The sequence below is a fragment of the Panthera pardus genome, unplaced genomic scaffold (genome assembly GCF_024362965.1).
Source record: "Panthera pardus isolate Hobbes unplaced genomic scaffold, ASM2436296v1 HiC_scaffold_25, whole genome shotgun sequence".
NCBI classification, from domain to species: domain Eukaryota; kingdom Metazoa; phylum Chordata; class Mammalia; order Carnivora; family Felidae; genus Panthera; species Panthera pardus.
In genome coordinates this window covers 31,951,795-32,085,396 of record NW_026526821.1, presented here as the reverse complement: position 1 = coordinate 32,085,396, position 133,602 = coordinate 31,951,795, and the positions used below count along the sequence as shown (strand labels likewise).

Below are 133,602 nucleotides of genomic sequence, written 5' to 3'. Positions count from 1 at the left end.
CAACAATCATAAATGATGGAGACAGTGATAAGATATTAAAATCCTCATTATCTACATCAAGGAAGCAAGGCAAGGAGATTTTAGGATCCAAGTAGAGTTCAACACCTTTTGCACTGTAAAAAGTATTGATCTGGTAGAAAGACCCAGATGTCATTTTTAAAATGGAATTTTAAATACAGACATGCTAAGAAAAATGCTATAAGAGAACCGAGACCCTCTATGTGGAAGGAAACCACCATCACAGTCAGAAGAGATCCAAGTGGCTGACGTTTACATTGGTTAGAATCTTTTCTCCCCCCAAATCGTGCCTTTTATCTGGCATCATGGTTTGAACTTAAAGAAATAAAGATCTAGCTACTAGAAAAACAGTCAATAGTCACATAACATTCTACACATTTGTACACTTTAGACAAGCTTTGGTTTAAAAATAAAAATAAATCCAGGGGCACCTGGGTGGCTCAATCAGTTAAGTGTCAGACTCTTGGTTTTGGCTCAGGTCATGATTTCACAGTTTGTGGGTTTGAGCCCTATGTCAGGCTCTGTGCTGACAGCACAGAGACTGCTTGGGATTCTCTCTCTCCCTCTCTTTCTGCCCTTCCCCCACTCTCTCTCTCTCTCAAAAATAAATAAATGAACTTTAAAAAAATAATTCCACCAGCGTTTTAAGGGAAGATCACATTGAACAATTGCAGCTATATTACCAATGAGTCCCCTTCCCCCCACCTCAAGTAGATTCATGTAAAAATGTTTCTAGGTTATATAATACTAGGATTGTGTTTGAACTTGTATATTGATAAAGATAGTCAACCAGTTATCTAATAAAAGGGAACTTACTAACATAAGTGCAATAGTTGAATGGTGAAGAATATAATGGGTTCTATACATTACCTTGTTTACAAAAACACAGCCTTCATATGAGATATAATATTCTCATATGATTATTCAATTTATTAAAAGTCTAAGATTAAAAATGTCATTTTGCCTACTTGGTTTTTGAAAATTATTATTGCTTCTAAATTGTGGTTGGTTAGGATCTTTTATTGATTTATTTTTAATGTTTATTTATTTATTTTGAGAGAGAGAGAGTTTGCAAATTGGGAGAGGGGCACCTGGGTGGCTGGGTCAAGCGTAAGACTCTTGATTTCACCTCAGGTCATGATCTCACAGTTGTGAGATTGAGAACGACATCAGGCACTGTGCTGACAGCACAGAGCTTGCTTGATTAGGATCTTTTAATCTGTGACTTTAATTGTTGAGAGCTGAAGTCAGCCTAGCAACTGGAATTGATTTCCGTTAGGTCCATACTTAGTAAAAGGCTATGCCTGTATTTCACTGACTCTGCATTCTAGCCTTTGGGAAAATACTGTCCTCAGTCTTTTGAGGTGTGACTGCGAATGCAGGGTGCACCTACCCCAGGGACACTAGGCCCCACTGAAGCATTCAGTGCAGAGATCCCAAACTGGCAGAGCCTGGGCCTCAGTGGATGGTTTGACTTATACCAGTTGGTTGTTTTAAATATTTGAATTTGAATACTTTTATTTTCATTATTTTTTTTAATGTTTATTTATTTTTGAGAGGGAGAGAGACAGAATGAGAGTGGGGGAAGGGCAGGAAGAAAGGGAGACAGAATCCAAAACAGGCTCCAGGCTCTGAGCTGGCAGCACAGAGCCTGACGCGGGGCTTGAACTCGCAAACCGTGAGATCATGACCTGAGCCAAAGTCAGACGCTTAACCACTTACCTGACTGAGCCACCCAGGCTTCCCTGAATGCGAATACTTTTAATTGAGGCTTGCACTCTCCTGTTTGGCCACTCCCAGTCTCCACCACTTCTGGTTTAATTCTTAGCCCAGTTCCCACAGTTTATCACCTTTGTGTCCCTTGGAAGCATTTGCTTCTGTGATCCTTGGAAAGAATGCCTTGTACTATTTTTCCCACACTTGCAGAAAGTTTTCCATTCTCTTGATTGCGCTTCTAACCCCCATGGGAGATATATTAGTTCTTCACATCCCAGGACGAAATCGTTCAATCAGATTACTTCCCTCCTGAAGCCTAACACCAACCCAGAGAGAATTGAAGTTTTGCTGGTGGGGAGTGTGTATCTTTGAAGCTTAAATGATATAGGAGAAAGGGCAGGTTTAGTGGGATCAGGTAGAAAGGGGCTGTGGGTAGTCAGAGGGTACAAGAGGTAGTACCCACTGAGGAGCTGCTAAGTAATGTTTCCATGAGGGAATTCCTTCCCAGCGTTTCTTAGACAATTTATATACTTTCCAAATAGAAATTGGGAAAACAGGAGACGGTATTACAATTCTCCTGTATGAATTAAAGCTTAACAATGAGCAGAGAGATATGACTGGTCTAAAGGGATCCACTGAAAGACCAGGAGCCACCAGAGCCCAGGAGTTGAAGGTTAATGTAAACATTTTTGGAGAATGTCACAGAGAAGTCACAGTTTGATGGGTCTGCCTGTGTGTAGCTGTTACTGTGTGTACTGTGTTCCTGGTCCTATCTGCTAAGTGAGAGACACTCTTGCAAACAAAATAAATATCAATACCTTTATACTTATTATGGTATACTTTATACAGATCCTAAGAAATAACAACTTTTGAAAGCAAAGTAAGCCCATAAATTAGTGATTTTGAATTGTGATTTTTGGGTGATGATGTCTATATTGCTGGATTACATTCAAATGTTAGATTATTTAAGAACTACTCAATTATGTTCACTGGCATTTTATAATGTTTGGATATTTGCTATGGGCTACAATTTTTTTTACATATATAAGCTGTGTATTTCTTATTTATTAAAAATATTTTAATAAATAGGAGTACCTGGCTGGCTAAGTCAGTAGAGCATGTGACTCTTGACCTTGGGGTCATGAGATCAAACCCCACGTTGGGCATAGAGTTTACTTTAATATATATATATATATATTTTTTTTTAAATAAATCCATAATAATGAGTAAGGAATTTTGGATTTTTTACTTCCAAGTCCCCAGGATTCATATGTTTTTGAGAATTTAGAAACACTACAATGTTGAGGATTTTAAACGGTGGAGAGAGTCTGTTTTGAAATTCTGCCCAGGGCCAATCTTACTCCCAGAGGAAAAATAATGGTCTCCAAGAGGTAGAGGTTCGCAGGGAAGCAAAGTTATTTGGTAAATGTCACAGGCTACAGAAGCCACAGGGATTTGCTGTTGTTTGTCTTATCCCCCATGTTCTCGATTTCACCTAGAAACATCATTTCACTTTTGTCTTAGCTGACAAGTCCACTTATATGCCTAAGGAGGCTTAAATGAATGTGGCAACCTGAGGTGCAGTTTGGTAGTTTGGTCCAGAATCCGAGGTCTTTTAACTATTTAGCTATAGGTAAAGCACTCAACCACATAGCATCAGCCGTTTCCCTTGTCCCAACTGCTTGTGTTCCAACCAAGATCAGTTCAGGTTGAACCAGATGTGATCAAACCATGTCAAGTTATTGGCACTGATTGCTCTTTTGAGAAGTTATTCTGTATCACCCTGTTATAGACAATAGTGTCTGTACCAGATGAACCTCTGATTCTGGAGACTGGCAAGCAAAGAGAGGGCATGGATGAAATTCATCAGGCACAAGCTTAACTTCTCATTTCAGTCCAACTCAAAATGGAAGCCTCTTTGACTTCTACTAGCAGAAATCAAAGTTGTCCTTTGAAGCCAGGACAAAGCCAGTAAAGAGCTCATGCCTCTTATACTTTAAGGAGTGTGATCAGTAATGGTCGACCTCTGTTCCACTCACATTTTTGTATGTGGCCAGAGGAGGGGAGAATTAAAATTCTCATTCTGATGTAACAAATAAGCTCTGAGCTGCTAGTTAGATATACAGGTAGGTGTAGAAGTAAAAGATGTACGTCACATAGATGTAGATGTTGTATATGTTCAAGTAGGTGATGTTGATGTAGATATTGCAGATGCTGTGATGTGATGTAGCTGTCAGTGACACAGATATAAATGCAGATGTAGCTGATGTCAATATAAATATAGATATACATAGAGTAGATGTCAATATAGATGTAGATGTGATTGGCATAGCTGTAAACATGGATGTAGTTGATGTGGATAATGTGGATTAGGGTTTCTCAACCTCAGCACTATTGTCATTTGGGGCTGAATAATTCTTTATTTTCAGGGACTGTCTTGTGCATCATAGGATGATTAGCAGCATCTCTGGCCTCTACTCACTAGATTCCAGGGGCACGCCTTTCCCGCCCAGAGTTGTGACAATCAAAAATGTTTCTGGATGTTGCCAAATGTCTCCTGGGTACAAAGCAGCTCTGGTTGAGAACCACCAATTTAGACAACGTAGATGTAAATCGAGGTAGACGTTGATGTGGATGTGAGCATAGATGTAGATGATGTAGACGATGAACAAGAAAGTGTAGCTGTAGGTAATATAGACACAAACATAGATGTTGGTAAAGAATATGTAAATACAGACAGAGTAGATGATGTAAGAGGAAATATAAATGCTATTGGTCTAAACATAGGTGTGGATGACATATTTGATATAGCTAATGTTGATGGTCTAAATGTAAATTTTATGATCTGGGCAGAAAAATGCTGGTGTTGATGATGCAGATGACATAGATTAGGTATAATGAAGAGTTTAGGTATATGAGATATATATCTAGATAGATCAATATAAAAAGAATGTTCCCAACATGAATTTAAAATTTTGAAGATGGGAATCATATCTATATATTCATATCTCCCAGAGTAATTTGGAGGTACTCATTAACGATCTGTTGATTGTTTCATTAGTTCTACCCCTTAGGAGCCATTGAAGTTATCTCTTATATTCAAGTATATTTTCAATTGTGAAAACAGATTATCTTCAAGAAAGTTTGTGGTTATTTAAATCTCCAAGTTATAAATAAAAGTACGTGGGTAGACACTTAAATACTCAAAATATATCCTGCATATATTTTCCTAACATTTTGTTGTGAAAAATTTCAAACATACAGAAGACTTGATAAAAATTTACAAATAAGACCTTTTTACCCACTGCTTAGACTTTACCATTAACATTTACTATACCATTAACATTTACTTTACTATACATATAACATTTACCATACATTTGCTCTACTATGTCTTGTGTCTTCTGTCTGTCCATCTATCCATCCATCATTCCATCTTATTTGTTGATGCATTTCAAAGCAAATCCTACATGTTTTTCACTGATTCTCTACAAGACTAAATTTCCCCCAAATACCACTTTTGACTTCCTATAATTATATACTGTCATCTAGCGTAGGATGCTCATAGGTCACTGGGATGTTTTGCAGAATATCTCTTTGTAGGATTTAGGAGATCATCATGACATTTGTTAAAAACATGAAGCAAAAGTTCAAACAAAGATAAGCCCAGAGTTTATTAAGGAGAGACATTGAGAACAGGCGGCTGTGGCATTTCTCCCACTTTTCTTTCAAGAGAGTTTTCAGACCACACAGAAGCAGCATCCTGTCAGGAATGGTTTAAGTGTGATGTTGCCTGAAGGCAGAGAAACTGCCTCGTGATCTTTTAAGGTCCTTTCGATAGAGCCAGCTGATTCTGAGATCTCTCATTCTCTACTAAAGACTGATACTCAGATTGAAAAAAGAAAAAAAATGATGAAAACCAGAAAGCCGTTACTTCAAGATATAGGTAGCTTCATTAGTACAAGATCACATGACAAGCCTCAGATGGTCTTACAACTCAACTCATTCAGTAAACCACAGGAGGATGTTCATACACCAGACAACAAGTGAGTAAATGTTTCTGCTTTCCTGACGTCTTTGCCTTTCTCACAGACATTTCCAAGTTGCCAGCTCACAGCTGGCTGAACCACAGTTGAAGCAAGTGCTATTCATAGTCCTGAGGAACCTGACCTCTTTCCCTAGAAACGAGCAACATATATTCTTTAGAATCACAGTTCTTTTTTTTTAAATTTTTTTTAAAAATGTTTTTATTTATTTTTGAAGGAGAGAGAGACCGAGCGTGAGCAGGGAGGAGCAGAGAGAGAGGGAGACACAGAATTTGAAGCAGGCTCCAGGCTCGGAGCTGTCAGCACAGAGCCCGATGCGGGACTCAAACTCACAAACTGTGAGATCATGACCTGAGCCGAAGTCGGACGCTTAGCCGACTGAGCCACCCAGGCGCCCCTAGAATCACAGTTCTTTATACACCCCAAACTCATTATGTTTAGCAAATTGTAAATCTCTCCAAAACATCAAAGCTGACGAGAACCTACACAAAGTACATTGGCTGTGGACTGCCGTGATTCCAAGTATCCAAGAAGATGTTCACTGAATGGAAGGGTCAGTCTGTGAAGTTTGTTCAGTTGTTGCAGGGCCATGGTCAGTGTGAGCTGCTAACACGTTACCAGGCAGGGTTAAAGAGGACTAGATGCAGAATGACCCTGTGACATGTGTGGAGAGCTACCAAATAGCAAATGGTGAAATAAGTAATCTGTACCAATTAGAAATTTGGTTTGGGGTGGCAGAGGAAGTGCATCCCCTGTTCGATTCTGGGAGAGTTTACTTTGGGCTTTGAATTGGTGGGGAACAGAAAGTTTGCCCACAAGTCTGGAGGATGAGAGAACACAGAGTAGCAGATGCTGTAGATGCCCTGGCCCTATCTCCTTGGGCTTTGACGTTGCATGTATACCAGCCTGACTTCCAACGGCCAGCATCTGCCCTCTTTACTGGAGGGCTCTGTTGGGTGGCCAGGGTCTGCTCTGCCCATAGACACAGCAGGCCAGACATGCTGGAGATTTAATGCCTTCCTGGTTGCTGCCTTTTACCAAAGACTGATGGGAACTGGTGCTTACAGACCCCCCCACTCTCTCTCTCTTCTGGTGCAGGATAACTGAGGCTTGCGTTCTGCCCTGGCCCCCTGAGTTCTGCGGTAGGATTGAGTTCCAGTTGTGCACAGTAGCAACTTGCTTGATAATGTACCACCTATTGGCTTGCTTTTCTCCCATCTCAGTTCCCCACTCCTCCACTCAAATAAACTACTTGCACTTGAATTTGTGCCCCAGAATCTGTTTCTGAGGGGATCTAAAACTAAGCCACATAGGCAGTGGACAAATGCTCTGAACGTCCCTCTGGCTCATTATTTTCCATCTTGTAATCCGTCAAGGCAATCAGAAAGCAGAGAAGATAGGGCCTGCCAAACACTCTTACCTCAGCCCAGAAAACTCAAGGGCATCTTTTCCTAGTAACAAAGAAATCCTGTGCCTTTGGGAACAGCTGTCACAGTGTCAGCTCTGGCTTCATATTACTTAACCACACACCACTGCTTCCCATTATGGAATTTGAAAGCTGTTAGAAATACTGAGGGAACAGAGGCAGAATCCTGGCTGTTGCCTGAACAAATCTCCTATGTCCCAGTTCATCTTTGCCCCAGTCTGATATGTAGCAGCATGGGATACTTTCAAGTGCAAGTCCAGTCACTAATGGAACTCGGAGAAGTTTTAATGCCCCTGGAAGCCACTGTGATTACATTGAGCATCTGAGTGAAAGTCGAGTGGACAGATTGGTCTTTGGCTTCCCCCCCCAGAGATTAGGCCAAGAGACAATCACTGAAACACCAAGGCACAGAAGAAACTGTTAACCTACCTCTTCAGTGAGGTTAAAGACTTTACAAACTCGGTGCTTAAAAAAGTGCTGTTTCTCTGACAATGTAATCCATTTTGGAGGGTAGGAAATCTCTCCGTATTTTGTTGAAATAAAATAACTACTGTTGTCTATGTCTATATACTAACAGAAGTCCACATGGGGAGATGGGTGGGCCATTTGCTGTTTTCAGGGAATGCTTAGCATCCTAATTCCTTTCCTCTATGATGTGGCAAATGGTGAGAAGCAGGATTCACCCCCTACTATACAAGGGAGCCACACCTGATGGCCCTTTCCCTGATCCCTGACTGCTAGAGGACAGTCACATGATCCAGCCTCAGCAAATCAGATGTTCCGACCCAGGGCTTAATTTAGACTCGAGCACAGTGCAGAATTTAGTGCAGCAGTGGCACCTAGGCTCCTGGCCGCAGCTGCAGTCGTGTCCAACAGCCAGAGTGGCAGCAGGGCCAGACTTAGGAACATTCCATCCAGTCTGTCCCTGAAGTATGACCTCAGCTGTGTTCCTGCTGCCCATCCTCCCTCAGATGCTGCCCATTTTCAAAACCTGATTATCCAGACTTCTGGTCAATTCTGTTTGCCACCCATTAGCCAACCTTCTACTAAAGGCAGCTAGAGTCCACTTTTGTTGTGTGCAATCCAGAACTCTGACTGCACAGAAAGTGATATCTCTTAGTATACAGAGTCACCCCTGGAGGTCAGAGACCTGGGAGACTCTTGTCCAGGGGGCATTTAGATATCTAGATAACTAGACAAAGGGGTCTTTATCTCCTTCCCTGCAAAGGGCTTGACTACATGATTGCTGAGTTTCCTTTGCTGTTCAAAGTCTATGATTTTTTAAAAATTTTTTTAATGTTTATTTTTGAGAGAGAAAGACAGAGTGTGAGCAGGGGAGGGGCACAGAGAGAGGGAGACAGAATCTGTAGTGGGCTTCAGGCTCTGAGCTGTCAGCACAGAGCCTGACGTGGGGCTCAAACTCATAACTATGAGATCATGACCCAAGCCAGTCAGACACAACTGACTGAGCCACCCAGGCACCCCTCAAAGTCTATGATTCTAAGTGAAGTGTTGACCAGTAAAGAACCAAAGCTACTTGAGTTTCTGCATCCTTAGCGATAGGGAAAGTGTGTCTGGAAAAAGATGCCACTCTGAAACCCACAGATAGATCTGGTCCAAATCAAATAATCAAAGAGTATCTCAAGCCACTATCCTGTATGCACAGGTCCCCAGAGAGGTGAATGTATCTGGTAAACACTGCTTTGGGCATGTCAAGGCAAAGAAAATCCATGGTTCACTTAACACTGTTCACAAGCGTCTCCCACTGGGGACAAAGAAAATCAGAGGGAAGACAGAGTGATTGACACTTTTGTGTATGCAGTAATCTAAATAATTTTGTAGCCATGAAAACAAGTCTGGGGCGTGGGAAAGGTGGTCATAACAATCCATAGCATAGATTATGGATTTTTAGGGGGAGAGTAGAGTTCATTTGTTTTGAAGCCCTTTCACACTATAACAAATGCAGGAAAAAAAACATTTGAAACATTACGGGTCAGGAAAACTTTTGCATTTAATGATAAACCAATTTATTTGGATGGTAGTTCCAAATAGTTTTTATGAGAGAGGGAGGCTAGTGTAGACTGAAAGAGGTTTAAGAGATACAAATGTGGGGTGCCTGGGTGGCTCAGTTGGTTAAGCGTCTGATTCTTGATTTCAGCTCATGATTTCATGATTCATGGGATCCTTTTTCTCTCCCTCTCTCTCTGTCCCTCCCCCCTTCTCAAAAGGAATAAACTTTAAAAAATTAAATTATAAAAAAAGATACAAATGCAATCGTAGATCCTTGTTTTAACCCAGATTCAAATGCTGTAAGAAGGCATTTTTGAGAAAGTTGGGAAACATTGAACATGGACTGAATATTAATGGTCATGTGATGCTTTGTTTTGTTTTGTTGAGTCCTTATCCATTAGTGACAGATGTTCAATTCACAGGTGAAATAAAAGAATGCCCTGGATTTGCTTTAAAATACTGTAGCGTAAGGGCACCTGGGTGGTTCAGTCAGTTGCATGGCTGATTCTTGATTTCGGCTTAGGTCATGGTCTCCGGGTCATAGGATGGAGCTGTGCATTGAGCTGAGCATGGAGACTGCTTGGGATTCTTTCTCTCTTTCCCTCTGCCCCTCTCCCCCACTTGCGCACATTCTCTCTCTCCTTAAAATAAAAATTAAAAGCAAAAACACTCTAGTGTAGTACTACTCAAGTTGTGGTCTGTGGATCAATGCCAGTTTGCAGATTGTGTGCTATTGGTCCGTGATAAGTGCAGACATTGACACTATGTATTTAGAAACTGTTACAACACTTTGTGTTGTCATAGCCATCCAAGCAGGGATTAGTGTCTCATTGGCCTGGGAAGAGCCCAGTCTGGGTATTGTTGAACTTGCATGGTGAGCTGCGTGTGCATGAGCACAAGCTGTGTGCTTGAGTGGTCCATGAGAGACTGGAAATTAAGCAAAAAGTCCTTCGCCATTGATAGCTTCTGCAATGCTTTAGCACACACACAAAAAGCAGGTGGAGGAGATTGATGAAAAAGAATGGCAGAAAGCTAATGGCTGTTGAAGCTAGGTGATGGGCACATAGCACAATTCTCTCTACTTTTGTGAAAGTTTGAAAATCTATATCATTTAGTTTAATAAAAAGTTTTAAAAAATCTAGCCAAGGGAGATATTTTAAATATGTACATTTTCAATACATCTCATATACTTATATCTAAGCGTATATAGTACCTATACAATATGTATGTGTTTCAAATAAAATAATACGGAAATGACCCACAGAATACACAGTCTGCATAGGGATTATATGTAATGATTCAGGTCAAACTTTATTTTACAGAAGAAGTCGTGGGTAAACAAACAAAGCAATTTGCTAAATCATGAGCTTGGTGAGCTTTTATTATATAATAAATTCTGATTATATAATAAACTCCTTGAAGCCAAGGTTCCTGTGAGATACCACTCTGTGTCTCCACAGGATTCAACACAGGGTAAATGTTGAGTAAATGGTGCTTAATAAATACTGGCTGATAGGCTAAACTCAGGAAATAAATTGCTATGAAAAACAGTTTAAGTCTCCATGCAGTCACGCCATACAGCTCAATCAATTTGAAAATCAGTTTCCCGAATCCACCCTTGTGGAGGTTTGTCACAGAATGTTTGAGCCTGAGAGGGACTTGGAGCTTTGCTAATGTCCTCATTTTGCCAATGGAAATGAGACCTGGAGGAGTTTGAACTCCTGGAGGAGTTCCTTGTTAATGACAGCATTGTTGCCTCTGATGCCTACAACTGGACTCTCTCTCCAGCCATGATGTTTCCCAAAAGGGATAAAGCCACCTCCTATTCCCTGTCCTTTACTCCTGGTTTAAAATTATATGGTTTCAGTTGCAGGAAAGGGAAAGAGTTGTCAAGCTGGCTCTACCAGGAGGCTAAACAGAAGAAGAGACTACAGAACAAGCTCATTTCATAATCAGTATTTACCCAGGACTGGTCTGTGTCTAGTCCGGCTAAGAGAAGCTCCCTGACCTTTAGGAACTTCCCATCTCTTTTGGGAAAGAAGATGTATATATGTTAATAGCTACAGGGAGGTCCTACTGTGTAAGATTAAAGTATAAATGAGTGGTTGGGTAGAGCCGTCAGGGCTAGAGAAGGGATGGGATATTCTGGAGGCCATGGATCTTGGGTATAAGGTCTGAGGGCTGAGAAAAGGGCAGAACACCTAGGTTAGAATAGTATGGACCTGGTTTGTGCTTCACCCTGCTGGTATTAAGGGCCTTGGGAAGTTTCTGTGGGAGGTGGGATGGGATCCAGTGTTGACTAGATTTAGGAAGACCAATATGGTAGCAACAGTGTGGGGAACGGCTGAAAACAGGAACTTTAAGGAGGTCCTTAAGGAGATGAAAGCTTGGAGCAGGCGATGGCAGTGAGAAGAGAAAGAAGAGGCAAATGTAAGAATTTCAATTTTTAAGCAACCCCTCACCCCCAAAAAACCAATGCTACCTGCTGGGTGCTATTCTAAATACCATAACAAATCTGAATTCATGTGAGTATCCTGAATTAGACATGATTGTTATTTCTGTTTTACAGATGAGGAAACTGAGGCACAGTTAGGTCAAGTAACATGCCCAAGGACACATGCTAATAAATGGTAGAAGCAAGATTCATATCCAGGCAGGGGAGCTCCCAGGTCTCAGTTCTTAACAACCACTGTGTGCTACAGTGGAATGTTTAGAAGTAAAAGTCATGATGAATCCAAAGTTTTTCAAGCCTGAATGACTTAGCAAATGTTAATGCCATTGATGAATTACATGCATCAAATAGGAGTATTATTAGCCTGTGGGAAAGAAGATACCTTTGGTTTTTTAATACATTTTGTTTAAGGTGACAAGGATGCATCTGAGTAGAATGTTCCATGGTAAATTACAACAGGACAAGCTTGGGAAAGATATGGCTGCCAGTTTTTTTTTTTCTTTCAGCCCTTGAAAATGTTGTACCATCTCCTTCTGTCCTCCATGATTTCAGATGCAAAATCTGTTCTTATTTGAATTGGTGTTTGCCTATAATTAAGGCATGCATCATTTCTCTCTGATTGCTCTTAAGATTTTTTTTTGTTAGTTTCCAGAAGTTTAATTATGCTGTTTTGATGAGCATTTCTTTAGATTTATCTTAGTTCAAGTTCACATAGCCCTTGAATCTGTAGTTTTCATCTTTTGCCAAATGGAAGTTTTCAGCCATTATTTCTTTGAATATTTGTTTAGCCCCACAATCTTGCTCATCTCCTTCTGGGATTCTGGTGATAGCCATGTCACTATCTTTTATTACTGTTTCACAGATTCCTTTTCTTCCCCCAGTCTCTTTCCTCTATGTTTGTCAGATTGAGTACATTTGATTGATCAGTTCTCAGTTCAGTGATCCCATCTCTTGTCATCTCCACTCTACCACTGAACCCATCCAGTGAGGGTGTTTTTGTTTGTTTTTTGTGGTTGTGCTTTCAGTTCTGTAATTTCCACCTGGTTCTTTTTTATAACTTCTATTTCTTTGACGAGGTTTTATAATTTTTCATATGGTTCAAGGGATTTCATAATTATTGGTTGAAACCATTTTAAAATGCTTTAAAGTCTCAACCAGATAGGGTTCCCTGGGTGGCTCAGTCAGCTAAGCGTCTGATTTCAGCCCAGGCCATGATCTTGCAGTCTGTGGGTTCCAGGCCCGTGTAGGGATCTGTGCTGACAGCTCAGAGCCTGGAGCCTGCTTCAGATTCTGTGTCTCCCTCTCTCTCTACCCCTCCCCAGCTCATGCTCTGTCTCTCAAAAAAAAAATAAAAATGTGAAAAAATAAAATCTCTGCCAGATAGTTTCAACATCTGATTCAACTCACTGTTGGTGTCAGTTGACTATCTTGTCTCACTCGTATTGTGATTTTCCTGGTTCTTGGTAAGACAAGTGATTTTTTACTGTGTTCTGAACTTTTGCATATTACGTTAGGAGACCCTTAATCTTTCTTTTTTTTTTCTTTTATTTTAGTGTTTATTTATTTTTGAAGGAGAGAGAGACAGAGGTGAGTGGGTGAGGGGCAGAGAGAGAGGGGGACACAGAATCCAAAGCAGACTCCAGGGTCTGCACTGTCAGCACAGAGCCCAACGCAGGGTTTGAACTCACAAGCTATGAGGTTATGACCTGAGCTGAAGTTGGACACTTAACTGACTGAGCCATCCAGGCATCCTAGGAGACTCTTAATCTTATATAAATCTTCTATTTTAGTCGGCAGCCACCCTGTTTTTGTTTTTAAGGTTTACTTTTGTAGTCTGTAGTTTCAATGACAACTTTCTGAGCCCTTGCAATGCTGTTCTGGTCTACTATGTTCTGGCTTTGTTTAGGCTCCCACCAGATCCCTGCATGTGATGCCTACATGGGTATCCTTGGGCAGATGTAGGGGGTGCCCTAAGTCACCATCTGTCATTGCATGGAGGGCTGGGAGACACTGGGCCTGAAGCCACTACTAGTGCAGCTGCATGTATCTATAGCATTCATTTTTTATTCTAGAATTTTATGATTTTTATCTTTTTACCTTGAAAAAATTTGGGGGGGACACCTGGGTGGTTCAGTCAGTGAAGTGTCCAACATCAGCTCAGGTCATGATCTCGTGGCTTGCAAGTTTGAGCCCCGAGTCAGGCTCTGTGATGGCAGCTCAGCACAGCGAGATTCTGTGTCTCGCTCTCTGTCTCTCTCTCTCTCTGCCCCTCCCCAGCTCACACCCTCTCTCCCTCTCTCTCAGGGGGAGAGAGAGAGAGAGAGAGAGAGAGAGAGAGAGAGAGAGAATCCAAAGCAGGCTCCACACTGCCAGAGTAGAGCCCCATACAGGGCTCAAACCCATGAATCGTGCAATCATGACCTGAGCTAAAATCAAGAGTTGGAAGCTTAACCAACTGAGCCACTAGGTGCCCCTTACTTTAAAATTTTAATCCACCTAAAATTCATTTGGATATCAAGAATGAGGCGAAGAATTTAGCCTTTTTTTTACTCTCCTCCCCCAGTTGGGGAGCCAATTATTCTAAAACCATTTGCTAAGGGGCACCTGGGTGGCTCAGTCAGTTTAGCATCCAACTTCGGCTCAGGTCATGATCTCGCGGCTCGTGAGTTCAAGCCCTGCATCAGTTCCCCACTGACAGTGCAGAGCCTGCTTGGGCTTCTCTCTCAGCCTCTCCCTGACTTGCATGCTCTCTTTCTCAAAATAATAAATAAATAAACTAAAAAAAAAAATAAATAAATAAAACCATTTGCTAAAAACTCCACCTTCCCTTGCAAATTTGAAATGTTACCTTCATCAAATACTCCATTTACACGTACATTTAGGTCTATGGGCTGAATGCTTTTTCTTTGATTTGTCTACTTTGGTTTTGTTGTTGCTTTAGTTACTGTAAGTTAAAAACGTCTTCATATTTGACAAGGCTAGTCCCTTCTCTTTAATTTGCTGGCTATTCACATCTGTTTGCTTTTTAAAAGGGTTTGCAACACAGCTGCAGGGTAAAGAGAGGCAAAGGATAGGGCGCCTGGGTGGCTCAGTTGGTTAAGCAACCAGCTCTTGATTTTTATTAAGGTCATGATCTCACTGTTCATGGGATCGAGCCCTGAGTTGGGCTCTGCGCTGTGTGAGGAGCCTGCTTGGGATTCTCTTTGGGCCCCTTCCCTGATCATTCTTGCTCTCTCAATAAATAAACATTAAAAAAAAACTTAAAAACTAAATAGAAGCAAAGGAAGATGTGGGTTGACCTGATGGAAGCTTCCTGCAGTATTCCCGGAGAGAGACGGGGGATACAGAAGGTAGAATAGATTCTCTCTCCCCTTATATCCCAAATTTCAATCATTTCCTGGTATACCACCTTTATAATTTTTGACATATCTGTATATTGTCGACAGCATTAACTTTTTCACTAATTCACTTTAAAATTTTAAATATATTAGGCTTGTCCTACATGCTGTCTGTAAAAGCACAGATTCAACGTGGTAGTTATATATTTTTCTGACACATTAAACAAAATAGATAACCATGAAGATAAACATTGTTCGTCCATGTGGCACCTACAGTTATTTTGTATACTACCAGCAGCTTTGGAAACGAGTAGTTTGAGCAAACCATCCCCATCTGTTCTCCAGATGAAAATTCTCTCTCAGCAAGGAGCCACCTGGGCTGGCTGGTGATCTCCATATTGTCTTGTGCTAATTGCTGGTAATAAGATCTACAGCATGTGTTCTCACGTAGGTCATGTAAAGAAACGACTAGTGAAGTAACAGTCATACACATACAAGACACTGGTAGCAGTTTCTCTTCTTTGGAGTTCTGATGTTCCTGCGAGCAAATCCTCCCTCGCAGAGACCTCTGAAAAGGGCCACAGATGATATCATAGGCCAGTGAGAATGTTCACGGGATGATAAGACGGTGAAGTGATCAGGAGGGCAGAGACAGACAATAATGCCAAAGGCCAGAGCCTTAACACCCTTATCTCTTAGTCTTTATTAAAGGTAAACAGGGATAAATGGAAAATGCCATCCCAACGTTGTGAATAAGATCAAATTAGAGAGCGAGACTGCAGGGAATCAAATATCTTGTACTGACCTGTCACAAGCACTTACTCAGATACAAGCAAACACACACCACACTCTTTTTTTCCTCTTTTTTTTTTTTTTTTTCCTTCACCCTAAGGTGATTCTGGCTTCCAGGTTTCTAAATGCTCTGGTTTCAGGATCTACCTCTTTTTACTGAGCACCCTCAGCACTGATGATAATAAAGGTTACAAAATTACCAATACTAAAATCTCGGTGCCAAACAGAAGCGGCTGCTTCCGGCATGGAGATTGGAATAGCTTCTATCTTCTGTGTTATAAAAACAGTATAAAATAATCCAGTTTCCTTCTGTTGGTGGCCATGGAAACTAATCTCCAATATTCCTTTCAGTGAATGAATAATTCTGAAATCTACAGCATTCTTCAGTTGCGTCTATTAATTTGCTCCACCTTAAAAAACAATAAAACTACGGACCTTAAAATTCAACCTGCACATTTTCAATTGTAAGGCCCACTGGTTTACGAGTAATTTGGGGGTGTTGCATAGGAGAAGCTCCTGGGGAAAGACTCACATGATTGCTTGTCAGAGGAAAACGCAGAGTATTGTTTCCTTCAGTATCTCTCAAAGACCTCCCCATTTCCTAGTTCCTATCATTTAGGTCTCTTCCAAGGGGCTTCTGCACTGCAGTGTGAAACACTGTTTCTTACCTCTGCTCTTCCCGGCACTGGAAGCCTTGGTATGTAATCCCTGACCTTTCAAGCAAAATCCCCACTCTTGCTCGGAGAGTCCCCAAGAGACCTGCCTGAGAGGGCTCACTCACTCTTCATGCGCGCCTCGAGGCCGATCCGTTTGCAAACTCCGCTTTCTGGCAAGCTTATGGAGCCTTAGGCCAATGAAATTTCACCTCGAGTTTCTCAAAATCTAACTGCACAGTGTTCCCAGCCTCATCTTGCTGTTCCCCCAAACAAACGATAGCCCTCTTTCTGCCAACGTAATTTATTTGAAGGGCTGTCGAGGCAGGGATTAGCACGAGGCCTCCAGTTACAGCTTCCAAGAGCTCGGTGCCAGGTGACGTCATTCTACCACCCGAGTCTCAAAGGGGGTTTCAGGACACGGCCGTGGAGCAGGGCCTCTGCCGGCGCAAGCCGCGCTGGCTATTTAAAGCCACTCCCTGGCGGAGCAAGGACGGGACAGGGGTGAGGGGCCAACTGTTCAGAGGGTGACAGAGGGTACAGGCAGAAGGCAAAAATGACAGGGAGGAGTCCACTTGGGCAAAGGATTCCTTACTCTCTTCCACCACAAACTGCCAAGGCCGCGTCCCGTCAGCCTGAGGCGCGTCCTTCGGTAGGTGGCGCACATTTGTTTTCTTCACACCTTCCACACTGCCAATCTGGTGGAGACCGAGAGCCCCGCCCCCCCTTCTTTTAATTTGCAAATCTTAGCTCTTATTTTAGATGATCCAAATGTTCCTTCCACACCCTGTTAGAATGACAAAACAGGGAATTCTGGCTTTGGAGAGGCAAGGGTATGAGGAAGATGTGATGCACTTTTGGGAACCGTATTTAAATCTTTATGTTATTTTGGGAAATACATGCGCAGTCACATGGTCTCAGTTCTACAACTTGGTACAATTCTTATACTTGCTTTGGCGCAGAGCTTTAAATCCTTTAAAAAACTCATGTAACAAAGAAAGCCTGTTCCCTTAGGTTGGGTTCTCCCAGAAGTAGATTCTGAATCAAGGATCCAGGTACAAGAGATAATATTAAGGAAAGGCCCCTGGGAGACACCAGTAGATGAATGGGAGGACAGGGAAACGGCAGGTGCTGAGCGAGGGAGTGATTTCGTGTGAAGTCCCAGTCTTGGCCTGATCCAGAGGGGAGCTCTGGAGAATAATTTATGCCTCAGAGCATGTCCTTCCTTCCTTGGGGCAAGGAAGATGTGCTTCTGGGCTCCACAATCAGTCAGTCACTGGCCTTAAGTCAAAGGGAGTGGTAGGGTGGGGTGGGAGGTGGTGTGGACACAGGGGCCAGACACACAGGGGGCTGGACACACAGAGCCGGCAAGAGGGGCTGGAGGGGAAGTGGGTGTGCACTAACAGCGTTGGCCACCGGACCACCCTCCACACTGCCTGCTCTTACCACCAGGCACTACTTAGAGGTCTTTCATCACATTCTGCTGCAAGAGGAAATGAATGATATCTTTTGAAAGTCCCGGGGTTGGCTTTTCATCATCCAGAGACACACTTCCTTCTCCCGATGGGTAGAAGTGGACATCCCTGGAATGCCTCTGTAAGACCGAGCAGCCATCCCGGTTGAAGATGACCCGGGCCATTTGGAAACTGCGGAGGGCATACTTTCGGCTCTCCTGGCCCTTCAGTTCGTTGATTTTCTGAGACAGGCACTGGCAGACTGCTGCGGAGAGTGCATTTCCAGAGGCCGGCTGTGGACAGCCAAACACTTCATAGAATCTATCCAGGGATTTCCGAAGCCCATCATCCTCTGCCTTGGTCTTCACCTGGCCCTTCACAGAAGGGTCCAGCCAGAAGTTCTCAGAGGTCCAGGAATCATTTTGTTCGGAATTTAGGTTACTGGTATCTGCAAGACAAAACACATTCCAGTACTTGAACACACATTCAAAAAGGCCAGAAGCAGATGATGTCTCTTCAAGTCACCTGCTGCTCCTGGGTGACTGGTACTGGGCAGGACTGGCCGATTTTGGGATCGATCCCCACCATCCTGGGGGTTATGCCACTTGTTTGCTCCAAACAAGTACATCTTATGTGCATGTTTCAGGAGTTCTTATCTATGGTCTTTGTACAGAAGTTCAGGGTAGTTGTGAATTTGGGTAGGGAGAAAACTTGTATCTTTATTTTCACTACCCTCACCTCGATCAAAAATTAAGCATTCCCTTCCATAATAAATGTAAGCAACAAACCTACTAGCAGCAGTACGTATGACTTTGTTGCCAATAGCTCACAGCTATTTTCATACCACATTACAGTCTGCAGAAGATGTTTCAAAATATCATTTATGCCATCACTATGCTCTGGACTGAAGTGTGGCCTCCAAAATTCACAGTTGAAGCCCTAGTCCCTAACGTGACTGGATCTGGAGATGGGGCATTTAGGAGGTTACTAAGGTTAAATGAGGTCATAAGGGGTGGGTGCCTAATCTGATAGGAGTGGTGGCCTTATAAAAAGAGGAAGAGATCTCTCTCGCTTTTTTTCTCTCTCTTGTCTGTCCAGGTGCAAGACTGGGGAAAGGCAATGAGAGGACACGATGAGAAGGTGGCCTTCTCTAAGCCAGGAAGCCCTTCCCAGACTTCAACCATGCTGGCACCATGATCTCAGACTTCCAGTCTCTGGAACTCTGAGAAAATAAATTTCTGTTGTTTAGGCCACCCGGTCTATGGTATTTTGTTATGGTGGCCCAAGTACACTAAGACACAGTTATTGGTCCTGATACTAGAACTTATTATTTAAACATTAATTAAAAAATATTCATTATAATATTGTAAATTTGTTCTTTAACTAACTTAATAACTACATTTCAATATTTTTCCCTTGATCATCCCATACATTTCAATTTTTTCACTTAAAACATTATCTAAGAAAGGGTGGGAAGGCTTCACCAGATGCCAAAAGGATCCATGGCACAGATACAGTAAAGACCCCTAATAATATAGACAGTGCTGGGCATTTACACAGTTCAGACATTTTCTTTTTCTACTCCTTACAGTAATCCTATGGACTCTTTCTCTCTCAATTAAAATCACCACCTTTCTGTTTTTTAAAGGAGTAGCAAATAAACTGATTTAATAATAGACAATAAGAAGCCAGAACTGGAGCCAAATCCTAGTCCGTGATCTAACTTTCTGTACCTCTTTGGGAACCTTAATTCTTTCTTTTTTTTATGTTTATTTATTTTTGAGAGAGAGAGAGAGCGTACATGCACATGTGTGCAAGCATGAGCGGGGGAGGAGCAGAGAGAGAGGGAGACAGAGAATCCCAAGCTGACAATGTGTTCTAGAAAAGATTCCCCACAAATAATTTACAGAATTCCTTATACACCAACCAGTTTTAATTTTTAAAATTGTATACATTAAATCAAAATATATTTTCCTTTTTTGCTCTGATATAAGCTTTAATAAATTACTAGCTTTAATTCCACACATACACCCCTCACCCCATTAACTCAACTAGTAGCTATGATAAAAATATTTGCACTCACTAACGATTAAAAAAGTTGTGTGATGCAGTGGATGGTTATAGAAAAAGAGAAGAGATTTACGGTTTTGACTCCAGTTTTGCTACCAGCTAGACACCATACCACCTTGCTGAGCTTTGGAGTTCTCATCTACAAGAGTTTTAGTAAATGATCTCTCTTCTAGAACTTCTATGGTAAGACAAGGAACAGAGGAGTAGTTAATCCAAAGCACCCAAGAAGGATGTGGACATATGGTGTGAGACACACGCAGCCCACACATGGACGAGCATTCACTGGTCCACCACACAAGTAGCCCCAAAACAAAGCACTCAGCCACCTTGAAGAATGGCCGATTCCAGGCTGATTAAGGACAGTACAAGATGGGCCTGGTGCATCTTACTATCTAGAATGCTCAAATATTGATGGAGGCTTGTCAAGGGGGAGCAGAGGCCAGCTCCAAAGGGATCACCTGGCCACATCTGGAACAACTTAAGCATCAAAATAAATTATGAGAGTACCTGTAACTGACGGTAACCCATTTATTAAAATATAAAACCATAAATCCATAAAATAATTGCAAGTTTGCTGAGGAACAGTCTCAGAGCACTTCCCCATAAAATACTTACTAGTTACAAACGGGAAAAAAATAACTTCAGAGTGGAGAATCATGGCACATATCACCTTAATCAAGTGACCTAAGTGAGTATCACCAGTAATGGGACAAATCGAAACCCTGTTGCCACCTGACCAGATGCAGGAGGAAGACCCAATACCACTTCTCTGATAGTCCTGCCGAAGGTGCAGCCCCTGAACCCAATTATGAGGGAGCGACAGATAAAACCAAACCAACAGATGTTCTACAAACTGACTGGTCTGTACTCTTCAGAAGTGCCATGGTCATGAAAACCCAGAAAAGACGGAGCAAAAGACGGTACACGGAAGAGTACCAAAGAGTCATGACAACTGAAAGCAACACATGATTTTCAACTAGATCTTTTTGCTATAAAGAACGTTACTGGGATTGCCTGAGTGGGGCCTGAGGATTAGATGGTAGTAATGTACCCTGTGAACTTCCTCATTTTGATAGTTTCATTCGGTTATGTAGGAGAATGTCCTTGTTTATTGGAAAATCAGGGTGGTGGGCATCGGGCTGGCAACTTACTCTCAAATAATTCCAGAAAATAAAAAATTCTTTGTATTATACTTGCAAATTTTCTATGAGTTTGAGAGTCTTTCAAGAAAAATAATTAAATAATTACAGAATTATTTAATTAAGTCATTAAATTCCTCCTCTGGAAGAATAACTGTTAAAATTTCCTTTGGTGGCCTACTTTAATACTAACACAAACAAACAAAAGCCTTAGCCCAGGGCTTGGTGAACAGTACTTGCCTAATAAACGGTACTATTGGAGAACCAAGGGGAGAAGGGGGTGGGCAAGGGGTCCCACAATGGCTAGATGAGGTGTCCCTTCCCACTTGCTTCCACAAAGATGATCTGGTCCTGGGGAAGTAAGGCAGGAAGACAGGGGCTGAGAAAGGTCAATGGGAAGAGTGAAAGAGAGAGGGAAGGTCCTCAGCAGTAACACTGAAAAGGCTGGAGAGTTCCTGAAACTGTCCATCGAGGTAGCCATTTATACAGAACCCTCCAAGTAGCATAGCATGTACTTATTAAGGAACTGGTCAATAACTTTGATTTGAGCCTAAAATTGAGCCTAAAGAGCCTAAAAAACTAGTGTGGCTCCTCTGTTTTTCATGTACATATCAAGCAGGTTGCAACTCATCTTAAAGAAACCCTCCTTCCCTTTTCCAGAAAAGCAATGACAACATGAGTTGAGTTATTTACTCTATCAGTTCTTTTGAACACTGTCTCCAGCTCATTTCAGTCTTTGATTTCCTTTTAAAGTCTGCTTTACCAACAACAACAAAGCCATCTCTCTAATCATGTGGCTGTTGTGGCCTTTCTGATACCTGGGATTTCTTTTCCAGCAAATAGAGCTAATCGCTTTTCTTTTCCTCATGAACCTACATGTGTACAGAATGATGATCTTTGATAACTCAGTTCCTGCTCAGTGGTGCATCCTCACAGTTATGTTCAAACTTCAATCTTACATTAATAGTTCAAACTTACATTAAAGTTCAAACTTTAATCTTACATTAATACAGGCCAGACTTGTAAGGCTCTCAGCTTGGGATGGTAATATCTACTCTAGGGACAGTCTGGGGATGTTTTTGTGTTAGTGATTGGAAAATGGTTGTACTTAATGAGTGGGATCAAGGATGGAAACATCCTGTAATGCACAGAACAATCCCATACAACAAAGAGTCATCCTCCCCAAAATCACAATTATGCCTCCTATCCCTTGAGAGGAACAGTGGCTCAAAGGATGGATTCTGGAAAGAGTGGGAAGTGAATGGTGAATCCCACTGCATTGTAATATATTGAATTGCGTTGGGCTTCCCAAGGCACCTTTGCTATTGATCCCTGCACAATCAATGCCTTTCTTGCTGGCATCCATTTGTACCATGCATTCCTCCCTTCTCAGACCTCGAGATGGCATTTTATTTTTCTCAGCAAGGGCCCCAGTCCCAATCATTTTGGCATTGTCTAAATTGAGTGGAATTTCCCTTTTTGTTCCCTTTTTGTTCCAATTTCTTTAGGAATTGACAAGAAGAAAGGGAGGAAGGTGGCACTTGGTATGGCCATACTTTTGCATGCATTTTCAAGGTCACCTATCTACCAGAGCATCCATTTGTTAAATTCTCTTTTGATGAGAGAGAAAACAGATAACATAGATGTTTAAGATTCTTACAAATCTAAAGCATTTTTATATGTTTAGGAGTCATAGATGGCAATTCTAGGCAATCAATTTGCATGAGGATTTGAGATGAATGGTTGCATTCTGTGAGATGCCATCAGCTTTTAGAAACCCAGATGTTTAATGGGGGTTTCTTCCAGAGAATCTTCCACGACTACTTTTGTGGTTGATACATGCACAGCAGGATTTTATCTCTGTGAAACATTTAGCTTTCAACTTTAACAAGTTTTTTCCTAAATGGATTTGATATTTTGAATTCTGTCTCCCTCATGCATCAGCCTCAATAGCCGCCCACTCTGCCTTATTTGTTCAGACTCTCTTTTACTAGTGACTACTAATTGGGAGGATCTGTGGTTTCAAGGCTGCACAGAGCCAAAAGAAATCGAAGGCTTTATATTTAAAAAAAAGAGAATTATCAGGATTTAAGGAAAGAAGGAACATGTGGTTCATATAGTCTCCTTTCATGTTGCTCAAAGGGAAAGCAGCCCTTTTTCAGGGCCGTGCACAGTCTGCTAAGAGTGGTCCTTCTGCCTTGGTTTGTCTGTTGGAGGTTCCTTGGAGTCTGTGTGGCTCTAAGAAAGTCAGGGGTGTAAGAACAAGGTGAGTGGGGAAGGGGCGTGTCGTGGTTATTAGTGCTCACTGATTAGCACACTTTGGATTCACAGACTCATCTCCTTTATGACAGCAGTAAGACTTCAGAGGCCTCACAGGCTCTCTATGTGGGTGACACTATGATCTATAATATATGAGTGGCTAGTGCCCATGATCTGGAGCCCTGCTCTGCTAGGTTGCATCTCTCTGCCCAGATCTTTCTTTTCCTTCTTACCCTCGTCTGTCCCTATCACTCCTGCCATTCCACTCCATGCTCTGCAGAGATAAAAAGGAGTGGCAGCATCGCCGGGTGAACAAGACTAAGTCCTGTCTCCAGCCCCACAGGGTGCATGAAAATCTGACTGGTGCAATACCTCTGCATCATTGCCTTGAGAAGTCTGGCTTCGTTTCTGATCCTTGCAAGCTCCCTCTTCAGAAGCTTTGCACTTGCTGTTCCTCTGTGTGGAACATGCTTTCTCTACACATCTGTATGATTGGTTCCCTCACCTCCTCAGGTCTCTGTTCAGATGTTATCTTTTCAGTGAGGGCTTCTGTATCAGTCAGGTTATGCTACATAACAAGCGAGTGCCAAATCTCAGGGGCATAAAAGAACAAAGGATTATTTCTCACTACTTAAAGCTCTGTGTCATACAAGCAGGTCTGTATCATCCTTGCCTTTATGCCAGACCCTAGGCCAATGGAGCAGCCACTATCTCAACATTGCTTAGTGACTGCGGCAGAGGGAAAAGAGCATGACAGAGCAGGCAGTGACTGGGAGGGCTTTGTCACTTCTGTTCACATATCATTGGCCAATGCTAACTAATCTCAAGAGAATGAGGATGCAAAATTCTCCCGTAGGAGGCAGAGAGTATTGGTGAACAATAATTCAGTCTACCAAACCATCCCTGAGCATACAACTAAAAATTGCATTTCCCTACAAATCAAAACCACAATGAGATACAACCTCACACCTGTCAGAATGGCTAACATGAACAACTCAGGCAACAACAGATGTTGGAGAGGATGCGGAGAAAGAGGATCTCTTTTGCACTGCTGGTGGGAATGCAAACTGGCGCAGCCACTCTGGAAAACAGTATGGAGGTTCCTTCCTCAAAAAATTAAAAATAGAACTACCCTACGACCCAGCAATTGCACTACCAGGTATCCGAGGGATACAGGTGTGCTGTTTCAAAGGGGCACAAGCACCCCAATGTTTACAGCAGCACTATCAACAATAGCCAAAGTATGGAAAGAGCCCAAATGTCCATTGACGGATGAATGGATATATATACACAATGGAGTATTACTCAGCAATCAAAAAGAATGAAATCTTGCCATTTGCAACTACGTGGATGGAACTAGAGGGTATTATGCTAAGTGAAATTAGTCAGAGAAAGACAAATATCATATGACTTTACTCATATGAGGAATTTAAGATACAAAACAGATGAACAGAAGGGAAGGGAAGCAAAAATAATATAGAAACAGGGAAGGAGACAAAACATAAAAGACTTAAATTTAGAGAACAAACAGAGGGTTGTGGAGGGGTTGTGGGGGGGGGGGATGGGCTAAATGGGTAAATGGGTAAAGGGCATTAAGGAATCTACTCCTGAAATCATTGTTGCACTATATGCTAACTAATTTGGATGTAAATTAAAAAGTAAATTATTGATAAAAAAAGAAAAGAAAAGAAAGAAAGAAAATTCTATTTCCCTTACTCCCCTAGGCCGTGGCTGTCCCTGTCTCCCTTATCTGCCTTGTATTTCCATATAAACATACCAACATCTAATAACATGTGATTTGTTTATTGTCTAGCTTCTGCTCATGGATTTTTGTTTCTCTTGATACCTGTTGTACCCTCAGGGCCTAAAACAGTGCTAGCACATGGTAGATGCATTTAAAATTTTTTGATGTTTTATTATTTAATGAATTTCATTTTCTTTTCTTTTAAAAAATTTATTTTATTATTATTTTTAAATGTTTATTCATATTTGAGAGATAGAGACAGAGTGCAAGCAGGAGAGAGGCAGAGACAGAAACAGAATCTGAAGCAGGCTCCAGGCTCTGAGCTGTCAGTACAGAGCCCAATGTGAAGCTTGAACCCACAAACCGTGAGATCATGAGCTGAACCAAAGTTGGACACTTAACCAGTTGAGCCATCCAGGTGCCCCTAAAGATTTTATTTTTAAGTAATCTCTACACCCAACATGGGGCTTGAATTCACAACCCCGAGATCAAGAGTCACATGCTGCACCGACCGAACCAGACAGGCACCCCTGATGAGTTTCATTTACAAAGATGTAAATGTGCATGATTACTGGGTGACCAGTACTCACTAGGGTGACTAGGAGGTTTGCCCAGGACGACCCCAGTTTATGCCTGCTGTCCCAACTAATTATTAATAGCACCTTCTTTCACTCTCAAAAGGGCCCTGATCACATAATTCATTACATGTATACGTGTATCATGATACATCACATATAAGTTCCTGTCATACATCCCTATGTCACAGGAGGGCTGAGTTTTGATGCCAGAAATAATCTGGTCTGTGGGTTAATAAGATGCCTACACACTTTTGTTTTTCTCCTATTTTTTTTTTAAATTTTATTTATCTTTTTTGAGACAGAGAGTGAGTACAAGAAGGGAAGGGGCAGAGAAAGAGGGAGACACAATCCCAAGCAGGCTCCATGCTGTCAGTGCAGAGCCCAATGTGGGACTTGATCTCAGGAACCAAGAGATGATGACCTGAGCCGAAATCAAGGGCGGGCTGGTTAACCAACTGGGCCACCCAGGTACCCCCCTAAACTTTCTATTCTCCTGTCCTCCGAGACAGTCCTCCTTTCCTTTCCCTCTGCTTCCACAGGAATCATTTTTCACCTACCCCCTGGCTGGGCAAGGACCTTTTGGTTTCGGCCCTGCGAGTGATACGGGCCTCAATTTACTTCATCCCATCAGTAATTCACTTTGATATCTTTCTCTGGTTTTATCTGGCTTTCCACCACTGTACAGTAACAGCAGCCCTGGAGTTCTAAGGTACCTTACTCTCTGTCTTATTAATAACATAAAATTAATGACAAAAAAAAAATCAGTAAGCTTACGCCTCCTTTTGCCAGATAGCAGCCTGCCATCTGCGGTTTGTGCATTTTAGAATCTGCAACTGTTCCTTTAAAGGACAAAACCCACAGACTCACAAAGGGGTGTGGGCGGGGTGTGGATATCAAGATATTTAACCCAAATGAACACTTCAAAAGATGGATGATACTGTCAGGTGTTTCCGAAACCTCAGCCTAAGTCTGTACTTGTTTATATCTGAAAGCTAATCCTGATGAATCACCCTGAGAGGAGGTGGCCTATGCTTTCACCCTTCATCCTAATGACGAACAGATGCAATGGGAAAAAGCTAGGGTCCTCTAAAAGGCAACTGCTGAGAAAGAAAATAATGCTGGGGGAAAAAACCCAAAAATTTGTGTGATCGGCAAAAAGCCCTAAAATTAAGTGCTCAGGGCAATTAAGAAGGCTCATCTTTGCTGTCTGATCTGTCAGCTGCCTTACTTTTACCTTGGCATTTTATATTTGTCTTAAGAAATTAAAATGTTCTGAAAATTACACAGGAACTGGAATATCCAAATTCACGCCTTTAACATATTGTCATATTTGCTTCAAGTCTCTTTTCTTATTAAAGAAGGAAACATTTTAGGGATGGGGTTTAAGGAGTGCATTTGTGATGAGCACTGGGTGACATAAGGAGTAGCTGAATCACTATATTGCACACCTGAAATGAATATAATACTGTAAGTGAACCATACTGGAATTACTTTTTTTAATATAATTTATTGTCAAGTTGGTTTCCATACAATACCCAGTACTCATCCCAAGAGCCCTCCTCAATGCCCATCACCCATTTTCCCCTCTCCCCTACCCCCCATCAACCCTCAGTTTGTTCTCTGTATTTAAGAGTCTCTTATGGTTTGCCTCCCTTCCTCTTTGTAACTTTTCCCCCCCTTCCATTCCCCCATGGTTCTGTTAAGTTTCTCAGGATCCACATATGAGTGAAAACATATGATATCTGTCTTTCTCTGACTGACCTATTTCACTTAGCACAATACCCTCCAGTTCCATCCACGTTGCTGGAAATGGCCAGATTTCATTCTTTCTCATTGCCAAGTAGTATTCCATTGTATATATAAACCACATCTTCTTTATCCATTCATCAGTTGATGGACATTTAGGCTCTTTCCATAACTGGGCTATTGTTGAAAGCACCACTGTAAACATTGGGGTACATGTGCCCCTATGCATCAGCACTCCTGTATCCCGTGAGTAAACTGCTAGCAGTGCTAATTGCTGGGTCGTAGGGTAGTTCATTTTTAATTTTTTGAGGAACCTCCACACTGTTTTCCAGAGTGGCTGCACCAGTTTGCATTCCCACCAACAGTGCAAGAGGGTTCCCGTTTCTCCACATCCTTGCCAGCATCTATAGTCTCCTGACTTGTTCATTTTAGCCACTCTGACCGGCATGAGGTGGTATCAGTGTGGCTTTGATTGTATTTCCCTGATGATGAGTGACATTGAGTATCTTTTCATGTGTCTGTTGGCCATCTGGATGTCTTCTTTGAAAAAGTGTCTATTCATGTCTTCTGCCTATTTCTTCACTGGATTGTTTTTCAGATGTGGAGTTTGGTGAGTTCTTTATAGATTGAACCATACTGGAATTAAAATAAAAACAAACAACAAAAAAAGAAGTAAATCTTTTAATTAAAATTGACCATTTCTATATAGAAATTTATTCCTTCATCCCATGTTTAAAATGTTTTAATAATTTTTTAAAGACTTTATTTTATTTTTTAAAGTGTTTTTTAGTGTTTATTTATTTATTTTGAGAGAGAGACAGAAAGCATGCACAGGGGAGGGGCAGAGAGAGAGGAAGAGAGAATCCCAAGCAGGCTCTGCATTGTCAGTACAGAGCCCGGCATGGGGCTCCATCCCACAAACTGCGAGATCACGACCTGAGCCAAAATCAAGACTTCGATGCTCAACCGACTGAGCTACCCTGGTGCCCCTTAAGATTTTATTTTTAAGTAATTTCTACACCCAACGTGGGGCTTGAACTCATGACCCCAAGATCAAGAATCGCATGCTCCACCAACTGAGCCAGCCAGGCACCCCTTCTGGCACATTTTTATACTTTATACCAATGTTCCCATAATACATGTGTGAGTATCATCTTAATTTTACTTCCCATATACAAAGTTTTGCATTTTTTCACTTAACTTTGACTTTTTACTTCAGCCATTGTTGATATTATGTATGAATCTGCTTTACGGTATTCTAATATAAGAACATACTGCATTGGGGCATCTGGGTGGCTCAGTGGGTTAAGCATCTGATCATGTCATGATCTCGCGGTTTGTGAGATTGAGCCCCACCCTGGGCTCTGTGCTGACAGCACACAGCTTGCTTGGAATTCTCTCTCACTCTCTCTCTGCCCTTCCTCATCACTGTCTCTCTCAAAATAAATAAATAAACTTAAAAAAAAAAAAAGAACATACTGCATTATTTTTCGTCTATTGCATTCTCTTGCTGGTAGACACGTAGATTGTGTCTGATTTTTTCCCCATCACAAACAAGGCCTCAGTGAACCCCCAGTGCCTGCCTCCCGGTGTACTTGCAGAGACACTCTCTGGAATTACATCCAGTAGCGGAACTGCTTAGTCCAAGGGAACGTGGGTGTTCAATTTCACCAGAACCTGCCAAATCGCTCTCCAACTGGCTGTGGCAATCCCCCCAGCAGTATCTGTTGTATTTTCCTGTTTCTCCACAGCTTTGCCAAACTCTGATACTGTCAGGCATTTTAAATGGTATCTCCTTACTCAGATTCACATTTCCCTTAACACTCAATGTGGCTAAGCTGCTTTTCATACGCTTCGTGCCCACTTCTTTGCCATTCATATTCATATTCTTTACCATTTTTCTACTGGGCTTTGTCCCTTTTCTATCTTCTTTTTATTTTATTTAAAAAAAATTTTTAATGCTTATTTATTTTTAACAGAGAGAGACAGAACACCAGTGGGGGAGAGGCAGAGAGAGAGGGAGACACAGCATCTGAAGCAGGCTCCAGGCTCTGAGCTGTCAGCACAGAGACCAATGTGGGGCTCGAACCCAGGAACCGTGAGATCACGACCTGAGCCAGTCGGATGCTTAACTGACTGAGCCACCCAGGCGCCCCTCTACCTTCTTTTTAATGGCACACAAAATAAATTACAGAGAAAACAATATCTTTGTTTGACTTTTCTCCACTTGATCTCATGACTAGATTATCCCTGTCTGAGGCTGGACAAAAGATCTTGAGGTTTGTTTTTGCTTTAATGGCAGATCTCAAGTAAAACAACTTTCGCAGTGTCGCTTCCAAAAATAATACTGTGTCTCCACTCCATTTAGTAAAAAAAAAAGTCACGCACCAAGCTGGATCCAGGGGCAGGGAAAACATCTGGCTTCCGGAGTCTCATTTGCCAGGCAAGAAAATTGAGACAAAGACCAAGTCTCCAGAATCACTTCAAGAAGGGCCTGGAAAATAGACCATGGAAAAGGCTAATCTGCTTATTAATTTTCTTAATTAAAATGCTCTTCATGTGGCTAACATTTGCCATAATTAGGAACAATGATAGCTTTACATGTTGGCCCTGAGGAGCCAGTCAGGGGAGTTCGAGGGCCTCCCTAGATGATTCAGGTAATACAAATTTAGGAATCACAGGCCTGGATCTTAAAAATGCTTAACAATTCTCTTCTTTCCTAGAAGATTAAGGCTTAGCCCGAGGCTTGATTTAAAACAGCTTGGTTTTGCATTTTGTTAAGTAATAACCAAATTAAAGGATCAGAACCTGAGCCCCCCTTTACAGTAGAAAAGCCATGGGGAATTATCTAGACTTTGAGGACCACAGTCTGATAGCTAGAACTGGAACAAGAACGGCGATCCCCCGACCCTGTCCAGGTTCTGGGGTACTTCACCACCCAGAACCGCAAGAGGGGACTGAGTGGTGAGGCTGTCAGACAAGGGAACCTGAGAGAGAATCTCCTTCAGGAGCCACTGGGAATTAGGAGCTTCCTGTAACACTTAAAGCAATCATTTAAAAATGTTTTCCCCCCTAAATGTTTTCTTTTAAATCTCATTTTACACGGGATGTTTCTGCAGATTTGTCTCACATCATGGCCTAGATAGTAAGGTACAATCGTGAGCAGAAAAGAAAATCAAACGATTCTGATCTAGGTTGCTATGGTAACATTGCTATTTTGAATACGACTGTTTACTTTGGCAGAGTTAAGTTGAATGCGAGCAGCTAATTAAGATGAGGCTTGAAACTTTAACCTTAACCTTCACTGTAAGAAAAAAAAAAGCACTTTAAAAATGATGCTTGAAGTGTTGCTGGAGACATTTTTAGCAGCGGGATCATCTCCCTTTGCTGTGGAAGCAGCAAACTGATTTTTTTCCTGAAGAAGAATGGGGGCCTACTCACAATCTGTCCAAATCCACAAGTTAGTATTTCCTAATTTGAAGATATAAAGAGGAACAGAATCCTATCAAAACAGAGCCAGTTCCAGTGTTGACATCAGCAGAGTTTATAAGACTGTGATAGACAAGGAAAGTCTGATGTCTTTCTAAACACAGTAGTATTTTCCTTAAATGCATATTTGTATAAACAGACTTCACATCAAATCAATTTATCTATGAAGTAACAGATTGAACTGTAAACAAATACAGCAGAATGTGAATATATAGCTGAGTGCTCTCCCCTTCAAACTAATCATCCTGGGAGGCCAAGCTCTCATTTTCAAAATGCTGACATCACTGAGAACATGCTGGAGCCTCCTAGGAAGAGTCTCCACTCCCCCTGAAAGCTTCTTCTGAATGTCCTCATTGGTGGCAAATCTCCATCCTCAGAGGACAGAATTACCTTTTTGGAAATTGTCAAAAGGTATTAGGAGTAAAATCTGATAAATAATGTAGGTGATCAAGTAGGGTAACATGGAATGGAATAAAAAGCAAAGTTTATCTCCAAAAAGAAATCGCTTGGGGCGCCTGGGTGGCTCAGTCGGTTGGGCATCCAACTTTGGCTCACATCATGATCTCGCGGTCCGTGAGTTCGAGCCCCGCGTCGGGCTCTGTGCTGACAGCTTGGAGCCTGGAGCCTGCTTTGGATTCTGTGTCTCCCTCTCTCTCTGCCCCTCCCCCGTTCATGCTCTGTCTCTGTCTCTCTCTCTCAAAAATAAATAATAAAATATTTAAAAAATTGTTTTTCTTATGTTTCACACACTGGCTCTGAAAGCAGTTCTTACAAAGGACTCCAAAACCAATGGTGCATAATGGCAGGCAGCATGGTGTTATACACTTTCAAATTTGTTACTTTAAAGGACATAACTGGTTGCAACAGCCTCTCCTCTGCTGTCCTGCCTGCCACTCCCTGGAGGTATATTCAATGAATTTCTATCTTTTTAATAAATAAATATATAAGTAAGTAAGTAAGTAAAGGACAGAACTAACGTGAATTTAAGTTCTGGCTTCTATAAAACAGCTCATAGTCATAGATCAGAAATCTGACTGTTTCTGTCCTGATAGATGAAATGCTTACGAGCATGGGCTGGGTTTGGAAGGCTTGCGTTTGAGTCCCAGCATGGCCACTTACTGGCTGTGTGACCTTGGGCAAGTCACTTAACATCTCTGAATCATCATGTCCTCATCTGTAAAATGAGGATGATAATGGTCATGCCTTGCAGGACAGTTGTGAGAATTAATGATTTATTAGCATAAAGCCTAGCTCACGGTTCACACTCAGGAAATAAAAGCTACTTGGTAATTATTATCATAGTGACAAGAGCAGCACCAGCAGCAGTGATGTTACATGTAAATATTTAAGAAATTTATCATTTAACATCCAAGGTTTTAAGAAGTGAATTGTAAATGCTCTTGTATGTCTCCGTGCAGTGGCAGATACATATCACAAGGAAAGTCCAGATAAACAAGCGTTCATTCCTGACTGGAAGGAACATCACCTTTATCAACAGCCGGTGTCTCATCCTGGTATCAGAGTTGCTGGGATGAATCACAGTAAACAGTACCCATCTCACGGTTAGGACTGACTACGGAGAGGTCCCAAGTGCATGCTCTACAAAGCAAATATGATCCCAGTGTGGGTGGAAACAGCAGGTTCCTCAGTGTGGGGGAGTGTCAAACACAGAAGCCCAGACTGGGGGGGGGGGGCGCCTCCAGCTGTCCCCCGACATGTCTCCCCAAGGGGGACCAGCACCAGGGTGTGGGTGGGATTGTAGTGACTCAACCTCCAGGGGCCTGATGGCAGTGGTGGTTTCATAGTTGATAGAAACTATGAATCAAGTGAAAAGCTTCAGGGAAAAGTTTAGGTTAGTAAATATATTGAAGAAGGAGAAACAGACTGCATCAAAAAAATTAAAAAAAAAGAGATCGGGAAATTAGGCAGAAAAGATCTAATGTTCACAGAATGACTGCTGGCTGAGTCAGAATTGTAGGGCTAAGTTAAAGTTTAAAAGGCAAGGTAAGACTGGGAAATACACTGAGAACAGTCACAGGAGTTAATCTTTCCCTTTCCCCCTGCACTCCCCCATTTACCGTTGAAGTTGAAGAAGGGCAAAGCTTTGAGCCCTCTTTTCTGGAGCAAATAACATCAGAAAACATAGAAAGCTCAGAAACTGGGGAAGCCATAGGGGGCGTCTGTGTGGCTCAGTCAATTAGACTCTCTGTTTTGGCTCAGGTCATGATCTCATAGTTTTGTGAGTTCAAGGCCTGCATCAGGCTCTGAGCATGCTTGGGATTTTCTCTGTCCCTCTGTGCCCCTTCCCCACTCGGTCTCTCAAAATAAACAAATAAACTTAAAAAAATTAAAAGAAAAAAAAAAAGAAGAAACTGGGGAAGCCATAAACACTTAAAAACAGCATGACTGGAGTGCCTGGGTGGCTCAGTTGGTTGAGCATTTGACTTCGGCTCAGGTCATGATCTCATTGCTTGTGAGTTCGAGCCCCTCAGAGGGCTCTCTGCTGTCAGTGCAGAGCCTGCTTCAGATCTTCTGTCCCCCTCTCTCTCTGCCCCACCCCCGCTGGTTTTCTTTCTGTCTCTCTCAAAATAATTTAATTTAATTTAAAAAAACCAGCTGTGAGGGGCGCCTGGGTGGCGCAGTCGGTTAAGCGTCCGACTTCAGCCAGGTCACGATCTCGCGGCCCATGAGTTCGAGCCCCGCGTCAGGCTCTGGGCTGATGGCTCGGAGCCTGGAGCCTGTTTCCGATTCTGTGTCTCCCTCTCTCTCTGCCCCTCCCCCGTTCATGCTCTGTCTCTCTCTGTCCCAAAAATAAATAAAAAACGTTGAAAAAAAAAATTTAAAAAAAAAAAAAAAAAAAACCAGCTGTGATACAACCTATGCAGAAAAGGCCTATAGACAGTAGAGAAGTAAAAGCTGGGGCTGACTGAATGACAAAAATATTAGACATGAGGGGTTTAGGATGTATTTGTGTTGAAAATGTTTCTAGCATGAATTATTAAGAGCTAGTAGTGGAGGCAAATATGGAATTGAATTTCTAGCTTTACAAGGACATCTCTAGTAGGACTTCAGAGATAGTTACATATTTTTGACTAAAAAAAAATGTGGTGGTAACAAAATCCTTCTTACTAAATATCTAAAAATTCTGGGTAAATTTTCTTTTTAATCTTTTAAAATGCATGACTGAGCTGGAATAAAGTAAAGGAAATCCTCAGAGACCAAAAGTCAAGATGGGGTGCTTGAAAGGACATCACTGCATAAAGCTGAGAGCCCTGAAGTCACACACTTGGAGAAAAGATGAACTAGGAAAAAAAAAAAAAAAAAAAAGCTTTGCAAAGGGTCCCAATAGGAAACTTGTTTGTCTTGGCTTTGGCCCTGGGTAGAGAAAAGGGAAAACAAAACAAAACAAAAAAAACATCTTTCTGGAGATTTAACTATGAGCCAGACCTCACATGTGTTTGTGGCCTAAATTGAGACTATTTTTGTGGTCTAAAGACCTCCAAGTCAGGAATTTATTTTAGTATATTTCCAGAATAATGTGCCATTATATGTTTAGAAAAGCAGATGAGAATCCTCTCCAGAGGAATGTACCTTCACTCAAATGTCATAAGAAACCCCTCAAATAAAATTCCACTGAATAGGAGCTCACAATAAAAACGGTACTCACAAAATACACACTGAAAACAAGGCACTGGAGCCAGCCTCAGATTGAGACTCACAGAAACTTTGGATACCAGTTAATGGTCACAGAATATAAAACAAGTACGTTTACTATGTCAAAGAAATAAAATAGGGGGGCCCCTGGGTGGCTCAGTCAGTTGAGCGTCCGACTTTGACTCAGGTCATGATCTCACGGTTTGTGAGTTCGAGCCCTGTGTCGGGCTCTGTGCTGACAGCTCAGAGCCTGGAGTCTGCTTCAGATTCTGTGTCTCCGTCTCTCTCTGCCCCTCCCCTGCTCATGCTCTGCTCTGCTCTCTCTCTCGCTCTCTCTCTCTCTGTCAAAAATAAACATTAAAAAAAAAAAAGAAAATAGGAAATAGAAAGTTTGAGTTAAGAACAAGAGACTACAAAAAAATAAGCAGGTAAATTAGAAAAAGAAACAAAAATAACTTAGAAAACTAGAAAATTATAATAATAGGTATTTATCCCTCTGTAGATGGGTAAAACAGATTAAACACCAGTGGAAAGAGAATTAGAGAATAGAAATCAGATTTGAAGATATTACTCAGAATTTAGCAGAGAGAGACAAAGAAATGGAGAAAACAAAACAATTAAGAGATACATAAGTCAAAGTGAAATGGTCCAACATGCACCTAATTCGAATTTCAGAGATAAGAGAGGGAATGGGGGAAAGACAATGCACAATGAGTTAATGGGTGAAGATGTTTTACAACTGGTGAAAGCATGAATTGTCCAGTTTAGCAATCACAGGGTTTTGCAAGCAGGATAAATAAAAAGAACCTTATTGCTAGGCATGAGATAAAACTGCAGATTATCAAAGGCAAAAACAAAAATTCTAAAATCACCCAGTAAGAAAAGACAGATTGCCTATAAATGAATGACAATTAAGTTGATGGTTGATGTCTCGACAGCAGCAATAGAAACAAGAAGGCAGGGGAAGTTCTAACCTAGGGTCACTAAGGAAATGGTGAGGAAATTAAGACATTCTCTTACCTGGCCAGATCAACAGAATAATAAATGTCATAGCCAGACTGCCTTCCTGTCCAAAGTTTATTCTTCTAAGAATGCTCAAAATGGACAATATTCATATCACCTAAGTCAATTTATGGAGATTTTTCCTGAAGGCAGAGAAATGAGCTACATAGAATCTTCATGTTTTCTATTCCTTTGGTGATGGGAATAGGGTCCCAGCTATCCTTGGGTCCCACTAATAGGGTCCCAGCTATCCTTGAAACAGGGTCCCAATGCTAGACCTTGATCCCAAATCACACGTGATCACCTTAAAAGTATAATTCATGTCCACCTTATATTTTGTTTCTGAAAGTTTCATTCTGTAATGAGCCAATTATGCAAAACAATTCAACATCAAAGTTGTTCTAGTTGGTTTTATAAAAAAAGGCAGATGCTCTCAATGTTTTGCTGATGACATTTTCTCTCTCTGTAATCAACTATTTCCATTTGCTTTTCATATAATTACTAACTTTATCTTCCTAACTCAGCTCATGCCTGCTGCTCTAGTGGCCTCAGCCTTGCAATTTTAATTATGCAGTCATTGGCTCCAAACACTCTTTTGAAAAAAAAGGAAAATAATTATTTTTACTTTCATGATATTCACTCTCTTGGAAGAGATCACATGAAAGAAGCTGTATAGGTTAGTTTTAAGAAAGCAGTTAAGCTTTCTTTTAGTCAAAAAACTGTGCCAATCACTTATAAGAAGATAAACAGAGTCAGAGGTTTTGAATCACAAAGTTACCACTGATAATATTTACTGCCTTATTGATATTTTGCGATTTTCTCTTATTTAATTAAGTGAAATTAATTTCACTTCATGTATAAACGAAATCGTTTTCTGCCATAAATCTAGAAAGGACAACAAACTTGTAGAGGACTATGAAAAATAAAAGGGAAAAGTAACCTGATTATACTGATTATTCCAGAGGACTAAATTTTTTTTGACCTCTGAGTGGCAAAATCTCAAATGCATTTGAAACTTCAGCTTCTAAAAAAAGCTCCCTCAAATCCATACACACAATAAATCTTTCATGAACACTTCTGTTTCTCTGTATCTTGACCTGGGTAGTGGTTAATTGGGTGTATACATATGGAAAAATCCACCAAGCTATAACACATAAAATTTGTGTACTTTACTTTATGAAAATAATATCTCAATTAAGAAAATATCTACACACACACACTCCCTGTCTCCAGTAAGTCCCAGAGGTGGCACAGAAATTAAGTTTTTTAAAAAATGTTCTCAGATAGGGGCACCTGGGTGGCTCAGTCGGTTAACCATCCGACTCTTGATTCCAGCTCAAGTCATGATCTCATGTTTCTTGGTTTCAAGCCCCAAGTTGGGTTCTGTGCTGACAGCACCGAGCCTGCTTGGGATTTGCTCTCCCTCTCTCTCTGCCCCTCCCCACTTCACATGCTCTTTCTCTCTCAAAACTAAATAAACATTAGGGGCATCTGGGTGGCTCAGTCGGTTAAGCGTCCGACTTCGGCTCAGGTCATGATCTCGCTGTCCGTGAGTTCAAGCCCTGCGCCAGGCTCTGTGCTGACAGTTCAGAGCCTGGAGCCTGCTTCAGATTCTGTGTCTCCCTCTCTCTCTGCCCCTCCCCCACTCACACTCTGTCTCTTGCTCTCAAAAAAAAAAAAAAAAAAAAAAAAGATTCCCAGAAGGTTCTAATGTTCAGTTAGGTTGGTAACCACTATCCTAGGGCAGCTGGGGCAACTCTTGATTAGCATAGATTTTCAGCAAATATTTGTTTCAATGAATGTATGAATGAATGAATGAACGAACCAACAAGCTAATAAATATCTGGTTATTATGGTTGTAGGTGTACCATTGACTAGGGCGAGAAAAAGTCCTAGGCACGTTTAAAAAAGAAAAAGCACACCAGATGTTCTAAACACTGTAAATGCTTTCTTATTAACTCAACAACTCGATAAGGTAAGTGGACTGTTCTTACTCTTCAGGTGCAGCTGATGTAAATCACTTTGGCTACTTAAGAAGTATACCAGGGGCGCCTGGGTGTCTCAGTTGGTTAAGCTACCGACTTCGGTTTAGGTCATGATCTTGCAGTTTGAGCCCCGTGTCGGGCTCTGTGCTGACAGCCAGAGCCTGGAGCCTGCTTCGGATTCTGTGTCTCCCCCTCTCTCTACCACTCCCCTGCTCATGCTCTGTGTCTCTGTCTCTCAATAATAAATAAACATTTTTAAAAAATGAAAAAAAAAGTATACTATAGTATATATTGCTGTTGGAAGGGCTGCACAAATGGACTCTAGGCTGAGATTTTACAAATTACTACTCAAATCAGCCAAAGAGGCTGCTGGCTCTATCATTATTTGAAAGCTAAACAATTAGAGAGCTGCTACAGATGCTGCTCCAAGTTAGTTTCTGCTACAACCTGGAAGCTTCCCAATCAGGAAGCCATCACTAAAGTTGCTAGGTCCAGACCATGCTGCCTCTGCCATTACCCACCCCAGCTAAAAATGAATGTCCCATGCCCCATCCCTCTTCCCACATAATCTAGGTCTGAATCCACATGTTTATGGGAATGCATTTGATTAGCAGATCTAACTCACATCCAGAATACTAGCTATAAGAGATTCTGAAAGGGGGAACTTCCATACTCTGTAAGAAGAGGAGGCTGGAATAGGCATTGAGTGAGCTAACTGATACACTCATGAAGAATGACACTGAGGCATGAAGATTAAGAAACTTGGTCAAAGACACAGAGCTAGTAAGGAGCAAGATCAGGATTCAAACTCAGGAAGTATGGCCCCAAACACTAAGAAGGCACATAAGAGGATAATGATATGGTGCACAGGCAAGCTCATGGCTGTGGGGCCTCCAGTCTTGACGTACAAATTTTCGTGCTTATGTCACAACGAGCAACTTTCGATCGACTGTACTCATTGATCCTGACATCACCTCTAGAATTTTAGGTCTCAAAGTTTCTCATCTTCAAAATTCAAAAATATATTAATTTACTTGACCATTTTATTTTTGGTTTGGGAAGTGTTCTCAAGTGTTGACAAGGGAGGGTTGTCGAAAAGTTTCTATGACCAAATAGTGACCTACGACATCCATATCCAGGCTTCAATAACCGGGCTTCCAGCTGCAGCTCCTCACATTAGTTCCATGGTACAAATTAAAAGAACATCTACAAGTATCCTGAAGTTATTTCAGGACTTTCTAATGGAACATCTTCTTAATTCCACTTTCATCATAAAGTCTGGGAAACTATGTTGATGTCATAGAATGATGGTTATTTAGCCTCTTCTTGGAAAGCTACTACATAGCTCTTATGAAGTGGAAATCTTAAGACTAAAGCTTGTGATGTGTTCTCTGTTATCTGAAACTGTATTTCCACACACGCTTAGTACAGTTTGGCCTCTCAGTCTATCTACCTATTTATCTATCTATCTACCTACCTATCTATCATCTTTCATCTATCTCTCCATCCATCCATCCCTCCCTCCCCCTACTCACCCATTGCTCTATGCAAATGACCCAGATAACAGAATAAAAACATTAAACTGTATCCAAAATAAATATATCAATAAATACAAAGATTGAGAGGAGAAGGGTCAGTTCCAAATAAGATGGAAATGTTGAAAGCTCCCCACAAAGACAATGTGTCAGCTATTTTTAAATGATTATAATTTTGAACAGAGATCCTTCTAGGAGCAGGGGAAAGAGAAAATGCTTCATTTGACATGACAAGCTATAAATTGCAAATCTGCCAGTTTGGGAAGGGTAAATATTTGCTGAAGATTAAGTGCATGGCAGAGGGATGTCATTAAACCTACAGTAATTAAAAAGTTCAATTTAGTGCCACGTGCATCTACTCCAGTTTTAATGAGCATACAGCCGCAACAACCCCGAGCCATAGTCCAATCTACCTCCATGGTGTAGAAAGAAATGATAAATGTCTTCAGCATGACTTCCAACAAAGTGAGTCTGAGTTAATTACTCTGTGTGCAAGTGAAAATGGACTTGGTTAAACAAATGGGCCTACCAGCCAAGGACATCAGCCACATGCTGGACTAAATTTCATATTAATCAAATACACATCAAACTCTATCAGAGACATGTGCACAGCCAGAGGGCTGCTTGAAGCTTATATTTTAATTCCTAACTAATTTTTGGTTATCAAAGTAATATATGCTCATAGCTTTCAAAAGTCAGATGAGGCTAAAAGTCTTACAATGAACAATAGTGCTCTGTCTCCCCCAGCCTCCTTCCCATTCCTCAGTCTACGTCTCAACTTGCTATTCCCTCTCGTTTTAAAAATTCTGTATATCTAATTAATATAACAATAATGTAGTTTATCGGTTTTAGACGTCCTATGTTCATATCCACATTCTATGTTCATATCCTCAGGCCTCAGGTGCACACTCATACATGCACACGTACACAGAGGCTTACCTTCCCCCATTCTCTAAATACAGCTATGTCGATTTTTTATTAAAGCCACAGTCAGTGTTTATGTTATTATAACTATATAAAGTTGATCACTGCTAAATGTAGTAAGAGAATGTTTCCTTTATTGTACAATATTATTGTTTTTGTAGTTAATAGTTCTTTTTTTCTGCATTTGCTTGTTTGGCTTTGTAACCATCTCTAACTCTACCCACACCCTCAAAGAGCCTCTCGGTATCATTTTTCCTGTGTCAAACTGGCAGGACAGCCTCTTGATTCCCCAGCACTCCTGGTCACCTCCCCCTGAGAGCCCTCCACCTTTCTGCTGCCATTGACTAGGTTGCTCTCCAGGCCTGCTCCCCAGCTATTGGCTTAGGTGTCCCCTCTGTCACTCTCACTCTCCTGAATTACTTGTATTATTTCCATGATGATTTCCTCTGCCCCATTTTCTGTTTTGTGCATGTGTACATGTGTGGGTGTATGTATTTCTTCTGTTTCATCATTGTCTCTGTTTCTTCCAAGTTCTTCATTTCTTATTAGTCTGAGTCTCTATGTGTTGTGATGGAGGATTCCTGCAAATATCTGGTGATTTTTGGCTATGTGTTCATAATTTCAGGGTGTGGCATGAAAATCTAATGTCCAGCTTATAGGTTGGTGGGCTTTGTATAAGATGACTGATAATTCATTCAGGTTTTCCAGAGAGGGATCCCCTCATCTCCAAACTGGCCAGAACAATGAATGAAGACACTGTTTTGTTTTGTTTTTTAACTTTTTAAAGTTTTATTTATTTTGAGAGAGAGCGAGCATGAGCAGGGGAGGGGCACAGAGAAAGGGAGAGAGAGAGAATCCTAAGCAGTCTCTGCACCGTCAGCACAGAGCTTGACGTGCGGCCAAACCCATGAACCATGGGATCATGACCCGAGCCAAAACCAGGAGTTGGACACTCAACCGACTGAGCCACCTGGGCGCTCTGAAGATCCTGTTTTAGACAGGAAGGTCCAGAAAGTCCTCTTGGAAGAGGTGGCGTTTAACAAGAGCCATGAATGCAACAAGGAAGGAAGCAATGCCAGTATCTGAGCAGCTAAGTTCCAGACAGAGGAAACAGAAGATCCCTGAGATGGAAACAGGTTTAACAAGGATAAGAACCAACCAGGAAGCCAATGGGGCCGGAGCCCATGAGCAAAGAGGAGACAGAAGGAACCATGTGCATTTATAATGTATGGAAACAATTTTCCACATAGACCTTGTTGCAGACTTTAAAAGCCTAATATTAAAATATTTAGCGATATCTTATAAAAATGAATTTGAATCATTTTTACAGTATTTGACATCAAACAAAAAAAATCACTATGACTTGCCTTTTGTGTTTAATCAGGCAGGCTAACGGTTATGTGAAATTATTTATCACTTTTCAACCCTGTGAAGACTGTGGAAAACAAAAAAAATCTATACCTCATAAACACGCTAGAGACTCTGAATAAGATAGAAATCTGTGCACAAGTCTGAGCTAAATCAAAGGAAGCAGCTCATGTTGTTGAGAGAAATCAAAAGCATAAAAAAAAAAAAAACCCAAGGAGTTGCCAAGGCAACGAAAAAATCATTCGACAGAAAATACAGTTTCCATCTTAAGCACATTCACACTGAGAAGCCAAGTACCTTCTGGCCCTGCTTTGGGGGTTTTATGTAACCTTTATCCAGTCATTTGTGGAGATGGGGCAAGACTTGAGAAGCCACCGCACTGGGACCTTGGTCAAAGCTGGACAGGCGGGCAACTCACCAGTAAAAAGCCAGTCAGGAGAGTGATGGTAAACCCAGTGGTTCGCAGACTAAGGCACGAGAACCCTTTTCTTCTCTTGAAATCATTCTGTCACTTTTCCTATATCCTCCAATTTTATAGAGCTCCCATTTATGAGCTAGACCCAATGGTTATTGAGAGACTAGAAGGTCACAGATCTGGCTGGAGGGCTTCCAAATCCTTCCCCCTGAATTTCTGTAATTTCAAAGAGTGACTCAGAGCTGACTTTAAACACCATCTGTGCTCCTCACTGGGCATCCTGCTCAAAGCCTGGCCACTTGCACACTGCCAAATATGGTCTCAACTCTCCCTTGGCTGGCCTTCTCTACCTGGAGACTCCACTGCTCCTGGGGGACCCTGTGCCCATGCCCCTCCCCGCTGTTCCCCAGGTGGAGCTGGCTGGGCCCTCCCCCAGGGCCCACAGTGCTCAGGACATGGTATTCGGCGTCTCCTTCCTTGCACTACTAAAAGCTTGTGTGTGGCTGTTTTCATGTCCGATTGTGACTTCCTAGACATGGGGTCCCTGTCCTATCTTTAGTGGGACACCAGGGCTGAGGCAACTGGTTTTAGTGAACCAGAAAAAATGAATTAATATCCTGCTCTAGGTTTTAATGTGGAAGGACGCATTAAATCACCATCAACACAACTAGCATGAAGCATCTGAAAGCTGGTAGGTGGTAGAGGGAGGCGGCGTGTCTGGTCCCAGTTCAGGCCCTTGCTGGTGAGACCACTGACCTCTCCTTTTCCGAATAGTATCTGCAGAACACCACCTGCGTCCTGAGAGATGGCAGCAGGTGTTCATGAAAAGGGGTACTTGGTTTTCAATAAGTTCAAGATGGGAGGGTTGAAACATTAACCGGATTTATTTTGCCATAGACCTTTGCACAGTGGTACCTCACCCACAGAACTGGAGGAGGATGAAATGAAGCAAAATGGGGAAGCACGACTGAGTGCTTGATAAATGCTAACTGTTGTTTTCATTATTGTTACCCTTCTCATCCATCTATACTCAGTAGATTTTTCTTCATAATGACTACACATTACTTTTAATTTAAAAATGAGAAAGCCAAAAAAAAAAAAAACCCAAGAAAGCTATTTTACTCAAAGAATTAGTCAAATTAGAACACAACTCAGCTGGATAAGTCTGTAATATATATATATATATATATATATATATATATATATATATATATTTTTTTTTTTTTTTCTGTATCATGATAGAAATGATCCCGTTCCCAGTTATTCCTCTGTATAAAAGTTATAAACTGTTAATTTCTCCATCAAAAAATTTTTTTTAACTTCAGAAACTCATGTTTGAAGAAAAGGACTCACAGGATAGGAGAACCACTCACCCAGAGGCAGAAAGGCTCCACCATACATACACCTCCCTCCTGGCAGGCAGCTTGGTTCTGGGCCTCCAAGAGAAGGCTCGGACATGGGTGGGAATTGCCCATTTGCTTTCCCAAACGTTGAGCACTGCCTTTCCAATACGAACATAAACATCACGTCTTGAACGTGAACTTGCCCTCAGCAGGTATCTGCATTCCAAGGGTCACCAACTTGAAGGGTATCAAGTATAAACACATGTGAAGTCCTGTCTCCTCAAGGCCGAGGACAGCAGGGGCATCTTATAGGAGGATTATAGAGCCACTTCAGGTAACTGAACATAGGCCAAGAGTTAGTCAAGATGGAAACGGTAAAGGTGCAAATCCAAACTATGTCCATTCTCTTCTCTTTTCTATAACTATTTTGGTAACTAGATTTTCTAAAATTATTCTCTCTCTCTCTGTTTCCTGTCTCTGTCTCTCTGTCACACATGCACACTATAGAGCAGGGGACTCCCTTTAGATGGATTCTGATCAGGACAATCATTTATAGCAACACAGTTAAGTACAGGCTTAGATATAATGCAAATGTCACATGGAGTCCAACCAGAGCAGAGCTGAACAAACAAAACAATGTGCCTATTAAGCTGTTTTAAAGGTCAAGAGAAACAGACTGTCAGTATTATGGGGGTGATTTTTCTTCTTACCAATGAATAATCTCATTTAAATGAGTATTATTTAAATACTTCAGGATTCTAAAGAGAAACTAGGGACAAAGCTTTGAGGAGTCTGGAGGAAAAGCCGGAAGTCAAGAAGGAGAGAAGCACAGGAGTCTATTTTAGGAGAAAAAGCAAGAGTGCAAACACCACATGGCGTGTGTACCCGGGCACATGACAGATGGGGAGCTCCAGGTCATGACAAGGAAGACAGGCGTGTCAGCCACACAGAGCTGATGGAGGGAAGGTGATCACCCTCTGGTTCCAGAAACAGAAAGAACAGCTCAGCCCAGGACAAAAGCCCAGAAATGGCTACCTGGAGAGGCAACTCTTTTGTTCAGATTCTCAGGCAGAGAAATAGGATTCATGGGATTTTCAGGGTCTGAAAGATGTTGAAGTCTAAGACATTTAAAAGCTCTCATCCTGCTTTTGGGATGAGATTGAGGACAGTAATATTAGTAAACATAATAGTTCTATCCTGGAAAAAACTCTAAGTTCTTTTTAGAGATTTGGAGTATAATGCATGCACCAGCCAAGCTAATCTAAAAAGCTTAAGCAGGGGATAAGAGAAGCCTGAGTTACATCTTCTGTTATATTATTCTGTAGCAAAGCATGAGAGCCCGGCTCTTAAGCTAAGTCACACTTTCATATATGGAGAGTAAGGAAAACTGAGGCAGTAACACACCTAGTTTCTAACCTACCTGAGTACCCTTTAAAAATGTGAAGCAGTAAAAAAAAAAAAAAAAAAAAAAAAAAGTGGAGCAGTTTCTATCCTGGATTCACTCCCATCCCTCTCCAGAAATGAAAGAAAGCAGCGGGGACGGGAGGGAGCATGAAAGCAATGGCATTCTAGCAAAAGCAAAAGAAAAAACACAGCAGAACAGTAAAAGAGTTTTTCTTCGGAGTAGGAAGTATTATGGGTGTTTCTCTTTTACTTCTGTGTGCTTTTTCATAATTTCCAACCATGTAAACAAGAAAATGTTAAAGAGAGAGAAAAAGATATCAAAGGGATTTGAGAAATCAAATTGAGATGATTCAAAGCAACACAATTATTGCCACTTAATCTACCCCCAAAACCAAGAGCACACGGTACACACTGTATGTTAACCAATTTGACAATAAATTATATTTAAAAAAAAAAAAAAGCAAATGCTTGCTCTGCCTTAGGCAGAGCCTCTGTTCATCTTCTTGTGTCTTCAAGAGCAATGGTCATTTGTCAGATATTTATCAAAGGTCCACAAATACCTGACCCCGGATGGAGAAATGAAAGGTGAAGCTGGTGGCCTTGATAAACTCGCAGTCAAGAAAGAATCAAAAGAAACAAAACGCCTAGAGTACTATTGACTTCTAACCCAGTTCCGATGGTGGCTGTGATCAGAGCTTATAAGAGAACAGAGGTCAGAGGTGCCATAAAGATTTCCCTGAACTGGAACACCAGAGCTGGCCCCTAAAGGAACTGGGAGTTTGGATAAGCTCCCATGGTTCTCCGCAAACAAAATCATGGCTAGGTTGAAGTGTCCCATTCATTTGGTTTCATTTGGTAGATAATATGGTTCTGCCTAAAGACAGTGCAGTACAGGACTTGTGTGCCCTTGAACCTTTGTCAGAGTTGCACTGTATACTGTGCCTTTCTAATGAGTCAGCTTGGAAAATTACAGCAATGTCCAATTTGCAAGTTGATATATTTGTAACTTTTTATTAAATTATAATATCATATAAAAAAGTGCCTAAATAATGGCTCTGCTACTTTTCACAAACTGAACAGACCCAGTTTAACCAGCACCCAGATTACGAAACAGAACAGTGCCAGAAGCCCAGGAGCCCTTCTCGTGTCCCCCTTCCGGCAACTACCCTTCCAACAGTTACTGCCTTTTTGACCTCTAACACCTAGATTGCTTTGTCTGTTTTCTGCTGCAAGCAGATGGAATTATACAGTGGGTACTCTTTGGCATCTGACTTCTTCCACTCAACCCTATATTTTTGTGAGACTCATCTCACTGTTATATAGGGTAGCAGTTTGTTCATTTTCAACGATGTATGGTATTCCACCACATGAATACATAACCACTTATTTCTCCATTCTACCGATGATGGGCATTTGGGTAGGAACTAATTATGGCTGTTATAACTGGCACCACTATGACTGTTTCAGGGCATGTCTTTCCATGAACATAAGAATGCATTTCTGTTAGGTATGTTATCTGGGAGCAGAAATGCTGGATTGCAGGATATCAATGTTTGGCTTTTGGAGATATTGCTTATCTGAGTATTAAGGGCCCATCACTGCTTTTGCCTGTTTCTGGCTCTAATTAGGATGTTCTATATCAAACCTGGTCCAAATCTGACCTTCTGTCATGTAAGATTGAGAGCTCCCAAACCATTTTATTTTCATCACCTTAAAAATATTATCTTCAGGGGTGCTTGGGTGGCTCAGTCGGTTGAGCATCTGACTCTTGATTTCAGCTCAGGTCATGATCTCAAGGCCATGAAATCAAGCTCTATGCTGTTAGCACAGAGCCTGCTTGGGATTCTGTCTCCTTTCTCTCTGCCCCTCCCCCTGCTCATGCTCTCTCTCTCTCAAAATAAATAAATAAATAAATTTTAAAAAATTATCTTCAAGATATTGCCTATGCGTATTTTTTTCCTAAAGTAAAGGCTGATAACCAGAAGGGTGGAAGAAATTATATTGTAGTTAAAGGCAAATTATATTATGAAGGACAAGCTGTCTAGTAAAACACAACTTAGAACTGCAACTATCTTCAAAATAAATCAATCATTTATATAAAACCAACCACTCACTGGTAAATTAATGAAAAATATAACAGTGTTGAGCTTTTAATTGCTTCTGTCACAAAACCCCCAAACTTAAACGTCCATTATCAGGCAGAAAAGAGGCAACTAGTTTACAACAGAAGCATCAGTAAAACCTGTTACAACATGGCCCCACAGTTAATATTCTCCAAGTTTATGAAGTACATCTGTCCAATTTTTTCAGGTTTTCACTTTAGACAATCCAACTTAGACAGTCCCTCTAAAACTAACCGCTTTTTTTTTTTTAATCAGGATCTTTTTCTAATATCTCCAGTATATAAGCTTTGTAAAGAGTCCTGTTATCTCAAACCTCAAGTTTAATTTCCTCTCCAGAACATTTTTTTTTTTTCAGAATATTAAACGTCAGAAAAACGGCAGATGAAAAGATTACTGAGCAATGATAGAGCTTAAATAAATTAAGGCTCCCAGGCTGTGTTGCTACTTCCCGTTTCCAAAAAGTAATCTTTTTTGAGGATATTAAACATCATCATTTGTGACCTTTAAAGAGAACTCCCTGAAGTCATTCATTGATAATAAAATCTGGTTAGACTGTCACAATAGTCAATAAGATAAAATGATGCCAATTTTCAATTACAAGACTTGATAATGCCCTATGACACATTTTCAAGAATAGGTTTGAAATGGCCCAAATAACAATCAAATATATTTTATTTGGCACCATCAGATTAATAAACTACAAATAAACACAATCAGGGGAGAAATGAGAAATAGGATAATTTCAGAAAAAACAATTCCCCCAAACACATTATATTCCCTATGGAGTTTGAAGGAAAAGGGAATTTGCCCTTGGTACAAGACTGCTCCTGTACAAGTGGAAAGGGTGGCTGCTGTAATGATGAGGGGGGAGGATCATAAAGAAATGACCCCTTCGAGGCACAAGAAATGACTTGAAGGGTATGAAACTAGAATCCCCACTCTGCTGGACTCTTGAAGTTATGACATGTCATGGGTATTATGACCAACACATTTATTCATTCAACAAACATTTGTGAAGGATCTAGTGTGTACCATATACTGTTCTAAGGTTTGGAGATGTTGTGAAGAACAACACAGATATGGTCCCTGTCCTCATGGAGCTAAAGATCTAGAAGATCTAGAAGGAATAAATGACTACAAAGATAAATTCTAAACAGTGACGTATAGGGTGCCCCCAAAGAATATGACAGCAACTAAAGCTGGATGCGGGGACAGGGGGTCAGAGAGTGACTTGGTTATGCACAACATATGATACAGTTAGCCAGTGTTAAATATGTTGAATCCAGGGGTGACTGGTGGCTCAGTCAGTCAAGCGTCTGACTCTGGATTTTGACTCAGGCCATAATCTCACACTTCCATGGGATCGAGCCCCATGTCAGTCTCTGCATTGAGAGCACAGAGCTGTCCCTCTCCAGCTCGTGGGTGCTCTCCCTCTCTCTCTCTCTCTCAAAAATAAAGAAACTTAAAGAATTAAAAAAAAATCTGAATCCATTATTCATAACTAACACCACCTTTAGCCGCGTTAAGTGGTATTTATTGCATCTTTCCAACTAGTCGTTTCAATGCAATTGACTTTTTGAGCATTTTTATTTCAACCACTTGGAGGCACCACAAAGGAATGCAGAGAAGAGTATGGCACAGTCTCTCCTCAAAGAAAGGGTGATCTAGGGGCACCTGGGTGGCTCAGTCGGTTGAGCGTCCCACTTCAGCTCAGGGCATGATCTCACAGTCCATGAGTTCGAGCCCCACATCAGGTTCTGTGCTGACAGCTCAGAGCCTGGAGCCTGCTTCACATTCTGTGTCTCCCTGTCTCTCGGCCCTTCCCCTGCTCACGCTCTGTCTCTCTCTGCCTCTCAATAATAAACATTGAAAAAATCTTTTTTAATAAAAAAAAAGAGAGGGTGATCTAGTCTATAGAGGAGGCAGTCCCACAGGTAAGGCTCTAAAGCACATGCAGTGCAGCAGGGATACATGCAGAGCCAGCCTAACAGGCAACCTAACAGGAGGCAGTGAAGACTGCAGAGAGCAAGGGTATCTGGACTGGATACTGTAAGCATGCTGCACTTCTCCAGGCCTAGAAGGAGGGAAGGGCACCCTGTGACAAGTTGAAGAGCGGCACAGAGGTCGGGTGTGTTTGCTGAGCCGCCTGCAGACTGGCCATGTGGCAGGGTTAGAGACCACAGCGGTAGGTACCGGGCAGAGCTCCACGAGGGGTGATGTATGAAGGCCAGACCGCCGGGGGCCATGACTCTAGCTGAGTGGGGGCCGCAGACCAGGGCCTCAGGGCAGTAGGCTGGTATTTTCCCCCTCTCCTCTGGTCTAAATCCACTCTCCAGCTGGCTCTGCCCTGCTCTGCCCTGCTCTGCCCTGGGAGGTGACTCCATGCACTGCAGGCACGGATGAGTGTCTTTGCTCTCCGTCTTGGAGCTGAGAACCAGGGGGTGGCGCTTGGCAGGAGAATCAAGGAGAGAAAAAGGTGAGGTCAGATTCCTTACCTCCCTGCTTGTCTTCCAGGGCGGTTGCCATGGGCTGGCTGCATCCTTCTACCAAGCTCGCTGGCCCCTGCCAGGCAGCCCTCTCCACACAGCTCCTGTGAGCATGCTCTCTCGGGGTTGCCAAGGCCTGGGCATTGTGCTTCCCCTGTGGTCTCCTCATGCATGCTCACACCTTTGCCCATGCCCTCTTTATTAAGCTTTCCTCAAATTACCTGGTTGGACAGTGTTATCTGTGCCGCCCCTAGGACCTGAACAGAAACAGTCCCGCAGCGAAGATTTCAGGGAGGAGGTGCTGGTGGAAGCATGAGAGGTAAATGCAGACAGGGAGTTGCCTGTGGGAGAGATGGGGAAGGGAGTGCGGAAGGTCATGGTGATGGGGGAGGTGGTGTGACAGACTAGCCACAGACTACAGCACTTATGAGAAACCTACCCCGTGCCAGGCGCCATTCCACAGGCTTTAACATAACTCACTGAACTCTTGAAACTTTCTTGTGAAGCATCCCCTTGAATGGGTGAGGAAAATGAGGCCCAGAGAGGCCCAGTGAGTTTCTCAAGGTTCCAGCTACTTATGTGGTGGAGCTCAGATTCAAACCCAGGGAGGTCTAGTACCAGAGTCCAGTTGTCAGCCTCTGTGCTAGACTGACCACTCTGGCTGGGGCAAAGAAGGGGCCTTCAGCATTTACGACTTTGCAGAAGGCAAGACACTGGTGATGAAATTCTTGGGACAGACACATGTGTAGATTGCTGAAGTAAAGCTGTTTGAAGAAAATCTTGCTACCCTACACAAACTCTGCCTCAGTGACAATGCAGAATCATGTAAAGGTATCAGAATGGAAGAAATCCTAAAAAAAAAAAAACCAAAAAACAAAAACCATAAAACATACCCAAACAAATTACAGTCACTCATGCTATAAAATTACACTTATATTCCTAAGAAACATTATCAAAAAACATCTACAAATAGTTACTTCAAGATGGGAAAAGGAGGGCTATGGTTACAGAGGATTGATAAAGCTAAATAATTTTTCCTGTAGGAGCTTTGATAACAAAGAGTTTAATTACTTTTTGTCGCCATCTGAAAATAATAAATGGCTTGATCACAGACCAATAAAAGAGAACCGTGAACAGCACAGAAACATAACCTGCTGCCAAGTTCACACCCACCGACGATAAAGAAAAGCCCAGGGCTCCCTCCGATGGTGCCTAAATCACAACCCCTAGTGGCCCAGAAAATGCAAACCATGCTTCCCACATGGACAGGTGCATAATAACCAGTTCTTGAGATGAAAGGTTCTGCCACAAGGAAAATATCCATCAGTGATGTTTGTACAAGGTCTCTTGCAGCAGATAAGATCATGAAAAGCACAGTGTTCTGGAAAATGAGGAGCACCAGAGACAGGTGACAACAGCACGTGCCTCCGTTATGGTTTTAAATGGCACCTCACCTTCCTAACTGAGGCTGTCTGTCTTCCTTTGGCCAGCCGAGCCAGGCCATCATGTTCCTATGAATATCAGAAATAGCTTCCACAGCAATCACTTTCCTTTCCTTCAGAAGAAAGACAGGAAGGGAAACGCTCCCTGAGTCAGACTCCTATATTTTTCATTTGCACTGTGGGCTGCCAAGCGTGCCAGCCCTGCCGAGGCTGTATTGAGGAATCCAATAACAAGCTCCTAAAACACCGGCTGGGGGCCTGCAGCCACACGGGGGGGTGTTGCATAACAGCTACAACTGTACTGACCAGCCCCTGCCTTATTCCGTTCTTCCTGAATATCCTCTTGCTGGGTCCCACGCATGGTAGAGACAGGACTACAGAGAATGGTTCATTTCCACAGTGGGTCACTCCACATCCAGGGCAGGTTGCCGTGATTGTGTGGATGCTCAGCTTTTCCATGCAAGAGGGGTGGCCGGAGATGACACTTGTTAATCAGTGACGTTCCATCAATTCGTACAACAGGAGCCAAGAAAAGCTGGCGCTATGGCGAGTATTTATCCTTTCATTTGTTTTAAAGGAGTGCACCCTCTCTTTTGGGTACAGCAGAAGGAGAGATTTGATGAAGCACTTTGGAAGGGACGTGGCTTAGCTAAATGTGCTGTTAATTTTTGTAAGTTCCCATTTTTCTGATGCCTCAACACCCCCCCACAAGCATGCTGTGAGCACCTGCCCAGGCAACCAGGTATACCAGTGTGATAAGGCTGGTCCCTGCTACAGCTCCTCTTCTTGCTCCCCCCTGACTCTGACCAAGTGACACTCAAACACACCAGTAAAATGCCCTCCCACCTTTGCTGGTCGACCCCTCCATGACCACCACAAAGGCACTTGCCCTGGGGTGTGCTCCCCCACAGCCTGGTTGAGTCTTCTCCCTGGCTGCTCCTCCCACGTGGCTCCCCTTCCTCTAGGCCCTGAGAGTACAATAGACCCTTTCATCTCATAGGCCTCTCTGTAATTTCTGTGGCTGTGCTGGAATCATCCTTAAAGACCCCATAAGAGAGAGGAGCCTGGGTGACTCAGTCAGCTGAGCATCTGTCTGGCATCTGTCTGACTCTTGATTTTGGCTCAGGTGACGATCGTAGGGTCATGGGATCGAGCCCCAAGTTAAGCTCGTATTGGGCTGCATGCTGAGCACAGAGCCTGATTAAGATTCTCTCTCTCTACATCTGCCCCTCTCCCCTGCTCATACGTGCTCTTTCTCTCTTTCTCAAATAATAATAGTAATAATAGTAACAATAAAAAGATCCACAATGGGAGACTTACTCCCCCACTTAGTCCAGTGGTTTTGGAAAGGAAGCTAAGGCCTCTGATGACCGTGAAGATGGAGATATGTATACAGGCCACAGGGATTGATCCACAATTTTTGGTTTGAAAAATGCAATCTGAACATTAGGATTTGGAAAAGGCAATCTAAATTTTAGCATCTTCAAATAAAATTGGAAAGACACAAGCTCCAGTCCACATTGCAGAAAACTGGAGATTTCATCAGAAAATTGTTCCTGGATACAAGATACATTTTTCCCTTAAAAAATGCAAACTTCATGGGGCACCTGGGGGGCTCAGTTGGTTAAGCCTCTGACTCTTGATCTCAGCTCAGGTCTTGATCTCAAGGTCCTGAGTTCAAGCCCTGCGTTGGGCTACTAAAAAAAAAAAAAAAAATGCAACCTTCATGACAACTGATGAACCAGCTGTACTGATATATTAGGTGCAAGTTGTAAAGCAAAATAGCTATGTGTTGTGCTTGGTTAACACAAGCTGTTTATAAAAAACAAAAAATGCTAGTGGAGAAAACTGCCTTCCTGATAGAAATATAGAATAGCAAGGTTGATGGATATCACAAATAAAGAATCCAATTCTTTACATAAAAACAAAAAAAGCAGCTTTCATCTTCTGAAGTCAAGATCGGAAGCCAGCCGCTGAAAGCACCTTTGCTGGTCTGCTCTGCCCTCCCGCTAGACAAAGAGCAGCCCTGCCCCTGCGGGCTGGGCCTGCGCTATTCATAGCCGCCGTGTTCTTTACATTCTTCGGTTAAGGTTCCCGTGGAGGAGAGCGTGCATTCACATCCGGCCCCATTGAACTGCGCGTAGTGGCTCTGAAATAGTTCCCTCTTCCCCCTCACATTGCTCTACCTGTTCCCCCACCCCCAATCCTGTGTCCCCTTCTCTGAGCACACAGCTAGGCTGCATTGCCAGCCTCCTTTGCTGCCAAGTGTGGCCACATGACTTAAGTTGGTAACAGCAGTGGTGGAGTGTATGTGGGGGCGGGGGTGGGGGGGGAGGTGGTGGTCAGTGGGGAGCGGGGAGTGGGGAGGGGAGGCACTAGCCTGGCTGGGGGGGATTGGAGAGGAATTGGGAAGGAAAGAAGGGAGAGAGTGAGTATGGACAAATTAGACACATCTTTCACAGCCCTTTGCTGGAAAAAGGAACAGAGAAGTGGGGCAGGAGCCCAAGAGCAATATGGGGTCAAGGGAGGACTTCTTTTTTTAAGATGAGGGACATTGCAGCATGTTTTGTGTTGCTAAGAATAAGCCAGTCAAGAGGGGAAAATCAATAATGCAGGAGAGAGGAGATAAGTGGAGGTGTGATATACATGACTGGGAGAGAGGAGATGGGGACAGCATACCTTAGGAGGGACCAGCCTTAAATAGGAGCAGAGACAATGTACTCACTCTAACAGATGGGGGCCTATGGGGACAGGGGCAGGTGTCAGGGCCATGAGAAAGTTCTTTTTCTGTTGCTTGAATTTCCTGGTAAAATAAGCAAGAAGCAAGGTTTGGGGCTCATGGGGTGCTCCTGAGAAGAGGTAGAAACAGGGGCGCCTGCGGGGTTCAGTTGGTCAAGTGTCCAGCTCTTGGTTTTGGCTCAGGTCATGATCTCAAGGTTTGTGGTTCAAGCCTCACATCGGGCTCCATGCCAACAGCACAGAGCCTGCTTGAGATTCTCTCCCTCTCTCTTTCTCTCTCTCTGTCTGTCTCTCTGCCCCTTCCCATCTGTCTGTTTGTTTCTCTCTCTCTCAAAATAAATAAAAAACCTCAAAATCAATTAAAAAAAACAAAGAGGTAGAAACAACCCAGTTTCCTCTAGGCCTGGGCAACAAGCAGCTTCGGGCTGGACCAGTGGGGGCACCAAAGCTCACCCTGAGGCCTGCTGAGCCATTTTTTCTTTCCTTCTCTCTTTCTCTCTTTTTTCAAAAATTATTTATTTACATATCGTCACTGCAGGTCACATTCATGTCGTAAACTGTGACTTAGTTTCAGCAAAACAATATAATGCATAACATTAAATTAATGCTGTTAATTTACTAGTTTTGTTGTTTACTGTCTTGGCTTTATAGCTGTATAAGCACCATAAGCCTAGGGCATTTTTTGATCTTAAGTGTTCTCAACACACACACACACACACACACACACACACGAGTTAACTACTTAAGGTGATGGATGTGTTAATTACTTTGATCTTGGTAATTATTTTACAACAAATCATCCTGTTGTACACTTTAGATACATACAATTTTGTCAATTGTTCTTCAGTAAAGCTGTAAAAAAAAAAAATACTGAGCCCATTTCTAAGGAGAGGAAACAGTTGGGAGATCGCAGCTTAGAAACCAGGAGGGGATAAAAGAAGGCAAATCTCTCCAGAATCAAGACTAGGCAGAGAAAACCCACCAATCTTAACAGTGCTTAAAAAACGAAAAATCCTTGATCCAGTCACTCTCAACTTTCCTAGGAAACTCTTCCCACTCCATGAGAAAAAGACTAATGTCCCGATAGGAAATATAGGCTGAGGACATTTTAAAAGAATTGATAGGTGAAGAAATGTGAATGGCCAATACATATGAAAATATTGCATTTCATCCATACAGGCAGAAAATAGAATGTGGATGCCGGGGGCTGGGGAAAGAGGTATGGGGAGTTAGCATCTGATGGGGACAGAGTTTCAGTTTGGGAAGATAGAAAAGTTCTGGAGATGGATGGTGGTGATGCCTACGCAATACGTAAATGTAGTCTAATGCCACTGGTAAATATGGTAAATTTTATGTAATATGTGTATATTGCCACAGCTTTTAAAATATTACATTTCAGGGGCGCCTGGGTGGCTCAGTCGGTTAAGCGGCCGACTTCAGCTCAGGTCATGATCTCGCGGTCCGTGAGTTCAAGCCCCGCGTCGGGCTCTGTGCTGACAGCTCAGAGCCTGGAGCCTGTTTCACATTCTGTGTCTCCCTCTCTCTGACCCTCCCCCATTCATGCTCTGTCTCTCTCTGTCTCAAAAATAAATAAACATTAAAAAAAAAAATTAAAAAAAATATTACATTTCATTATAAATTATTTGCAAATAAATGCAAATTAAAACAATGAGATGACACTTTGAACCCATAGGGTATTCTCAGTGAGGACACACAGTGGGCATCAGTACTGGTGGAATGAGTAAATATTACCAGGATGTGGGGAGATGAGCCCCTTCCCAGCCTGCTGGGTGGGGGATAACCAGGTGTCATTTTCCCAGAGGGCCAAGGGACTCAGATACTTTAATCCTGTAATTTATCTGCCAGGAGTCTATTCTCAAGAAAGAATCAGCAGACAGGCTCAGAATCCCCAAGTGCACACCTGTCAATCCACTACATGCTGGAAGGCGAGGAGGGCACCTCCAGTGGACAACTTGCAGGAAGGCCAGCTAGAGCATGAAACCCAAAGGTGCCACATACCCACACTCCACCCAGCTGAAAGAAGGTGGCTCACAAAAAGTGAGTTTCCCAGCAGAAACCTGAAATGATCCTACAGTCAGAAACATGAGGAGGTGGAAGGAGAAAGGGTGGGGAAAGGGGCTGGTAGGAGGTGACATCTGGCTGGGTGTCATTTAAAGGGATTAGAACAGTTGAGCCTGGTTGCTCCCTAACACATAGCACAAACCTGCCTCTTCTCAGAATTGTCAGCTCTGGTGTGTGTGTGAGCAGGGTGCAACACAAAACACATGGGACATTTATGTTCACAGTGGCACTGTTTGTAAGATGTGCATGTGACATGTGCATGCCCTTCAAAGCAGGCATTCCACTTCTAGGACCCTATTCTACATAGGGAAAAAGAGGCAGCATGCAAAACCATACAGAGAGTATGATCTTTCTTTGGTGAACAATAAAAAGCTACTAGTAAATCACAAAAATGGGAACAATGATTAATGATTACCTCCAGGTTTTAAACAGGAGACTGTGTTCTCCTCTGCATTGCTTTTTAAAAATATATGAAGGGGCACCTGGGTGGCCCAGTGGGTTAAATGACAGACTCTCCGTTTCGGCTCAGGTCATGATCTCACGGTTCTGTGAGTTTGAGCCCTGCATTGGGCTCTGTACTGATGGTGCAGAGCCTGCTTGGGATTCTCTCTTTCCCTCTCTCTCAAAATAAATAAATAAACTTAAAAAAAAAAACAACATATGAAATATCCAAATGAGCAGGAAACAATCAAAAGCAAATACAGCAAACCAACCAGAGTAAACTAACGTGAAGTTTTAAGACAGTATATCATTAGATATATGTGAACACCATCCCAACTTCTTTCCACCCTTTTCCTTCTAGAGTTTCTTCTTCCTAAGCTTTCTTCTTGAAGTTTTTCTGTATTTACAATGAAAACCTATTATCCTCATTACAACCATAACCCTTTGGAAAAAGCATTGAGTGCAAACAGGCAGATAGCTTGCACATTGCTCAGGATGTCCAAAAGGTTCTGGTAATTCCCCCTGACTACTTGTTATTGTAGAAACTGCTATTATCAGGTACCTCCCCTCGCATGCCATAAGACTGGCTCATTTAAGGCTCTGAGTTGAAATAAAAGGCCGTTTGGGAACCAGTAGCTTTCACATTTGAATGCCCAGGTGATTCTTCATTGGAACAATAGCTGGTAAAATGCCAGTTGCAACATGACTTAGCCACGTACTGTACTCATTACCTTTCTTTCTAGTCCTACCACTTTGGTACTGTTACAGAATTTAATACAGAGCAAGCATGTGACTTGCTCAAGACCAGACCTCAGGTCTCCTATGGGGGAGAATAAAGGAAGGGCTCCACGAACAAGATGGTACTGGGTCCCTTTCTTTCCCTTTTGGAAAATGAGCACTGAAAGGAGCACAGACCATGGCCTGGAGAAGGTGTTTCCAGGATGTTGCACTGAAGAAAGGTTCCCTCCTCAGATTTCCTACAACTTAAGCCTGGTCAGTGCCCCCATCAGTGAACAAAACAGATGGGGCTTCTCCTTTGTACTGGATCACTGGTCTTATTCAGGTTGAGATTTATTCACGCAAACTCGAAAGTCTTTTGGTGATCAATTCCTGCCTCTCAGGTGTCAGCTCTTTGGCCCTATAATATGACAAGGAATTGTACAATTGGCTGAGACTTAGGGACATACACACACACACACACAACCCCATGGCTCTGGGTTTTCACTTTTATATCTCTCAAGAAGATACAACCAACATGATAGACTTTTATTTTTTTTATTTTTTTATTTTTTTTATTTTTTAATATATGAAATTTACTGTCAAATTGGTTTCCATACAACACCCAGTGCTCATCCCAAAAGGTGCCCTCCTCAATACCCATCACCCACCCTGCCCTCCCTCCCACCCCCCATCAACCCTCAGTTTGTTCTCAGTTTTTAACAGTCTCTAATGCTTTGGCTCTCTCCCACTCTAACCTCTTTTTTTTTTTTTTTTTTTTCCTTCCCCTCCCCCATGGGTTTCTGTTATGTTTCTCAGGATCCACATAAGAGTGAAACCATATGGTATCTGTCTTTCTCTGTATGGCTTATTTCACTTAGCATCACACTCTCCAGTTCCATCCATCCAACATGATAGACTTTTAAATGGAACTTTGCTGAACTGTGGCACACAGTAGGTGCTCACTGAATATTGGAATTTACTTTCCATCTTAACATAGCCCATGTGGTAGCCAGCCTCCAAGATGGCTCCCAAGGATGGCCCTCTCCTGATATGCACACTCTTGTGTAGTCTCCTCCCATGCTGTAGTGGGATTGGTCTGTGTGACCCATAGAATAGGCAGACGTGATGGTCTGTCACTTCTCAGATTAGGTTTTGAAAGGCACTGTGGCTTCTGTTTTGAACCCCTCCCCCTCCAAGTCTCTCTCCTCACTCAGGCAGAAGTCAACTGTCATGTCTTGAGGACACAAGCCTGTGTCCCGTGAAGAGGCCCATGTGGACAGCCAAAAACTCCAGCCAAGAGTCCCATGAGTGAATCTTCTTGGAAGCAGATTCTCTAGCTCTAGTCAAGGCTTCAGCTTGATTGCAACCTCATGAGACCCTGAACCAGAACCCTCCGGCTAAGCCACCCAGACTTCTGCCCCCAGAAGCTATGAGATAATAAATGTTTATTGTTTTAAGCCACTGAGTCGTGGGGTAATTTGTTATTACTCCCAATAGATACCTAAGCTCCCTACCCATCAATATCCAGCATGTTATAACAGTAACTATAGTTTTAGTAAACTGTATTTTAGAGGTTAAAAAATGTTGGCTACAGATTTTCAATAAATTTTAAAGCCCCTTACTTAATATATTCATAATTAATGGATTTTTCAGTTTTCTCTGTTGATTGAACTCAGATAGTAAAAGAATTTTCAAAGGCCTACAAATTGCTGCCATAACATCCAATACCCAAGCAAATTGTGTATTTCAAAGAAGGATTAAGAAGGTCTTTATTTTACGAGGCTTTAGGGAAGCTGCCTTCCCAGCAGGCTCTCCCTGAGCACCTGCTGAAATCCTCTGTGCGGCTCTCAGACTGCTCCGATCTAGGACAACACAGGGGCTTTTAGGTAAGGCCTGGCAGGCTTTGTCATCCCTGGTCTCTTTCTCTAGAACACTGTAAATCAAAGGCTCTGGCTAAAGCTTATACATCAAACATGGAGATGAAAAGAAGACAAGACCAAAAGAGACATAAATAAAACCTTTCCCTGTGAAACAGTATGGCAGCTGGCTAAGCTATCACTGAATGTCAGCCTCAAGTAACATTTTCCCTTCTTTATTTTATGAACTTAGCCTGATCTTTCACAACTATTCTTTTTTAAGCCTACCCATGACAAACAACTCCAAGTTTGCCTAGTAAAAATACCACTGTAGGAGAATGTCTTCTAATGGGAACGTTTCAGAGGCTGATTTCTTGGGTTTTCTATTGCTAGAGGGTAAGTTCCAAGATAGAAGAGACCGTATCTAGCTCACACTTCATTTCCAGGAATTAGCACAGTGCCTGGCACACAGTAGGTGCTCACCGAATATTGGAATTTACTTGCCATCTCTGAAGGCCTATCAATCAATCAAAGGGTATCTGTTGAGTGGCTATGGGTATAGCACAGTGCAAGGAGCTGTAAGGACCACGAACTTAACATAACATTTACATACATGAAGCACCTAAAGAGACTATCAAGTCCTCATTGTGTATCCACTGGAATCCAGTAGTTCTTTACACATAAACACAAAGCTCTGACTTTCTTAACAAGTTACGTGACGTTTTAAATATTCTATGCAGTTCCTGTGGTATCTGAAATCAATAACATTCACTGGGTACTCACTGATGAAAGCGAAGGTGAGTATTTCAGTTAATAAGCCAAGTTTGGGACTGGAAATAATTATCCATATAAGGGTGAGAGTATAGATGGCTTTTTTTTTCCCTTCTAATGTTCTGTATATTCAGTATCTCCTACAATTAACATGTATTAGTTTAAAGTCAGAGGAAAATAAATGTACTCTTAAAGGAATGAGGTGGAAGGAGGAAAAACATCAGGCAAATCAACAAGTCAGGGAAAGGCAACCTGTGATGAAGAGCACAGGCTTTGGAGTCTGCAGATCTGGGTTCAAGTCTCAGCACTGCTGCAGTCTCAGCTGTGTCTCTGGGCAGAGAAGAGCCTTTCTGAGCCTCAGTTTCCTAATCTGTCAAATAAGGATAATAGTGTCTTTTTTGGGTAGAGCACGAAGATAAATGAGATAATACATTGAAAGCTCTCAGCAAAATGGTAAGGATGGAGCCAATGGTGGCTATTATTTCTATATTGTCATGAGTGACAGTGAGTGATATCTGAGGCAACTCTTGGGGTAACTGTAGAAGCCCCAATTTCTACCCCGATAGACAGCTAAAGAACTTTCCTCTCCCCGCGCTTCCACCACTGTCCTGTTTTACCCTTTCTTCTCTTTTCTCCACTGCTTTGGTCTCTGCCTGTAACACCCACTGGCATGTGTCGGTCTGCAGGTGGGATCTAGGTTAGTGAGGCAAGGTTGAGTCATGTGATCCAGGATCCTGCCATCCTACCAACTCTGCGTGTGATTTCAAGCCTCTTACGCACTCTTGGCAACTCTGTGTCATCTAACCTATAAAATGGTGACAGGACCCCTGCCTTTACTTACTGTAGAAAAATATTAGAAGGAAAAAAATCCAAGTAAACAGTCTCCAGCAATGATACAGTAACTGGTACCAGACCTGCCCTTCTGCTGTAAAACAACTGGAAAGCTGGACAAAACAACGTTTTTCAGTTATTGAACACAGGGAGTTCAGGAGAGAGAAGGGAAGCAAGTAAAATGTGCCTACGACTGCCCCAACTTTCTGCGTGGAGTCACTGTAGGGACCACAGTGCAAGGAGGGGGAATCCAAGCAGGGCACAGAGATTGGAATTTGAGGTGCCTGAAATTTATGAAGCCAAGTCCTGTAGAGGAGGGAGCCGCACAGAGATAAAACTCCAGAAATAAGCATAGAGATTATTCTTTTGAGTCTTTCACTGGACACTAAGCTGAACATTAAAAAAAATTAAAAAAAAAAATTTTTAATGTTTATTTTTGGCAGAGAGACAGAGCATGAGTGGGGGAGGGGCAGAGAGAGAGGGAGACACAGAATCCGAAGCAGGCTCCAGGCTCTGAGCTGTCAGCACAGAGCCCAACCCGGGGCTCAAACTCACGGACTGTGAGATCATGACCTGAGCCAAAGTCGGACACTTAACCGACTAAGCCACCCAGGTGCCCCTAAGCTGTGCATATTTAGAGCAAAAGTCTATAAAGCCAGGCAAAGTCTATAAAGCCAGGGCCGTTATGACCTGGCCACCTTTTAGAACTCACACAGGACTGGGGGACACAGCCAGAGTTTTGACAGCCAGAGTGGAGAGTCCTTGTTGAACAACTGGGGTATTCAATAAGAGAGCCAGAAAGGGACACACCTTGGTAGGAAGCCAGACTAGCGATACGTAAAGGCTGCCCTAAAATCTCCCTAACAAGCTTACAAACAAGCCTTGAAAGGATCAAGTTTACCAGCAAGTAATCTACCAGTTACGCCATTACTTTTATATAAAATAAATTCCTGAGTATAGGAAAAAAAGTGGTGCATGGGTCCTATAAAGTGGGATATTACTAAGAAGGGATTTTTCAGTGGTTATAGGGAGCTTTATCAAAAGTCCTTTTAGAGCAGGAGTCAGCAAATTTTTTTCCTGTAAAGGGCCAAAAGGCTATGCAAAATCAGCCCTTGGGTCAGATTTGTCTGGCAACCTCTGCTCTACAGTCTTACTCAGGTGTCCCTGGTCTTTGCACATCATACTCGACTGAGTTAGAATCTACACTTTAACCAGATCCCTGAGTGACTGATACACACATTACATTTTGAAAAGCGCTGCACTAAAGCAGGGGTTTTTAAAGCTTGGCTGCATATGAGAACCACCTAGGGAGCTTTTAAAAAATTCTGATTTCCCCAGGCTGCCCTCCTTACTTATTAAATCAGAGCTTCTAGAGGTGGGTCCTAGACATCAGTATCATTAAAACTCCGTCCAAGTGATACCAATGTGCAGCTAAGGCTAAGAATCAAGGTTGAAAAGGCTTACTTAGTACAGTCAAACTGTCAAGCTCATCTGCTAGCAGAGAAAGCAGCCTCCCTCTTAGAGACAGATGGATTCCAGAATCACAGAAACTCCCAAGGAGCATGAGTGGTGAAAAAGAACATTAGAGCTAATGCTTTTTTTCTTTTTTTTTTTTTTAAAGTTCATTTGTTTATTTTGGGGGAGAGAGAGAGAGTGAGCAGGGCAGGGGCAGAGAGAGAGGGAAAGATTCACTTAACTGACTGAGCCACCCAGGAGCCCCAGATACTTTTTTTTTTTTTAATTGAAGTATAGTTGACATACAATGTTACATTAGTTTCAGATGTACAACATAGTGATTCCACAATTCTATACCTTATGCTATGCTCACCACAAGTGTAGCTGTTGTCACCATACAACGTATTAGAGCTAGTTCTGGATGTCTCTTTCCAGTCCTCTGGTGGTGAGTGCCACTAAAAAAACATAATCTTAGAGGGGTGCCTGGCGGCTCAGTCAGTTAAGAGTCCGACTTTGGTTCAGGTCACGATCTCACAGCTCGTAGGTTTGAGCCCTGCATCAGGCTCTGTGCTGACAGCTCAGAGCCTGGAGCCCGCTTCAGATTCTGTGTCTCCCTCTCCCCTCCCCCACTCACGCTCTATCTCTCAAAAATAAATAAACATTAAAATTTAAAAAAAAGTAATCTTGGAAGTGCAGAACGTATTTAAAAAGATGTTACCAATTTCAGTCTCAAAAGTTAAACATTTAGCTAAAAGTAGACAACTTACTAATCTTTTTTGACTTTGGGATTATGTTAAGGAATCAATTCTATAGGGCTGAGTTTAGAGGCATTTTAAATTCAGTAATGTTTAAGAGAAAATATACAGATATTCCTAAATAAACCACCAATGAGTGTTCAGTACTTTTCTTCAAGATTCTTGGGTCCCAAACAACAATTTCACAGATGAGACTTACTTTTTCCAGTGTTAATAAATATTTAACACCTTTAAAGATGCTTTCTGGATCAATACTCAGGATGCCACGAAAGAGAGGCAGTAATAGGTGTTTTGAGAAAAGCTGGCTCATTTCTTGGTATAAAGTCCAAAACAACCATTTGACTCAGTTCTTTTTGTTTGTTTCTCTGCCTTTTCCTCTTCTGAGGAAATAGTGTCATAAATATATGATTCTCTTTCCAACTGCTCTTTTACAATATTTGCATTTTCTCCCACCCATAGGAAAGTACAGAAGCTCTTTATCCCATAATTACAAGCTTATAAGCAAGAAAAATGTATTAATTTACTCCATTAATACTAAAATTCTTCCAGACTCTCCTCACAAGTCACCTATCCAAGAGGCCTTTCCTGGCCATGGTGCTTAAATCACACCCCCATCTCTTACATTTCATCCCCTTTCTTCGTAGCACCAGCTGATAGATTATTTGTTTTGTTATCTCTCTACCCCTTGTGTACCCCCTCCAATCATGAGGGCAGTAACTAGAGTAAAAGCTCCTTGAAGGCAAGACCTTTATCTGTTTTGTTCACTGTGTATCCCCAGGGTCAAGCACGGGGCTTGGCACATAGTAGGTACTCAAAAATCATTTCTTGAATGAACAAACAACATCCACTGCATTTTTAAAGAGCCTAGTCCTCAGAGGTTCAGGTAAACAACCCAATTCAACATGGAGAGAACTGAAAGAACTCAGTATATTGCTGAGGCATAATGCCTAGTGAGAGTGACGCATAGGGCATCGTTGCCTCCCATCGGTGTAATGATTTACTCTGAAAGGCAGAGAAACGGTGTAACTGAGCTTGAAGCTTGGTATAATCTACTAAAAATATGATCCATAAACTCTACAAAAATCTCTCCACCAAAGGAAACTTTTAATACACAGAAAAGAATAGCCTTGCTGTCTTACAAGAGGCCATCCATTCACTTGTTCAATGATACCAGAATTTTCAGAAATGGAAGGAAGGGCTCTTAAATTTCATGCAGCATCATCTCTAAGCAATAGTTATGATTCATACTACTAGCATTTTCCAGTTGCCTATTAAGCATCAGGGAACTGTAAGCAGTGCTCTCTGCACTATGTATGCCAAGCATCTCGAGCACTGGCCTCTGACTCATGGTAGGCCATGATGAAATTCTCACCAGTCCATGGCCAAGTGAGAAAACTAGCAACCACACGAGGCTGATCTTTCTTTGGGGATTAGGTCCTCCTTCTATTTCGGAAATTAAATTAGCTTTTCTTTTATGAAATGAAGGTAGATTTGTGGAATCAGTGGTATAGGCTGCTTTCAACGTGTTTCCTTGGCAAAATAAAAGTGGGGCCAATCTATGTTGGTCCTCAAAAAAGGAGGGGAGGGAGAAGGAGGAGGAGAAGGGGAACCAAAAATGTATCCAAACATTGCCAAACATCTCTAGGGTGAGGAGGGCAAAATCACCCCTGGTTGAGAAATGTGGTGTAAATACTTGAGTTACTACACAAATGAGGGAGGATGGATGCAGTTGCTATCAAACACGATAGTGGTAGTTAGAAAACTTGTCCGGGCTGTGGCTGCCGATTCCAAGGGCCAATGGCACTGACTCATACTTGCTGGAAGAATGGCACTCCACTCAGGTGTATGCTGAGCTGTGGAACCGGGGACCCACTCACTCAAGGCAAACAGCATTTGCTACATGGATGATGGCAATCAGACACCTGATCACATGCGTGTACCTTTAAAGGGAAATAGGGGGCGCCTGGGTGGCTCAGTCGGCTAACTGTCCAACTTCGGTCTAGGTCATGATCTCACCATTCCCGAGTTCGAGCCCCATGCCGGGCTCTATGCTGACAGCTCAGAGCCTAGAGCCTGTTTCAGATTCTGTGTCTTCCTCTCTCTCTCTGCCCCTCCCCAGCTTGCACTCTGTCTCTATCTCTTGCAAATAAATAAACATTAAAAAAAATTTTAAGGGAAATAGGGAGGGGTGCCTGGATGCCTCAGTCGGTTAAGCGTCTAACTCTTGGTTCCAGCTCAGGTCATGATCTCACAGTTTGTGAGTTCAAGCCCCACATTGGGCTCCATGCTGACAGTGCAGAGCCTGCTTGGGATTCTCTCTCTCCCTCGCTCTTTGCCCCTCCTCCACTCTCTCTCTCTGTCTCTCTCAAAATAAATAAACTTAAAAAAAATTTTTAATAAAAAAAAAATAAAGAGGGGCGCCTGGGTGGCTCAGTAGGTTAAGCGTCCGACTTCGGCTCAGGTCACGATCTCGCAGTCTGTGAGTTCGAGCCCCGTGTCAGGCTCTGGGCTGACAGCTCAGAGCCTGGAGCCTGTTTCAGATTCTGTGTCTCCCTCTCTTTCTGACCCTCCCCCATTCATGCTATGTCTCTCTCTGTCTCATAAATAAATAAACATTAAAAAAAATTTTTTTTAAATAAAGAGAAATAGGGATTTAACTGTGAATTCAGAGCAAATCAATCTAAGAATGTACTTACAGAGAGCTATATCTGTTAATGCCATCAAGATGGACTCTAACCAGTAAATATTCATTTCATGGAATCAAAATGGATTGCCTATTTTTGTGCAAACATGAACATTCAGATCCTTTCTATTAAGCATAAATCTAGTTCTTTGATGACTTTTTAAAAGCTGTCATTTTAATCACTTATGAAAACTGTTTTAGAAAGAAAAATCCACCCCCAAAATTTCTCACCTCCTCTTATGAGAAATTATTCTGTTTTAATTCCACCTATGGAAGCGTATTCTAAGGATGTATGTGCCACAGTGCTGTATCTGCCACTATGGCAACTCGTTAAAAAATGCCACCCCCTTAAATTCCTTCATGGCGTATTAATTTGATGTTCTAAAACAAATATCTTACCATGAATTAATTCCTAGTGAATAATAAGATTAATCTAACTAAACTGGCTTCTATAACACTTCCACTATTTGTAAATGTGTTTCTTGTACTTTTTAAAAAATATTTTTTAATGTTTATTTATTTCTGAGAGAGAGAGAGACAGAACGTGAACGCTGGGAGGGGTGGGGGCAGAGAGAGAGGGGGAAGACACAGAATCCGAAGCAGGCTCCAGGCTCCAAGCGGTCAGCATAGAGCCCAAGGCAGGGCTCGAACCCATGAACCGTGAGATCATGACCTAAGCCAAAATTGGATGCTCAACTGACTGAGCCCCCCAGGCGCCCCTCTTGGACTTTTTTAAGGAGATTTTTTGCCAGGCTTCATTATAAATATTCTCTGCTAAAATCTACTAAATCACTAATACAGGTATCCCCTACTTTTCCAAAGTTCATGTCTCACCACTTTGCTTTTACAAAAGACCTTCATTAGTACCTATTTTCACTAACCAAAAGAAATCCAAAGAGGGTTTTCACTTTGATCAAAAATGGCAAAATAGCATTCACTGCTTATATACCGAGGCAGCTGTACCTGAGAAGCCAGAGTGGCCCCACCAAGCTCCTTCCTGGGAACTACACTCATAATCTCTGCGTCGAGCCACCATAACTTTGACCTGTGTCTGTGGACATCTGTACTTCATCTCAATTTATTATGTGCATCTGTTAACAAGGTGTGTCCTAAGGTGTCAGAAATGCCTAAAAGAGGTTATTTTTGGAGTCTGGGAAAGCTCAAAAAATTTTCCATATAAATTAATGATAATTGCATCTTCACTTTATGCCATTTTGGCTGATGAAAGCTTTCACAGGAACACTCTACTTATGTACATAGCACAAGAAACCTATACTTAAAATATAGCAATATAGTTCTCAAGATGTGATTCAACTAATGAGAGTATGCATTCACCAAATGCACTGGGTAAGATATCACTGAGAAAACCCACTACAAGATTGTTTGTGAGACTAAAAGAGTAGGAACCACCTCAACATCCATCAATAGACACCACATTAAATAAATTATGGTCCGACCATACAACAGAATACGACGTAGCCACTAAAAATATGAGATCTGCGTGTACTAATATGGCAAGATGCCTTGATATAGCATTAAGTGAAAAGAGTAAGATACAAAATGGTAGGTACAATAAAATCCCATTTGCATTTCTAAAAAACAGATACATGTGCTGTTTTGTGTGTGCAATATATGTGTATATGTACGTATGTGTATGTATAGCTATATCAATATTTATGCTTATAATTGCATAGAAAATATCTAGGAAGATACACAAAAGTTATTCACAATTACCTCTAGGGAGAAGCACTGAGGAGACACAAGTCTTTTACATTTCATTGTGTACCTTCTGTACTATTTATTTTCCTAAACTTTTCTTTTAAAAGGATCACTACTGGGGCGCCTGGGTGGCTCAGTCTGTTGAGTGTCCGACTTCGGCTCAGGTCATGATCTCAGTTTGTAGGTTCGAGCCCCATGTCAGGCTCTGTGCTGACAGCTCAGAGCCTGGAGCCTGCTTCAGATTCTGTGTCTCCCTCTCTCTCTCTGCCCCTCCCCTGCTTGTGCTCTGTCTCTGTCTCTGTCTCTCTCTCAAAAATAAATAAACATTTAAAACAATTAAAAAAAAAAAGGATCACTATTGCCTTCATCACAAGGGGACCTGCCTTCAAAGACAAGTTGCCCTAAGTATTCAACAAAAAGAAAGATATGGTTTGGATTTATTCTCTATAGCTCTTTGCCTGAAATCCCTAAGGGCTTCTAGGGAACATGAATCCTGAAGCCTACAAAGAAAGGCTATATCCTCAAAAAGGAAGTCTAAGGGGAGCCTCTTTTCCAGCAATGTTAAAATAATTCTAGGGCATGTGACTTGCCAAAATGGGAACATTCCACAAAAATAGGACTCTAACTTACAAAGCTGCTTTGAATAATGCAGTGTTTTATATATATAGGGATATATAGGGATGGATATTATTTTCGGAAATATTTTCGGAAGTCAAGAGTTTATATTATATTTCTGGATTAAAAAATTTTTTAAACCAATGATATCATCGTGCCAGTTTTGAATCACAGTTCAAGCACAATCAAATGTGGCCAAGAGCTGCCCTCGGCCCAGCAGAGGAGAGGGACAGGAGGCAAAGGCTGACTGATGAGAGGCACAGCCCCGTGGGGCTCCAGCTGAGAGAGGTGGGCACTGTCCTGGCACGCAGCTGCCAGCCAGTGGATTCCTAAGCCAGTGTGTTCACGAGCAAAATGAGAACTCTGGACAGAAAATCATCGGGAATGGCTACAAGACCACTTACTCTCAGACACTAAAAGCAAGTCTTGTAACAGAAAGATACAATAGGGGCACCTGGATGGCTCAGTCAGTTTAGCGTCTGACTTCAGCTCAGGTGACGATCTCGTGGTTCATGAGTTCGAGTCCCACATCAGGCTCTGTGCTGACAGCTCAGAGCCTGCAGCCTGCTTCGGACTCTGTTTCTCTCTCACACAAACACAAAAATAAACATTACCAAAAAAATTAAAAAAAAAAAAAAAGAAAGATACATGTGGCAACCATCACAGCCACCACTCTGCACCCTCCCCTGCCCCAGGTTACCTAGTTCACATGTCCTGCTCACACCAAAACACAAGCACGGGCTGTGACAAGGCATGTTGGTATCTGGACTCAGCAGCATGTCACGGGCAGGCCAACTCTCCCATCATTCTGCAGTGACAGGGAGATGCTGAATCTCCCCGCCCATGGCCAGAAGCAGAGGCCAGTAATCTCAACCAGTCCCTGGGACAACGCCACGCTTCTCCTAATCTAACTCCTTCAGCACTTGGGAAGTAGTTTACCAAAACTGCCTGCCTGACTGTAAGAGTGGAAACAGACTGAGGCACTTATTGCAGAGAATCTGTTTCCTCACAGTAATACAGGAAATGATCACTGCTTCTTAATCATCATAAGGGATGGGATATAGGAATGGAAGAAGAGGCAAATTTTTTCATTTCCAACGGGGAGGAAGAAGATATAATCCGTAAGTGCATACATCATAGACCACCGAGCCTGATGCTTAAAGAGTTTAAAGTGTGGGGTGGGACTGTCATGTGTGACACCTTTGTGTGCCCAACTCCCTTGGGTAGGTATCGTTATCCCCACAAAACAGATTTTAAAACTGAGGCTCAGACAAGTTCTTTAACACACCTAGGGACACCAAGTAAAAAGTCACAAAGCCCTTCAAACCCCAAAGGCTGTACTCTCTCCCCGTTCAACCGAGAAACGGAGGCCACCCAGGCCCAGCCATGAGTCCTACCATGTTAGACCCACCTCTGTCTGATCACAAATTTATCAGAAAGTTCAAGTACTTACATCCCTATTTTGTTGTCTGTCCCAAATAATCTACCTTTTACCCTTTTTTTTTTTTAAGGAATTGAACGGATGTTACCTAGACTTCTTACGGTGATCATTTTGCAGTGGATACATATACTGAATCATTATGTTGTACATCTGAAACTACTATAACCTTATATGTCAATCACATCTCAATTTTTAGAAAGGTTTACATAAAGGGGCGCCTGAGCGGCGTTAGGCGTCCAACTCTTGATTTCAGCTCAGGTTACGATCTCGTGCTTCGTGAGATCGAGCCCCACAACGGGCTCTGCACTGACCGCATGGAGCCTGCTGGCTTTCCCTCTCTCTCTGCCCCTCCCCTGCTTGCACTCATTCGTGCTCCCTCTCTCTCTCAAAATAAATAAACTTTTTTTTTTAAAAAAAAGATACTACATAAAAAAGAAAGTGATGCAATGTACTGCTGTAGAAGGGCCTAACATCTTAAACAATGCAAAAGGGGGCCTGGGGCACTGGTTGATAAAGAAGAGAATGAAGGGGAAACACCATTACCACCCTGCAGCTTCATGACAATGAGACCCAACGTTAGGCACTAAGGTGCAGCTTTCTGAGCTTGGGACAGTACTATGTTCCCGGAGGGAACAAGGGCATTCGGGGTTTGCGTTGTTAACATTTTGGTTTTTCTCTCCGCAGATCACCGGAGCATCGCCTGGGTTCCCACTGCCAGGACTCCACCAAGATCCCCCTGCGGGGCACAGGCTTTAGCTCGCCACCAGCACGCAGCCCTCTCCAGCAAACAAACTGCCAAGGAGTCTTTGAGTAAGTGGGAACTCTTGGGTTGTTTGTTGTCATTTGCCCCACGCCTGCAAACACTTCCAGAAGTCAACAGGAAACCTCTTGTGCCAAACTGAACAAAACCCTGCTTCTCGACACAAATTCCTGTTCGATGCACCAGCAGGTGTTTCCATGCCAGTCACAAAGCGTCAAGTGGCACCGGGAGACAGGACTAGGTGACAGGGATGGCTGATGCGCATCTTCATCCTGGGAAACTCCCCCCATGACATTCCTGGGGTACCCCTTATGTCAGGCCGAGACTGACATGTTCTCGGGCAGCCACAGATCAGCTCTAACAAAGCAAAAGCTTACAGACCTGGAGCAAACAAGCTGGCCTGCAGGAACCGTTGAAGTCACATAAAAAATACAAAGGAGACAGTATAAACTGGTCATTTTTTTTTCTTGCTCTGTGCTAATGTTTTGCATTAATTTTATCAATCCAGCACGGAGGCCAACAGCGTCCTCTTTTGACTGAGGAGGCAGGAGACAGGCTCCCAACACCCCAACGGCAAGCCCACCACCACCTGTTCTTGGGATTCTTGTTTTATTCCTTTAAATGTTAAATTTGAGGCCCAGGCTTCTAGGGAGTTTCCCTGAAACCATGCCACATTTGAAGCTCCCTACCTTTTTTTTTTTCCCCCCTGGGGAAAGCTTTTTATTCTATCAGATTCTCAAAGAGATCTGCAGTTGAACCAAGGTAAAGCAAAAATGCCTTCAAGCTTTCAAGAATGTTGTATTAAAATACAGCCCCTCTTGGGGCCCCTGGGTGGCTCAGTTGGTTAAGTGTCCGACTTTGGCTCAGGTCATGATCTCACGGTTCATGAGTTTGAGCCCCACATTGGGCTCTGTGCTGATAGCTTGGAGCCTGGAGCCTGCTTCAGATTCTGTGTCTCCCTTTCTCTGCCTGCCTCTCTCTCTCTCTCTCTCTCTCTCTCTCTCTCTCTCTCTCTCTCTCAAAAATAAACATTTACAAAGATTTTTAAAACATTTTTTTAAATAAAATAAAATACAGCCCCTTTTGAGTTGCAAGTGTTATGGGCTTATGGAGTATGTGCTGAGGACAAATAAATCTGCAAAGTGAGAAGGAATGGCCAGGGCTGGTAAACAGGCCAAATGGGAGCCTGAGCAAAATGTAACCCAATTCACGTTGTTTTGGCATGGGCCCTGGCCCTGTAGCATGCTGACAGAGAATTTTAAAGGAATCACCCGGTTAAGCAGGGAACAATGTTGCAAGTGGTGATCACTGATCAAGCTCAGGAGAAAGGATGCCTACTCCAACCACAGCCTCAGTTAAATAACCTAACTGGGACTCAGTTTTCTCAACTGTAAAATGGGGCTAAAAATAGTATCCTCCCCCCCCCCCCCACCTTTGCTTACTGGGATAAGGCCAAGTAAACAGTAAATGTCAGGGATCATGACTGCTAGTTAGAGGAGAGGTTACACTCCTTTTGTAATCATTTTCATGTGTGACCTTTGCAGTGAACCCTTCCTCAGGGTGAGAGATTTATTGTCATCTCTGTGTTAATTCTTCCCTTTAAGAACGTGTGGTCACATGTTTTAAAAGCATATTCTCAGCTCTGCCGCTTGACTCTTTCACAACTTCTCTCTTGAAAGGACCAAAGCAAATGTATCTCCTCCACATTTTCCGTACATTCTATTTTCTGTAAATATCACATGAAGTCTACAATGATTTGAACATTTCTAAGCTCAACAGACAAAATTACAGAGTGGATTTTCCAATCTCTGCCACTTACTGACTAAAAACGTCTTGTGTGTGTGATGCTTTGAACCTCTTCCAGCGCTTTCATAACTACTCTTTATTTTATTTATGTGCTTCTTTATTTATTAATACCTGTACCTCTTCCCATCAAGGACTGAAGGTGGCTTCAAGGACACACAAAAGTTGACAAGTTGGCATAAAATAAAGGCAGAGCCAAGGAAAAAAGAAAACCAAAACCCCTGGGAAAGGGGAAGAAAAAGGCATTATTTCTGTTTCACAGAGAAGGAAACCAGGGCACAGAGCCATGTAATCCTTTTTGAAGCAATGTGGGTTAAAAGCTAGAAATAAGCTGACACGAAGCCAGCCCTACAAATGACATCCTGGGACTCTGAGGCACTGGAAAATTGACTCAAAACAAAACCCACCAAATCAGAAAGACCACCATGCAGCTCAGCGAAAGTGGGCAGAGAGATGGGGACCCCTCCCGGGAGAAGCCCTGGGAGCTGGATGGGAACAGAGCTTGGAGGAAATGTGGCACTGACAGCAACGATGATGACCCATAGCACGGATCAGGTATTACTAAGGGCCAGGCACCATTCAAGAACTGTCACAATGTCACCTCATTCACTACTCACCACAGGGTCTTACGACATAGGCTAGTATTACTCAAGTTTTGCAAAGGAGGCCCAGAAAGCTTAAGTAGGTAACTTGCTCAAAGTCATAGAGTGGGTGGAAGATTTGGACCCAGGTGGTCTGACTCCAGAATGCACTTCTAACCCGTCCCCAGAGACCTGATGCAGGCAGAGGCCATCAAAGGAAAGTTGGGTGACCAGCTGAGAGAGTGGGAGAGTGAGGAAAGCAGTCATGGTGGGTGGGTCAAGGAGGCTGCAAGGAAAAACGAGGACTCGGCTAGGAAACCAAGGAAGCCAGGATCTAAATCCCCGTGGTGGACATGCCTTTTATTTTGATGCTGGCAGCTTGATGGAGGTATTCCTGAGTGACCTCATGAGGAGCCAGGACACTGCCTTGCTTCCAAAACCAACCTGATCTATGAGACAGGATAACAGGGTGCTGTTGTTGTTGATGTGGATGCTGGTAAAGATATATGATTATTTAGGAATCCTTTCATCAACAACAATAGCGTCTGCTTTAGCGTTGCCATTCAATTCAGCTAATATTCGCCGAGCACATACCATGTACCAGGCACTGTAGTAGGCATAGTGATTTTGAACACAGGACTTTATAGACTTTATGTAATTTCCATAGCACATCAGGTATTTTTAAGCATTAAAAAATTTCTAAATTTTAAAATAGAGCCTTCCTGATTTCTCTGTTTCCAGGATATGAGTGGCTGCCAGCCTCCTAGGCTATTCCTATCACAGCTCTAGTTAATTATTTGCTTTACTGTACAGGGTCCCCTCCCCCACCCTATACCTTCAGGAGCCACTACTTCCTCCAGTTTTCCTTGGTGCACACTTTGAGCTGTAGCTTCTTCCCTCTGTCAGATCCCTTCCGTCCATGTTGGCCTTTGAGGGGGGTCAGTAAACCTATATGCCAAATATTTTTAATTTTTCTGCTCCAGGCACTTACAGGATTGCTCTTCTTGGTTCCTTTGTGGAAATGGGGCCATGTCAATAGTTCTGGCAACGAGTTGTGAGCAGAAGGGGTTCTTGGGGCTTGTCCCTTTAAACTGCCAGGGCGACGCCCTCCAGAGTTCTCTTTCTTCCTCCACATGACCAGGGCAACTTTTGAGAAAGGCTGCCAACCATCCTGACCGCCCGAATGAACATGCAGCATCAATGAGAAATCAACTGTGCACTCTCCAATCACTTAGATTGGGGGCTCTGTTACCACGGCATAACCTCACCCCTTCTGGCTGATATAGCCTTTCAAAAAGGCTCAGTATTTCTGGCCCATAGTGACCACCCCTACTTTTCCAGAAGATAGAGAGAGATAGAGCGATAAAGACAGAGATAGAGATAGTGATGGAGATGGAAATAGAGATAGAGACATAGACACAGATGGATATAGACACAGATGTAATTTTTTCTTGTCAGTTCTTGAAAGTTTGAGGGGAAAGAAAGGTAGGATGTGTGGACTACCAGCCACTTTGTTCCAGTCTCTGTATATAAATTATTTACATACAAAAGTAAACAGAAGTTGCAGTGTGGCACCTGGCTGGCTCAGAGGAGCATGAGATCTTGGCATCTTGAGTCTGAACCCCGCGTTGGGTGTAGAGATTACTAAAAAAAGAATTAAATGAACTTAAAAATAAAAATAAGTTGCAGCTTTTGAGAGCCTTTAGAGAAATCTCACAATTTGAATCTGGAAATATATAGATACGAAATTTCTTCACAAGATGAAAGGCACAAATGATGCCTTGGAGTATAAAAAGCAGTGCACTCTGTATGAACTTACAAGGCAGTCTAGGAAGAACCTTTGCTCCAGCTCAGGGTTTCTTAGCCTCAGGACTATTGACATTTGGGGCCAGAAAATTCTTTGTTGTGAAAGATGGCTGTCCTATACGTTGTAGGATGTTTACTGTCGTCTGGTTTCTACTCACCAGATGGCAGTAGCACTGCCTCACATCCCAGTTGCGAAAACCAAAAATGCCTCTAGGCATTGCCACACATCCCCTGGGGACAGGTCACCTTCAGTTGAGAATTACTGAGCTAGCTATAATCACAAATGGACTTAAACTTTCTCCCACAGAACTGGATATCAATTTTCCTTCCTTGAAGATTAGTGTCATGTTTATATACTGACACAAGTGTTGCCCCAGTGCCACAGAACTGGATCCAAGACAAATCGGTCTGGGTTCCGAAGGTTAGGCCACCTTTTCCAGAATTACTTCCAGGGCATGAACCTTGAGCCTGTGAGTGTCCTTTTAAGAGACTTAGACTCGGGGCATCTGGGTGGCTCAGTCTGTTAAACATCTGACTCTTGGTCTCAGCTTAGGTCATGATCTCACAGTCGTGGGATCAAGCCCAGTGTTGGGGCTCTGCGCTGTCAGCTTGGGATTCTCTCTCTCCCTCTCTCTCTCTACCCTCCCCCTGCCCTATCTCTCTCTCTCTCAAAATAAATAAACATTAAAAAAAAATTCTCTCTCCCTCTGCCCTTCCCCCACTCACTCTCATTCTCTCTCTCTAAAATAAAAATAAATAAATGATCTAAGTCTTTAGTTAATAACGAAATAATAACTAAATAACTGAAGACTTAGTTAAGTCTTTTAGTTAATTATTTTATTTATTACTTAACTTTAGTTAAGACAAATTTAAAGGAATGTGGTATTTACTCTATAGTAAGATGGCCACGCATTAACCCCGTCCTCTCCTTGTGTGCATGTACCATTCTTGCATTAAGGGTGGAATCGATTCCTTCACCCCTTGAATCTGAGCTGGTCTGTGACTGCTTTGACCTACAGAATAAACCAGAAGTGAGGCAAGCCTTTAAAAGACTAACAGTTTCTGCTTTTCTTCTTTTGGAAGGCTCCCTCTTGGGATCCTCCCTTTAGGAACTCAGCCACCATGCTGTGAGAAGCCTGGGTCATGAAGAGGCCACGTGGAGGTGTTCCAGTAGACAGCCCAGCTGAGCTTCTGGCTGATGGCTAGCATCCACTGTCAGCGATGTGAATAAGATCTTGAACATTTCAGACAACTCAAGCTCCCACGTGATTGCAACCCCAGCCAACATCACACTGGGCATAAGAACTACCCAGCGGAATCAAGTCAACCCACACAACTGTGAGAGTTAATAAAATGGTTGTTGTTTCAAGTCACTATGTTTTGGAGGAGTTAGGCTGCAACAGATAACCCAAACACAATCTCAGAGAGAACCACTGTTGGTGACAGCGGCCAGAAGGGGCAAATATTGGGGCGCCTGGCTGGCTCAGTCAGAAGAACGTGCAACTCTTGATCTCAGGGTAGTGAGTTCGAGCCCCACATGGGGTATAGAGATAAATAAAAAACTTAAATAAATAAAAAAACTTAACAACAATAACAAAAGAAGGGTCCAATGTACATGTGTGACATGCCAGGAGTCCAAGGAGTAGCCCAGGAAACAGGGAGCAGAGAGGTCTCTGACAATGGCAGAGTCTTGTCACATGGCCAGGGGTGTATAATTCCAGAGAGGTCAGTGATATCAAGTCATTGTAAGTTCATGAGTAACAAAGTCATTGTAACGTGACTTCTTAAACAAATGTAGATGTGCCTTCAGTCAAATACTGTTTCCTGGAACATACAATTTTACATGATCATCATGGCAGATACTATTAATAGTGTGTTTAGTGTGCGTGAACATGGTGCTCGGTACTTTCCATGCATTGTCCTTATTCCTCAAAACAGTCTTGAAAAATAAGAATATTTCTCTCTCCCCCCCAACCCTCTTTCCTTCCCTCTCTTCTTTCCTGCTTCCTTCTTTCATCAGAAAAGGTAGTTTAAATTTTTTCTAAATCACATCATACATTGTTAGATGTAAGAAAGCTTCCTGTTAAACTTTGAGCAAAAAATAGAATCCAGAGCTGTTTTTTTTTTCCTTCCCAGTTCTTTCTTTTTTAAATTCCAATATAATTAACGTACAGTATTGGACTAGTTTCAGGTGTACAATGTAGTGATTCAGCAATTCTATACATTACTCAGTGCTCATCATGATACACATACTCTTAATCCCCTTCACCTATTTCACCCCTCCCCTCCTCCTCTCTGGTAACCATCAGTTTGTTCTCTATAGTTAAGGGTCTGTTCATTTCTCTCTTTTTTTATTTTGCTCGTTTGTTTTGTTTCTTAAATTCCACGTATGAGTGAAATCATGTGGTGTCTTCCTCTGACTTACTTATTTCACTTAATATACTCTAATAATATACTATAATACTAGTATATTATACTAATATTATATTATAGTATATTATACTATAGTATATTATAATTATGTAATATACTACTATAATATACTAGTATATTATACTAATAGTATATTACATAATTATAATATAATAATATACTATAATATACTCTAATAATATACTCTAATACTCTAAGCATAATATACTCTAGCTCCATCCATTTTGTTGCAAATGGCAAGATTGCATTCTTTTTTATGGCTGTTTCTTCCCAGTTCTTAATATGCTGAAATGAATTCAATATCCTTCCTACTTCCTGGCTAGTTGCAAACAACTTCAACTTCTCACGCCTGTTGAAGGTTGAGTTAATATTTGAAAAGTGATATGTAGGTTTACAGCCTACTACCGGCAGAGACCAGTTACCTTTCAGTTCACCCCCCATGTTCTAACACCCTGGAAATGTTTACGGAGTGTCCACCGCATGGGTAAATGCCACGTTACCTCCTCGGTAGATGAAATCAGAAACAGATTACAAGTAGGAAGATTCTACCTGGATGGACATACTGGCAGTAGGAAACTCATTTCCTTTCCACCATTCTGTAAGGCACCTGGATAGCCAACAGCAGGCACGGTATTCAAAACAGAGCATGCACTTACTCAACGCTTACTGGATGAATAAAAAACATTAAATAGAGAGTAATATGAATGTCTGAAAATAATGTTAAACAGTGTTCACTGTGTAAAATAAGTAAGGTAGGATTATCTGATATTATTGGTTCATACTGAGCCCGCAAAATGTATCAAATGCATTTGAATGCATTAAAAAATTCTCATTTACAGCATTATGTAGATAATTCCAAATTTGTTTTTCCCAATTTCTAAATCTTGCCATTTCATACTTTTGCTCAGGCTGCTATTGCCTTGGACCTGTAGGAAGTTACCACATAATCTATATTCATGAAGTCCAGATTTGAAAGACAACATATTTCAATCAACTCATTCTTTGAAGAAAGAAGGCACAGACTTGGTCACAAAGACCAATGATCTTCTCATCTTCACAAAGTAGCTCAAATTCAAATTTAGGCAATTAGCTGAGAATTTATAGCCAGAGATAAAGCAGCGGGAAACTGTAGGGTACTTCTCAGATGCATCATGAAAGGAAAAATTCCACAGGCACCAGCTGAAATCACAAATGAGCAACTCCCTGTTTCTTATTATGACTATTTCTCTATATCTCATTAATAATATATTAATAATGTTATTAATAACTATGGCTGACAGAGCAACTTTAAAGCATAATTTAAAACTATACAGGTTTAAAAGTACTGACAATAAATAAGGAAACTCTGAGGTCTAGTAATAAATGGTTATAAAAAATGTTTCCTCCAAGATCTGATTAAATTTTGTATTATTGTTCTTCTCTGGGGAACTGTAAATGTAAAATAACATGTTAATTTCTATTCCTTAAGTAATATTTCTCTAGCATCCTCAGAATGTAATAGCTTCAACAGCTACTCTTTTCATAGAGAATTCTGACATGGGAAATAAGATATCTGCTCTTTCCTGAAGAGATGTTATTTTCTTAAATGAGTTTGTTCATTCTATTTATTTGTTCTGTGAAGCTATGATACCTACCCTGCCTGATTTTGTTCCTCTTATTTTAAGTTTGCATATTTTATTTTCCCAAGTAGCCTCAACTCCCTGCATACAGAAATCATGTGCTCCCACAAGATTTCATGTTTTATGTCACCCTCAACCTAGAGCATGGTGATAGATGCAAAGAGGACAATAAAAAAATGTTTCACTGACTGGTTGGATAGACCTCTAACAAACATGCCATAAAGGCGCCTGGCTGGCTCAGTCGGTAGAGCATGCAGCTCTTGATCTCAGGGTTGTGAGTTTGAGCCCCACGTTGGGTGTAGAGATTACTTAAAAATAAAACCTTTTAAAAAAAAAAAGCATGCCATAAAACACATTCTCACAGACGTAGCTCTGCTTAAAGCCACCTGAAATTAATAGGGATCCTTCACCATAAGATGATTTGTGGAAACTGCACGGAAGCCTCTTCAAATACAAATCAAAGCACTTTGCAAATGAGAAGGCATCCGTTGACATCTACATTTGCAATGAAGAGATTATATGAGAACAGGGTTAGATAATTTGCCTACAACTATACGCTGAGTTAGCAGAAAACATCTATACTAACAGCAAATTCTAGGAAGTAATTCTGTGGATACTTTGGGTCAGTATGAATCAGAATAACTTCCCTGTAAAGGCTCTGTGCCAGTACAAATCATTTTTTTTTTTTTTTTTGCCCCTTACTGAGCACCATAAAGGGTAAGGCTTATAGTTGCTTCTTGAAAGGAGTTCAACAAAGAAGTAGAAGTCTAGAAACATCCACAGGGGCACTACTAGCTATAACAGCAGCAACAGTAACGACCACTAGCCTTTACTAAATGTTCTAAGCTCTGTTGCCTCATTCAGTTGTCATGACAACCTAAGAAGCAGGCAATATTATCATTTTCATTCTACAGATGAAGAAATTGAACAATGCAAAGTGTAGCAACTTGCCCCAGGTCAGAATCAAGGTCAAACCCAAACCAGTCTAGCTCCAAAACCAAAAATAAGAATGCAGAATATGATCTTTTTTTTTTTTTTTAAACATTTATTCGTCCTTGAGAGACAGAGAGAGGCAGAGCATGAGCAGGGGACGGGGAGAGAGAGACACACACAGAATCCGAAGCAGGTTCCAGGCTCTGAGCTGTTTGTTAGCACAGAGCCCGATGCGGGGCTCGAACCCACGAACTGCGAGACCATGACCTGAGCCGAAGTCGGACGCTCAACCGACTGAGCCACCCAGGTGCCCCAGAATATGATCTTTTTAAGTGAAAATGATACAATTAAATAAGTAGCTTTAAGACAACTGGCTCCCATTGAGAAAATAATAAAGCTATCACCCTGCCTCACATTCTACACCAAGAAACACATTTCAAAATTAAAAAAAAAAAAAAAAAATTTAAACTGTAAAATTACCAGGAGATACCTAATTTATATAATCTTGGGAGGGAATGATTTTCTAAACATTATACCAAAGCAGAAGCATTGATGGATAAAATTAACTATGTAAGAATTTAAAATCTGTACAACAACAACAACAACAACAACAACGAAACAACACATTTACTTGTAGTAGCCAAAACTGGGACACAAACTAATGGCCATTAACAGGGGGACAGTGAAAAAGATTATAGTGTATTTGTACTCCAGAATACTACACAGACCTTTGGTTGAGCTATTAACATCTAAAGATGATTGTGATAGAACATGGAATTTTAAAAGGTGAGTTGGAGGGGTGCCTGGGTGGCTCAGTTGATTAAGTGTCTGACTTCAGCTCAGGTCAACATCTCACAGTTCGTGAGTTCGAGCCCTGTGTGGGGCTCTGTGCTGACAGCTCAGAGCCTGGAGCCTGCTTCGGATTCTGTCTCCCTCTTTCTCTCTGCCCTGCCCCGCTCATTCTCTCTCTCAAACATAAACATTTAAAAACAATAAAAAATAAATAAATTTTTAAGAAGGTAAGTTGAAAAACAGTATGTTTTTGTTAGAGATTTCTGGTTTGCTAAAATCAAACACAAACAGAGACCAGACTTGAAAATTCCCTGAATGGACACAACCAGTTAGTCATACATGTAAAGTAAAGCTTAATTTAGTTTACTTTGCAAGATAAGAGAGGCTAACTTGACCTGGGACACTTCTTGGTTATGTGTCTGAAAATCATAAGCAAAACTTAAATTGTTCCCCCAAATTCATAGGAGGTAACCACTAACCAAACCCTTACATTTAAGAAAATTCTAATATTGTAACCAATTACTGCAAAAGCCAGTCACTGCCTCCACACTACATAAGCTGCTTTATAACAATATACCTCTGAGCTTCATTCTGTGATTTGGTTTGACCACTCCCAATTTGCAAAGTGTCTTTTTAGTGTATGCACAATAAACTAATTACTACTTCAGTGATTCATTGGTTTTACTTCTGTTTTCTTTTTTTTTTTTCCTGAACTTTGACAGGTTAAAAGCTATGCATAATCAACCGTACTAAAATACACACATTTACATGCACAGTTTACCAACACTGAGATATATATATTTACCGTACACTTCCCTAAAAATATACACAACACTACTGGTTACCACCAGGAAGTAGAAAGGGAGGGGAAGAATAGAGAATGTTCTTTTTGCTTCCTTTTCATCTGTGGTATTTTACTTTTTTTTTTTTTAATGTCTATTTATTTTTGAGAAAGATAGAGAGAGAGCACAAGTGGAGGAGGGATGTAGAGATGGAGAGGCAGACACAGAACCTGAAACAGGCTCCAGGGTCTGAGCTGTCAGCACAGAACCCAATGCGGGGCTTGAACTCATGAATGATGAGATCACAACCTGAGCTGAAGTTGGAGGCTTAACCAACTGAGCCACCCAGGCGCTACCTATTTTACCTTTTTTAAAGTACCCATTACTTTGGTCATTTTAGAGAAAACAAATTTCAATCAGAGAGTGTATAAAAATTAAAAGGCAAAACTGGGATGAATTATTGCAAAAAATGCTAAAGAGTTAGTATTCTTGATGTATAAAGTACTCTTACGAATTAGTAAGAAAAGATGACAATTTTAATAGAAAACAGGCAATTCATAAAAAAGAAAATGTCCAAGAAAACACAGTATTTCTTTACACTATAATCAGAGAAATGCATATTAAAACAAAAGTCTTTTTCCCCCCCATAATTAGCAAAGTTTCAAAAAATTATAATATTAGTGTTGAGAAGAGCCTTGGAAAAAATGGTTTTCTTCCCTTTTCTGGAAGGACAAACTAGTAATACATGTCAAAAAAAAGTTTTAATGTGATAGAGCAATTTTTCTTATAGGAATTTAGCTTGAAGAATAATTTAAGATAAATACATGGGCTTAACCAGAGCAATTTTTCTTATAGGAATTTAGCTTGAAGAATAATTTAAGATAAATACAAGGGCTTAACCAGAAGGATGTTGAACACAGCCCTTTATAACAACAACACATTAGAAACAATGAAAACGATCAAAGCTAGGGAATTGTTTATTGGTATAGCAATTTTTACAGTTGTTTCAGAGAAAAATGCAACTATTTCAGAGAAACACAAGAAAAAAAAAGAAAACAAAGAAAAGGTGAGCTTACAAGCATTTAAAGAAAAAGGGCCAGGATTTTTATGATGCCCAACAGATTTTTTGGTTGAAAATTTTCTTGAGATATTTAAGACTCCCATGCTGTGCTAGAGATCAATGCAGACAAATCCTGTGAACATTTCCCTACTTTCCCTCAATGTACTTCCAACTACAGAATACTGGCATTGATAAATCCAACAATCTTATTCCGATTTCTCCAGTTTACTTGTATGCATTTATGTATGTCTCTACAATTTTATCACGCATCTGGGTTCACCCATCCATGACCACAGTCAAGATACAGAACATTTTCATCATAAGGATCCCACGCATTGCCCTTTTAGAACCACAGCCACCTCCCTTCTGCCCACCCCAACTCCAAACCCTGACATCTACTAGTCTGTTCTCCAATTTCTAAAAATGTTTGCACTTCAAAAATAATGTGTAATGGACGACAGTACGTCAAGTTTTGGAATTCACTTTTTTCCCCATGAGCTGAATTCCCTGGGAGATTCATTCATCCAAGTTGTGTGTCTGGATGGTTCATTACTCTACTGCTGAGCGGTATTCACTGGCCATACCAGTGATGCACCACAATCTACTTAACGATCTCCTGATGAAGGATATCTGGGACATTCGAGTTTTCGGGTGTTAAGACGAGACCTGCTACGAACATTCATGTATAGGCTTTTGCACAAATGTGACTCTTCATTTGCCAGATAAATGTCCAAGAGTATAAATGCCAGGTGGTCATATGGTAATTCCATGTTTAGTTTTACAAGAAACTACTAAACCGTTTCCCAGAGTAGCTGTGCCATTTTACACTCGCAGCAGCAATGCGTGAGTGGTCCGGCTTCTCTACCCCTTTACCAGCATTTGGTGGTGTTATCCTAGCCATTTCTGTAGGTATCGTTATTGTTTTAATTTGTACTTTCCTGATGGCTCCTGATGTTGGACATACTTTCACGTGCTTATCTGCCATCTGGATACCCTCTTCAGAGAAATGTCTCTTCATGTCTGTTGCCCATTTTCTATTTGAAGTGTTTACTTTTCTGCAGCTGAATTTTGACAGCTCTTTTATACTCAACATACTAGTCCTCTGTCAGATAACAGAATTGCAAGTATTTTCTCCTGGTGTGTACCTTATCTTTTCATCCTTTTTATGTGGGCTTTCAGAGACCAAATTTAAAAAAAAAAATTTTTTTTAATGTTTATTTATTTTTGAGAGAGAAAGACAGAGAGAGAGAGAGACAGAGACAGAGCGTGAACAGGGGAGGGGCACAGAATCTGAAGCAGGCTTCAGGCTCTGTCAGCACAGAGCCTGATGTGGGGCTCGAACCCACGAGTGGTGAGATCATGACCTGACTCAAAGTCAGAAGCTTAACCAACTGAGCCACCCAGGCGCCCCACAAATTTAATAAATTTTGATGAAGTCCAATTTATCAATTTTTTGGCTATGGTCTATTTCATTTCCATCATTTCCATTTAGGTTTTTTTATAACTTGTATTTCTTTACTGAGTTTTCTATTTTTTCATTTGTTTCAACAGAATTTATAACTGATTGCTGAAGTGCTTTTATGGTGATTGCTTTAAAATCCTTAGCAAATTCCAGTGTCTGATTCATCTCAGGATTGGTGTCTGTGACTGTTTTCATTCATGTTGTGATTTTTGGTCCTTGGTATGACGAGTGACCTTGGCGCTATTTAAGTCCTGCACTTTAGCACACATCCATCCTGTTCAGGTTTAGCAAGCAGGTTGTGGCCTACTTTTGCATGGTTCCAATGACAGTTTAATTTTCAGAGCCTCTGCTGCTTATCTTGGTCTCCTTGGTTTATCAGGTACTGTTGAGGCTCCCATAGCACCCTGCTGGAACTGCCTGCAGGACTGACCCAGCCCGTGGGTGTCTCTTGGTAGGGGGTTGATCTCAGGCCCCCTGGGAAGAGGAGGTTTTCCAGATGGGCTGCTTGTTGTTGTGGGATTTCCCTTTTCCAGTGCCTCCAGCTGCCCCAGTGAATGTAAGAAGGTAGGGAGCAAGGGGAATCTCACGCCCACAAAGACAAAGGGGATTCTCGGCCCAGGTCACTACTTGAGTTGGCAGAATCCCCTCACTTGTGCTTGCGGGCCGCCTGGGTCTGGTTTAGCAGAGGAGTGAAGTCTCTGGCCCAATGGAGGAGAGTGCTTCCTCTCGCCACTTACTATGATGGGTTTTGCTATAGATGCCCCCTTGTTGGGTGCTGGGCTCTCCTAGTGATGTGGGATGACCCACTGGTCAGTACTGTGGAGAAATGAGCCTACCCAGGCCCCTTCTTGTTGCTAGGTTGCAGGCTGAAATGCACCAAGTTCTGGTCACCTTCTTCTGGTGGGTGGGAGAACAGAAGACACTTTGCCTCTGTGTTGTTCCTTCAGTCCTGGGGCCTGAAACCAATTCCTCTTCTTTCCACTGCCCACTATTCCTTGATCACCTCTCATGTTTCCATGGTTTATAGTTGTACTTAGCAGAGAGTCGTGGGTATGCCATCTTATCAGATCAGAAATCCCGAAAGATTTTTAAAATCTCATTACCCTTTAATGCTACTATAATTTCATCAAATAAAGCAAATTTAAATCCTTTGGTCTTATCTTTGCAGAAGAACGCAACTTTTTCTTGGCAAATGCACACACAAAAAATCAGATATTATTTTTATGTTTACATTTTCACCTGCAATCAATCAAGCAACATAAATGAAAAGGTGTCCTCAAATTATATAATGCACTTGCAGTAACTAGACTTAACACTGGTGGCCTTAAGACAAGTTAGCGTCTCAGATTTCGAGTAAAAAAATCTCTAATAACTTGAAGTTTTATTTCTAGTAGGCACAAAAGTTCTGCAAAGGATGAATTATAAAGGCTTAACACATCTGGTACACTGAAATTCTTGTTCTCAGTAACGCTCAGGAATATGTAAAAAATAGTCACTAGAGGGCAGTAGACTCGAACGCTGCCCCATGGCAAGCAATTGCCAAGCACCATCTCCAGGATCTAGACCCGGAGCAGCTGTTTGGGTTTTGCTGGCTGAAAACACAGAATATTATTTTAACCCATTCTCCCTCAAACTCATGTTCTAAAATGGCATTGGCCCACGGGTAACTTCTTCATGTTTTCACTTGCACTGCGCTTAACATTCCCTAATGTTTTCGAAGAGTTCTTTACAGAAGAAAATTCTGGATCTAACGACTGAATATATTGTGAAGAAACAGGGTTAAATCTCTTGGCTTGTTTGTCGGTTTTTAGAATTTATTTAAAATTTCCGCTCAATTCCATTATTTTGCGAGCAGGAAAATTCAGAATGCTATAAAATGTGATAAGAGTATAGTTTTCTTGGGGCACCTGGCTGGCTCAGTCAGAAGACCATGTGGCTCTCGATTTGGGCTCAGGTCATGACCTCATGGTTATGAGATCAAGCCCCGCATTGGGCTCCGCACTGAGCATGAAGCCTGTTTGCGATTCTCTCTCTCTCTGCCCCTCCCCTCCCCTCTCAAAATAAATACATGAACACTAAAATTTAAAAAACCCTGTGACTATAGGCAAAGTACACAGAAGTAAACAAGTCTCTTCTCCCATAGCAGGTGTTCTTGAAACTCAAAAGTGAGGAGCAATGAGAGATGTCACAGATGGCAAATAGCATTCTTGAGCCTTTGAAAAGAACTCTCCTCTTAAACTACTATCTCTAACGACTATTTAAGGTTATCTACAATTTGGCAGTCTAAACTAGAGAAGAATATTCTTCTATTTTCAGAAAAGGGATAGAAAAGTCACAGTTAGAAGTAGTCTGTAGAGAGGGCCACCTAAAAATAGAAGTTACCAGGTTGCTACGTGACCCTGGGTGATTTTCTTCATTATCCTGGGTTTTGACACTCTCTTGCAGAAAATGACACATCTGGGTGAGCTTGACAATTTTCAAACTGTTTGGCCCTGACATCCTTTCTTCCAATGACTGCTCATCTAGAAGCCTATGATGCAAATAAGTTGATATGGAGAGCAAGAGTGGAGAGTCCAGGGCCCCCATAAGTTCAGTCCTGACCTTATAGCTCCTAAAGGGATGCTTAGAACACAGTTTGAAAACCACCGGCCCAGGGGCTGTAACATTCTGTAATTCTGTGGGCCTTAGTCATATACACGGAGAGTTTATCCTTCACTGCTTGGGCCACACAATTAGGACGCACTGCTTCCTTCCAATAGTAGCAAGCAAAGAATTCAACATCCTGTTTTGGACCTGAAAATGAAGCCTACAATGGCTGAATCTGTAGAACTCACCCCAATGAGTGGTAACAAATCAGAAATGCACTGGCATGCAGGACACTCAAACTTTCCAAATAAAACCCATCAACTGGACATGGGATAGTAAGCACCAGATTTTGTTCTCTGATTTCTCAGAGAATTAGTTCCTCAATCTCCTTCTTTCCCTTCCTCCCTATATCTCAGGTCAGGTTTAAAGGGTGCTGGGTCATTAGCTGCTAGGATGGATGTTACTTCTAGGTTGGATGTCACCTCTAAGAAAAATGTCTTTACCATTATTTACATGTGTAGAATATATCCTGACTCCTATTTAAGATGGCAACACCACATTCAGAATTCTATAATTATTATATATAAATTCTATTTTGAAATTTTAGATTTAAGAGCTTAAAGTTTCTTTTTTATAATTTTTTTTTTATTAACGTTTATTTATTTTTGAGACAGAGAGAGACAGAGCACGAACGGGGGAGGGTCAGAGAGAGAGGGAGACACAGAATCGGAAGCAGGCTCCAGGCTCTGAGCCATCAGCCCAGAGCCCGACGCGGGGCTCGAACTCACGGACCACGAGATCGTGACCTGAGCTGAAGTCGGACGCTTAACCAACTGAGCCACCCAGGCGCCCCAAGAGCTTAAAGTTTCTTATGGAAATAAAAATTTCCAGAATTACAAATAGATACCATAGGAATCATAGAAAGGAAAAAGGACACATTTATCTATTCTTAAATCGCAAATTCCTTGGATGAAATGCCTATATATTTATATAGGTTACAAAATGGTCTTTGAAGATTGGGATTTTGACAGATTCCAGAAGAAAAAAAAGGAGACATTAAATCACTATTTACTTTAGACATACAACTAGGGCTACCAGCTAGGGCTTTTAATCATCAAGACTTAATCATCAAACATTCAGTTTGTTGTTCACATGCAACCGGTTTTTCAACAAATGCTCTTAGAAGTCAAAGTTTGAGGAAAGGGCTCAAAAAGAAACATTTACCAACTCCATATTGCAACGTCTAAGCCAAACAACTCCAGAGCAACTCTTTGTCCTGTATTAGAAGGCATCTAATAGAATGCATCTCCAGAACAGAGGCTGCAGAGGGCCCTGATGAGATCAGCCACCGATCTCAGACTTTTCTCAACCTATAGCAGTACACACAGAACTTCACTCCAGGAAACCCTGGTGACCTTGTTTTTGAGGGGTTTATCCGAGACCACTGACCATCTCACTTGGCACTTGCATTCTGTTTATGCTTTTCTCCAGCCCAGTAACAAAAGAGAAAGGAAACAAGTATCTAAGAGGCAGGGAATCCAAGCCCATCGCTAAGTGTGTATGGGGGACTAATTGACGGACTCAGCTCAACAGTTTCTGGAGTGGCCTGGAGCTGACCAGGAAGGAAGGAGCACATTTCAAGGACAGGAACAATGCAGCTGAGGCATTAAGGCCTGACTCAGCATAAAAACAAGCCCAACAGGAGTAGCAGGCCTGTGCTAATGAGTAGTTAGACACCAGCAGGGGCCTGCATTCGGCTGGCATGCACCTGTATGTTACCTGGTGCCTTGCCAGTTACTAAAATATTGCAAATACTGCTGAACTGGCTGTTAAATATCTTGAACAGGGGTGCCTGGGCGGCTCAGTCAGTTAAGCGTCCGACTTTGGCTCAGATCATGATCTCGCAGTTCATGGGTTCAAGCCCCACATCAGGCTCTGTGTTGATAGCTCAGAGCCTGGAGCCTGCTTCAGATACTATGTCTCCCTCTCTCTCTCTCTCTCTCTGCCCTTCCCCCACTCACACTCTGTCTCTCTCTCTTTGTCTCAAAAGCAAATGAACATTAAAATAATTTTTTTTTTAATCTTGAACAAATGCTTTGGACATGAGATTATGCAGAGCCCTGACAAGGAGGCACAGGAGCCTTGTTTGGAGTTGGAAGGAAAGTGGGGGTGTACAATGATATCTCAAAGGGATTTAAATAGAGGAACGTGATGGAAATGCTGTTTCAGGAAGACCTCTTTGGCAGTGTGGCTCTTCTGTCAGATCTCACCAGGAAGAGAAGGGAGGGAGTTCTGCACTCCTATGCCTGGCTTAGGTGACAAGTTGTTGTTTGTTTTACTGTTACTTCATAAGAAGTAGCTAGACAATGCTTGCTCAAGACACCAGTTCGAGACAGAGGAGCGGTGTTTATCTAGAGAGACACAGCCCAGACTCACCCGCTTTTGGGTACCCAGACTGAAATGACCAAGGCTTTGAGGTTTTCCTGACTAATACTCTCCGATTCTTATCAACTCATTTCCTAGAAAGTGCTCTGAACTCTCATGTCCCTTGCTGCTAATATCCTCCTCCAGGGCATGAACAGTGATATGGCAGTTGGGCATACGAGATTAGGGCAGAGAAGTGTCCATTAGGTTTAGCTCCTGGGCAAAATCACCAGCATCTGAGCAAGGGCGGGCTTAGTCTAGTGGGTAGTAGGGGTGAAGGACATGTGCCCAGAATTGAAGAACAATCATAAGAGGAAGTAGAATGGAATATGAGCAACCCCTTCAAAAAGCCTGGCTGGGAAGAACAGGTCAGTGATGGGCAAAGCCAGAGGCAGCTACATGGTGAAATGGGGGATCCTTTATAAAAGTTAGGCGTCAGCCCAGGTCCCTGTCCTTAAAACCTAGTTTTTCCAGTGGTCTCTGCCATCTCCTAAAATTGAGGCCACTCGTCCCTTGCCTGCTATTCTTCCAGAGGTTACAACTGTGATGCTGTCTCCGACCTTGAAGTTGGGACCTTCCCACTCACTGATAAGCCACCTGCACACTGCCTGCCACTTGCTGGGATTTCTGGGTACTCTCGTTGCATTACCTGTTGCAGGGCTGTGCTCTGCTACCAGTAGGCTATTCTATACCATCACCGTGGACCCCATCTCCTTGCTAACTGTGTGTCTGAATTTTAACCATAGGTTTTGACAACTGGGCTAATTTGACTAAATCTTAAGGGTCTTAAGGGTCAGCTCCTGGCTCCTATTTCACCCAGTAGCTAGAGAAGCCAGGTCCTGGGTTCACCCTCAGACCTCTGTAAGCAACCTGCCATATTCCATCAGTTCTTGAGGTACTCAACCATATTCTGAGGTAAGCACAGGCTATCTAAGTGCAACCAACAGTAAGGGAGTACCAGGGCTGGGTGCAGCCCAATGCTGAGATACCTTGGGTGACTATCAGCTGGAAAACTTTGACTGTGTTCACCAATCTCTAGAAGATCAACTTCCTTACAAAACACAACAGCAAACAAGCAAGCCAAGAATGCAAGTTGGCTTGGGAGCTGGATATGTTAAAAAGCAGAGCTAGAATAGTAGCCATCAGAACACCAACGGAGACCAATGTAAAGGTAGGCCATGTCTCTGAGCAAACAACAGATCCAGAGTTATCAGAACTAGATTAAAATGTGGGCAAAATCTGAAGGGCTGTGGGGGAGAGAATCTGTAATTATAACTACCTATGAGCATGCAGTGAAGGGAAGGAAAGTGGATCTTACCTATACATACTTCTTTAAATTTTAGTTTTTAAATGTTTATTTATTTTTGAGAGAGAGAGAGAGGGAGAGCCAGGCAGAGGCAGAGAGAGAGGGAGAAAGAATCCCAAGCAGGCTCCATGCTGACAGTGCAGAGCCCAACACGGGGCTCTAGCCCATGACGAACCATGAGATCATGACCTGAGCCAAAATCAAGGGTCGGCCCTGTAACTGAATGAGTCACCCAGGTGCCCCAGATCCAATTTATTTATTTATTTATTTATTTATTTATTTATTTATTTAAGATTTTATGTATTTTTTTATTTTTTTTAATGTTTATTTTTGAGAGCAAGAGAGACAGAGCATGAGCGGGAGAGGGGCAGAGAGAGGGAGACACAGAATCCGAAGCAGGCTCCAGGCTCCGAGCTGTCAGCACAGAGCCCGATGCAGGGCTCGAACCCACAGACCGTGAGATCATGACCTGAGCCAAAATCGCGGCTCAACTGACCGAGCCACCCAGGCACCCCCCCACCCCGGGTCCTCCTTATAAATAGAAAATCAAAACTCAAGACCATAGACAGTTTTGAGAAACTGGAGGTGCAAGATGGTCAGCCAAGAGCAAATCAGGCTGGGTGGTTAGGGCAGTGATTTCCCCCACAGTGTAGGACCGTCCACCTCAGCCATTTCACTGGCTGGTAATGGTCGGATTACCAGTGACAATCTTTCCTAAATTTACTTAGTAAAAATCTCTTTCTCACAAAAGGCAACTCTGAAATGTTTACAACAAAATAAATAGCTTCCCATGCTGTGTAAATTTCACTTAGTGAGATCAGAATTAAGTTCCTTTTGTGGTGGATACACCTGAGTGCATTTATTCCTGCCTACCATAAGCTATCCGCTACAAAGCTACTAAATATAAAGGTGGCTGCCTTCCATTGGATCCTAGTGTAATCCCTGCTCCCATCATGATATCTTTCGGATATCATTTCCACTCAGTTCTTGGGAAGCTCTAGGTGATCTGGTTCAATTTTACTTTATTTTATTTTATTTTTTAATTTTTTTTGAATATTTACTTTTACTTTCAAGAGAGAGAAAAAAAGAGTGCAAGCGGGGGAGGGGGAGAGAGAGAGAGAGAGAGAGAGAGAGAGAGAGGCACAGAATCCAAAGCAGGCTCTAGACTCTGAGCTGTCAGCACAGAGTCTGACGCAGGGCCAGACTCACAAACTGCAAGATCATGACCTGAGCCGAAGTCAGACACGTGACTGACTGAGCCACCCAGATGCCCCGATCTGGTCCAATTTTAAGCAACCATAACAAGTATCGTGAGTAATAAATGGTATAGCATACAAAAGTACTGCAGAATGGTGGACTGCACCACAAAATTAAGATTGCTTTTAAATATGTAAGTCTGAATAAAATAGTATCAAAAACTTAATATTCCTCCCTAAAACTGCCCCCCTCCAAAAATGAGTTGTTTGCTGTGTCAAGCGAACAAACTTGCCTAGATTCATTTCTGAGCAATTCCTTATCTCAGTGATATCATCCATTTGGTTGTTTTCCAGGTTAGAAAAAGCAACTTTTTTCCAATAAAAATGTGATTGAAAACAGTGCCTTTGGGCTCAGCCCAGCTCCGCCATTTATTAAGTAACACTGGGCAGGCTTCCTAATGTCTCCACATCTACATTTCCTTATTTATAAAATAGGGTTGCTTTCTACTTCTCAGGTTTGTGGTAAGAATTAAAAGTAGCAATCTTTGTGAACCACTTAGCATGGAGCCCAACAACAAAAAACCTGACAGGCAGCCAGGCTGCCATAAATGGGAGTGATCATTATTCCTGTATTCTAAGACATTCCGATGTCTAGCTCTGCAGGGAAAAGTAACCACAGAACCTTCGTTGGGGTAGTATATGCAAACCAACATTAGTGTTTTAAACACATGCTGCAGATCAGGAGGCATGGCCACAGGGAAGAAGGAGGAGATAAGACTCCCGGATGCTAGGAATGGCTCCATTTGGAAAGGTCAAATTGGGGGGTAGGGTGCAGAGGGGGGGTGTGAGAATGTGTAGGGGTGAAAAACATAAATAGGATGCATTTTAGGAACATCAGACAGACAGAGTTTCCCAATCTCTCTTCTACCTATCCTCGATTCCTGAAATTAAACCATTCTTTAAGGTTAAGGCTAGGTATTCTTAAATGAAGACCATCCCGGAAAAGCTGACACTTGAAGCTATTTGTCTCTGAGTCCAAGTTTCAAATCGTCTTTTGGGGATGCTCTGAAGGGTGACATATGAAGGCCCAGGGCACGTAGGAATGGGGTGGAGGCCCAAGCAAGGAGAAGACAAAGTGAGAACTGGGCCTCCAGTTGGACTGGACCCACTTGGGTTTGGGGTGCATGTGTTCTATCCTAGCAGAAGTGGCTCAGGATTTATATCACTGCACAATAGTTGATAACGCACTTTGCACACGTTAATGGCTGACAGTTGGGCCATGTCTCCATCAATTACACATTTTGACTTTTCTTCTGGGAGGCAGATGCAATCTGACAATCTCCTCCAACACGGATTGTGCTATGGGGCTAAATTCAGGCTTCACCTGATTCAGTGCTGCCTATGACTCCCACTCCTTATACATGGAACTTTCCAAAGTTACTCCTAACCAGCCTTAAGCTACATGTGTGGGCAGTGGAGAGGGGACCAGAGATGTTTTTACGTTGGGATCAGCTTCAGCCCTACCTCCATACAAGAATATCTCTTAATGAAATACCAATAGCAGTTAACATTCACCCATTCATTCCTCATACAAGTATTTATTGAGTACCTGCTATCCTGGAATTTATATTCCAGGAGATGAATCAATTAAAGTCAAATCTAGGGTGCCCAGTGGCATTCCTGCCGAGGCAAAGAATAAAGCCAGGGAAAGGTACAACAAAGAACGTCAGCAGGGAGGAGGGTGGCTGGCTCTTAGAGGTGGGAGGCAGAGGCCCCGCCCAGTGAGGACAAGAACAGTAGGAGGTCAGGGCAGAGACGTGGCAGACCCAGGGCCCAGAGGGCATGGGTGCCATAGGACTTTGGCTTTTGCTCTAAGACAGATGAGAAGCCATGGGAGTTTTGCACCAAGGACTCACATGATCTGATTTGCATTTTTAAAAGGATCTTCTGGTAGATGTGTTGAGAAGAGAGTGTAGGAGGTCAAGGGCAGGTATGGAAAGAGCTGGTTAGGAGTTTGTAACAATAATCCAGAAGACAGGCAATAGTGGCAGCAGAGGGGGTGGCAAAACGGTTTAGATTCTAGATCTTACCCTGGCAGTAAAGCTGACAGTGATAGACTGGATGTGAGAGAGGTTGAGGATGACTCCAAAGTTTGGGCCTAAGTGAATGGATGGGTAAAAATGCTTTTTAGAGATGAGAAAGGGTCAACGAACAGGTGTGTATATACAAGGGGAAATGGACTGGGGAGAGGGTGGAGGAATTAGCAATTTGATTTAGGATATATCAAATTCCAGAAGTCTAACAGAAATCTAAGTGATGATGTCAAGTACACAGAGCTCAGAGACATTAAGAAACATGCCCCAAGTCCCAGAGCCAGTAAGTGGGAGAGCTTTGGGCCCAGGTCTGTGGACCTCCAGGTCTGGACTGGGCAAAGAATGGGAAAGACAAGGGCTTTACAACCAGAGATGGTCAGTAACTACGTCAACAATCATCATTAAGCTTAAATAATAAACTTTTTGGCAATTCAGTCAGGGAAACTTGTAGAAAAGTTGTTCCCCAAATGCAGAGTATACTCTATACAAGGAATACTGAGTGCCCTACTACTGTCACCTGTAACATTTAACAGGCCCACATTACTGCATTCTGAAGTTTTAGTTTTTATTTTATTTTTTAATTTATTTATTTATTCTAGAGAGAGTGTGCATGTGCTCATGCGAGTGTATGCAGGGGAGGTTCAGAGAGAGAGGGAGAGAGAAAATCCCAAGCAGGCTCCATGCTGTCAGCACAGAGCCCAACGTGGGGCTCGAACTCACAAACCATGAGATCATGACCTGAGCTGTAATCAAGAGTCAGATGCTTAATCCACTGAGCCACCCAGGCACCCCAACTTTCTGAAGTTTTAAAAGAACAAAACAAAATTCAATTCCACCCTCTCCCTGTTGAGCCCCTGAATGCAGTTGGATGGAGATGAGAAAGGTCCTCAGACAAAAAGGCCTCCAGGAAATAGCTCCTTGTGGTTACACCAGGGAGCTTGTCCTTTGAAGTCTCTCCCCACAGTTGTGCTTAGATAAGATGTTTTTCTACCCTAGACAATGAATCATTCCTCAGAGAGGTGCTATTGGAAAAGAGAGAAACAAACAACCACATACCTGTATGTATGGGGGGGGGGGGGCGCGGGGGTGTCAGTGTTAGCTTGTTTTAAACCCTGTTTCTTACCTGGATCTGCATCAGAAGAGCAAGGACTAGAAAGGGCTTCTACAGAACTAAAAGCCTCACTGTCGGCCTCTTGGTGGGGTCTCTGCAGCACATAATCTCTTATGTCATAAACTGTTGGCAAATCCAAGGCACTGCTCTCCTCGGACTGGCTGCCTGGAGTCGCTTCCTGGGTCGCCATAGTCCTGCTGTGGAAAAAATAATTCAACACAAGAGGCATTGCCTAAGAGGACGCCCCCATTTCAGTCACAGCTTGAAGGACTAAAGTCCCAGCGCCTTAAAGGCCAAACAATACTTTGGCCAGAATACTTTCCCATCAGTAACAGTCTTCCTTGTGCTTACTTTAGACCCAGTATTTGTTTACCATGTTTCTTCATCATGAGAAACAAACACTCTCGACACAGAAAGATTAACAATTTCAGCTGGAGAATAAACCGCATGTCTGATAAGGATGAAGCACTGTGCAACACGATAATCCAAGGACTACAAGAATATGTAATGAGAAGAGAGACTGTCTATGATGCATTACGTGGAAACAAGATTTTTAAACAATAGGTAGGGTTTGATCCAGACTTTATAAAATGCAGAATCATGTGTGGGGTGTGTGTGTGTGTGTGTGTGTGTGTGTGTGTGTGTGTGTGTGTAAGTGAGAAATACACATATCTATAGCTAGAAAAAAAGCATCTGGAAGGATAAATCCCAAATAAACTTCAATGGTAATTAATTCAGTGGTTTAATTGCTGACTAGTGAGATGATGGGTGACTTGTATTTTTATCTGTGGCCTAGTCAAACATGCATTCAGTCAATGATTTAACACGCCAGGCCCTGGGTATACAAAGGTGAATGTAATAGACCCTTCCTTCAAGTTGCTCACAGTTTGGGATGATGCAAACGCACCAACATACCATGTAAACACAACGACAAGACAGAGAAGAACCCAGAAAGCAACAGTAAGTTTTCTGGAGAAGGTCGTCTCCAAGCATGGGGCAGGCCAGGCCAATGCCTGAGGGACAGTGCAAATGCAAGTAGAACCAGCTTGGGCAACCCAAGTGCCATGGGTGCTGGGAGTTTAAAGTGAGAGTCAAAGAACAATCGCACATGGGTAACTGGGGAGAGACAAACCTTGCGGTTTCAGCTGGATGGCCGTGGGGCTCTTCTGTTCCCAGCTCTGGAAAGGACAGCGAGGCTTGGCTGTTGATAGCCACTTGGATGCACAAACGCTCCGGCTGAGCTTTCGAGACCACAAAGGTGCTTTATTGGGTTCATCACTTGGACATTTCTTGTCACATTGGTGTTCCTAAAAAAAAAATAAAATAAATTAAAATTAGGTGTTCCTCATCCTCCCTCCCCAGGTAGACCCCGATTTACTTGTGGGTACTGGATTCTCTGTTGGAAGGTTCTTTACAGTGCATTCAGCTCTGCCCACCTCTCTATAAAATAACTACGGGCCTGGGGAGAGCCTAAACCCTCTGCAACTCTCTGCCTCATAAATTTCTGTCATCAATAAATCATATTGTAGCCAACACTACGCGTCATGACTGCCGTGGGCCGCCACGTGCCATGCAGAGGAGTTTACACGGTCAGATCTGCAGATTTGGCAGCTGGATGGGAAATGACTTTATAGGGCTTCAGCCCAGTGGCCAGCAATCTTAGAAGCAACAGGAATTCATTCAGCTGCCATGGTCCTCGTGAGAGACAAGGAGCATGTGAACTAGGGTAGGGTAATCAAGAGCAGGGGGCAGATTAAGAACATATGTAGGAACTAAAATGAGAGTAGAACTTCATCACTGAACAGGTAAAGGGGCTAAAGAAAAAGAGAGTCAATGAGGAATGGCAGCTTTAATGACTGGGTTGCTTTACCTAACTGCGTTAGAGAAGGAATAGTTTTCGGAGGGGGTGGTATTCCAAATTATGGAATACTGTACAGCTGTTAAGATGACAGTTGGAACCTGAAAGATCTCAAAGACATATGTTTGAATGAAACAAGCAATTTCAGAATAACAGGAACAGTATAATAATAAGGGTAGATAACATTTATCCAGTGCTTGTTGGGTGTCAAGCACTGTGTGAAGAGCTTCATCGGCAATAGCCCCATGAAGCAGGCAATCCTACCACGACCCTCATTTACAATCAGACAGTCAGACACAGAGAGAAGTCGAGTAACTTGCCCAAAGAAACTTCATCTAGAAAATGCCAATCTGGAATGAACCCACCTCCCAGACCTCCCAGCCTCCTGTGTCTGCACAGCCCAAAGGACCACCCTATCAGGCAAAGATAGGGTGTGTATAAAAACATATCAACAGAAAAGCCTGGCAAGATTCTTCTTGTTTGAGGACAACGGTCGCATGCTGTTGTGGACATTCACCCATGCAGAGAGTGAGCCAAGAGAGCAAGCAGCTGATTGCTTCTGAAAGAAGCAGAGGGATCAAGGTTCCCAAAGAAGCAAGAACATCCTGTCTCTTCACACATATTACATTAGCCAACCAAGCCTGAAGTTTCATCAAACACCTCCGCCACAGGCATCTGTGTCTCTTCCTTCTCCCCTCGTGTTAACAAACACTGCTCTGGAGGCTTCTGGAAGGGAAAAAATAGTTCAGTGAAGGACAGCAGTACATCCTGCCTGCCTGAAAAGGAGCCTTGACATTGACCATCAAGCAAGAGTGTCATTAGTGATACAAGCAGCAGATTGATGTGATATCTGTCTTTCCTTTTAGAAATCACTGGTATTAAATGTCAAATATATTCCAAACTGGGCATTTGAACAAAACAAAACAAAACAAAACAAAACAAAACAAAACAAAAAAGGAAGAAAGGAAGGAAAGAAGGAAGGAAGAAAGAAAAAAGAAAGTCTACTGAAAGGCAGAATCTGGTTTATTGCAAAGTAAGAAACTGTGCATGCAAAACATTCTTTGGAATTCTGAAGTTGCCCAGGAGAAAGCAAGTAATAGGTACAGATGAGACCCTTCCTATGGCCTGTAACCACCTAAGCTGACAAGTACGATGCAATGATTATCTCTGCCCTAAAACTTTTAACATGGGGTTCCACTTTCTTCTCCAGAAGAGCTTATTTTCCTCTCTTAAAAGTACTTGGGGTGCCTGGCTGGCTCAGTCAAGAGAGCATGTGGCTCTTGATCTCAAGGTTGTGAGTTTGAGCCCCACATTGTGTGTAGAGATTCCTTAAAAGGATCTTTCAAAAAAAAAAAAAAAAAGTGCCGAGGCACCTGGGTGGCTCAGTCTGTTAAGGCCTCCAACTCTTGGTTTCGGCTCAGGTCATGATCTCATGGTTTCATGGGTTCAAGCCCCCATCGGGCTCTGCGCTGGCAGTGTGGAGCCTGCTTTGGATTCTCTCTGCCCTTTCCCTACTTGCCCTGTCTCTGTCTCTCTCAAAATAAATAAATAAAACTTAAAAAAACAAAAAAGGCTTTAATTATACAATCTAAGTGTTCTTTTCCAATACCATAGGGGCACAGGCACAAGACGTCTCTCGGTACATCAAAACCTGCTTACCGAGAGAAGACAGCCATTCTCCCATGACTACAGATTCTTACCAACCTGTAAATCCAACCTATAAATCCAGTCAGGGTCCTCAGATAAAAAGCTGTTTAGCTTCATCTCTTTTTTCAGCCAAAGGTCTTCCCTCCCTTCATGTTTTTACAGTGAAAAGTTTCAAACATAAAGAAAACTGGAAAGAATTATCTGATGAACATTCCTATAGCTACCGTCTAGATTTCACAATTAACATCATACTATGATTTTCTTTATCATAAAACTATCCACCTGTCCAAGTCTTTATTCATCTGTTAATTCTTCTTTTTTTACCTATTTCCAGTGACCTGTAATGAAAGGTTCTGAGTTAGTGCCCGGTACAATCAATTTGCATTTCCAAATGCTCACACTGTTAGCTAAGTGAAGCGTGAGTCAGAGGAGGGTCAAAGTGGAGCAAGGAGCACAGCTGGGAAGCTCTGCAGAGCAGTCCAGAGTTACACAGGGTCTCTGAAGTTAGAGACTCACTTTTTAGCTGTGTCACCTTGGGCAAGTCACTAACGTCTGTTTCCTCTATCGATAAAAATGGCTTGATGCCTGTGCTTACCTGATAGGGTTGTCATAGGAATTATATGAAATTAATGGATGGAAAATACTCAGTAGAGAATGCAAGCTCAATAATATCTAGATCCAATAAGTCAAATAGTAATAATTAGAAAACAATTTACAGGCTTCCATCTTCCCAGTCTACCTCCTATCCATTTGCCCTTCTATTTCCCATTCAGTAGCCATCTTACTTCTTTCATTCTTATCCAGTGTATTTTATAGTCCATTATCTTGTCAGTACCCTAAACTTCCCTTCCCGAACCATTGTGTTCTTTTATCACACCCGTTTGGCAAAACCCTCGCCTAGATGAACTCAGTTTATCTCCCCACTCTGCAGGGCTAGACATGAGTCACTGAATAGAGCAAGCTGGCTCACTCTGACTGAATAAACATCAACTAGAAATGGGCTGTTTGGCCACATGAATCTTGAGATGTTTATCTCATTACTTCCTCTTCCCCTCTCCTTGACTCTTGTGCTTTCTCCTGTCTTCTTCAACTCAGACGCTTCCCATCTGTCACATGCCTTCCTGCTCTTTTCAGTAGATCTGCTCACTTCCTAACTGACAAAGGAAACAGAATCCAGCAGAGAAGAACTTCCTCCACCATCCGTCAAGCAGAACAAAGTCTCCAACGTCTGCACATTGTTTCACTCCTCTTCACAACACAGAGCTATCCCTCCTGTGGCAAAGTCCAACCCCTCCACCTGCACCTTAAATCCTGCTCTCTAGACCCTTCAACAAGCCCTCAGTGACAACAACCCCTTCTCTCACTTCTCTCCCACTGGATCTTCACTTAGATTTTTCAATATGCCCAAATTGCTCCCATTTTCAACAAAACCTAGTATGTAAGAGAATGTCCTTGTTCTTTGGAAATGCCACTCAAACATTAATTGGTAGGGGGAAAGGTGTGTACAACACACTCTCAAATAGCGCTGTGTGTGTGTGTGTGTGTGTGTGTGTGTGTGTGTGTGTGTGCGTGTGTGTGTGTGTATGAGAGAGAATGGTAAAGTAAATTGATGGGGCAAGTATAGACAGCTGGTGAATCTGGAAAATGCTATTTGGGAGTTCCTTGTACAAGTCTTGCAATTTTTTGAAGGTATAAAATCATATCAACATTAAAAGTTGTCAAGAAGTGGTGCCTGGGTGGCTCAGTTGGTTATAGCGTCTGTCCAACTTACAGCTCAGATCACGATCTCATGGTTTGTGAGTTCGAGCCCTGCATGGAGTTCTCTGCTGTCAGCACAGAACCTGCTTTGGATCCTCTGTCCCTCTCTCTCTCTCTTTCTCTGTCCCTCTCCCACTCCTTCTTTCTCCCCCTCTCTCTCTCAAAATTAAATAAACTTTTTTTTAAAAGTTGTCAAGAAAGTGGGGTGCCTGGGTGGCTCAGCTGGTCAAGCAACAGACTCTTGACTTCAGCTCTGGTCATGATCTCATGGTTCATGAGTTGAGACCCACATTGGGCTCCACGTTGCTTGCTTGGGATTCTTTCTCTCCCTCTCTCTCTGCCCCTCCCTGGCTCCCATGTGCAAGCACACGCTCTCTCTCTCTCTCTCTCAAAAAAAGGTTGTCAAGAAAGAAAGAAAAGTGAAAAGGAAATCTTTGACACCTGCACTCCCCACAGCCAGTCTCCTCTCCTATCCACAAAATTCTCAAAAGTCTAAATTGGTTCATTTCCTCATCTCCACCAACTCAATCACTCTAGCATATGACTTCTAGAAACTCCTTCTTCTGCCATTCTTTGTTTGCTTTCCAGGGAACCACTCTCCTGTCTTCCCATCTCTTTGCCTTTGTTCCTTTCATCCTGCTCTGTGGCTCATCCTCCATCCGCAACTGGACTTTCTCCATGTTTAGCCCAAAGCTCTCTCCTCTTCTTTCCTCCTCTGAGACATTAATCACCATCCAGAAATTTCTCTCTAGCCCAGATCCTCCAATGCCAGGCCCCACTGCTTTCCAGGCTTCAAGCATAATGGCTTTTCTTCAGCTTCTCCAATAAGCCCCACTTCCTCCCACTACACTTGTCATTCCCTTCCCTAAATAACTCTTCTAAAAAATGGAAGAGGAGCAAACACTTCCCAATTTAGTCTAAGCTCAGCATCAGCCTGATACTAAATCAAGACAAAGGCACCACAAAAAACTACAGGCCAATACTATGAATACAGGCACAAAAATCCTTGACAGAATACTAAGAAACCAAACCCAGCAAAATACAAACAGGATTAGACTCCATGGCCAAGTGGAACTTACCTTAGGAATTCAAAGTTGTTCTAACATCTCAAGATGAATCAATGTAATATACTATATTAGAATAATGGACAAAAAGAATAAGGGACAAAAACCACAACACACACACACACACACACACACACACACACACACACACACAGCATTTGATAAAGTCAAACAGTCTTTCATGATCAAACCACTCAACAACTAGAAATAGAAAGGAACTTCCTCAGTCTGATAAAGGGTATTTTTTGGGGAAAAAAATGCATAGCTAGCAGCATATTTTGTGGTAAAATGTTTTCCCCCTAAGATCAGGAACAAGACAATGATGTCTTCTCTGATCACTTCTACTCAACATTATACTGGAGGTTTTAGCTAGCACAATTAGGCAAGAAAATGAAATAAAAGTCTTCTATATTAGAGAGAAGTAAAACTATTTCTATTAGCAGAAGGTGTGATCTTGTGGGTAGAAAATCTCAAGGAATCCACTTAAAAAACTGGTAGAACCATGAAACAAGTTAAACAAGATTACTGGATACAAGATCAATATAGTAAAATTATATGCAAATGATTTTACACTGCCAATAAAAAATATCTAAAAATACTGTGTAAATATTTACATACACTAGCAATAAATAATCCTAAAATTAAATTAAGAACATAACTCCACTTACAATAGCATCAAAAAAGATTAAGGGGCGTCTGTGTAGCTCAGTTGGTTGAGTGTCCGACTCTTCATTTCGACTCTGTCATGATCTCACAGTTTGTGGGACTGAGGGCCTCAAGGGGTTCTGTGCTGACAGTGCGGAGCTTGCTTGGGATTCTTTCTCTCCCTCTCTCTCTGCCCCTCCCATACTCACACTCTCCCCCAAAAATAATACACTTAAGAAAAAAAAATCATCAAAAAAGAATAAAATACTTAGGAATATAGTTAATAAAAATATGTGAGACAGGCACAATGAAAACTGAAAAAAAAAAAATTTTGAAAGAGGGGCTCCTGGCTGGTTCAGTCAGTGGAGCATATGACTCATGATCTCGGGGTTATAAGTTTGAGTTCCACGTTAGATGTAGAGATTACTTAAAAATAAAATCTTTTTAAAAAGAGTTGAAAGAAATTAAAAATCTAAATGAATGGAAACACATCTAATATTTTAATATTTTAAGATGGCAATATGGCTTGGATTGATCTATAGATCAATGTAATTCTTAGTTGCATCTCAGTTGTGTGTGTGTTTTTTTCTATTTGCAGACATTGACAAAAGTACTTAAAAAATTCATACAGAAATTCAAGGGACCCAAAATAGCTAAAACAATCCTGAAAAAGAACAAAGTTGGAGGACTCATTTTTTTTTTTTTTAATTTCAAAAGTTAGTAAAAAGCCACACTAATCAAGACTGTGAGTACTGGCATAAGGATGGACATATAGATCAATGGAATAGAACTGAGAATCCAGAAGTAAAATGTACAGTTATGGTCAATTGATTTTCCACAGGGTGCCAAGACATAGGAAAAGGAAAGGGCAGTCTTTTCACTGAGACAAGTGGATATCCACATACAAAGTTGCCAGCACTTTGGAAAACAGTTTGGTAGTTCTTCAAAAGGTTAAACGAGGTTACACTTGGACTTGGGAAGTCCACTGCTAGGCATATGCTCAAGAGACATACAAACATATATCCAGGGGCATCTGGGTGGCTCAGTTGGTTAAGCATCCAACTTTGGCTCAGGTCATGATCTCATGGTTCATGAGTTCAAGCGCTGCATCGGGCTCTGTGCTGACAGCTCAGAGCCTGGAGCCTGCTTCAGATTCTGTGTGTCTCTCTCTCTCTGCTCCTCCCCTGCTTGCACTCTGTCTCTCTTTCTCAAAAATAAATAAACATTGAAAAAAAAATTTAAAAAAACATATGTTCACACAAACTTTACACAAATGTTCACAGCAGCCTTTTTTTTTAAATTTTTTTTTTAATGTTTGTTTATTTTTGAGAGAGAAACAGTGTGAGCAGGGGAGGGGCAGGGAGAGAGGGAGACACAGAATCGGAAGCAGGCTCCAGGCTACGAGCTGTCAGCACAGAGCCCAAGGGAGGGCTCGAACCCATGAACCATGAGATCATTGAACTGAGCCCGAGTTGGACGCTTAACCAACTGAGCCACTCAGGCACCCCTCAGCAGCTTTATCCACAATAGACAATAAATGGAAACAATCCAAATGTCCACCAATTGATAAATGGATGAATAAAATGTAGTATATGCACACATGGAATATTTTTCAGCTTTATAAAAGAATTAAGTTCGAATACATGCCACATGTATACTTAGTGATAAAAACCTAGTGTTAAAAAACAAGACAGCAGATCCAAAATGGTTTTGCTTGTGCTAAACCCCACAACCAATCAGGAATCGCCTCATCAGCACTAGTTGGGTAATCTGCCAGATAGAACCTTGCCATCCCCTAAAGAGGAGTAACCATGCGATAACCAACCTGCTTTTTTGGCCTAGTATCACTTTCTTGTTCCTGCTCCCTTCTGCCTATAAGTCTCTCATTTTGTTCAACTCCTCAGAGCTCCTTTCTATCTGCTAGACTGGATCCTGCCCAATTCAAATTGCTTTTTGTCTCAAATTAACTTAGAATTTTAAATATGCCTCAGTTTATCTTTTAACACTAGTAAAGAAAGACCACATGTTGTATGATTTTATTTGTATCAAATGTCCAAATTGACAAATCTATAGAAAGTAGACTAGTAACTGCCTAGAACTGGAAGGTCAAAGTGAATGGAGACTGCTAAGGGGCATTTCTTTGGGGTGATGGAAATGTTCTAAAATTAGATTGGGGTGGGGGTGGGGGGTGTGCCTGGGTGGCTAAGTCAGTTAAGCATCCGCTCTTGATTCTGGTTCAGGACTCAGGTCATATACAGGTCATGATCTCACGGTTCATGGGCTGGAACCCCTGATGGGCTTTGCAATGACAGTACAGAGCCTGCTTGGGATTCTCTCTCTGCTCCTGCCCTCCTTGACCGTGCACTCTCTCTCTCCCGCTCTCTCTCTCTCTCATTCTCTCCAAATAAATAAACTTTAAAAAATAAAGATAAAAATAGATTGTAGGGATGGCTGCACAAGTCTGGGAATATATGAAAAGCCACTGAATTTTACATCTTAAACAGGCGAATTTTATGATATGTATTTATTGCTTTAAAAAGCTGCTTTTTAAAAAGGAGAAGAACCCAAGGGCATCCGGTCACACTGCCTGCAAATTTACGGGGTTTCCCCAAAGAGGTGTCTGCAGAGGCCATGTGTTGTTGGGGTGGAGGAGGGGTGGTAGGGGAAATTGGAAGTGTGCCAGGGGAAGCCGCCATAACTTCCCAACTATGAGACTGATCTGATACATTGCCTAGACCCCCTGCCGATTCCCAATCCCAGGGCACTCCTTGTTCCACGGAGACAACTGATAGAGAAAAACTGCAAAATCCCGTTTACACTCACCGACCGGCAACAGCAGCACATCCAAATCCGGAAGCGGAGGCGCCATATTTGTTATGGGAAAAGAGGGTTTGAAAGGAAGTCACTGGAGCCACCTTTGCTGAGGGCAAGTAAGGGCAATAGAATGTAGCTACCGCCATCTTGGCTAAGGGCATTGGCCAAGCCAGTGAAATTTTGCGCCCTTGACTGAACTTTACCAAAGGCTTATTGGTAAATGCTCTTGGTGGACGTTGAAGAGGACAGGAAACATTTTTAATTTTAAAAATTTAAATGCCTACGTTTTAAAAAACATAAAGAGTAGAGAGAAATTGACAAAGAGAATGAAAATATTTTAGTATGTTGCATGCGACTTAGCCATACACCAGTGCCAGAATTGCAGGACCACAGAAAGGAGACTGAAGGTCATTGTCCCATTTCACCATCTTCTTGAAAGAGTCCTGTACACTCATATCGTCCTACAGATTCCTATCTTAGAATAGAATCCCATAATTTAGGGAGTCCTTCACTTGAGAAGAATTTTTTAAATAATGCTGAGGTTTGGCCAACCACATGCTGAATTTGAAGGCAAATAAAAATAGAAGCAGAAGTAAAAACATATTCAGACAAACCTAACACAGCAACTGTAAATTTCATTTTTTCTTCCAGCATTGCTAGTCAAAGTGTATAGATTCAATTTTCACCCTTTCTCATGTAATATATCTTATAAAATATTATTATTATTATTATTATTATTATTATTATTATTATTATTTGAGAGAGAGAGAGAATGTGTGTGAGCTGGGAAGTAGGAGAGGGAAAGGGAGAAAATCTTGAGCAGGCTCCACACTAAGTGTGGAGGTTGTGGGGAGAACTCCATCCCAGGACCCTGGGATCTGACCTGAGCTGAAATCAAGAGTCGTCGCTCAACCAATTGAGCCACCCAGGTGCCCTAAAAACATTCTTCTAAAGTAACACAAATTGTGATTAGAGAAAGCCTGGAATAATACTAAGTTACTTTCCTGTTTGTTTCATAAAATGACAAACTCAAATATAATTAAATGAAATTATCTGGATTATTATACAACCATTGAAGATGATAGAAAATACAGCAAAAAAAAAAAAAAAATCTGAGATCATGCATTGCATTCTCAGTTTCCATGTTTCTTTGGTCTCCTCGAATCTCCATTCCTCAGTCTTTTTTGTATTTCTTGGTGTTGATGTTTTTTAAGATTCCAGGTCACTTATTTTGTGGAATGTCCCTCAACTGGAGTTTGTCTGATGCTTCAGCCTGGTTTCCAATGGCATTGAGCACTGTTGATCACGCCTTCCCTCTGGAAAATGTTTTTTCCTGGGTTTCCCTGATACCACCTTCCTATTTTTCTTTTTCCTCTTTAAAAAATTCATTTAAATCTCCTTTATAAGCTCTTCTCTCTCTTCGTTGTGGGCCTTTCTCAGGATTCTGTCTTGAATCTTCTCCTTCCCATCTATGCTCATGATTCCCAAACCTCTAAGCCTCCTGAGAGGCTCCTCCTGAGATTCAAATCAACATATCCTTCAGTCACCTTTATTTCAAACTTCTCCCACCTCTCAGTCAACCTGCTCCTACCCCAGTGTCTCCTGTCTCAGTGAGTTGGACTATTTAGTTGCCAAAGACAGAACGTTTTTTTCCTCCTTTTCAGCATGTCCTGTATACAACCATAACCCTGCTGATTCTTTCTCTTAGAGATCTACTGACTATCTCTTAATTCTCTCCATCCACACAGCAACTTTCTGAGTATAGCTCACTGTTATCTGCCACCTGGATGACAACAGCTTTCCAACTCTCTTGCAGCCAGTTGTTTGTTTTGTTTTGTTTTGTTTTGTTTTGTTTTAATGAAGTTTAAGCACACCACTCCTTTACGCTGGGGCTAAAGCTCAGACTTCCTTACTAGATTTAGAGGACCCTTATCCCTTATCTCCCACCACTATCCTCCAACCCTCCACCTGTACACTCTTTTCTTTTCCTTAAATACTCTGTGCTTGCCTGCTTTCGCCCCTGAGCTTTTTACGTAGACAGTTTGCTTCCTTAGGGACACTCTTCTTTGGTCTTTCTCATCTTTCAGATCTCAGCTTTAGGGAATTCTTCCAGGAAACCTCTGACTTTTCAAATGAAAGTTAGTTATCCCTCCTAAGAATCCCTGCATTCCTCCATTTACCATGATTAAATTCCTTTGCCCTTTCTGTTTCTCCCACTAACTGTAACTGCCTTGAAGGCAAGGACTGTGTCTATTTCATATTTGTAGTCCAGATCCCAGCCCAGTGACTCAAAAGCATTTTTATATGCATGAATTAATAAGTCTCTTCCCAGGTGTCCTGCATTCCCCACTGCCATCTGACTCAACCCTTATATTCTCCAAGAAGTCTCAAAAACATACCTTCTTCCTGACCTGTTATCAGTGAAACAAACCTTGGAACATTTTGCCATTGTCACCCTTTCCTTGAAAAACACATTTGTTAGGGCGCCTGGGTGGCTCAGTCCGTTAAACGTCCGACTTCAGCTCAGGTCATGATCCCACGGCTCATGGGTTCCAGCCCCGTGTCGGGCTGTGCTGACAGCTTGGAGCCTGAAACCTGCTTCGGATTATGTGTCTCCCTCTCCTCTCTGCCCCTCCCCTGCTTATGTTCTCTCTCTCTCTCTCAAAAATAAATAAACAAAAAAATAATAATAATAAAAGAAAAACATACTTGTTTGCTTATAAACTAATTCTTCTTTATTCTCCTGTGGCCTTTCCATAATAAGTTTTATCTTTCTGATGGGCTTCCTGGAGCAAATTTCTGAATTCTGAAATGACTTGTCTTTGCCATATAGCATGCCTCTGACCATCCTTTCTTACCACTTTCAATTGGTTAGTGCATAAGAAATGAAAACTAATTGAAGTCATCATCAAAACAAAATAGGGACTTTAAATCTGTGGAGACAGCAAAATAGAGATTTTATTGCATTCCAAAAGTAAGGTATAAGTTATTTTGGTCCCCCTGCTGTTTTGCCATTGATTATATAATGGCTGTAAAAAACTGGGTTATGTCACAATCTTATGAAACCTTTATATTTCATGGTTGATTTTTCTGCCATCAGCTAAGCTAGCTGCTGCCAAATCTCTTTCAGCAGAAAGAAGTCACTTTAGGTGAAAGACCAGAATAGCTCTTTCAACGTGGGATGATTATGTTTGCAGTTACCTTATCTGTCTTTGTTATTCTGAACCTTGATCTAATTACTCACCCATCTGGGGATTTAGCTTTAAGAAGAAAGAAAGAAAATCTTACAAAAGTTCAAGGGTTAAGTAATTGATGAGTCTCAAGGCATCCTATTTCTTTTCATTCATGCAATATTATAAACCCATAATTAAGCAACAAATAGATGCCCAAGGAAAAAAATACGTATCAGATAGACTGTAAGCTCCTAGACTGGACCGGAAGATCCATGAAAGTGAAGATGTGGGTTTTATTTGCCAATAGATACCCAGCACTTGGACCGTGTATATTTATCATGAACATAAGCTTGGCCCTTAATTTCTAGAGTCAGTACTAGCACAATGGTAAAGACTGTCTGACCTATAACCCAAAGCCACTCTGGACTATCTATACTCAGAGGTGAAAAAACAAGATCTCTTAGTGTAGAGTCAGGAGGCTGAGCTTCAGTCCTAGCTCTCAATAACCAATTATGTGGCTGTAGCCCTTTAATCTCTGTGAGCCTCAACTTCCTTGCCTGTGAAAAGGGAACAATAAATGCCTTCCAGGACTACTTAGAAAAAAAACCAAAATTGCTTGATGGCATCATTGACAGACTGATGGCTAGCAATTCTAAATTCACTTTCCTTGCAAACGAGTGATTTGAAGAACACCAGGTATAATGAAAGTATGATGTCAGCAGGGAACAAAGGCAGTTTGTAGAGAACATAGATGAAAACATTGATGATATTTATAAATACTAAAGAAATAATTTGATTCCTATACCTTTATTGGAATGTGATGTCTGAGGTCTTAGTAGTTATTGCAAAGCTTTGAAATCATCAGATATAATAGGGTGATGAAGATTTTTATGTGTTTATATTCTTCCTACCTCCAAGAACTTTTAAAGGAAGTGAATGAGCATTTTACCTGGGGACAATACATAATATATTCTATTTACTATGGCTGCATGATAAATTACCCCAAAACTTTGAGGCTTAAAATAACACTTGATCTTTTATTATCTCTTATGCTTTCTGTGCTTCCGTTATTTGGCAGTGGTTTGACTAGATGGTTCTGGCTGGGTGTCTCTCATGAGGATACGGGCTGATAGCAGGTAAGGCTGAAATCTTTTGAAGGCTGAACTGGAGTTGAAGACTCCGCTTCCCTGCTGATTCACTCATGACGAGGAAGTTTGTGTTGGCTCTGGATGGGAGGCCTCAGTTCCTCTCCATATTGGCCTTTTCATAGGACCACCTGAGGCCCAGGGCACTCCAGATAAGTGTGTTCACAGCAAGCTGCCTGCATTCCTCAGATCTGGGGTGGCAAACTTTTTCTGTAAAGGACCAGACAGCAAATATTTTAAGCCCTGTGGGCCACCTCCAGTCTGCCACATATTCTCCCCTTTTTAATAAACTCTATTTTAGGAGTACCTGGGTGGCTCAGTTCGTTGAGTGTCCAACTCTTGATTTCAGCTCAGGTCATGATCCCAGGGTCATGGGATCAAGCCCCACATTGGGCTCCGTGCTGAGCCTGGAGCCTGCTTAAGATTTCCTCTCCCCCTGCCCCTCTACCCAGTGCACACGCTCTCTCTCTCTCTAAAAAAAAATAATAATAATAATAAAATTTAAAAAACCGTATTTGCTTTTTTGTTTTTAAGTTTATTTATTTATTTTGTAAGACAGAGAGAGACAGCATGAGCCAGAGAAGGGGAAGTGAGAGTGGGAGAGAGAGAATCCCAAGCAGGCTTTGTGCTGTCAGTGCAGAACCTGATGTGGGGCTCTGACTCATGAACCGTGAGACTAAAGACCTGAGCTGAAGCCAGGAGTCAGATGCTCAACCAACTGAGCTACCCAGGTGCCCCTAGAAAACTATTTTAAAAATAGGAGGGGAGCCTGGGTGGCTCAGTCAGTTAAGCGTCTGACTTCAGCTGAGGTCATGAGTTTGAGCCCCACCTCTGGCTCTGTGCTGACAGCTCAGAGCCTGGAGCCTGCTTCACATTCTGTGTCTCCCTCTCTCTCTCTGCCCTTCCCCTGCTCACGATCTCTCTCTCTGTCTCTCAAAAATGAATAAATGTTTAAAAAGAATTTTTTTTTTTTTAAATAAGAAAGCCACTCTTCGCTCACAGGCATGCAAAAACAATTTGCAGGCTGGGTTTTGCCCATTAGCCCTAATTCCAGTCCTTGTCCTAGAGTAAGCAATCCAAGAGACCAAGATGGAAGCTGCCATATCTTCAAAAACTTAGACTGCCAAGTCACACACTATCCCCTCCCATGTGTTCTATTAGTCATTCAGGGCTTGATTCATTGTGGGAGAGGAGTACACAAAGGCATGGAGCATCGGAGGACACTGCTACACCGTGCCTTTAAAAATAATATGTCTGAGCAGCACACCAATTGATTAACATGATAGAGCACACAGAGAATTGTCCTTATCTCAAAATATAAGATATTCTACTCCTAATTGCCTGGTATTTTTCTAAATTATTCCCTAAAAAGTCTAGAAAATAGGAAGAATATAAATAACTAGATTATGGGTGGAGACTATCTTTTTATCTTCAAAAATCCCACACAACTCCTAACAAAATTATTTTGAAAGAGTGGGCCTCATATTTTTCAGCTAGTTCTGCTGACTTTACATAGACACAGTATGTGTTTACTAAGAAAAAAAGAAAAATGTAGGAAAAACATGAGTAGCGAAATATTTATGGAAATACCTCACTGTCGAAGATATAGTAATCACTCAAAATTTTTTTTCTTTTTAAATATCCACTTGTCTTTTTGGAAAATACTCTCAAAGATAGTGTCTCAATGCCTGGATTGCAGAATGCGGAGAACTTGACAGAACTTGCCAAGAGCTGCTGGCTTCAGCTGGCTTTGTTGGTAATTTTTGAGTCTCCAAATGATTTTGCTGTTATGATCTTTGACAACAACTTTCTGAATTGAAATAAGGTAAAGCCACTTTCTTACACTCCATGCTGCTTAAATCACAGGTTGAACTACATTGAGCACCAAATTACTGACTTCTCCCCCCATTCTTTCCACACCATGACCTCTAAAAAGCCTGCAGGTGCCACGAAGAGGCTGTGCAGATTGGAAGATGTCTTCATTCCTGTATTTCTCATCTTTAACTGAAGTTAGCATTGTCCATGACACATAAAAGCAGTTCAGTCTTTGAACTTCTCCAGTAAAAAGCAAAATACACTCACACTAATGTGTAATGTATCTTCCAAAATTTCTCTTGAATTGTGCAAGTCTTTGTTTTGCCCTTCCAGTTCTGGGAAGTGTATTTCTAAATGCTGGTCCCTGAGAAGGTCTTCCTACGCATTGTACATACCCCAGAAGGTGTAAGGAAAGAGTAAGGATTTGACTGCACAGAAATGTGCAAAGCTGACCTAAACACATATCAGAGCCACAGACAAATCGGGTGAGGAGCTAATACCCATCTTATGTAAAGAGGGGGCTCCAGGGAACCTGCTCTGGAAGGATGTCCATGGCCAGTTGCTAGATGGCAAGCAAAGTTCTAAGACAGCGCAGAGAAAAACTGCAGTCGATATACAGTGGCTATCTCTAGAAAGTAGGACCAGGTAGGGCTGGTGAAGAGTGGACACAATTACTCTTTACTTTATAAACCTCCAAATTCTTTGGATTTTTTTTTTTTTACAACAACACACATTACTTCTGTAATTCAAAATAATTATAATATGCTAACAATAGCTAAGTTTGGTAGAGCACTCTAGACGGTGCTGAGGGCATTAATGACATGAATTTCTTCATGTAATTTTAGTAATAATGCTGTGGGTAAGGTACTATTATTATGTCTGTTTCACAGATGAGGAAACTGAGACACAGAGACAAAGCTCGTAAATGGCTAAGAGGATTTTAAAATATATAAACTGTAAAGGAATACAATTATCCTAAAAAGAATCAGTGGTACTATTCCTAGCTTTAGAAAATAAGTCAAAAATAATTTATAATTTAGGGAATGATCTAAGTTTTCATTTAAACTAATGAACCGGAGCACATTGAACTCATAAATTATTTTTTAAGAGCATTATTAAAATAGAGCAGACACAGCCTTATACTGGATATCTGTGACCTAAATCCTTTGTGTGTTTTAGAAATATCCTTTGTGTGTGCTATAAAAACCCCATGTCAGAATGCATGGTTGCTAAACTGGCTTGTTTAAAGGCCAAGAGAGGGCAAATCACTAGCAAAAGCATAAACGAGGAGAAATGTGTAATTACAAAGCTCAAATGCTCCAAACCAATTGATGTAGAAAATAAAAATGTGAAGACAGCCCCTTCGTTGGGTTTATTATCTTAAATTGGCTGCTTCCTTTGTTGTGGATAGCCAGACAGACTCATGAGAGAGGCAGAGTGCTCACTTCATGTCTGTGGTGACACTCTGAGAGTTTGCAGCCTCAGCTCCTGGGGTTCCTAATATTCCTGTTCTATAAAAGAAGGTAGTAAAATCCACCTCCCCGCCATACCTGAAGACAGCATGTAAACGTACTCTCCCTTTGCTATCAAAGTGATGAGAAAAGCACTTACCTACTGTCCACTGATAATATCAAGTTATAAATACCCATTATCAGTAAGTCCTTGGAGTGAACTGAAATCCACTAACCTTTGAGAAAGACAATGAGCCAGATGTTTCTGAAGTTCCAAAGGGCAGAGCCAACCTCTCAAGAGGGTAAAGTAGGAGGCTACCTAGTCGATCATTTGAACAGCACAAGGTAGAGCATCCTGGCCGAAAACATCTTTGGACACTTTATGTACCTGAAGTTCCACCATTAGATATTCATTCCTTTGTATTGTTAGAGTCTTCCTTCAGAATGAAAGTATCTTCACATCACCTTGCCACATGGGCAGTTAGTTCAAAGTTGGGTCATTGGGAGTAACACCTAGAAGGTCAATCAGTCCTCAAGTTAGGAGGTTAGGAGGGGCCTGCCCAGGAGAGAGACACAAAAAGATGTTAATATAAACAAACTGCAAAGAATGTGATTATTCTAAAAGGAATCAGAGTTACTATTCCCAGCTTTGACCACCCCTAGGACTAAAGGAGCTCTAGTCCTTCCCAGGTCAGTATGTCCCACATAAACAGGGCCAGGCTGGTAATCTAGTTTCCAACTGCACAAATGCCTCCAGCTTTGGCTGGGTTCCCTCTGAAGTCACCTTCCCAGCAAATAGCTAGACTTGGTGACTCACTGGCGTTATTTCTCTCTTGTGCTTTGAGACTCTGTAGACACACAGAGCCGGGCTATGGGCAGTGCCTAGATGCAGACACGATCTTTCCAAGATGGATTCCTGACCCCCAGAAAACTGGCTTTTTTGTTTTTGTTTTTAAATTATATTGTCATCATGGATTTTGTAATCCTTTCCATGGAGAATGAGTCTGTATTCTGCTCTGATTAAGGATCTCAAGGTCCTAGACAGGAATGCTTTCCCCCCCCCTCTGTAAAAGGAACTCACTACACTCACATTCTTTCTCTTAGCATATAACCTACCATCCCCTGAGTGCCAGCAACACTAAACTAAGGGCCATTCCCACCAGCCCTGGCTGTGAAGAGGTTGTCATAACAGAAAACTCTTAATGTCTATTTAATCTGCAGACAGCATGGAACTGGGGGGAGGGAGGAGTGGCAAGCAAGGAGGAAGGAGCTAGCAAATCGCAGAGACAGACACACCCTATGTACCATCCCCTTCAGAGAACCATCTCAGAAATTAACTCGAGGAAGTGTTAGGACTTTGAGCTCTGAGCAAGGGTTTCGTCACTCATCCACAAAACAAAATGCAGTGAGAGCAAGCTCTGAATTAAGGTGATAAGATAAACTTACCACTAGTCTTCTTCTAACAGTTGTCCTTAACATTTCTCTCAGAATCTTCTGAATTTCTCTGCCTCTCTCCAGGTCTCACATTGCTCACTGTTTTACTTGACAAACTCAATGAGTTAGTCAAAATATTTTTCATATAAGTTAAACTGCTTCTTTCTGAGCCTCCCTTCATTTCCTCCCTCTTCCTGGATCTGTAGGAAAAAAATTCCCAGGATGATAGAGTGGAATCAGGAGGAAGTCCTTGCCCCAAGAAGACAATAAAAAGTCAAATAACTCAGCTCTCAAGGACTGCCAGGGAAAAGCCACTCATGGGGCACAATGGCTCCTTTGTAAGTTCACCTTCGCCAAGTGCACTCATTCAACAGGCTTTGGTCTTTCTGGGCATTTCTCTGGTCAGTGCAGGCTCCTGCCCTCCACCATGATTATTTTAAATTTCTCTCCTGTCTCTCTCAGCTGCTAACTGGCTTCCTAATGTTATTAAACATCTAGCCACATCCAAATTATCTTCCTGTCGATTTAACACAGAAGTTGCTGGCAGTCCCTTTTTGTCTTTCTATGCCCTATCCTCTGTCCTGGACTGTTCACAGGACACTCACACTATTGATCATCTCTTCCTCTTCCCTTCCCTTCCCTTCCCTTCTCTTCGCTTCCCCTTTCTTCTCTGGCCAATTATTCCCTCTCCACTGGTTCTTTATATTTATATCTATATCTATATATCTATTGCTTTACCGGTAATACGCATAATATATATAATGCATGAGGCAAATATTTACCCCAAGAAGACAAAAGTTTGTCATTTGCCTTTTAACTTTATTTTTTTTAATTTGTTTGCCTCCTTACTGTGTTTTGTGTTGTTCTTTTTTTTTTTTTTTTTTTTTGGCATGCAAAGGTTTCTTTCTAAATAATAACATTTATCAAACACTTCTTTCATTGTATCTGGATTTTGAGTTAAAAATACCTTTCCCTTACTAAATACATACATACATACATACATACATACATATATACATATATACATACATAAAAGGGGTCCCTAGCTGGCTCAGTCAGAAGAGCATGTGACTCTTGATCTCAGGGTTTTGAGTTTGAGCCCCACATTGGGTATAGAGATTACTAAAAACAAACAAACAAACAAACAAACAAACAAAAGCCTTACCCCACCCTCAAGATATCAAGGAATTCACACGTTTTCTTCTAGAATTGTATGGTTTCATTTTTACATTTACAGATCCAATTCATTTGGAATTTACTCATATGTGATATGAGGTATAGATCCAATTTTAGAATGTCCAAATGGCTATTCAGGCATGCCAACACCATTTCGTAAAAAGTCTTCGCCCCAGAGATCTGAGATGCCACTTTTATTATGTTCTAAATTTCTGTGTGTATTTGAATCAATTTATGGATTTTCTATTTATGAATCTACCATAAAGAGAAACAAAAAAGCCCTCAAGCCCACATCCTTCTCTAGCTTTTGCCCTAGTTCTCTCTTCCACTTTGCAGTCAAGCTTTTCAAAATAATTATCTATACTCTGCCTCCATTTCCGTACCTCTGTTTACTCCTCAATTCCCTCCAGACTGGCTTTCACCCTTCTCATTCCATCAAAGCATTTTGAACTTGAATCGTCACCATGACACTGGATTCCCCAGGCAGATTTTGGGCCACATCTTATTCATTCTCCCAGCAGCTTTTGACATTGTTGAACGCTCCTTGAAATGTTTTCTTTGAGGCACTTGGGTGGCTCAGTCAGTTAAGCATCTGACTCTTGATTTTGGTTCAGGTCATGATCTCACAGTTTGTGAGTTTGAGCCCCACATTGGGCTCCACTCCCAATCACAAAGCCTACTTGTGACTCTCTCTCTCTCTCTCTCTCTGTCTCTCTCTCTCTCTCTGTCTCTCTCTCAAAATAAATAAATAAACTTAAATAAAATGAAAACAATGCTCTCCTGACTGGCCTACAAGTCTCTACCATCTCCGGCTTTTCCTCCTTTTCCTTAGCCAGTTCCTACCTGGGCTCCTGCTGCCCTACCTGGCCACCCAGCCCTGGTGTTTCTCCACTCACTCCCCACCCCCTGCCCCCTTAATGCCCACACACTGCCTGGGTTGTCTCATCCCTGCCTGTAGCTTCAGTTTGAACCGACCCACAGGTAACTCATCATCCCTCTCTCCCACCCAGGTCCCACTCCTAAGTGAATCTAGACCCATTTTTTGACCCCCTTCATGACATTTTCACTTGAGTATTTCAAGGGCATCTTAAAGTCAGCATGTCCAAAACTGGACTCAAGAAAGACCTGTTTCATTTTGCCCTCATCCCCAAATCTGGTTCGTGTTCTTCCCTGAATAATAGCATCATCCATCAGGTGAAGAAACCCAAACGCCCAAGTGTCCTCCTTGACTTCTCTTTACTCATATCCCAGCTCCAAACTATTGCTAAGTCCTCCTGAAGACTTCTCCTATCAGTCTCTCTCCCCCCACAGCACACCCTTGTCCAGGCTATTCTCACCTCACGGATGCATTCCCGTCATGGCCACCAAACTGGTCTCCCTGCTTCCTACTCTTTCCTCATCCCCATATTTCTCTCTTCACTTGGCAGCCCGAGGGATCTGTTTGAAAGCAAACCACTTCACTTGCCTCCTGTTGCTCTTAAAATAAGCCAAAGTTGTAATGTGGTCTACAGGAGCCTCTGCAGTCTGGCGCCTACTTACCTCTCCCATCTCCTCTTACACCACGTTCACTTCCCCTTGCTCTCTGAGCTCCAGGAAGTGAGCCAACTCTCAGTGTCTTTGTTATTCTCTCCTGTTAATGGGCCTTTCCTCATGCCTTTGCTAGGCTACCTCCCCTCCCCAGCCCACCCCCTGCCATGTTTTTCCTGTCTAGGACCAACGCTCCATCATATCCTCTCTGGACCTCCCTTTGGAAATGTTTTCATCACAGTTAGCACTTGATGTTTACATGGGAGATTTATTTTTAATATCTGTGAGGACAAGACCACATCAGTCATTTGTTTCAATTTTATCTCAACATCTACCTCGGGCCCTGACACTGGGAAACAAATGAATAAACTTAAATCAACTCCTACTTCTTTCACAGCCCTTGTTTTCTTTTTTTAAACTTTTAAACAAATTAAAAAAAAATTTTTTAAGATGGTTTTATGAAACTTGGAATCATGGCTTAGGGTGGAGTCTGATACAAGGACCAGAATATTGGGAATCAGGAAATTTTAGTTCTAAATCCAGTCTTACAAACCACAATGGGAAATTTAGGAAAATATTTCAAATATTGCCTACTTTTCCAAAACATGCAAAATATGGCTGCATCACTTCTAATTTCATTATTTTAGTTACTTTCATATTCTTCTCTTGTGCTGGGTGGTCAAGTTCTTGATGGGATACCACACTGATTTTTGTGTCTCTGTGAAGTCCATCACTTCAAAGTACATAGAAAGTGTTCAAATCAATGTTGAATAAATGAGTTAATAAATGTGTAACACAGGATGGCATGATTTTTTTTTTTGTAGCACGGTGAAAATAATGCAATACTAAAAATAGTTGAGTAAGAATTGAGAGTATTTCCCCTTAGGTTTAATCAGAAGTAAAATATAAACAGAAGTGCCCAAATGTGGTAAGTCTTTGGTCAGAGATTTGAATAAGGAGAGCTGATGCCAGGTCAAAGCATGTAGTAGGTGTTCAAAAAAGACCTTAGAAGAAACTTAAATAGGGAGTTGAGAAATATATAGGCATCTGGAGTTGACAGAATATCAGTGTAGGTGAGGCTCTTCAAGAGAGCAGTGAGTATGGAAATTTAGAATTAGTTTCATTTATATAAAACAGAAAATGTACTTAAATGTGATAGAATATTTTTCTTCATGTAAATGACTTTTGGCTAGTAGCTAGTCCAGTGCTGATATATTGGCTCCGTGATCATTTGGGACCAAGATCCCTTCTATCTTGTTGCTTTGCCATTTAAATGTGTAGCTTCTCCCTCATAACCAAAAATAGTTGCTTGGGTTCAAGCCATTATATCTGCATTCCAACCAGAGAGAAACAGGAAGAGAGAAAGATGGCCATGCCTAGTCCTTTAGGGACACTTACTGGCACTCATATCCCATTGGTCAGTATTTAGTCAAGTGGCCACAACTAGCTGCAAGAGAAGCTTGTGAATGCAGTCTTTGATCGTGAAAGCCACATGCCCAGTAAAACTTAATAATCAGAAAAATTAAAAGAAGAGTTTGTGTTGCAGGAAATGAAGTTAGGAGGAAATCCATGGAGTAAGCCAGTATTCACATTGCTAGTTCGTACACATAGACTGCCAAGTGCTACACAGCTGGCACAGGTAGTGGCCAGATGAGTGATCATCAAACCTCAGATGGATCTCAGCATCCCAGTGAATCCCACACTGGTGCCCGGTCAGCTCCCTCCTTCACGCCCATAGAGCCTGTTCCAAAGCTTTGCTACTCTTTTAAAGCCTGTCTTCTGCCTCTTGGATCTCTGACAACCCAGAGGAAATGGATGCTGTCAAGCCTGGGTACCTCAGTTTCCCACTCCCATATCTACAACCTTGTCTCTCTCATTCACCCCCACAACGCCTACCCTCTAGTTTTGTGTTTGTTTTCTTTCATTCTGTGTGTTATGGCGTCCTTTCCCCTGATTAAAAGAAGCCCTGCCTCTCAAGAAACAAGTCCTAGTGGATATTATGGCTTTTCTTAATATCCTCCCTATCCCAACACTTTCTAAACATTTTCAAGCCTCCCCTATCTTGAAAGACAAAAAGAAGCTTCAGGCCTCCCTTGACTGTGTGGTTTCATCAAGCTACCACCCCGCCCCCTCTCCCTCTATTTGCTTACACAGCCCAGACTCCCAGGAAAAACAGTCTACTTCCCACCTGCTGCTTACTCTTCAACCCATTGTAATCCTATTGCAACCTGACCTCTGGGCCCTCCTGTCTCCCGAAACTGCTCTGGTCAAGATCTCTGATGACCAATCATTAATTGCCGAATCCAACATTCTCTTTTCAGATTTCATCTTTCCTAATATTTCCTTGGCACATGGCACTGTTGATACTTTTCTTCTGGAAATTGCTCTTATGAGCTCTATGCCCGTTTCTTTTCCACCTCTCACTGGTGCTTCTGAGGTGCCCCAAGGCGATCTCATCCCTTTTCACAACTTCAAATATGTACTCCCTCTACGCTGATAACTCCTGCATCCCGATCTGCAGCTTCAGATCAAAAAGTTCAGGTACAGGGCACCTGAGCGGCTCAATTGGTAGAAGTGTCTGACTCTTGATTTCGGCTCAGGTCATGATCCCAGAGTTGTGGGGTTGAGCCCCAAGTCCTGCTCCATGCTGACAGTGCAGAGCCTGCTTAGGATTCTGTCTCTCTCTTTCTCTCTCCCTCTGCCCCTTTCCCCTGCTTGCTCTCTCTCTCTAAAATAAAAATTAAAAAAATTAAAATTAATTTTTTTTAAGTTCAGGTAGTTCCTGGGATGTTTTCACCAGGATATTAACTTGCTCATATTTCTTTGAATAGCATTTTGGGCTGGATTCAACTGGGCAATTCTGCTGATCTCACCGGAGTTCACTCATGAAGCTATAGTCTCTGGTGGTTCATCTTGGCCTAAAAGGGCTTCATGTATCTGGTGGTTGATACTAGCTCCTGGCTGGGGCACTTCAGTTCTCCTCTAAAGGCTTATGCACATCATGGTCTCAGTGTTCCTCCTCTGGTTGAAAGAGATCAGGCTTCCATGTATAAGTGCTTTTCAGGGCCCTGCTTGTGTTACCCTTGCTAATGTCCCATGCACCAAAGCAAGTCCCACAGCCAAACCCCAACTCAAAGGGTGGAGAAGTAAATTCTACTTCTTGATGGTACAAATAGCAGTCTAGGGATGCCTGGGTGGCTCAGTCAGTTAAGCGTCTGACTGGCTCAGGTCATGATCACACAGGTCTGTGAATTCGAGCCTCATGTCAGGCTCTGTGCTGACAGCTCAGAGCCTGAAGCCTGCTTCTGATTCTGTGTCTCCCTCTCTGCCCCTCCTTGCTGTCTCTCTCTCTAAAATAAATAAAAACATTTTAAAAAGTAGCAGTCTCATAACAAAGAGCTATATATACAACAGTGGATAGAATTATTGCAGTAGGCAATCTACCCTAATGTCCTTCCCATTCCAAATTTGTTTCTTCCCACCATGTTCCTATCCTACAGAATAGTGCCAGACTCCCCATATTAGCTGAAGCCAGAGTCAGTCTAGTTTACTCCTTCCTCCCTTACAGATGCTGTAGATTGGAGGACTTAATACCAACTTCCAAACCTCTTTCTCTGCCATGGAGATGCCAATGATAAACGTTTTTTCACACTACTTTGTAGCTATAGGTGGTCATGGGGTGCAGTTCTGGCCAATAACTAGAAGTCTCTGAATGATTTTACAAACGCTTTTGCTCCAGGCCCTGAGCGGTCAGCACAGAGCCCAAGGCAGGGCTCAAACTCAAGAACCAGGAGATCATGACCTGAGCCGAAGCCAGACACTTAACCCACTGAGCCACCCAGGCGCCCCACTTTTGCTATTTTATTGAAAGGAACAGACCCTGTCTTTCTTATTTGCTCCTTCCATCCCTGAATGCAAGCAAGACATCTGGAACTGCAGCAGCTATCTTGTGACCATGAGGTGACAACTATTAAGAAAAGGCCAAGAGAAGTAGAGAGACAGCAGCCTTGATATTGTTGAATCATGAAACAAAGGCAGCATTTGCCTCGGTCTAGACTTCTTGCTATGGGGAAAAATTAACTCCTCCGTTTAAACCACTCTAAATTGGGATTTTTTTTGCTACTTCCAGTCAAAAGAATTCCTGGCATACCTTCATCCCTAATCCAATCAGTCATCACATCCTATACACTCTTCCTCCTGTGGTTTTCCCACTGGTACTTCCCTCATTTCATCTCTGCGACCTCTGCCTTTGTTCACACTCCCATGGAGCTACCTCAACAACCTTCCATCTGGTTTCCTTCTAATCTTTTCTCCAACCTAATCCTGCTTATTGCCAGAACTTGATCCACCCAGAGTCGAAAAATTTCTGATTTCCCATCATCTAAGGTCTTAGTTACTTAGAATGGCCCACAATGGCTCTCTCAATCTAACCCCTACACATCTCTCCATGATTCAGCAGGTCTAGGGTGGGACCCAGGAATTGTTCTCCTAACAAGCTCTCTGATGGTGATGCTACCAATAGTGGGTAAACCACTTTTTGAGTAGCATTGGTACAGAGTTCTTTTCCTTCAGAGCATTTGCCTTCACTTGTAACGATAGGTTCCTTCATTCCTTAATTTAGTGGTTCTCAAACATGAGCCTGCATCAGAGTCCCCTGGGGGGCTTGTTAAAACACAGAACGCTGGCTTCTACCCCCCAGAATTTCTGATTCAGCAGGTTTAGGGTACGGCCTAAGAACTTGCATCTCTAATGAGTTCCCAGATGACGATGATGCTGCCTGTCAGGAACCATACTTTGAGAATCACTGTCTTACTACAGGGTTTATCAACCAGGGCACTATTGACATCTTGGGCCAGATAATTCTTTACTGTGGAGGAGTTGTTCTGCACGTCACAGCACATTTAGCAGCGTCCCTGGCGTCTACTCAATAGATGCCAGGAACAACTCCTCCAGTTGTGACAAAAACATCTCCAGGAGTTCTCAGATGGCCCCTAGCTGAGAACCACCATCTTGGACTGACTCTTTGATCTCTAACCATCTTTTTCTTTAATCTCTATGTTTCATAAAAGCAGGAGGCTGGTTCTTTTGTATTCCCAATGCCTGTTACAGCCACTCAACAGATGTTTGTTCCACAAATGAATCTAATTCCAAACGGATTTAAGGTCCTTTAATGCTTCCTTCTCCAATCCCTTTCTGGTATCTCCCTCTGATCACCAAAAAGCATTAAGAAAAAAAAAAATCTTTCTGCTGCCACCCTACCCTGAACAGCAAGGTAACGACAACATTTCCAGTCTTCTTTCTGTATTTTATAGGACATCTGTGCCTTAGCAGTGATATTCTAGAAATAATAGCTTAACCAGAAGAACAACCTGATAATGAGAATTTATGAATTGTGACAGGCTGGCAGATAGGGGATACTTTTGCTCCCTCAATAGCAGTATCATATGGGGAGCAGCCTATGACACCCACACATTAGGTGGCCCAGGAAGTAAAGACAAGAAAGCTGAGGACTCAGAACCCTGGCAGGCAGTAAGTAGGGACCGGGAGTTTGCAGAACTGGTGTCACAGTGTGTTCCTGTTCAAGCGTATTTGACTTTCTCCAACTTCCTCCTCCTACCACCAATCTCTAGATCGGGGCTCCCTGGTGAGCTTGTGCTGCTCCAGGAGAGTAATTAGGGAATAAATTGTTCCTTTCTGGGTTGTCTTGGACCACAAACACCTCGCTGTATGTGCCAAGCGGGTCTTTAGGCCAGATTTTGTAAATGCCCGAGGGTGGTTGAAGCTTTGTTCATTCACCTGTGGGGGATTAACAATCATTGTGCTTTCAAGCCTTCAAGAAGGAAATTCTCACAGGGAGTGTAGTGGAGCAGAGCTTTCTGGTTCGCTGAGAGTGTGAGTGTAATTTTACGATGATTTGCTGGGTTAATTGACTCTTTGATGGTATGTTATAGAAGTTACTTGAGCTACCTTGAGAGACAATGGAGAATTTATACCTATATTGTACCCATATCGGTATAATTCACAGAGCAGGAGCCAGGTGTAGGAGGGTTTTAGGAAGGATCTGGATCAAGAAGCCACATCTCTTCTCTGATTCTCAGGGCCATTCTCTCTCTATCTCTCTCTCTCTCTCCCTCTCTCTCACTCTCTCTCTCCCCTGCCTCCTTGTACCACCCTTCTGCCCCGTCCTGCAGACTGGCATTCTCTGCTTCCCTTACCTGTTGGTACACTTGCAAAGCTCCTGAGTTCATATGTGAGAGCCCTAGCCTCCTGCAGACACTGACCTATATCCTCTCTGTTCCAATACAAGATTCCAGGGAAGGAGAAGCTGACGGGTATAGCTTGGGTCCAGCTAGCTATGGGAAGTACAAGCAAGCTTGCAGGGGTCCACCCTGAAGATGGGGTAGTTCCCAGATATCATGCTCTCTCAGATCGGATCCCCTGAAGCAGACTCTAAATCAAGGATTTGAGTACTAGTTTATTTAGGAGGATATCGGAAGAACATATACTCCCACCTCACCCTTCTTACTCCCTTTGGTCACCCATTGGACACCTCTGCCAAAGTCTCAAGCCAGAAGGCAAGGAAGCCAGGGAGCCTATTGAATTGGCCCATGTTGGCCCAGCCTTCCAGGGCACAGAGCAGGGTGAAGAAGAGTATCAAGTAAATCTGAAGGGGCAAATGAAGACATGATTCAGACAATTCTCAAGAGAATCATGTTATTTAGTGGGTGGCTCGGTCGGTTAAATGTCCGACTTCAGCTCAGGTCATGACCTCGAGGTTTGTGAGTTCGAGCCCCATGTCAGACTCTGTGCTGACAGCTCAGAGCCTGAAACCTGCTTCAGATTCTGTGTCTCCCTCTCCCTCTCTTCCCCTCCCCCACTCATACTCTATCTCTCTCTCAAAAATAAACATTAAATTTTTTTAAAAAAAAAACAGGGGGTGCCCGGGTGGCTCAGTCAGTTAAGCGTCCGACTTTGGCTCAGGTCATGATCTCACAGGTCTGTGAGTTTCAACCGCATGTGGGCTCTGTGCTGACAGCTCAGAGCCTAGAGCCTGCTTCGGATTCTATGCCTCCCTCTCTACCTCTCTCCTGCTCACGCTCTGTCTCTCTCTCTCTCAAAAATAAACATTAAAAACATTTAAAAAGAGAGAATCGTGTTATTTATGTACCCTAACAAAGATATGAAAAAATAAACTATTCCATTCTTTAATCAGGTAATTGTAGCAGTTAGCCATGTCTAATTTCATAGCATTACTCACGAGACTTGAATAGTCTATTGATACTTGGCATTTATCACTGTTTCATACAACCTGGGATCAGAAGTATCAATAATTTTCTAGACAAATTTTAAGCACATTTACATTTACATAAATATGATCCTGGATTGTCATAACAAACTTAATCAGTTAAATACAGTATGTTTGAAGATAATATGTTAAATACATATTTCAAATACAATATGTTTATGTTATACTCCATATAAATAGTTGTGTCCTAAGCAAGAGAAAAGTTGTTTTTAGAACAGTGATATCAGGGATGCCTGGGTGGCTCAGTCATTTAAGCATCTGACTCTTGATATTGGCTCAGGTCACTATGGGCTCAGGTCGTGATCTTGAGGTTCGTGAGATCAAGCCCCGTGTCGGGCTCCACGCTGAGTGTGGAGCCTGTTTAGGATTCTCTCTCTCCCACTCTCTGCCCCTCCCCCGCTCATGCTCATTCTCAAAATAAATAAATAAACATTACAAAAAGAGAACCATGATATCAAATTTTGTTCTTCTCTGTATCTTCCTGTGTAGCTTCTGGAAGCTACTGTTCAAGGCTTCATTCAAACTCCTTCCATATTGATTCAAACTCAGTCCATGCAGATTTGTAGAAACATTTCTTCCCCAAGCAGCTTTCACCAAAAGCCTCCTGTCGTGTCTGAAACAAATGACAACAAGAAAAATAAGTTGTCTATCTGTATTAGTTACCTACTGCTGCTATAACAAATTATCCCAAATTAGTGGTTTAAAACAAAACACGTTTATTATTTTATAGCTTTGGATATCAGAAGTCCAAAATGGGTCTCAGGATTGGATTTCTTCTGGAGGCTCTCAGGAAGAATCTGTTTTCTTGCCTTTTTTAGTTTCAAGAGACTACCTGCATTCCTTGGTTTGTGGCCCCTCCGACATCTTCCAGCAGTTTAGCATCTTCAACTTTCTCTCTCTATCTCTTCTTCTCTCTCTTTCTCTCTCTCTTTGACCTCTTCATCCATCATCATATCTCCTTCTTGGATTCTGACCCTCCTGTCTCACTCTTATAAGGACACTTGTGATTACATTGGTCCCAACCAGATAATCCAGGATAATCTCTCCATCTCTAGATCTTTCACTTAATCACCCCTGCAAAGTCCCTTTTGCCATGTAAGGTAACATACTCAGAGGTCTCAGGGATAAGGACATAGATATCTTTGAGGGGCCATAATTCTGCCTACCACATTGCTATTAGGGTCATTCCCTTCATACTGCAGTTTATAAATCTCCCAAAGTAATTAAGAAGGAGGACTTCTATCACTCTACACATTTTCAGGTGATGGTAGAAATATCCTAGTGTTTAAGGGAGAATCTCAAGTCTACCAGCAGAAACTTGAAAAAAAATTTTTAAGTTTATTTATTTTGAGAAAGAGAGAGGGGAAGGGAGGGACAGAGAGAGGAAGAGTCCCAAGCATGCTCTGCACTGCCTGCACAGAGCTGATGTGGGCTTGATCTCAGGAGAACCAGGAGATGATGACCTGAGCTGAAATCAAGGGTCCCTTAACCAACTGAGCTATGTAGGCACCCCCAGCAGAAATTTATAATACAAAAATGCAGTGGAGCGAAAAAGTGCTCTCTCCCAGCAATTCACCAGAAGTACGTGCATTTTTGGAGTTGAGATTGAACTTGGGACAATGTTGGATGCCAGAGAAAGCAGGAGAAGAAAAAGATGAAGGAGAAATAGGGGCAGAGAAACCTCTTTGGGTTGGCTGCAAAGAGCAGTTGCATTGAGCCTTCTAAACACCAAATTTGGTTCTGGGAGGGATGAAAGGATGTTAGACGTAACCACCACATTAAACTCAAGGATTCATTTGCTAGTTTGGTGTTGATTCTCCAGAGAGACTCCTTGCTTCACTGATAGTTGGCTTTACCAAGTTGGGTTTTTTTTTCCCCCAGCTTCTCTCCAAGGCTTCTGTTGATCCTGATCAACCATCTTCTCCCACTCACCCTAACGCTCTTGGCTTAGTTTTAGTATATTCTTGGGTTTCAAGGAGAACTCATGATTATCAATTAATCCCACTTTCTCTATCTGGTTTGTGTTATTTTCCTTCCTCACCAGTCTACAGAGAAAAGGACATGATTAATTTTGTTCCAACTAGATTCAAGGGCCATAGAGAACTTTATTCTCCACACTACCATATGAGAAAAATTAAAACATACTTTATGCCCAATGTGGCACCTCGTATTCTGCAAAGATGGCCACAATATCTCCCTTCTCTCTCTTCTTAACTGGCACTCAGTATAACTGACATGGGAAGATGTAGCCTATATTCTCTCCCTTTTAATCTGGGTGAGTTTGAGACTATGGTGGAATTGACACTATGTGTGACTTCCAAGTCTTGATCATAAAAGACAGCACAGCTTCACCCACGTCATCGTGGGATGCTCACTCTTAGAACCCAGCCACTTTGCGGTGAGGGAGCTCAAGCAGTGACATGGACAGGCCATATGCTGGTGCTCCAGCCAACAGCTCAGCTGAGTTCCCAGCCAACAGCCAGGACGGACCTCCAGACTTATAAGTGAACAGACCTTCAGATGATGTCAGCCTCAAACTCTCAAGTCACTCCCTGCTGTTTGAGTTTTCCCAAATGAAGTCCCAGATGTCAAGGAGCAGAGACAAGCTGTCTTCACTGTGCCCTCTCTGAATTCCTGACCCATGAGAGCCACAACCAGAGTAAAATGATAGTTGTTTTACGTTAAGCTTGACGCAGCCTATGTCACAGTGAGAGTAACTGGAATATTTGGGTAGATACAAACGTCAGAGGACACAGTCATTCTTGCCAGCAAACACTATAACCTTAACAAAATTCCTGAATCTTACCATTTTTTTCTCTAGCTTGTTTATTAAGAATAACAAATGTCTCAACCCCATTAATCTAATCCAGAACTGGCCTTTCCTTCTTCCTCCAACGCGATTCATCTTGTTTTCCAAACTACTCATGTGGTCAGAGCTCAGTGCTCTAGAGATTTCATGAAACCTCATAGAAGCCGGAAACAAATCTCATCGAAGAGGATAGACTGAATCTTCTTCTTAAAAACAATTTTTGTAAAATGTAGTCAATAAGGCAACAAAGCAAAAAGGAAACCCTTTTCCTTAAGTGGGGGAAGTGGCATGGGATTGAGGGGAGAAGGGAAGAACCAGATGACAAAGGTTGAGAGTGAGGTTGCAAATGATCCCCAATCAGAAAAAAAAAAAAATCCTATTTTTCAGTTCTTTGTGGTTTCTGCATTCTGAGAATATTAGTAACCGTAAATCTATTCAAGCAGAGCCTTCATTGGATCTATGTTGCTAAGTTAAATCCCCCTCAAATATCTGCTCGCCGTTCAAAAATATCTGTAGACTCAGAGTTCAGAGAGTAATCGTTTCCTGATAAAGTGTTTTGTGAGATCAGCTATATAGAGGAAGCTATTCATTATTTCATTCAGCAAATATTTGTGTTGGCTCTGTGGACAGGAGAGATGATAAGATGAGATGATGGTTGAAATGGGCATTTGAGGTGGGGCAGACACATGTTTCAATCAACCTAAAAATAAAGTCATATGATTTAATTAAGTGCTCCGATGCTGACATCAAGGAATTTGCTTATTCCTCTACAGAGTCATTTAAACTTCTCTTGATTTCTTTGAAACCCTTTTTAAAAACGGAAAGTAAAGAATTGGCTTATTTAATGCCTCTTGAACGATTACATCAGGCACTTATTCTTTTTAATATCAGCTATTCTTTTGAAAGTCGCTGCTTTTTGAAGGATAGCTCAAGAATGCCAACGCTGGCTTGCATGTGTGGATTGATGGATATAGACTGTGATTTTCATAACAATTTGTTAACACTTGACTTCACTTAAAAACACAACTTAGAAAAGGCTACGAAAACATGGATGATTGAAATCCTCTGACATTCTCTAAACCTCAGTATTGCCACTGACCACCTCCTTCCCTGAGCCTTATACCGCAAATGCAATTTGCAAATAGTCTGAGTACTATTTGCCTGCCCTCCTCTCCCTGAGCTGCTGTTGCTGCTGCTGTCACTCAGCAAGAAAAAAGGTGATGTCCCTTTTGATGATGACTAGGGACATGAATAATCATCTTCGTAACACACTGACATCTCTAAAAATGCTTCAGATTGTGTCTCATTGGTTCGATTTCAAGCAGGGGTCAGAACTCCAGAATTATTCACCCATTTAGTCCTTGTAACAATTACTGGGGAAGATACCAGGATTACACCCCATTTTAAAGAAAAGGAAACAGGCACAGATAGGCTGAGTAACTTGCCCGAAGTCATAGTGAGTGGGAAAGTCAGGATTTGAACTCTGAATCCTGGGTCCTGAGTTCACGGTCTTAGCCACTACACAATGATACTATTGAAAGTCTGTATCCTTCTTTATTTAAAAAGAAAAAACCAAAACTCCACAACAAAACTGCTGATGCATTGGTCTTTGTTCTAGACTCACCTACCCACTAATCGATAGAAGCAATAATTCTAAACTTTTATAGTTAATTTTGACCCAAAGAGCATTAGGACATATTGTTTTGGAGAGTCTGTTCTTGGAAAGGACAGCAGGATCTGGTTAGCACAACAGTTTCCAGTGACACAGTCTTTTTTCAGAAGCCGCCAGGGCTTCTGAAACAAAACCTGAGACAATGTTCTTACCAGAAATATGCAGAGAGCAGGAAATGGCTAACTTCTCACGAACATCTGAAGCAAACTAAGAGGGCTTCTTTGATCACTTATATCATTCCATCATATCTCTATTTATAAGTTCACATATCACCATCTTTGTGGTTGTGCATTTATTGCTAAGGTCAAGTGGGAGGTTCGAAGTAATTATAAGGTAAATATAGTTCATTTATATGGTCGACATATTACCTAGTAGAATTGCCTTGTCTACAATACTTTCTTTCAAAATCTCTACCTTCACCCACACACACACACACACACACACACACGCACGCACATATACACTGTCAGATTTGGGGAAGAAAAAATCGTAATATATTGCCATTTCCTCCATCAAGGGATGGAGGGGTTTGGCGGGTATCCCTGGCTGGCTCAGTCAGTAGAGCATGTGACTCTTGATCTCAGGGTTATAAATTCAAGCCTCACATGGGGTGTAGAGATTACTTAGAAATAAAATCTTTTTTTTATAAATTTTTTTTTCAACGTTTTTTATTTATTTTTGGGACAGAGAGAGACAGAGCATGAACGGGGGAAGGGCAGAGAGAGAGGGAGACACAGAATCGGAAACAGGCTCCAGGCTCCGAGCCATCAGCCCGGAGCCTGACGCGGGGCTCGAACTCACGGACCGCGAGATCGTGACCTGGCTGAAGTCGGTCGCTTAACCGACTGCGCCACCCAGGCGCCCCAGAAATAAAATCTTTAAAAAGGGAGAGAGAGAGAGAGAGAGAGAGAGAGAGAGAGATGGGATTCACTTTTCCTCAAGTTTTTGGGTGACTTGAATCTGGGCTTGGCCATGTTACTTGCTTTGTGTATTAAGACGCTAGCAAATGAGGGGCACCTGGGTAGCTCAGTCGGTTAAGTGTCGGACTTCAGCTCAGGTCATGATCTCAATCAGGTCATGATCTCATGGTTCATGAGTTCAAGCCTCACATCAGACTTGCTGCTGTCAACGTGGGACCTGCTTCGAGTTCTTCATCCCCCTCTCCCTCTCCCCCTTCCCCACGCATTCTCTCTCTCTCCCACAAAATAAATAGACATTTATTTAAAACTAAAAAAGACATTAGCAAATGGGATGCAAACAGAGGCTTGAAAAATACATTGCACTGGGGTTTAACTTGTTGCTGGGGTCTCTTATGCCGTCATGTGAATAAGCCTTGGTTAGCCTGCTAGATGATGAGTGACGTGTGGCTAGTTTGTCCTCTCACCCCAGCTAATCTCAAACCAACATGTGAGTGAACTGCCTCTCCCTACTCCTCCACCCCCAAATCAAACAGCCTCACCAACCACAATTGAGGGAGGCCAGACAATTGAGCGAGGCCATCCTAGACCATCCAGCCCTACCTTAGCAGGCCCAGACAAACAACATGCCAATTTGACAAGTATAAAAAAGAAGCAGAAATGACAGATGGAGAGAAAATTCCTTGGTGGCATTTTAAGACTTAAGCATTCCTGATACTCTTGCAGCTGGATGAGTTAACTCTTCCTTGAGTTTCATGAGCCAAAACTTTCCACCTTTTCCCTAAGCAGTTAAAGTTGGGTTTCTATTACTAACTCCCAAATGAACCCTAACTGATATATTCTATTCATTTGCACACACAACTATTATTTATGCAATAAACAGATATATGATTATTATTTTTTTAAATAGGCTTTATGACCAATGTGCGGCTTGAATTTACAACCCTTAGCTCAAGAGTTGCATGCTCAGGGGCACCTGGGTGGTTCAGCAGGTTAAGTGCCCAACTTCAGCTCAGGTTATGATCTCACGGCTCAGCTCATGAGTTGGAGTCCCACTTCGGGCTCTATGCTGACAGCTCAGAGCCTGGAGCCTGCTTCAGATTCTGTGCCTCCCTCTCACTGTCCCTCCCCAACTCATGCTCTGTCTTTCTGTCTCTCAAAAATAAATAACCATTTAAAAAATTAAAAAAAAAAAAAGAAATTAAAAACTTAAAAAAAAAAAAAAAAGAGTGCATGCTCTGCCAACGGAGCCACCCAGATACCCCTTGATGATTATTTCCATCCATATGTTGGGTAGCACTTTAAGGACTGTCTTGACTATCTCCTGTTATATAACAAACCACGTCCGAAAACGACAATGATTTTGTCATCTCTCATGGGTCTGTTGGTTGACTGGGATCAACTGGGTGGTTCTTCTGCTGGCCTCATTTGGGGACTCACATGTGGCTATAGTCAGTTGGTGGTTGGGGCAGAGTCATCCGAAGACTAAAGGCTCCATTAGTTGGAACATCCAAAATGGCTTCTAACTTACACAACTGGCATTTCAGGCATCTCTACCTGCCTTTATCTCCACACTGGCCACACCTTGGCCACAGTTTCTCTCTTTCCAGCAGGATAGTTGGACTACTTACATGGTGACCCAGGGCTCTCTGAGCATGTTCTCAGAGATTAAATTTCCTTGGGACCCAGACTTGGAAGCCACACAGCATCACTGCCACCGCATTCTATTGGCCTATGTGTACCAGGCCAGGCACAAAGTCATTCTGGTTTCCAGGAGAGGATATTAGACTCTTATTTCTTGGTGATAAAAATGGGAAAGAGGGGTGCCTGGTAGGTGCAGTCGGTAGAACATGCGACACTTGATCTCGGGGTTGTAAGTTCAAGCCCCATGTTGGGTGTAGAGATTGCTTAAAAATAAAATTAAAAAAAAAAAAGGGTTTTAAAGAAACTGCAGCCATTTTAGCCTACCACAATAACTTTGGGATTTTAACAGATGTTATTTAAATTTCAGCTTCAAGGTGTGTGACATTTAGAGATTCAAGGTATAAGAAAAACCAAACTTTAAAAAAAGTTAAAGGTCAATAAAAATAATTCTTCCTACAGCCTGGTATTTCTGTGTCTATGGATTTCATTCTAAAACCGGCACCTGCCTAAAAAGGCCATTTGGATTTTCTATTAAATATAACTTTCCCCCAAAAGTGAGTTATTTGTGTAACTGCACGTTTAATGTTGATCTCCCTTGCTAAACTATGAAGCTTGAGAAAGCAAGGACCACATCCCACTGGCACACTGTGTCTCCCCTGCTCTAGGAGGAGAAGCATGATGTCTGCCAAATGGTGAATGCTCCTGAAATATTTCTTGAATGGATGAATGCAGTGATTCCTACCCCAACGGTGATTTTGCTTCTTAGGGGATGATTGGAAAGGTCTGGAGACACTTTTGGATGTGACAACTGGACAGAGTGTGGCTACTGACATCTTGAGGGTAGAGGCCAGGGGTGCTGCTAAATATCCTACAATGCACATTACAGCCCCCTACAACGAATAATTATCTGGCCCAAAATGTTAATAGTGCTGAGTTTAAGAGACCCTGAACGAATGGCTAGGAGGTGAAAATGATTGTGTTGTCATAGCCCAGTCTACTGGGAGTCTACTGGGCCATAGATTTCCCATTTTTTTCTGCATGATCCCAGTTGATTACCCCTGGTTTCCATATAGTAGCATGGTTCCATGGGATGGGGGGGGGGGGGGGGGGGAGTGGATCATAGTCAGGACTGGAAGCCCATGCATAGTCCTTACCAGCCACCTCCTCCAGGGGTCCTCACTGTCCTCCTTCTGTTCCAGCTTAGGAGTGTTATCCTGAATTGAATATGTTGACCACATGATATACTGAGTATCTTACATTTGCCCCTCTGAGTCCAACCTCTGCCTTTCTCCTTTCTGTCCTGTGACCTAAAAAGCTGCTAGAAGTCCTTGTAAACTGCTTCAGAGGGACTTTTCCTTCTGGTTTCCCTTTGGATTCAGCCAAGCAAGGTGATGGCAGAGGGAGAGTAAGGCTGGAGAACTTACTGTCCTGGATTCTTCTGTGCTGGTGGCTGTGATTGGCTGCATTCTTCTCTTGGAAACCAGAGCTTCTCCCAGGAGGCTGCCACTCTCTTTAACTATAACTATGACTGCCTATTGATCCTTCAGGCCTGCAGTGTGCATGACTTCTCACCCTTGCTAATCTCACTGCCCTGCACCATCCATTGTGGTTTCCCTTAACCTGTCCACATCTTTGTAAATAGTCTATGAAACTCTCAGTTACCCCATTTGCATTTGACATCAGTTTCCTTCTGGGAAATACACTGGGAGTTGCAAGATAGCCACGTACATAACTTCAAGGAAGACTGGCCATCTATAAAGACATGTCCCTGGTTCTCACCCCTTGGTTTTGATCATCTTGGATACCAACATCCACCCTAAGCAAGCTGAGTACACCATGCCCCTTAGGATCATGAATAATCCATGGTGTTACTTCAGTGTGAGTTGAATCCTACAGTCCATCCTCCTCCCTTTCCTTACTACCCACCATTGTATCTCAACACTTTACGTCCCAGGCTCAACCAAAATGAAGTTTTTCCCTCTACCCAAGGGTGTCATGCTACTGAGGCTGGCAAGCACCAGGATCAGCTCCCTGCTGAATTGTGATACATTGACTCTGAATGACCCAAGCTTTCCTGGGTCAGCTTTGCCCAGCTCTGAACTCTGGGCATCTGCCTGCTGGTGTGAAATGTGTTGCAGCTTTGCTAGGAATGACTATCTAGCCCCTGAGCCTCTGCCTCTCTCTGCAGCATATATATGGTGTGATACCTGTTAACGTTACTTTCCAATGTGTTGTCCTTACAGATTCCCAACATTATCAGATGCTTTCTTTGGTATCTTCATAGGCTATTCAAGTTTATCTGAGACAGGAAAGAAGAAAAGAACTAATTTCTATAGCCACGTGTCATATCTCGCTTTAACAATTACTATTGCTGCATAAAAAGAAGTATCTCCAATTTTAGCAGTTTAGAACAATGACCGTATTCTGTCTGCAGGTACCATGGGTCAGGATTTCAGGTAGAATGGGAGTGATTTGTCTGTTCTCTCTGATGTCTGGAGTCTCAGCAAGGAGTGTGACTGGACAGCTGGGTCTGGAATGATTTGGTGTTCCATTCACTCACCTGTCTGACTTCTGGGCCAGGCTGACTCAAAGACTGGGATTGCCAACCAGAAGGCTCATGTGTGGCCTTGCTATGTGCTACCCATGGCAGCCTTGGCATTGTCAGAATTCTTACATAGTAGCCCAAGCCTCCAAGAGTGGTTTTTCCAATGAACAAGGCAGAAAATGCATAGCCTTTTATGAACCAGCCTCAGAAGTCAAACAGCAAAGGAGCCTGGGTGGCTCAGTCGGTTAAGCGTCCAACTCTTGGTTTTAGCTCAAATAATGATCTTGAGGTTCAAGCCCCATGTCGGGCTCTGTGCTTATGGCACGGAGATTTTCTCTCTCCCTCTCTCTCTGCCCTGCCCCTGTTCGCACATGCTGTCTCTCTCTCTCTCAAAGTAAATAAGCTTGGAAAAAGAGGTCAAACAGCATCCCTTCTGTTGTGTGCCACTTGCTGAAGCTGCCGTAAACCTCCACCACCATCACCCCATTCACAGGGAAGATAACTGGACTGCACCTCTTGATGAGAGAGTGGTGAGGTCCCACTGGAGAGAAAGAAGTAAGACAGGAGGTATTGTTCAGCCGTCTTTGGAAAGTGCCATCTGCCCAAAGAACCTTAAAAGCAATTGTTTCTTTTAATCCAACAACTCTGAAAGACAAGTGGCAGTTCTCCCATTTTACAGACGAGCAAACAGAGTCAAAGAGGGTGAGGAACTTGCTCAAAGAGAAAGTGGCAGACAGGAATCAAGGCTGATCATTGAATTCTAAGGGCCACCTTCAAAAATATACCATGATTATGTGTGTGTATAAATATAAATATACACAACGTATGAATGTGTGTTTAAATTAGGATGTCTCCTGCAAAGCAGAAGCACTTTTGTAATACTGAAATCATGTTTAGGGGCCTTTCCCTGACTTAAATATAGTATTAAAGATCTAGATTTCCATGTGTCCCCTGGCTTCCTTTTCATGTACCTACTGGCAATTTGTATGTTTTCTTTGGGAAAATGTCTATTCAGATCCTATGCCCATTCATTAATCACATTGTTTGTTTTTTTGTTACTGAGTTCTTCATATATTTGGGGTAATAACTCCTTATCAGATATATGATTTGCAAATATTTTCTCCCATTCGGTAGGTTGTGTGTGTGTGTGTCTTTTCATTGTATGTGTGTGTCTGTGTGCGTGTAAGCAGGCTTCACACTCAGTGTGGAGCCCAATGTGGGGCTTGAACTCATGACCCTGAGATCAAGATCTGAGCTGAGATCAAGAGTCAGATGCTCAACGAACTGAGCCACCCACGTGCGCCATCTTTTCATTTTGTTGATGGTTTCTTTTGCTGTACAAGTTTTTAATTTCCATGAAGCTTCTTTATGACTGAAGGACAGAAATATCTAAATGGCAAGGTTGATTGACGGGATAGGAGCCAGTAGCAGATTTAACCAAGTAATACTGAACTGCCTCTCATCCCAGAGGACCAGACACATACACATATCTTTTCAAAGGTGATAGTATGAATATAGAAAGTTATACGTGCTTATAAGATGTGAAAAGAATCTAAGAAATTGAAATTTGAAGGTAACATACAAAGAAACAAAAATCTTTTAAAGACTTTTAATGTTTTTTATTTACTTTAAGAGACAGAGAAAAAAAGTGAGAGCACAAGCTGGGGGGTCAGAGTGAAAGGGAGAGAATCCCAAGTCAGCTCTGCTCTGTCAACGCAGAACCCAGGATGGGGCTC

At 42.1% G+C, this 133,602-nt stretch overlaps 1 protein-coding gene and 1 long non-coding RNA gene across 18 annotated transcripts; one reads left to right on the top strand and one right to left on the bottom strand.

Moving 5' to 3' along the window:
• Nucleotides 1-15,685: 15,685 nt before the first annotated feature.
• SHLD1 (shieldin complex subunit 1) lies at nucleotides 15,686-115,069 on the bottom strand. 17 transcript variants are annotated; one of them, XM_019462571.2, is made up of 6 exons: nucleotides 114,986-115,069; nucleotides 112,283-112,470; nucleotides 111,073-111,392; nucleotides 94,599-94,773; nucleotides 93,479-93,663; nucleotides 15,686-18,353 (listed from the first exon to the last, which is right to left on the bottom strand). In XM_019462571.2, exons 5-6 carry the CDS (start codon nucleotides 93,654-93,656, stop codon nucleotides 17,911-17,913), a joined length of 621 nt encoding a protein of 206 aa, XP_019318116.1. In that variant the 5' UTR covers nucleotides 93,657-93,663; nucleotides 94,599-94,773; nucleotides 111,073-111,392; nucleotides 112,283-112,470; nucleotides 114,986-115,069; the 3' UTR covers nucleotides 15,686-17,910. The 17 variants fall into 17 exon arrangements, 16 of the variants coding, with proteins under 16 accessions (XP_019318116.1, XP_019318117.1, XP_053746391.1 ...); XM_019462572.2 differs by lacking the exon at nucleotides 112,283-112,470 and having other exon boundaries at nucleotides 114,986-115,058; XM_053890416.1 differs by lacking the exons at nucleotides 111,073-111,392; nucleotides 112,283-112,470; nucleotides 114,986-115,069 and adding exons at nucleotides 97,254-97,309; nucleotides 103,262-103,452.
• Nucleotides 37,273-74,866, top strand: LOC109274734 (uncharacterized). Its single transcript, XR_002083803.2, has 3 exons — nucleotides 37,273-37,561; nucleotides 69,404-69,529; nucleotides 74,753-74,866. It is a non-coding gene; the product is annotated as an uncharacterized LOC109274734 (long non-coding RNA).
• Nucleotides 115,070-133,602: the final 18,533 nt, after the last annotated feature.

Bases quoted from the DNA above. Each gene is read 5' to 3' on its own strand.
- SHLD1 (XM_053890414.1), bottom strand. From the start codon at position 27,889: ATGCCGGTCAGAGTGGCTAAAATGAACAAGTCAGGAGACTATAGATGC. The intron at 18,354-27,456 runs GTCAGTCAGAGA...TTTGTCTTGCAG, and splicing joins TATTGTGCTAAGTGAAATAG to ATACCAGTAACCTAAATTCC.